This window comes from Chlorocebus sabaeus, chromosome 16 (genome assembly GCF_047675955.1).
Source record: "Chlorocebus sabaeus isolate Y175 chromosome 16, mChlSab1.0.hap1, whole genome shotgun sequence".
Taxonomy (NCBI): domain Eukaryota; kingdom Metazoa; phylum Chordata; class Mammalia; order Primates; family Cercopithecidae; genus Chlorocebus; species Chlorocebus sabaeus.
This window is the reverse complement of record NC_132919.1, coordinates 58,008,015-58,149,410: the sequence shown is the minus strand read 5'-3', so window position 1 is coordinate 58,149,410 and position 141,396 is coordinate 58,008,015. Positions and strand designations below refer to the sequence as shown.

General features: G+C 41.4%; 2 long non-coding RNA genes across 2 annotated transcripts; both read left to right on the top strand.

Moving 5' to 3' along the window:
• The first annotated feature begins 2,193 nt into the window (after positions 1-2,193).
• LOC140708672 (uncharacterized) lies at positions 2,194-40,414 on the top strand. The gene is made up of 4 exons (XR_012088855.1): positions 2,194-2,326; positions 3,433-3,625; positions 33,479-34,034; positions 39,295-40,414. It is a non-coding gene; the product is annotated as an uncharacterized lncRNA (long non-coding RNA).
• Positions 40,415-81,852: 41,438 nt separating this feature from the next.
• On the top strand, positions 81,853-140,715 carry LOC140708778 (uncharacterized). Its single transcript, XR_012088979.1, has 3 exons — positions 81,853-81,959; positions 86,005-86,116; positions 140,628-140,715. It is a non-coding gene; the product is annotated as an uncharacterized lncRNA (long non-coding RNA).
• The last annotated feature ends 681 nt before the right edge of the window (positions 140,716-141,396 follow it).

Below are 141,396 nucleotides of genomic sequence, written 5' to 3'. Positions count from 1 at the left end.
ATATATAAAGATAAAGAACATGGCCAGGCACAGTGACTCATGTCTATAATCCTAGCACTTTGGGAAGCCAAGGCAGGAGGATCACCTGAGGTCAGGAGTTTGAGACCAGCCTGGCCAACATGGCAAAACGCTCTCTCTACTAAAAATACAAAAATTAGCCAGGCATGGTGGTGGGCGTCTATAATCCCAGCTACTCGGGACACTGAGGCAGAAGAATTGCTTGAACCCTGGAGGCAGAGGTTGCAGTGAGTGAGATCACATTACTACGGTCCAGCCTGGGCCACAAAAGGAGACTTGGCCAAATATAAAAAAGAACATGCCTGAAGATCCAAGGAACTTATAAGCTAGCATGAAAGAGAAGAAATGGCATGAATAGCAATACAGACATGCAAACATTAGGGCAGGTGGTAGTCAGTGAAGAGGGAGGGAAATTGAAGAAACTGAAGTTGTAAGGGACCGGAACGTGAAGACCTTAGCAAGATTTACCAGGGAATTTGGTCTTTATTAGACAGGCAATAGGAAACCATGGGAGGTTTCTGAGCAGGGGAGTGAGAAACTGAGTATCAGAAAGCAGTGTGTAAGATGGATTAGAACGGAGGAAAGGCTTGAGGCAAGAGGAAATGAAGACCTGAATAAGACAGTATTCAAGAGAAATGTTGGAGATGGAAACCATGGAAGATTGGATATGGGGTATCAAAGGACATGGGGGAGTTAAAGGACATTCCAAGACAAAGGAGAAGACAATGAGTTTGTTTTAGGATATATGGAGTTTGGCAGGTTGGAAATATCTGTGCTTTTTTTTTTTTTTTTTGCAGACTGTTAGAAGCAAACAAAGAAACCCACCTAGACAAAAACAAATACATGAGCATTTACTATGGGGTGAGCCCTGTCCTAAGGTATAGAGATAGCAGCAAAGATGTCCAACCTGATCCTGGTCCTCATACAGCTTACAAGTGATCCAAACTCTTCTCATTTGTGAGTGACAGGGCCTCAACTCTCATCCATGCTGTGTCCTAGATACTTAGGAAAATCGCCAAGGGGATGGGCCCAGAAACAAATCTATCTCCTGCATTCCTCATACTGCATGTGTTCCACCCATACTCTCTGCCTCCAGCTTCCCTTTGTTCTATTCCCATTGCCCGAAAAATCAGTGCTCATGAGACCATCAATGTCGCATGCAAGGGTGTGACTCAGGTTAGGGCTTCGTCTATACTTTGTGTTATGCCTTGTCTCCTGCACTCATCAAGTTTCCCTTCTTGTGTCCAGAGTTTCACAGCAGCTGTCATGGCTTGTCTCTAGTGTCTTCACTCCATATTCTGGAGCTCCAAGGGACCTGGTGAGGTGGATGGTGCACAAACATTATTTCATTCCCATTCATGTGTCCTTCATCACTTCTTTTGGTCCATTCCCTAACTCTGTGTGTGTGTGTGTGTGTGTGTGTGTGTGTGTGTGAGAGAGAGAGAGAGAGAGAGGGAGAGAGGTGATTTATACTAGCAGCTCCAAATCCTCTGTTACTTAAGCAACTGCAACAAAGTACAATGATTGTTTAGTGGGGGAAGGAAAAGAGCATTACAAGGGCAGATTGTACTGGTGATAAGAGTCTAGAGCAGAGATTCCTAAACTTTTGGGGTTCACAGAGGCCTTAGTGTTTTAGCAATTCTTTTACAGTGCCCCATGGCAAAAGAAATACCTAAGAATTCTATTTATTAAGGAGTTAGGTCCTGATATTTTAATACATTTTCATGTCCTAACAACTTAGCAGCTGTTTAAAAAGATACACGGGGCATACTGTAGAATGAAAACATATATTTATTTTATTCTTAAAGACCGTGGTTACCTCTTAATAACATGGGCGTGCCTGTTGGACACTGCACAACTTCTAGAACCTTGGAAGCAGATTGGACATTGCCACCCCATTTCTTTTTCCACAATAATTTTCATGTGGCACTTGCTTTTTAAATCACATCTACCACCCCAAAGCCAACTTCGCCAAAATATGACACCATCAAAAGGAATGTAGTGACTTAATGTTGAAACTGTTAAGTACCTCTGACTAGGAATTCTCCCAGTGTTCAACAGATGCCAGCCATCGTTGGGTTTCCCTTGAAAATTTAAAAAATCCCAGAATGCACCATGTGAGTTTAAAACAATGCCCTGGGGCACCTCAATATGTTGGGATTGCTGGTCAAGGAAGGCCTTTGGAGTAAAAGAATATTTGAATCAAGATGTTACCAACGAGAAAGGATAGTTCAGGCAAAAGAGTGCCTGTAAGAGCCTTCCTAACAAGGCAATAGGATTTACGAAGTCTTCTTTATGAAGGAATGTGGTGAGTTTGAGCAGTGTATCTGCATTTCTAGAGCACTTATCACTATCTGATTTTATATTTCTATATATCTAGAAATCTATATCAATATGTACTATATATACATTTATGAATATTACAAACAACATGTACTATATATTCTATGTGTCTCTTAAAAATTAATCTATCCACCTATCATTCTGTTATCTATCTATCTATCTCCCTCCCTCTCTACCTATGAATACACACAGATGCAATCATTTCCTTGCTGCTGTAGGGGATAAGAAAGGGAGTTCACTGGGCATGAGTCACATGGTGTCTTGCCCAGGCCTTGAAGCCCGGATTTGTAGCAGAATGAATTAGCATGGTTTTGGAATTCCCTCCAGCAATGTTTGGCAATCCAGGAGCAGAAACAAAGAAAATGGATGGTTGGCTTGATTCAGGGTCAAGAATTGGCAAAATAGATGTGGCAGAAAATCAAGAGGTTTGAAGCTGTGAAGATTTGGAATGTTCATTGCCTTCACCTCCAAGCATGATTTACACGATGGCTTGGGGGAGCTGTTACTGGCAGGGAGGCCTTTGTGGCTCTAACTATGGTTCTTTGCAGCCAGTTGCCTGTCTTCCCCATGGCTGACCAAGGTCACTCACAGATCCGAGGATGCAACTGCTCCTTCTGACTTTATGTCAGTGTGAGAAGTGTGGCCTCATTCTGGACAGTGACTTTCAGGTCCCTGGGATTTATCTCAATCCTTCAAAGGATCACACTAGTAGATTTGTCTGAAAGCAACAGCATGAAAAGTAAGCTTTTCCTTGACTTGCCAGTTTTGGTTTAAAGCACTACCAACTTGACAAAGCTTACTTCCAAATGCTTTCTTTATTTTTTTTGTCCATATACATATATTTTTACATATTATGGTGAGCAGCTTCTAAAAGGGCTCTCAGTGACCTCTGCCTCCTGGTTTTCATGCCCTTGTGTAATAAAAGTGTGAGCTGAACCTAGTGACTTACATCTAATGAAGAGAATAATGGCAAAAGTAATGGGATGTCGCCTCAGAGATTAAGTTACAAAAAACGGTGATTTTTCTCTTGTTTGCCCTCTCTTGCTCCCTCACTTACTCATTTCCATAAAGCCACCTGCTGTGTGTGACCTGCCCTACGCAGAAGGCTATGGAGCAAAGACATGATGGTCACTTCTGGCCAACAGCCAGTGTGGAACTGAAGCTGTCAATCCAACCAGCCAGAAAGAACTGAATCCTGCCAACAACCAGTGAGCTGGGAAATAGACTCTTCCCCAGTGAAGTCTTGGGATGACCCCAGCCCCAGGTAACACCTCCATAGCAGCGTGTAAGTGATTCTAGGGCAGAGTCTAAGTTGTGCCTGAATTCTTGACCCACAAACACTGTAAAATAATTAATGATGTTTTAATCCGTTAAGTCGTGGGACAATTTGTTACGTAGCAACAGATAATGAATACACGTCACAAACTGTAAGATGCCATTAATGGTAAGATACCTTTTATTTTAAGTTCCCTAAATAAGAAACCCTCCTGCCAATATGATCTGTCATAAGATGGATAGCACGCTGTTGATTGTAAGACATAGCCTAATTTCAGAGATGTGTGAAAAAAAATGTACATCTTAGAATCCGTGTCACTATGGTAGTGGTAATCATCGCATGCATACATTGTATATAATGTATTTTTTCCCAATTTTTTTTTGAGACACCAGGTTGGTGTTCAGTGGCTTAATCATGGTTCCCTGCAACCTCTGCCTCCCAGGCTCAAGCCATTCTCCTATCGCAGCCTTCTGAGTAGCTGAGACTACAAGTGCTCACCACCATGCCTGGCTAATTTTTCTTATTTTTTGCAGAGACAGGGTTTTGCCATGTTGCCCAGGCTAGTTTTGAACTCCTGAGTTGAAGCAATCCACCCATCTCGGCCTTGCAAAGTGCTAGGATAACAGGCACGAGCCACCACACCAGGCTCCTGGATGTTTTATTATGGACATAGTCCAAGGTTGTATGTCATCTTTATCCCATCCATTTTTTTAATAGGCAATACAAACATATGACAAAAAATTTCAAATAGTACCTGTCCATGTCTTATTTCTACCAGTTTTTGTAGACTTCTGGGAATAGTCTGTGCGCACTCAAGCATCCCTCTTCCCTCGTTTTCTCTTCTCTCTGTTTTTCCTCTTTTAACACAGTTGGTAGCACATTAAGTGCATTGTTCTGCACCTTGTGCTTTTCAGTTAACAATGTATCTTGGTAATAGTTTCATAATACTTTGTAAAGATTCTCTTCAATACTGAGGCTGAGAAGTCTGACTTCAGCATTTCCCCCACCATTTTTTCCCTCTAAACTTTTTTTTTTTTGAGACAGAGTCTTGCTCTGTTGCCCAGGCTGGAGTGCCGTGGCGTAATCTCGGCTCACTGCAACCTCCGCCTCCCAGGTTCAAGCAATTCTCCTGCCTCAACCTCCTGAGTAGCTGGGATTACAGGCATGTGCCACCACACCCGGCTAATTTTTGTATTTTTAGTAGAGACGGGGTTTCACCATGTTGGTCAGGCTGGTCTCAAACTCCTGACCTCGTGATCCACCCACCTTAGCCTCCCAAAGTGCTGGGATTACAGCCATGAGCCACTGCACTTGGCCTCTAAAATCTTTTTAAGATCTTTTATTTATTCATGATTTGTAAAGTTCTGTGATGATTTAGCACTATTTTTGCTTCTGCTGCTGACTTCCTAGTATATTCTTTCAATCTACAGGCTGCTAGCTTTTACTCCTGTATGTATATGTATAAATGTGTGTGTGTGTGTGTGTGTGTGTGTGTGTTGTGTGTGTGTTGTATTTTTCTTTGCCTGCTGTTTTCTGTTTGTCTGGAACAGAAACTTCTATTCCTATTATTTGACTGTTAGGTTTTCTGGGTTAATCCTTTCTCTCATGTCTTGCTTTGGTCCATAATTTTTATTTCCTGATCTCTATTTGCTCTCTTTGTGGGAAGGAAACTGGGATGAACTTTATATTCATGGAAAGATAAAGTTCCAGGGATATTTTTACTTTGCGTGCTCTAGCTTTATTTTTAAGAGCTCTTCTTTCCTGACTGATTAATAAATTATTGTTTTATGGATACATTATCTTCTCATATCTTTCCAAGGATGTTAAGGTTGTTTTATGGATACATTATCTTCTCATATCTCTCCAAGGATGACATTTAACACAAATCCCTTTCTTCCTTCCTTCCTGTCCCTTCCCCTCCCTTCCCTCCCTTCCCCTCCCCTCCCTCCCTCCCTTCCCCTCCCCTCCCTCCCTCCCTTCCCCTCCCCTCCCCCCCTTCCCCTCCCCTCCCCCTCTCCTCCCCTTCCCCTCCCCCTCCCCTCCCCCTCCCCTCCCCCTCCCCTCCCCCTCCCCTCCACGCGCCTCGCCTCGCCTCGCCCCGCCCCGCCCCGCCCCGCCCCGCCTCGCCTCGCCTCGCCTCCCCTCCCCTCGCCTCCCCTCGCCTCCCCTCCCCTCCCCTCCCCTCCCCTCCCCTCGCCTCGCCTCCCCTCCCCTCCCCTCGCCTCCCCTCGCCTCCCCTCCCCTCCCTTCCCCTCCCCTCCCTTCCTTCTCTTCCCTTCCTTTCCTTTCTCCCTTTCTGTCTCTGTCTTTCTCTTTCTTCCAACTTTTCTCTCTTCTTTTAAAAAAATTAACCCAAACTTTTGGCATATTGAGAAATAATGTGGTAAAACAGGTAAGGCAGATGAGAGATCAAGAAACCACTGTTATTAAAACAATTGAAGACTCAGGTAGGGGATGCAATTTAGTCTAAGAGTCCAGTGGGCCTGCAAACTCAACGCCAGAACTGGGAGACTTAGGCAGCCAATCACCGGCAATGCTGAACCGGGAGAGGACTCCTCCCACAGTAAGACTGTTCTCACTGAGGGGTAGAAGAAAACATGCTCTCTCTTGGAAAGACTCACTCCCAAGAGGAAAGGGTGGGGCTGAACTAAGTCTGACTGGTTCTTTCTCCCAGACTCACCTTTGCTGCCCTGTGGGAGAGGCTAGTGGGAGGGTGGGCAAGGCCACAGCATGTCCTGCCTCCATGTGGAGGGAGACACGGGAAGCTGGTAAGGCTCCTGGCCAACCTCTCCTTGGGGTGGAGGGTCAGTGCCTGGTTTCTGGCACTCTGTGGGTGACAGTAGGTGAAGGTGCTGACTGTTATAAATACTGAATTCTATCTTAGCCTCCAGGGTTACTCTTGTGTCCCCCTCCCACACTCTGTGATATCAGATGTCTCCAGTTTATGAGTTTCTCTGATGCCCTGTGGTGGGGAGAGTCAGGTCTATTCTTAGGCTCTGCTTTTATTCACAGCTTTCTCTTTCCTGCTAAATAAGTTACTCCCTCTGCCCTGCTTCTCATTTCTCAAAACTGCTGATCTTTCCCATTCAGAACATCCCTTGTCCTGATGTCTCTGTTTGTGAGAATTTATATATATTTTTCTCCTTTACTGTGGAAAGAGATGCATTAAAGCACAAGCTTTAGATTCTTACACTTACTTTGCCACGTACTAACTATGGGACTTTGGACAAGTTATTTAACCTCTCTTTGCCTTAGATTCTTCAATTGTAAAATGGATTGTTATAAGGTTGAAAATTGACAACACATGTAAAGTGCCCAGATTAATGTCTGGTACCCAGAGGACATTCAGTAAATATTAGTCATCATCATTACCATCTCATCGTCGTCTTAGTGGAATTTTGGGAAGCGTAGGATGTAAATATGAGTGTTCTATTAATATCGCCATCTTTCTACATCAACTTGTCCAACCTGCAGCCCACAGGCCACATGTGGCCCAGGACGGCTTTGAATATGCAGCCCAACACAACATTCATAAACATTCTTAAAACATTATGAGATTTGTGCATGGAATTTTTTTTTTTGTAGCTCATCAAGTAATGGTAGTGTTAGTGTAATTTATGTGTGTTCCAAGACAATTCTTCTTCTTCCAGTGTGGCACAGGGAAGCCAAAGATTGAACACCCCTGTATCTACATGGTCTTCGTACCTTTCATTTTTATTGGTACTTTCTCCACACTGTAATTTGCATGAAGGAAGGGCCTATCTTACTCTTATTCTTTATTATATCCATAGCACTTGGCAAACACCTAACCTATGGTATGTACTCAGACAATATTTGTGGGGTGAATCAGTGAAAACAAATTCGCTCATAACATTTCTTGTAGGAGACACTGTTGTGTGGTAATCAAAAACATGTGCTTTTAAATGAGACTGTTTGGGTTTGAACTATGGCTGGGACAGGCACTGATAGTGTAACCTTGAACACTTTCTTAATTTCTCTACCCTTCAATGTCCTCAACTATGTGACTATGTGACAGAGGAACCTGTAAACTGAGTATAAAAATTGTACCTACCTCATAAGGGTAACATGAGGACTAAGAGTAATAAACTGTGTGAAGCATTTAGCATCATGCCTGGCACATAGTAATTGCTCAATGAACATGAGCTTCGATCATTGGTGTTGTTTTTGTAATTGTTTATTGCCTATGTGCCAGTCACTGGGCTAGGCACAAGTATATGCATCACTTAGTGAGCCCCTGTGATTTGTTGTGTACTGTATTTAATACTGTACACAGTAGTAATTCCTTTTCTTTTCTTGTTTTTTGAGACAGGGTCTCGCTCTATCACCCAGGCTAGAGTGCAGTGGTGTGATCTCTGCTCACTGCAATCCCCGCCTCCTGGGCTTAAGCTATCCTCCTGTGTCAGCCCTCTGGGTAGCTGAGACCACAGGCACACGCCACTATGCCTGGCTAGTTTTTGTATTTTTTGTAGAGACGGAGTTTCGTCATGTTGCCCAGGTTGATTTCGAACTCCTGAGCTCATATGATCTGCCTGCCTCGGCCTCCCAAAGTGTTGGGATTACAGGCATGAGCCACCGTGCCTGGCTTGGAATAGTTTCTATAGTCAGATACTGTGTGTGGTTATATTCTATAGTCAATGGATTTGAATTCAACCCTGCTATTCAGACCTCAGCTGAATAACTTAGAACAAGTTAGTTAATCTTACTAAGCCTCACTATTAATATTTGTAGAACAGGGTAATAATAAAACCACCTGTAGGGTAGTTATGAGGCACCATGTAAGGCTCTTAGCAAAGAGCTTAGCTATGATGATGATGATAATGACAACAACAATAATTATGGTGGCAGTGACAATGATAAAACCATGATAATTACAGTGGTGACAGGAATGATAGTGGTGACAACAGCGATGAATGTGTCCACGACAATGTTGATAAGGGTGTCGGTGATGCTGACAATGAGGATGACCATACTGACTTGAGAGGCAGGAGCTTGAAGGGGTTATATGCTTTGGTTGTAGAGTGGGAGGAACCTGCAGCTGAGAATCTGTTCTCTTACTAGATGTGTGACTTTAAGGAAGTAATTTTATCTAATTAAATGTTGGCATCCTCTTCTGTAAAAACAATCATTGTTTCACAGGGCTGTTGGGAAGTTTAAAAATGCTATATATCATTCCTTAAAGATGCCTATTTTTCATATTTTAACATCTCTGAAATTAGAAATGCATCTTGCAGTTACTGTCAGCCAGGCAGAACTAAATTTGCTTTAATTTCTTTTTAATTTTTGTGGGTACATGGTAGGCATATATATCTGTGCGATGCATGAGATATTTTGATATAGGCATGCAACGTGACCATTCAGACTGAATTTTTCTTTCTCTTACATTTTCTTTCTCGTTAAGACACGAGTAATTCTATGACAGTCACTAAATGTAAGTATAAAATAGTCTTCTCAATAAGTAGAAAATAAAACCTCAAACTGATAAACTGTGTTATAATTTAATTGACAGTGTTTTATTTACTTTTTAAGGGTACAAAAAATAACAGTTTGTCCTTCAGGTGATAGAATGTTAGTTTTGATGAAAAATAGTAACACGTTTTCAACACCACACCGTGCGGTAGTTACGTCCTTCATCCGGTTTTGTCCCATTTTGCTGTAATAAGATTTACACGAACTAAGAAAAATGTATACCTATAGTAGCCAGTCTTCAGAGGGTCCCTTGTGATCTCTGCCTCCTGGTTCTCACACCCTTGGGTAATCCCCTTTAAGAAAAATGTATACCTATAGTAGCCAGTCTTCAGAGGGTCCCTTGTGATCTCTGCCTCCTGGTTCTCACACCCTTGGGTAATCCCCTTCCACTCTGAACAGGGATGATTTGTGTCTCATATTGCAGAGAAGACAGAGCATGACTTCTGAGGCCTGGCATCCAAACATTCCTGCATCCCTTTTACTCTTTTTTTTTTTTTTTTTGAGATGGAGTTTCACTCTTGTTGCCCAGGCTGGAGTGCAATGGCACGATCTCAGCTCATGGCAACCTCTGCCTCCCAGGTTCAAGCGGTTCTCTTGCCTCAGCCTCCCGAGTAGCTGGGATTACAGGCATGCATGCGCCACCATGCCCGCTAATTTTGTATTTTTATTAGAGACGGGTTTCTCTGTGTTGGTCAGGCTGGTCTTGAACTCCCAAACTCAGTTGATCCACCTGCCTCAGCCTCCCAAACTGCTGAGATTACAGGCGTGAGCCACCGCGCCCGGCCCCTCTTACTCTTTAAATCCCTCACTCTGGGAAAACCAGCCACTGTGTCATGAAGACACTCAACCAGCCCAAGCAGGAGGTACACATGGTGGGGAACTGAGTCCTCTTGCCCACAGCCAGTGAGAACATGAGGGGTCCTGCCGACAGCCATGGGAGTGAGCCACCTCAGAAGTGGGCATTCCAGCTCCTGCCTCCCCACCCTCCCACTGACATCCTGGTTGTAATTTTATGAGAGACACTGAGTCCAAGCCATTCTAGTTGAGTCACCAAACCCTGACTCACTCATCACATATTCTATGCATGTAACAAAATATCACATGTACCCCATAAATCCATAAAATATTGTATATCAATAAAAAAGCAATTTTAACATGAAACTGTGGTCACTTCTCCGAGATGAATGCATGCTTCACCAAATGAGATTCTTTTTTTTTTTTTTTTTTTTTTTTAAAGCAAAAAGACGTTAAGAAAAACAAGATAGGCTGGGCGCTATGGCTCACTCCTGTAATCCTAGCACTTTGGGAGGCCGAGGTGGGTGGATCACAAGATCAGGAGTTCAAGACCAGCCTGGTCGACATGGTGAAACCCTGTCTCTATTAAAATACAAAAAAAAATTAACCAGGTGCAATGGCGTGCGCCTGAAGTCCCAGCTACTCAAGAGGCTGAGGCAGCCTGAAGTCCCAGCTACTCAGGAGGCTGAGGCAGGAGAATCGCTTGAACCCGGAAGGTGGAGATTGCAGTGAGCTGAGATTCACTGCACTCCAGCCTGGGTGACAGAGTGAGACTCCGTCTCAAAAAAAAAAAAAAAAAAAGAAAGAAAAACAAGATAAAGAGGTCTGATGAATACCCAAAAGTCTGCTGTGGAGGTCCCTCTGCATACGAAGGGTGGGATCCCAATGGTTCTCTTTCATTGTGTGTGTGCGTTTTTTTCAAACTTGGCAATTATGGAGTCTTTCCACTGATTCAAACTAATAAATCACCATCTCTCAGTAGTACAAACTTCATTTGGAATTAAAAGTCATGTCAATCATGTATATCATATTAAAATCTAATAAAAAGGGGTGAACACTGAAATTTTAAAAAACAACGCCACGATGGAAAATTTGGCTGAAGACATTATAGGTAATCTGTAAAAGGATAATTAGGAATATTCAAGAAATATAGGGATGTGAATGTTCAAAATTATTAGTATCTGGAAGCAATAAATTGTAACATTTTTTCACCCACCAGATTAGTTAAAAACAAAAGAAAGGTGATATGTCAAAGTGAGGAGAGATACTGTGGATGGGAATGTAAATACATGGTTCAATTTTTCTTTTACAAAAGACTTGTAATCAAAGTTATACATGTGTGGAGCTTTTTAAAAAGTCCAATGGTACCATGAGGAATAATGTAAAAGATAGGAATCTCCTGCCTCACCCCTTCTCACACTACACCCTGTTCCCTGGAGCCAACTGTTGTCCACTCTTTTAGCAATTACTTCTGCTATTTGCTTTCTTTCTTTTTTTTTTTTTTGAGAGGGTGTTTTGCTCTTGTTGCCTAGGCTGGAGTGCAGTGGAATGATCTCGGCTCACTGTAACTTCTACTTCCTGGGTTCTAGCGATTCTCCTGCTTCAGCCTCCCAAGTAGCTGGGATTGCAGGCACGTGTCACCACACCCAGCTAATTTTGAATTTTTAATAGAGACAGGGTTTCACCATGTTGGCCAGGCTGGTCTTGAACTCCTGACCTCAGGTGATCCACCTGCTCCGCCTCCCAAAGTGTGGGATTACAGGCATGAGCCACCACGCCCGGCCTGCTTTCGTATCTTAAAATAATATACTTAAGGAACTCTTTCTCGATTTTCGGTTTTATGTATTACTATTGACATCTTACTAGAAAACAAGAGGCTCTACCTCTGTCTTAGTTTTGTTCCCCACACTAGTCGAGTTGCCAGATAAAATGTAGGATACTCATTTAAATTTGAATTTCAGTTAAACAACAAATCATTTTTTGTACAAGTATGTCCCAAGTATAGCATGGGCAAACTTGCACTAAAACATGATTTATCATTTATCTGAAATTCAAATTTAGTGGGACGTTTTGTATTTTTATTTGCAAAATCTGGCAACCTTGCCTAAAGCAGACACAGAGATAAAGACAGTACATGATATGGTTTGGCTGTGACCCTACCCAAATCTCATCTTGAATTATAGCTCCCATAATTCCCATGTGTTGTGGGAGGGACCCGGTGACAGACAATTGAATCATGGGGTGGTTTCCGCTATACTGTTCTCGTGATAGTAAGTCTCATGAGATCTGATGGTTTTATAAGCAGAAACTCCTTTTGCTTGGGCCTCATTCTCTTTTGCCATGTGAGAAGTGCCTTTTGCCTTCCACCACGATAGTGAGGCCTCCATAGCCATGTGGAACTGTAAAAAAGAACTCTTTTTCTTTTTTTCCTTTTTTTTTTTTTTTGGAGACAGAGTTTCACTCTTGTCACCCAAGCTGGAGTGCAATGGTGTGATCTCAGCTCACTGCAACCTCTGCCTCCTGGGTTCAAGCGAGTCTCTTGCTCCAGTTTCCCGAGTAGCTGGGATTACAGGCACACACCACCATATCCAGCTAATTTTTATATTTTTAGTAGAGACGGGGTTTCACCATGTTGGCCAGGCTGGTCCAAACGCCTGACCTCAGGTGATCTGCCCGTTTTGGCCTCCCAAAGTGCTGGGACTACAGGCATGAGCCACCGTGCCTGTCTACCTCTTTTTCTTTATAGATTACCCAGTCTGGGATATCAGCAGTGTGAAGATGGACTAATGCAGTACACAATTTAATCAAGAGGCACTCCCACGAAGCATAAGCAAGAATGAAGGGAGAATGAGAGAATGAACAGAGAACAGTCAACGAAGGGCATATTTAGTGAGTGGATTGTCACTGTGGACGATCTGAGCTCAGTCATGCTGTGGACCCTTTGAGACACTATAGAGTACACCTCAGAGTTGTCCCGCTAGAAGGCAGGAGGGTGGAGATACTGATGCACTGGCTACAGTCCCTCCTTGGTTAAGGGTAGCCTTCACATGCCTGGGTTGCCTTCGTGCTGTATCCACGCATTTTTATTTCTCCCACCTCCCATTGTTGGGTAAATTAACATCGTATATTTATACTACAATGGTTATATAGCTATGATTCACCACTGAGCTGCAACTGCATGTCTCACACAACTTTTTGTATTCTTGGGTTTAATAATTGCTTCCTCCGTTTTTTGCTTTAGGTTTCCATTGCATCAATTACTAATTCAATCCTTAACTTTCTAAGTGAATGGATAATCTGAGAATACATTTGACAGCTCAGGTACTCCCTCAATTTCATCATCTTTTCTTGACACCATCTCTCTCTGATCCTTGTTCTGCTTTTCTTATCTGGTCTGGTTGCTTTCTAGACCTACAGGTCTTAAGATGTCTCCGTACTGCCATTCCTGAAAAATCCTGTAACTCGTGTTCTGGGTTGGATCTCTGTTTCTCAAATCACAAGCCCTCACTTTCTGGGTGTACTTTCTTATTTTGATGGAGAATATTCTCCAAGAAACTCCTAATATGGTTAGGTTTTGTGTCCCCACCTAAGTCTCATCTTGAGTTGTAATCTCCATAATCCCCACGTGTTAAGGGAGAGACCAAGTAGAAGTAACGGAATCATGGAGAGGGAGGGGATGATGGGGAGGCAGGGGGCTGTCGGTTTCCCTCATGCTGTTCTTGTGATAGTGAGGGAGGTCTTACGAGATCTAATGGATTTATAAGGGGCTCTTCCCTCTTTGCTTGGCATTTCTCCTTTCTGTCACCTTGTGAAGAAGGTGCCTTGCTTCCTCTTTGCCGTCTGCCATGATTGTAAGTTTCCTGAGGCCTCCCCAGTCATGCTGAACTGTGAGTCAATTAAACCTCTTTCCTTTGTAAATTACCCAGTTTCAGGCAGTTCTTTACAGCAGTATGAAAACAGACAAATACACCTCCCAAGAAAGAATTCATGAGAAGTAAATTTTTGTATTCTTGCATGTCTGCAAATGTCTTTATTAAAGAACATCATGGCTGAATATCAAATTTTACATTGGGCATTATTTTCCCCAGAATTTTGAAGATTCTGCTCACTGTCCAGTTCCAATAGCATTCTGAAGCCTTGTTCATTCCGTTTGATCTGCTCTTTTCTCTTTATTTTGAACTTGGTGGTGGTTGTTGAATTTCATTGTTATGTGCCTTGTGGGTCTTTCCCCCCGCCCATTTATTGTGCTGAACACTTGATGAAAACTTCCAGTCTGGAAAATCATGGCCTTCACTCCTTGTATTATTTCTTTGCAAATTTCTTCCCTTCTGTTTTCCATGTACTCTTTTTCTTGCAACATTTCTTCTTTTCTTCCTTCCTTTCTTTTTTCCCCTTTTTTTGGATGTAGAATTTCTTGGATGGACCCTTTAGTTTTTCTATCTTTTTTCTCTTATTTTCCTTATTTTATCTCTGAATTTTACTTGTTGGTAGATTTTTTTCAACTCTATTTCCTTCCAAACATTCTATCAAATGAAAAATTTCTATAATTATGCTTTTAATTTCTAAGAGCTGTTTCTTATTCTCTTATTATCTCTTTTTATAGACCATCATTGTATAATAATGTCACTATTTCTCTGAGGATATTTGTTATAGTTAAAAAAGTCATTTTGCCAACTGCATTGTCTTTATTTCCACGGAATTTTTTTCTCTTAGTTTGTTTCCCACCCTGCCCCCTGACCCTCAACTTTTTAAAAAAATTTAATTTAATTTTTATTTTTGACATTCAAAGCTTGGAAGAGAGCTGGGACCCAACTTTGCAACATACCAATTCAAAGCAATGCAAAACTACGTAAAAGCTGACGTCAATGTCTAACTCTCCTAGGCTGTTCGTTTATACTGACCAGAGAGACACTAAAATGCAAACTCTACACTGGTGGGTAATTGACAAAACCCTGTCAATTTAGAACTTCACTGTCAAGTGATCAAGTAGTAACCTGGCATTTCACTGGGAGACTTTCAGATATCAGTGTCTTGGGATTTTTCTCCTAGACTAATCAGTTTCCTTAAAGAGGAATCCTGTAAGACCCTTACTGTGGTCTAAGTCTAGCTGCTAGTGTTCTTGAAGCCAAGTGGAGATGGGGCTGGTATCCCCAAAACTGGATTTAAACCTCAAGTAAAAGAATGTTTTGCCTCCCAGGCTGGAGTGCAGTGGTGCAATCTTGGCTCACTGCAGCCTGGACTTCCCAGGCTTAAGTGATCCTCCTGCCTCAGCCTCCCAAGTAGCTGGGACCACCACCACCATTTGTAGAGATGGGGGTTTTGCTATATTGCTCAGGCTGGTCATAAACTCCTGTGCTCATGTGATCTTTCTGCCCCAGCTCCACAAAGTGCTGGGATTATAGGCATGAGCCACCATGCCTGGCCTAACCCACTCTTTAATACACTAATATCTTGTAGATTTCAAATGTAGATCATCATTGGGAATGAATACAAAGTGTTCTTCTATATAGATCTGCCTTATTTTGCTTATTAATCTCATATTAATGGACTTGCAAGTGATTTCTAGTTTTTCTCTATTGTACAGCATGCAGTAATGAACATCCTTGTATAATTCCTAGAATTGTGACTGCTTGTTGAAAGGTATGCTTATTTACATGTTGATACCTGTTGCCAACCATCCTCTAGAGGTCTTGCCCACCAGTGTTTCATTTTTAGATAGTAAAATCCATTTCTCTTGACTATTTGATTTGATTACTTCAAGCCTTAGGATTTTTTTTTTTTTTTTAAACCTAGTATACCTTTATGTCATTTTTCTATAATTTGATTAAAAAGACAGAATCCAAAATCCAAGTGAAGCACACAGGCTTTTGATTTCCTGATTTTATTAGAAATCAAGTGACAAATCTTTTCTTTAGGGCTGAAGAAATCTTTTCTTCCTTTCTTTAGATGAGGAAGGGTTGATTTTTATAAATATTTGTTTGTTATTCTTATTTCTATGAGTTATTCAGGATCTATTCTTGTGTAAAATGTGAAAGAAAGCACACAAAAAAAGATAAATAAAATAGTGCATCTGCCAATTCAACCACCTTTCTGTAGTCAAATTTATCCTTATCCCCAAGGGTAGTCTGAGTTTATCACTTTTGTGGGTAACCTTCCATTGACTTTCTTTTGCATTTACGTAGAGAGCATGCACAAACAGAAATACATAGATCTGTTGTGTGCATGTTTTAATCTAAATGTGATCATGCACATATATTCTGCAGAGTCCTTTTTCTAACCCATAATATTAAGAGGTGACAACATGCTAGCACCCCTCGCTCTGGGCGCCTCCTTGGCCTCGGCGTCCACCCTGGCAGTGTTTGAGGAGCCCTTCACCTGGCCACTGCACTGTGGGAGCCCCTCTCTGGGCTCCCCTCTGCTTGCCCGGAAGTGTGAAGGGAGAGGTGCAGGCGGAACCGGGGCTGAGTGCGGAGCTCACAGGCCAGCATGAGTTCTGGCTGGCGTGGGCTTGGCAGGCCCTGCATTCGGAGCGGCTGGCTGCCACCCCAGGCCCAGGGCAGTGAGGGGCTTAGCACCTGGGCCAGCAGCTGCGGAGAGTTTGCAGGGTCCCCCAGCACTGCCGGCCCACCCGCGTCAGGCTCAAATTCTCTAGGGTCCTCAGAGGCCTCCCTGCAGGGCAGGGCTGGGGACCTGCAGCCCGCCATGCCTAAGCCCCCTCACGGTGGGCTCCTGCGCTGCCCGAGCCTCCGACGGGCACCACCCCCTGCTCTGTGGCGCCTGGTCCCATCAACCCTCCAAGGGGTGAGGAGTGCAGGTCCATGGCGTGGGACTGGCAGGCAGCTCCTTCTGAGGTCCTGGTGTGGAATCCACTAGGCAAGCCAGCTGGGCTCCTGAGGCCCTGGTGCAGAATCCATTAGGCAAGCCAGCTGGGCTTCTGAGTCTGGTGGGGACTTGGAGAAGTTTTTGTCTAGCCAGAGGATTGTATATGCACCAATCAGCACTCTGTATCTAGCTAATCTGGTGGGGACTTGAAGAACCTTTATGTCTAGCTAAAGGATTGTAAATGCACCAATCAGCACTCTGTGTCTAGCTCAGGGATTGTAAACGCACCAGTCAGCACTTTGTCAAAACGGACCAATCAGCTCTCTGTAAAATGGACAAATCAGCAGGCTGTGGGTGGGGTCAGATAAGGGAATAAAAGCAGGCTTGCGCGAGCCAGTCAGCGGCAACCTGCTAGGGTCTCCTTCTGAGCTGTGGAATGTTTGTTCTTTTGCTCTATGCAATAAATCTTGCTGCTGCTCACTGTTTGGGTCGATGCAGTCTCTATGAGCTTTAACACTCACCGCGAAGGTCTGCAGCTTCACTCCTGAAGTCAGCAACACCACGAGCCCACCAGAAGGAAGAAACTGGACACATCTGAAGGAACAAACTCCAGATACACCATCTTTAAGAACTCTAACACTCACCATGAGGGTCCGCGGCTTCATTCTTGAAGTCAGCCAGACCAAGAACCCACCAGTTCTGGACACGGTATGACTTTGTATTAGTCCATTTTCACTCTGCTGATAAAGACATACCTGAGACTGGGTAATTTATAAGGAAAAAGAGGTTTAAATGCACTCACAGTTCCACATGGCTGAGGAGGCCTCACAATAATGGTGGAAGGTGAAAGGCACATCTTACATGGTGGCAGACAAGAAATAATGAGAGAGCCAAGTGAAAGGGGAAACCCCTTATAAAATCAACAGCTCTTGTGAGACTTATTTACTATCATGAGAACAGTATGGGGGAAACTGTCCCTATAATTCAATTATCTCCCACTGGGTCCCTCCCACAACATGTGGGAATTATGGGAGCTATAATTCGAGATGAGATTTGGGTGGGGACACAGCCCAACCGTATCAGGCTTGGAGGCCTCTCTCTCCATGTCAGTTTCCCTAGGCTTACCTCATTCTTTTTATTTATTTATTTTTGAGATGGAGTCTGGCTCTGTCACTCAGGTTGGAGTGTAGTGGTGCAATCTTGGCTCACTGCAACCTCTGCCTCTTGGGTTCAAGTGATTCTCCTGCCTCAGCCTCCTGAGTAGTTGGGATTACAGGTGTGTGCCACCACACCTGGCTAATTTTTGTATTTTCAGTAGAGACCAGGTTTCATTATGCTGGCCAGGCTGGTCTTGAACTCCTGACCTCAAGTGATCCCCCCGCCTCAGCCTTCCAAAGTGCTAGGATTACAGGCATGCATAATATAGATGCAGTATAGTTTATTGAACTAATTCCAAATGATGGACATTTAGATTGTTTCCCTATTAAAAATGATGTAGTCAGCAACTTTGTTGCTCGTTTGTTTCTTTCGACTTTTTCTCTAAGACACATAACGAAAGTGGAATTGTCAGAGGCCTGTGAACCATAGCAACTCTGTCTGAAATAGGAGCTGGGTAAAATGAGGCTGAAACCTACCGGGCTGCATTCCCAGACAGTTAAGGCATTCTAAGTCACAGCATGAGATAGGAGGTCAGCACAAAACACAGGTCATAAAAACCTTGCTGATAAAACAGTTTGCAGTAAAGAAGCTGGCCAAACCCCACCAAAACCAAAATGGTGACGAGCGTGACCTCTGGTCGTCCTCTGCTACATGTCCACCAGTGCCATGACAGTTTACAAATGCCATGACAACATCAGGAAGTTACCCTATACGGTCTAAAAATAGAAGGCATGAATAATCCACTCCTTGTTTAGCATGTCATCAAGAAATAACCGTAAAAATGGGCAACCAGCAGCCCTTGGGGCTGCTCTGTCTATGGAGTAGCCATTCTTTTATTCCTTTACTTTCTTAATAAACTTGCTTTCATTTTGCACTGCAGACTTGCCCTGAATTCTTTCTTGGGGGAGATCCAAGAACCCTCTCTTGGGGTCTGGATCGGGACCCCTTTCCTGTAACGGAATTGCTGGGTCAAAGGGAAGTATATTTGAATTATAGTTGCATTTAGAGCAGTGTTTCTCAACCGTTTTTTTCTGTTATTATCCTCCCTGCAGGAAAAATTAAATTGAAATTATTAAATTAAAGTAAAATGCCAAGCTAATTTAGTTGTAAATTAAGTTAAATAATTAAATTACATTAAATTTCTCCCTGATACGAGAAATTAAATACTAAAGAATAAGATTTTGTTGGGTATGGTTTTACTATTGCCCCCTTTGAGAATGATTCGGATAAGTACAAGTTGAAAACTTTTTGTTTGGCAAGTCTATGCAATAGACACATTCCTCTCTTGTAAGGGTTGTAAGATCCAACTCTTGCAACCTGTGCAGCGTCTAGTCATTGTGGCTTGTCTGGAGCCCTTCAGAAATATTTACTAAATGGAACTGAATGTTGATAACACAACGTCTTAGAACATTATCATACCCGCCATAAAGCAGAGCAGATAGATTGGGTTAATTTCTTCTCCTTCCTTTTACATTAATTAACATTGTCAAGAATCACTAGAGTGTCACTTGATAATTCACAGAGAAAAACCATGGGGAAGAAATAATTGGGCCAGAGGCTGTCACTAGGGAGAGCTTGCTTACGCATTCCTTTTGTAGAAGCTGTGCATCATTGAGGAGCAGGGAGTCTGGCCCATGAGGCTCCTTCTTTGACATATGCTCTGCGAAAAGCACGGTGGCAGGAAAACCCAAGCTGCTGCATTTGTTATGTGAGAAAAAACCTGATGGCCTCGAAAGAAATGGCCCCCCCGCCACACCCCCGATGTGGGAAGACTGCAAAAGGACAGGCAAGACATTTAGACATCGTTTCTTTAGCTCTGTTGTATGAATCCGGTGATCATATTAGATGCAAAAGGAAGGGGACTTTCCATCATTACAGGAACAAGACAAAAGTCACCAAGCAGAGAGAATAAGAATAGGGGCACAGACACAGCTGTTGTCTCAGTGCGGTTGGAAGAATAAGGATGCCTTTGCCATCTCTACTACAGAAACGTTGTGGTCTAATCTTTCTGCCCTGCACTGGCTGTGTTGCTTTGACAAGTTGCTTGGTGGCTCTGGTCCTCAGTTGGGCTGCATGAGCTGGAAGCAAAAGGTTTTGCTCAAATCACTTGAGTGGAGAGATTTGATGTCAAAACATTTGGAATTATAGCTGAGAGCTAATAAAATGCTAATGTAGGAGCGAAGAGACTTTCTGGATTTCTAAGTAACGTTTTTATGTGTGTGTGAACATTTTAATTTTCATATTTATGGTTTCACTTTAACGTGAATTAGAAAAAAGTCACATTAAACTACTGACTTCATAGATAATATTTATTGTTTTGGATGTGTCTCTTAAGAAACAAAATTCATTGTAAATTGACTTAAATAAAAACATATAAGGGTTGTATATGGATATGGTTAAAAAAAAGAATGAAGGAGTTTTGGAATGAATACAGTTTGGGAAACAGTGACTATGCCATTTTTTTCCCCCTAGAATTGGCTCCATGCCCCACCACTTAGCATAGATGGGTCAGAGCAGTTAAAATCATTCCTTGTGTTTTCTGTAACTGAGAAGGAAGAACATGGAAGGAATCTCCAAGATGGTTTCAGCACTTTTGTTAGGAATCCAAAACATAAGACATTTTTTTCTTAAAAATACCAATAGCTAACTTTTATTGAGGGCTCCTTGTGCCAGACACTATTCTAAATATTTTATGTATTTTCTTTCATCTAATCCTCATGACGACCCTGGGAACTGAATTCTAATATTACTTTTCTTTTTTTTTTTTTTTTTTGAGATGGGGTCTCATTCTGTCACCCAGGCTGGAGTGCAGTGCCGCAATTTTGGCTCAATGCAACCTCCACCTCCCAGGTTCAAGTGATTCTCCTGCCTCAGCCTCCCGAGTAGCCGGGATGACAGGTGCATGCCACCACTCCTGGCTAATTTTTGTATTTTTAGTAGAGATGGGGTTTCACTGTGTTGGCTGGTCTTGAACTCCTGACCTCAAGCGATCCTCCCACCTTGGCCTCCCAAAGAGCTGGAATCATAGGCGTGAGCCACCACGCCTGGCTGGTATTATCATTTTTGTCCCCATTTCACGGATTAGGAAATTGAGGTCCAGAAAGCGTGTTGCTTAAGGCTCCAGAACTAATAAAGTAGCCAGGCTTTGAACTCAGGCAGACTAATTCCAGGAACGGTCATCTTCTCCATGCCAGTCTTATGATTGCAAGACCTCCCAGAATGAGGAATCCTTCCTACTGGAGCAGCTAGGAGTCTCGTTTTTTTCCAGAAGCTTGAGGCTGGCTTCCTAGACAAGTGCTTCTCACACTTTAATAAGCTTTCCGAATCACCAAGGGATCTTGTGTGAAAACCAGGATTAAGGAGATATGGGTTGGAACCAGAGATCCAGCATTTCTAACAAGCTCCCAGGCAATGCTGCTCCTGATGACCCCTGGAGTGTGCTTTGAATAGAAAGGTCAAGGGCCTCTTATTTTTGTGGACTGCACCTCTCTTGCTTTTTATTCCCCTGACCTGTCTCCAAGGCATCAACTGAGTTCAGGGTGCACGTGAAGTTGGATACAAACCCACATTGGTGAAACCGGACATTTGGCGATTAGATTCAGCACAGATGTGTCCTTGGATTTCTCCCTTTCTTTGTTAGCTAAAAAGGGAGCATATCTAGCTCCTCTCAAAGAGAAAAGCAACCAATGGCCTCACGTCCACAGGGCACAAAGGCTTAGCTCTCCCTTCTCAGGGAAACAAGATTCCTAATACATTTGGAGAGAGTTCAGTGTTAGTCTTGGGCCTTGGGCTGCAAACCTGTTTTTTAACTTTATGTAACATCTTGGCTCTTTTTCCAAGAAGAAGTGTTTCAAAATTGTTTGACGTCCCCGCTCTGGGATGTCTACAAAGAAACAAATTGTCCTTTCATATGAGTTGACTTGGCAATGAAGCATGGCCTGTCCCTTTTGCTGTCCAGAAATCTCCCAAACTTGTGGCCGGTAACCTCTTCCTTTCTGTCCTTTCCCAAGATTCCCTTTGGATGGAAGTCAGCTATGAATGCTTTCCTGATTTGCATTCAATTGTATAAATTGTCATAGGTACGAATCTTCATTCAGAAGCTTGAGTGTATGAGAAAAACAACTTAGAATGTATTTTTGAAATTCAATCGTATTTATATTTCAAGCTCCTATTTCTCTAGGGTGGAAAAATGTAATCTCAGTTAATGTGAGGTTTCTTCCTGCCCTAGCACTGTATTTAAATTCGGGGGAACTGGATGTCTCGTGGGTTTATCTACTCTTTAATATAATCTAGTTGTATGGGCATTGGGTAAGACATCTGCCACCCAATTTGATCCTTCCTCATGGGCCCAAGCATGTCACCACAGAGACTTCCTTGTTCTTGTCTATATGGTTCATACATGGCCTTCCTCTTATTCAAGATGTTTTCCAAGAAATATTTTGTCTAAGGTAAGAATCCTTTCTAGACTCCTAACATCATAGGCTTTTAAAACAGTGGAGCCAGGAAAAATATTGTTTGTTTCTGTTTCCTTCTTTAAGCTCAACCTTATGCCCTAACCAATAAGCATAAAATAACTTTGCTGTTAAAAATGGAGAAAAGGCCAAAACAAGAGATAATATAGATACATATTTGAAAAATATCACCTTGCTACAAAATATGTCTCAGATGAATTGCCATGCAATTTGTGCAGATCTATGTATGTTTCTACTCTTTTTCCATGCTGCACCTGTTTTAATGATATGCTCATTCTCCTAAATGCTCTTCCTTGTACTTGTTCTCTGTTCTGGTTCACTCAGCCTGTGGCAAAGAAGTATGGAACTGAGAGAGGTGGAAGATTCAGAGCTAGAGGAGAAGGAAGGAGGATAATGAAGTACACCTGAGAACTTTGCTGTGTCATGGTTTTGAAAATGTGGCTTATACTGTTGCCCATCACATGCAACTGAGTTCAGGGGGCACATGAAGTTGGATACAAACCACGTTGGGGAACCAGACATTTGGTGATTCGATCCAGCACAGATGCGTTTATATACAAGTTTATAGTGAGATGAGATATAGTAATGGTGATTAACTCGATTGTTGATACAATACTGGTGGTAAGCTCATTTTAATGCATAGTTTATTGGAGTTGTTAAGGACATTATCTTTAGAGTAAGAAAGCCACATTTGATTCCTGGCTCTGGCACTTCAGTATAGTTGACTTGGGCAAGCTACTAACCCTTGCCAATTATTGCAATGGTAGTAACAGTAGTGTCTATATGGTAGGATTGCTGTAAGGTTTAAATAGGATAATATAATGCATACTAAGAGCTAAGTATGATGACTGCCTGGCCTGGGGCAAGCAGAATGAATGTTAACTTATAATAACAATCATATAAAAAGGGTCACTTTTCTGAAAATTTCCTCATTTTAGCTATCTTTAAGTAGATCTTTTCTTTGTCCTTATTTCTGAATATGGAAACAACTCCAGAGGCAAAGACCATTATTCAACTGATCTTAAGGACCAGCAGACAAAGCTTCTGATGTAGATTTACCATCATTCCCTTCACCTCAGAAGTTATGTCTCTAACATACCTTATGTTGAGCGTGCTGATTTAGCAAACCTGAAGCCCTGGTTTTAATACACAAGACATGCGGCATGGCCACCAGGAAAATGTTTCCGACTGCTCGTTGTGGAAAGAGTAGTTAGTCTGCACCTGTCAACATCGCAACTGGAATCATCTCAAAACGCAAGACACATGGTTCGGAGCTGGCAAAGGAAAGTATATTTTCACCCTAAACACGTAGCTCATTTCCATTAATTGAGTCTGAATATTCATAAGTTGCAAAGCTCCAGACAGGTTTTCACAAGCCCAAGAGCAGGCACTGACAATATTTACAGCTCTCTAAGCTGAATCGTATTACTAGGAAGTTCATAAATATGGAGAATGCCTGCTCTGCTGTCACTTGTGTGGTATCTGGGCTTCTGCTGTGATTTTCTGGGCTCCTTTAATCCAGGAACCTATGGTTGGGAATGACAAACATCTACCAGTTTCTGAGTTCCAACTCACGTTGGTTGCTATTATGCAACCCAGGTCACACTCTTGGGAGGTCTCCATGGAGCTCCTCTTTCCATCTCTAGATACTCTCTCAATCCTTGCATGTTTCTCTCATCCTTTCTCTAAGCTTTGCTTTTTTCCCATCTAGTTTGCTCTTCAACAAAACAAAATAAACATCACAGAAATAAACCGATGCCATCCAGTTTGGCAGAAGTTATGTCTTTATGGGGTATTATTATATTTACCTCTTTCTAAACTTCTTGATATTGAAGTTTCATCTGACTTCTGTAGTTTCCTCTCTTAGGACTCTATAAAATAGAGTTGGGAATTTTGGGAGGCTGAGACGGGTGGATCACGAGGTCAGGAGATCGAGACCATCCTGGCTAACACGGTGAAACCCCGTCTCTACTAAAAAGTACAAAAAACTAGCCTGGCGAGGTGGCGGGCACCTGTAGTCCCCGCTACTCAGGAGGCTGAGGCAGGAGAATGGCGTGAACCCGGGAGGCGGAGCTTGCAGTGAGCCGAGATCGCGCCACTGCACTCCAGCCTGGGCGACAGAGCGAGACTCCCTCTCAAAAAAAAAAAAAAAAAAAAAAAGAGTTGGGAATTTTAGTCGTTCTTCCACTTACGTCACCAGAGGATGAACATATCTGTTTTTATGTGTTGCACAAGGATAGCATAAGAGACAAATGAAATATTGTTTTACTTCATGAACAACAACAAAAAGAAAGATAAATAAAGTAAGAACTTTTGTTTTTAGGGGATGATGTGAATGAATTTAAATTAATATTGATTAAGCAATAATAATAACACATTGTAGGATTTAAAATAGATTTAAAATGTAGGCTAATTTAAACATAAATAAGAATGGAGTGAATGGAGTTAAAGTGTTCTAAGGTTTTTGTCTGGAGAGTAGATAAAGACACCAATTAATGTTCTGCTTTGATAAGCCAAGGATGTGTGTTATAATTTCCAGGTAGCACTAAAAGAATGGTTAATGCACGTACAATTTTCATGCTAATAGAGAAAAGATGTAATAATAAAAAAAAATCAATCTGAAACAAGATGAGAAAAGACAAAAAAGGAACAAAGAACAGATGGAACAAAAAGAAAACACATGATAGATGGTAGTTTTATCTGCTTGATGATAAACTTACTACTGAATTATGTCCCCTTCTCTCCTCCAAATTCATGTGTTGAGGTTCTAACCCCCAATACCTAAGAATGTGACTATTATTTGGAAATAGTGCCTTTATAGAAGTAATCAAGGTTAAATGTGATCATTAAGGTAAATGAGATCCAAAATGACTGGTCTCTCTGTAAGAAAAGAATATTGGGATACAGAGACACAGAGAAGAGATCATGTACAGACAGAGGGAAAAGACAGCCATTTACAAGTCAGGGAGAGATGCCTCAGAAGAAACCAGCCCAGCTGACACCTTGATTTAGACTTCTAGCCTCCAGAACTATGAGAAAACAAGTATGTGCTGTTTAAGCTGTCAGGTCTGTGGTATTTTGTTGTGGCAGCCCTAGCAAACTAATACAGCTTCCTAGACATATCAGTATTTATGTCAAATGCAAATAGACTGTATTCTCAAAAGACACAAATTGCTAAATTGGAATGAAAGAAGACCCATGTTGGTTACAAGACACATATCAAGAACATAAGAATGTGGAAAGATTAGAATAAAAAGGTGAAAAAAAAGATACACTATGAAAACTCGAACCAAAAGAAATTTGATGTAGCTATGTTAAGATTAAAAATGCTGTTTTTAATGCAAAAGGAGTGGTAGAGATAAAGAGAACATTTCATAATGCCAGAAGGATCAATTTACCAAGAAGGTATAAAAATTCTCCATTTGTATAGATCCAGTAATATGGAATCAAAAAGGCAGAAATGAATAGAATCACAGTCATATTGACAGATTTTTATCACACTTGTCAGTGGCTGATAAAATAAGTAGATATAAAACAGCAATAATACACAAAACTTGAATAATGCAATCAACAAATTTGATCTAAGGACATGTAGAGAATATTGCAACCAACAACTGGAGAATAGCTCTTAATTTCAAGCACAATAAAAATTAGCCATATGCTGAAACATAAAGGAAGTCTCACCAGATTTCATGTTGCAAATCATATAGTGTTTGATTTCTAAACAAATTTAATAAATTTGAATATCAGTAATAACAAATGGTCCTGGAGTAACTAGGCATCTATATGCGAAAAGTGAACTTCAACCTGTACATTATACATAAAAATGAACTCAAAATAGATTTTAGATCTAAATGAAAAAGTTAACATTATTTAAAAAATTAGGAAAAAACAGAGGAGAAAAGTCTCCATGGCCTTTGGAGAAGAAACTTCTATAAAGATCTGGCTGAAGGTGGCCTGGTCTCTTTATCTTTAATTAAACAAAATTAAAGTAGTAGCAAAGGAAGGCAGAGTACTTTACCTAGCCAACTTGTTTACTCATATGATCTTAAGACTAACCTTTATTGTACCACAGGTGCTTAAGTGCTTTTCTTATGCAGATCACAAAAAGTCATTAATCATAACAGTCAGTAATCATAGCCTTTGGACTTCATTGAATTTAAAACTTTGCTTTTCGAAAGACACTGTTAAGAATCAAAGAAGCAAGCCACAGACTCAGATAAAATATTTGCAATACATATATATGACAAATGATTTGCGTCCAGAATGTATAAATAACTCTTGCCACTGAATGGCAAGAGGATAACAAAAACCCAATAAAAAATGAGCAAAAGATTTGAATGGATACTTCACAAAAGTATCTTAATGGCCAAGAAACACATGGAATGATGCTGTACATTATTAGTCATAAGATAGATACAAATTACAATCACTAGGATAGTCAAAATGTAAAAGGTTAGCAGTAGCCTGTGTTGGTGAGGATGTAGAAAAACTATAACCAGGCTGAGAGTGGTGGCTCACACCTGTAATCCCAGCACTTTGGGAGGCTGAGGTGTACAGATCACCTGAGGTCAGGAGTTGTGGACCAGCCTGACCAACATGGTGAAACCCTGTCTCTACTAAATACAAAAAATTAGCCCAGCATGGTGGCACATGCCTGTAATCCCAGGTATTTGGGAGGATGTGGCAGTGCTCATCACACAGTTCCCCACACGGGGCATCAACTGTGGCAGTGCACCTCTCACGGGGCCGCCAGCTGCAGGGGGTCTGTCCCTTGCAGACCCCTGATCTGGCAACGGATGAATAACGTACACTGACACACAGATATTGTGCTTTGCCTGTGCAGCTGAGTGTGTCTCAGCTGCTGTACAGACTCCCTGCTGAGTCCTGTAAACAGTTGTGACTTGGCCCTGATCAGCTAGTGAGACTTGCATTTATTCGGTAAGATTAATTAATAAAGGCTTGAGTTAACACCATTAGAGGGTAATTGACATTGTGGACTTCCTAAGTAAAAAGCACTTAAGCACCTGTGGTACAATAAAGGTTAGTCTTAAGATCATATGAGTAAACAAGTTGGCTAGGTAAAGTACTCTGCCTTCCTTTGCTACTATTTTAATTTTGTTTAACTAAAGATAAAGAGACCAGGCCACCTTCAGCCAGATCTTTATAGAAGTTATATAAATTTCTCGGCCTTCCAAGAAGATTTGTGTCTATCTCTACAACTATCTCTAATATTTTCCCCCACCAGCCTGATTGAACCCCAACCAGAGACTGAGGCAGGAGAATCACTTGAACCCAAGAGGCAGAGGCTGCAGTGAGCTGAGATTGCACCATTGCACTCCAGCCTGGGCAACAAGAGCAAAACTCTATCTCAAAAAAAAAAAAAAAAAAAAAAAAAAAAAGAAAGAAAGAAAATGAGAACGTCATTTATTACTGCTGAGAATTGTAGAACTGCAAAGTGGTTCTAAAGTTGTAGAACCACTTTAGAAAAAAATTGGGCAATTTCTTATAAAGTTTACATATTTACTGTATGATTCAGAAATTTCATTACTATGTTGTACATAAGAGAAACGAAAACACATGTCTGCAAAATAATTATATATAAATGTTTATTGTAGTTTTATTTGTAATAACAAAAAACGAGACAATTCAGATATTCATCAAACAGTGAATGGATAAACAAATCGTGATACATTCATTCAATGGAACACTTCTTCAGCAATAAAAAGCAAAAAGCTACTGATACATGTGACATCATGGCTATGTCTCAAAATCATTATGATGATCAAAGAGGGTATAGTAAATAATGTATAATTCTATCTATGCAAAATTGTACAGCCAACAAAACTAGTTTGCAGTGACAGAAAGCAGTTTAGTGGTTGTGGTTAAAGGCAGAGTTGGAGAACTTTTTTTGGAGTGAAAATATGTTCAGTATATTAATCGTGGTCATGGTTACACAAATGTTTATGTTTTTCAAAACTCACGAAACTGCATAAATATGTATAAATGTATATAATGTATTGTATGTAATTTATACCTAAATTAAATTGATTTAAAAAGAAAAAAATCAATAAAAATATTAAGAAATACACATCTAAATAAACCGTGAGGCAAAGAGCCAATTATAATGGAAACTGAAAAAAAATTTGAATTGAGTGATATTAAAAATATTAGATGTCAAAACTTCCTGGTAAATAAGTACTTAAGGGGAAATGCCCTATGTACATATATTGAAAAAGAAAAAAAGTGTTGAAGATTAATTAGCCAAGTGATATGGTTTGGCTCTGTGTCCTCACCCAAATCTCATCTTGAATTGTAATCCCCATATGTTGATGGAGGGACCTGGTTGGAGGTGATTGGAATATGTCTGTGGTTTCCCCCATGCTGTTCTCATGATAGTAAGTGAGTTCTCATGAGATCTGGTTGTTTGGTAAGTGTCTAGCACTTCCTCCTTCTCTTTCTCTCTCTCTCGCCACCATGTAAGACATGCCTTGCTTCCCCTTCTGCCATGATTGTAAGTTTTCTGACGCCTCCTCAGTCACATGGAATGTGAATCAATTAAACCCCTTTTGTTTATAAATTACCTAGTCTTGGATAGTTCTTTATAGCAGTGTGAAAACGAATTAATACACCAAGCATCCACTCCAATAAGTTAGGAAGAAAATGGCAAAGTAAACTTCAAGGAGGCAGAAGAAAAGAAATAAATATTACAACAGACAATAATGAAGTAGAAAGCAAACATCAAAGCTAAAATTTGGCCTTTTGAAAATACTAAAATAATTGATAAACTTCTCATAAGATTAATTTTTTAAAAAATAAAGAATGCACAAAAGACTAATGTCTGAAATAAAAATAGAGACTCCACCACAGACCTTTCAGACATTAAAAAGATATCAAAATGATTTTAAAAGAAGACAAAGAAGGAAAGTAGGTGCAAATGATTACCTAAAATGAAAAAGAAGATAGCAACACTAATCCTACAGATATTAAAAAGATAAGAGGATTTTATAAATGGTGTTATAAAGTGAATTGTATTCCCTACCCCCAAATGTGTGCATTGAAGTCGTAACATCGAATGTGACTGTATTTGGAAATAGGACCTTTAAGAGGTAATTAAGGCTAAATGAGGTTGTAGGGATGGGGCCCTAATCCGATATGACTGGTGTCCTTATGAGAAGAGAAAGAGCAACTAAGAATGTGTGCAGAGACCAGGCCATGTGAAGACATAAAAAGACGGCAGCCCAGCTGGGTGCAGTGGTTGATGCCTATAATCCCAGCACTTTGGGAGGCCAAGGCAGGCAGATCATTTAAGGTCAGGAGTTCAAGACTATCCTGACCAACATGATGAAACCCCGTCTCTACTAAAAATACAAAAATTAGCCAGGCATAGTGGTGGGTGCTTGTAATCCCAGCTACTTGGGAGGCCAAAGCAGGAGAATCCCTTGAACCCAGAGGTGGAGATTGCAGTGAGCTGAGATCGCACCACTGCATTCCAGCCTGGACAGTGAGACTCAGTCTCAAGGAAAAAAAAAAAAAAAAAAAAAAAAAGGCAGCCCTCTGCAAGTCAAAGAGAGAGACCTCAGGAGAAATCAAACCTGCCAGTCCCTTGATCTTGGACTTCCAGGCTCCAGAACCTGAAGAGGCAAGCAACAGACTCAGAGAAAATTTCTGTTGTTTAAGCCACCTAGTCTGTGGTATTTTGTTACAGTAGCCCTAGAAAACTGATACAGGCTCAAATAAATTTCATTGTTTAGATAAAAAAACCCAAAATCTCTTGATAAAGCAACTTACTCAAACTAACACAAGAAAAAATAGACAACCTGAATGCTCTTAGTGAAGCCATTGATCCATAATTAAAAATCTTCATTCTAAGGAAGCTCTAGGCCAACATGGCTCCACTAGCAAATTAAACCAAAAAATTTAAGGAAAAAAGTGCTACTCTTCCACAAACTCCTCCAGAGAATGAGGAAAGGTAGATCATTCTCCCAGTGCATTCCCATCATAACTTTATACCAAAATAAGAATACATAAAAACCTTATTGAAATAAATGGAAAAAAAACCAGGTAGACTAGTTGAAAAATGAACATGATCTGAAGATGCACTTCAAAAGGAGGATGTACAGATGGCCAATAAGCTTATGAAAAGGCTCAACTTCATTACCCTGCAGGGAAATGAATGTTAAAAACACAGTGAGGTAACTGTACACACCCGCCAGAATGGCTAATATTACAATCAAGCAGTGAGGAGGACCTTGGGTAACTGGAACTCTTACACACTGCTAGCTACAGGATAAATTGGTTACAGTCACTTTGGAAAATGGTTTGGTAGTTTTTACTGAAGCTGAAGATTCATATGCACTGTGACCCAGGAATTTCTCTCCTAGATATATAGCTAACATAAATAAGTGCATGCAGTTATATACAATAATTTCAAAGCAGTATCATTCATGATAACCCTGAAGAGAAAACAACATAAATATCCATTAACCACAGAATGGATAAATGCATTGCAATATAGTATACAGTAAAAGTATCTATTGCAATAAAAATTAATAAATTATAGCTACATTAAAAAATGGGGATCAGCTGGGTGTGGCGGCTCTTGCCTATAAATTCCAGCACTTTGGGAGGCTAAGGCAGAATTGCTTGAGCCCAGAAATTTGAGACTGGCCTGGGCAACAGAGTGAGATCCCATCTCTACAAACAAATTTTAAAAATTAGCTGGATGCGGTGGTACACGTCTGTAGTCCCAGCTACTTAGGAGGCTCAGGCAGGAGGATCAGTTGAGCCCAGGAGATGGAGGTTGCAGTGAGCTGTGATCATGCCACTGTACTTCAGCCTGGGTGATAGAATGAGATCCTGTTTCAAAAAAATGTGGATGAAGCTCACAAATATGATGTTGAGTGAAATAAGCTAATCACAAGGATGACATACTCTGGGATTCCACTTATGTAAAGAACAGTATAGACTGAATAAAAGCATAGATTTTAAGGATGAACAAATAGTAAGTAAAAATGACATAAAAAGGCAAGTAAGTCATTACCATAAAAGGTGAATGTTCCCTTATCGGGGAAGGATGGGGTTGTGATTAGGAAGAGGTAAGCAAAGAGGTGCTGGAGTCTTGGAAAGTTCTATTTCTTGATCTTGGTTGTTGTTATATGGGTGTATGCTTTATGGTGGCTGTGAATTTCTTCTTCACTTTTCCCTCTGTGCTTTATGTTTCACAATAAAAAAGTTAAGATTAAATGAGAAAAGACAGCACCCAAAGTTCTTTAGAAATAAAAATGTAAGTTTCATGAAAGGCATTGCTATTAGTTCTAGCCTTTGTCATCTTACATCCGTTCACCTATTCACCTATCTGCCTACCACCCATCCATCCATCCATCCATCCATCCATCCATCCATCCATCCATCCATCCATTCATCCCTCCTTCCCTCCATCCACCCCTCCATCAATCTATTCTTCTATTCATCTTTCCTTTTACCATTTATTCATTCACCCACACCTGAGGCAGTTCAGTTCTCCCTAGAGAATTGTAGGGATTGACAGTTTGAGTAATAATGACTAGACCTTGAGATGAATGATTGAACTGTTACTAAGCTACCTAGTTTTCCTCTCCTGAAAGCCAACATGTTCCTTACTAAGAACTGGGTATGGATTTGGTTTTCTGTTGGTGTGAAGCCTTATACAGTTCTAAGATCTGTAGATCTGGGCTAGGGTACAGAGAAATTGCCTGTCCGTTTTCTTTTAGTTTGCATTCATTAATAGGATCCATTATGAGGCTGTTCTGATGTAGCTATAATCTCAGGGAGAGGCACACAGTCCCACGTTTCGTAACAATGTTTTTGTCAATGAAGGATCACATATATGATTCCCATCAGATTATAATACTGTATTTTTACCGTACTTTTCTATGTTTAGATACACAAATACTTAGCATTGTGTTACAATTGCCTACAGTATTCAGTACAGTACATACTGTACAGGTTTGTAGTCTAGGAGCAATTGGCCATACCATGTAGTCTAGGTGTGCAGTAGGTTATATCATTTAGGTTTGTATAAGTGTGCTCTTGGATGTTCACACAGTAACAAAATTGCCTAACGATGTGGTTTTTGAACATATCTCTGTCATTAAGTGATGCATGACAAATAAATGCCCATATGCCTGGAATCAGAAATTCCATTCCTAAGAATCTATTCTCAGAAAATACTAGTGCTGGTACTATAAAGATGCAAGTACAAAAAAATGTTTATTTCAGAGTTGTTTGTAATGGCAAAAACAATTTAGAAATATCTTAAATTTCCATAATCAATGGACTAATGAAAGAAATTATGGAAAAGTCATATGATGAAGCATAATATCACCTTTTATAAATGAGATTTATGATGACCTAGAAAGTTCTCCAAATTATATTATTAAATGTAAAAGGCAAGTTACAGAATAATACAGCTGATAATATGATATCACTTGAATAAAAATGGTAGCTCTCAATATATATGTGCATGTACTTGCATATGGAGTTCAAAAGGATATACGTATACTCCGATTTTAATGGGTAATTTATGGGGAAAGAAATGAGATTGGGGGAAAGGAAACTAAAAAGGGGCTTTAAGATTACAGTACTTTATAATTTTAAATGTTATAATTGTTACATTCATGCATTACTTGTGTGTTTTAAAAGTAATTTTTAAACCTTTAGTTAGAAAATTAAAAAATAATGCCTGATCATTTTTTAAAAATTAGAAAATATACAAAATAATGAAGAAAACATTTAAAAATCTGTATTTTCCTTATCCAGATCCCTTCAAGTCTCATTTTAATAATTATAATACTGTATTTTTACTGTACTTTTTCAAGCCTAGTCTGTGCTTGACAGTCATAGAATGATAGAATGAATGAATCTTTCCAAGCCTTGCTTCAAGCAACAAATTCTGCTGAAATAAAAGACCTTGTCTTGTACAATGAAGACGACATTGACCTAGGGATTAGATGATTTAATTTAAATTGCGTCCATAACCCAGGTCACCTTGAACAAGTTATTTAACCTCTCTAAACTCAGTGAACAGGTTTGCAAAGTGAGGATAATGATGTCTGTCTTTCTGCAGAACTACTGTGAGGATTAACGAAGCAACCTGTGAGATTGCGCTTTGCCTCTACGTGGACCTAGTGTATTATCAGGACTGAGATTTTTCTTGCAACAAAAGGATAAATGAAAGATACTTGTGACAGTTAATCGCCTCCTTCAGGAAACAGGTTCTTCAGATTATTGGAAGCATTTATCAATTTACCATCTCTCTGGCATAGACATCAGCAGAGCCAGGAGTAACCGGAATGGAAACCGCAATCTGAGCAACCAGGAAACAGTTATGCTTCAGGAAAGGAAATAGACACTTGTTTTGCTTTTGTCTTGAATACAATGCTTGGATTTTAACATACATGCAGTCTTCGCATCACCTCTTCAGATTGTGTAGTGGGTATTTTTTGAGGTGTAGCCCAGCATCCCATGATTCTGTCATTGTGCCCTTATCAAGGATAGTGGACTCCTGGAAGCCATTTTGTATGATGTGACCTCATCCCTGGCCACCAATGATTGGCTTAAAAAGGGGCAGAGTATTTCTTCCAGGAGCCTGGAAAATGCCAGCCTCTCCATTGACTGAAGCTGTATCCTTTAACCCTTTGATGGCATAATAACCTTCTTCTTTACAGTTATTAAAAGTGAGATTTTTGTATTCCATTGACTTTTGTCCTAACTCAGAGGACAGAATTTGTCAGTAGTGGTAAGACTAAAATTATACCTGTTGTGTTTTTCTGGCTCTTCTATCTCTCACGCTTTCTCTCTCCCTTTCTCCCCTTAACCCTCCTACCCTCACTCCCTGCCCCCAACCTTTTGCTAATCATACACATACACAAAGGGATAGACAAATTCACAAAGCAGTAGTACTTGTCATGAACACTTTTTTCCCACTGCTATGAAAGTTTAAAAAACCCAACAAAATAATAATAGGCTTTCCCATCCACAACCCCCATTGCTTACCAGCTGTTGAATTTTATAAGCCAACAAAACAAGCTTGTGGCTGGACAAAGCAGCTTCCAGAAGAGGCAGACAAATTCATCTCTAGGCCAGCGGTTTAACTGGATGCAACAAAGAACATGGTGTGGCTTTTTCTGAGCACTTGAAGTAGAGGCAGGCTTTTTGTTCCAGCAAACACAGGCTGCAGAAGCTGTGTGATTTGTAGTACTTCATTCAATGTGAGCAACCATTATGAAGAAGCTTTCTGTCATCAATAGGAGTCCCCAAACAAGTATTTTAAAATAATGACCTTCACAGCCAAATTTATGCCAGCATCCTCTCTACCACCTGCTGCCCCCCATAAGTAGCTGAGAAGCCAGTCCGGGGGCTGTGGGAGGGTAGGATCCTCCCAAGAGGAATGAAAACACTAGAGAGAGAGAAGAAGAAAAGAATAAGGAGAAAGCATTCTTCCTGGTCTCCTGATGGCTTTCCTGTCCCTGGTTCCTGTTGTTCTTCAGTTACATGAGACACTCCAGCTGCTTTATAACAAATCACCCTTTATTTATTTATTTATGCTAAAGTTGGCTTGAGTGAAGTTCTGATACTTATAACAAAAGAAGTCTAAATAATACTAAGAGATATAACTACCCTGCTTTTCCAGTGAGGAAACCGAGAGTCAATGGGGGAAAGCAAGTGGTGAATTTTAGTCTTGTCAGTCTTCCAAAGATCAACATACTCTAGCTTCCCTTCCACCTTGTCTCATACACAGGCATTTCTGAGATGAAAGAAGTGGGCCCTGCCATGGAACAGAATTTATGCATTTAAGTTTTCTTTATTTCTGTGAAAAAGAGAAGAAACTAAATATCACCCATAAACCTATAATCTTAGCACTATCCATGTTTGGAATTTGGTACATTTTTTTCCCCCATCCTTTTTCTTATGCATCTGTTTCATTCAGAGGTGTTGTCAAATGTCTGTTTAATTCTGTAACATGCTTTTACAAAACTTAATATGACAGTATAAGCATTTTCCACACTGCTGCATGTTTTTTTACAGCCCTACATTTCAGGACAGGCAAAATTTAAGATTGTAATGTAATTATGGTGGACATTCACAGGCTGTATATAGCCTTCCTTTCTCCAAAGGCCAGTATGCTTACTATTAGGAGATGAGCCAAATATTTCTTCTCCCCGCTCCACAGAAGCCAGGACATAGGGGAACAGGATGTAAGTTCAGCAACACAATGCTATAAGCCTAGTGAGAGGAGTGCGAAGGCACTGGAAGATGAAAAACGATTCCGTGCATAGAGGTGGCACTGAGGGTCTGTCAATGGCAGCTGGGTGTGAAATGGTGGCTCCAGAGGCAGCATCTAACATCATTTCTGGGGCATAACCCTGTCTGTCTTCCCACTTTTCAGTCTTTCTTGGTTCCTGCCATTCCCAATCCAGGTTCTTCCTCCTCATAGACTTAGAGCTCTCTGTTAACTTTTTAATAATTTCCTTTCTGCCTGCATTGGCCAGGGACTTATCATAGCCAGAAACTCTATCCCTGGAACTAGGTCTTCACAGCTTGGACAGCTGAGTTCATTCATTCTGTTCAGTTAAAAACTATTTATTAAACCTCTACCATGTATCTTGTGCTGCTCTAGGAAGTAGAAACACAGTGGTGAGAATCAGTTTTTAAAAAATCATCACTTGGCTGTGCGTGATGGCTCATGCCTGTAATCTCAGGGCTCTGGCAGGTTGAGGCAAGTGGATCACTTGAGTCCAGGAGTTTGAGACCAGCTTGGACGACATGCTGAAACCCTGTCTCTACAAAAAATACCAAAATTAGCCAGGCATGGTGGTGAGTGCCTGTAGTCCCAGCTACATGGGAGGCTGAGATAGGAGGATGCTGAGCCCAGGAGGTCAAATCTGCTGTGAGCTATGATCATGACACTGCAGTCCAACCTGGGTGACAGAGTGAGACTCTGTCAAAAAAAAAAAAAAAAAAAAAAAAAAATCACCACTCACATGGAACTTACTTTCTGGTGGAATTCTAGTATGTTTTAACGGAAGGTAAGGTTGTATCTGAATTACAATGGGTAAGGGTGAGCAAAATTTAGAATGATGTAAACAGTTGAGGAGAGGTGCTTATAAGGTTCCAAATGGTTGAACCGTATATAAGACCTAGTTCAGAATGGAAAGCCTGCATAATATCTACTTGCTTCAAGTTATGTAGTGAGTCGCTTAACAAAGGAGGCATGTTCTGAAAAATGTGTTGTTAGGAGTTTTTGTCATTGTATGAATATTACAGAGCGCACTTACACCAACCTAGATGGTATAACCTCCTACACACCTAGGCTATATGATATAGCAAATTGCTCCTAGGCTACAAGCCTATACAGCCTTCTACTGTACTGCATGCTGTAGGCAATTGTAACACAATGGCAAGTATCTGTATTTCTAAACATATCGAAATATTGAAAAGGTACAATGAAAAGAAGGTATTGTAATCTTATGGGGTCACCTTCATATATGCAGTCTGTCATCGAACAAAACATTACGTAGCACACGACTACGTTGATGCATTTCCAAACATACCAGCAGAGTATGAAAGTGCTCCTTATCCTGCCTTATTGCTGACATGGGAAATTATCAGTACTTGTTAAATATTTGCTAGACATCAGGAAGAATAGCTAATGGATGCTGTCCTTGATAGCTGGGTGATGGGTTGATCTTGAGGCAAATCACCATGGCACACGTTTACCTATGTAACAAACCTGCACATCCTGCACATGTATCCCAGAACTTAAAGTAAAAGTTGAAGGAAAAGAAAAACCTTTGCTACAATAATTTTTGTCTTTTTAGAGTTTACAAAAGGGTGAGCATATTTTCATGTTTGCTTATGGTTTGTTTCTTTTTGGGTAATTTGTCTTCTTTACCTCATTTTGTTTTCTGTTGAGATGTTTACCCATTTCTTAATGATTGGCAGTAACTTTATAGTCTAGATATTATTTCCTTATCTCTCACATTTGCTGCAACTATTTTCTCCCAGCCTATTATTGGTTTCTTTTAACTTTGTTTGTGGTATCTTTTGTAGTGCAGATTTTTTTATTTGTGTGTAGCCAAATCTGTCACGTCTTCTCATTTTTACCATCTCAGTTTTATGTCTTGCCCAGAAAGGCTTAGCTTTAGAATTATAAAAATATTTTCTAATGCTTTTATAGTTTTGTGCTTTATCTTTAGGTATTTAATACATCTAGAATTCATTTTTGTATGTAGTAGTAACCTCCTTTTTTAAATGGAAAGACCCAGCACAATTTAGTAAATACTGATTCTTGTTTTTCCTCTCCTTCAAAAATGCTACACATACGCTATATGCCCTTACATTCATGCTTCTGTTTCTGGGATGAAAAGAGTTAATTCTAATGTATAACTAACTCCAAATCAATATCTCTTATGGAGATGTGCAATTTCCCAATATCAAAACCAAACTAATTTTCTTGCAAGAACCGGTTCCCACCCAACTCAGATTATTCTTTTGATTTCATACCTTCAGCATTATGGCTGAATTTCTTTCTCACAATGCATGTCACCCTGGGTTGCTCCTGAAACAGTTTACCCCATAAACAGACTTCATTTCCCCAGAAAATGAGGGCAGATCTGGTAATTTTTTCTCTTTCACATATTCCCCAACCCCATAGGATTTTACATGGAGCTATGAACTAGCCAATTTCAACAGACTTTGCCTGTGGAATATTCTTTATGCCTTGTTCTTATTTGCTCCCAGGAGAAATCATAATATTAAGGATTCTTAGGAGTGAGAAGGAGACATAGGTTATTCTGATAATATTAGAATCACACACATAGCAATCACATAGGTTCCTAGGTCCCATCCCTAAAGTTTCTGATTTATTGGTGTGAGATTTAGCCCTAGAATTTGCACTGTAAAAAAATCGAACCTTTGCTCTTCCTGCTGCCTACTCTATTATTTGTAAATAAGAGAGCAACTGGGCAATCAGGGCTGTGAGGAAAAAAAAAAAAATCTGGTATAGCAAGTGATTCTTTAGGGCCACTGTTGCTATTTTAATAACAAAGGATGTTACAAATAAACCCTTCAGTCCTGTCATTCCCAAGGCCATTTTAACATGTATTTCAATGCAACAAGCTGGAGGTGTCTTCCTAACTAAATGAATCAGCAAGGCCTCCCCTCAAAAAAGAAAAAGGAAAATCCAAAAGCACCGGATTATGAACATCACCATTGAGTGTCTTTCAGAATGAATGGGGATTATGCCATTACACCCACAAACTTCTCTCTCTTCTAAAGGCACCATCCACTGAAAGATTCTGATGCTAACATCAGTCAGTTGTTGTGGAAGCTGACCTAGAATGAACCATTGCTTCTTTTTCTACCATCTCTTCTGGAAATTATTAAGAGATAGTTTCCAGAGCCAAAAGTTGAGAAAATGCTGGAAGGTTGTTTATTCTGATCTGGATTTTTAGAGATGCAAATGCAGCAAAGGAGTTAAGAACATATGAAGGGAATCATAGTATTTTAACCAGCCATCTGTTCATCAAGGCCTCCTTGTGTCTTCCTGAAAAAAGGTAAATGGGTGCTCTATTTGTCAAGAGAGGAGAAGTGACTTCTGGAATCTTTGCTTCTGATAACGCAAGTCCAAACCCAGCAAATTAGTTCATTTACAAAGCATCTCATTTCTCAGTGCCAATGCATATGCACATAACCACTCTTGTCATAGCATATATATACATGCAAATGCATGCACATAAGTTGTGCTGCTTTTGTTTTCACAGTTGCAAAATGATTGCTTTACCCAAAATTGCATTCCTATTTAAGGCAGGAAGAAGAGGGGAGGACAAAACGATAAAAACTCAAGCCAGTTGAGTCCATCCTTAACAAGAGCTCTTCCAGAAGCCTGTCTAGAAATTTCCATTTACATCTACACTGTTGGTCCAGCAGCATGGATAGCTGGGGATAATGAAGATTGCAGTAGGGAATATTCTACCTTGAATATTGGATGTGAAGATGGGGATGCGGTGGGTAGGTAAAAAGGGGAGAATGAATACCAATAGTTAAGTAGCAATGTCTGCCTTGGTTTACCCCAAGTATTTCTCAAACCTATCCAATTTTCTCCTTCCCTACTGCCAACATCCCAGTGAAACCACAATCCACTCTCACCTGGACATTCTTGTAACTGGTCTTCCTGCACAGCAAAAGTATGTTTATCTTTTAGAACTTACATCTATTATGTTGCTCTACTGGTTAAAACTTTTAATGTCTTCCTATATTAGAATAAAATCTGCACATGTTTTTGTGACTTAAAATGCCCACGTGACTTGATATCTCCCACTTAGTTTTTCCTTTTTTCCTCCTAGTTTGTAATAGTCCAGGCACAGTGGCCTCCCTGCAGGGCTTTTAGCATATCATTTAGCTCTTTCCAATCTTAGGGCCTATGTACTTGTTTGTCCCTCTACCTGCCTTCTCTCATTCTTCAATTTTTTGTTCAATGTCACTTTTTTTTTGACCATCCCATCTGGAACACTGTGATGGTTTTTTGATGTGTCAGCTTGGCTAAGCTACAATCTCCAGTTCTCAGGCAAACAAGCATGAGTCTAGGCTTTGCTGTGAAGATCTTTTGCAGATGTGATTAAAGTCCATAATCAGTTGACTTGAAAAAAGGATGATTATCGTAGATCATCTCAGTGGGCCTGTTTCAATCAGTTGAAGGGACTTAAAAGCAGAACCAAGGCTTCCCGGAAGAAAAAGAAATTCCACCTGTGAACAGCAGCTTCAATCCATTCCTAAAGTGCCAGCCTGCCCTGTGGATTTTGAAGTTACCTAGTCCCACAACTGAGTAAGTCAATTCCATGCAATAAATCTTTTAATGTATACCTCCTACTGGTTCTGTTTTCCTGGTTAAAACCTGATTGATACAATCCTCCTCCTCCCACCTACTAGTTGATCTTTATCAAACTGCCCCATTTGTTTATTCAAAAGCACTACTCTTCTGGAAAATTCTCTTGCTTATTTATACATTTACTGTTCTCTTTTTTTGTCTTCTCTACTCAGATGTCTGCTTCATGAAGGCAGAATCAGTGTCTACCACGTTCAACACTGTAGAACAATACATAGCCCATAGTCCATGGTCACTAAATATTTGTTGAAAGAAAGAATGAATGGGAATCTAGTAATAAAATTTGGCCCAGCCAGATGTGGTGGCTCACGCCTGTAATCTCAGAACTTTGGGAGGCTGAGGCGGGTGGATCACGAGGTCAGGAGATCGAGACCATCCTGGCTAACACGGTGAAACCCTGTCTCTACTAAAAATACAAAAAATTAGCCAGGTGTGGTAGTGGGTGCCTGTAGTCCCAGCTACTCAGTGGGAGGCTGAGGCAGGAGAATGGCGTGAACCCGGGAGGTGGAGCTTGCAGTGAGCCGAGATTGTGCCACTATACTCCAGCCTGGGCGAGAGGGAGACTCCGTCTCAAAAAAAAAATTTTTTTTGACCCGGCAATTCACTCCCAGGTTACATTAAATTACACTTCTCGGCTCAGTACAGTGGCTCATGCCTGTAATCCCAGCACTTTGGGAGGCCAGGGTGGGCGGATCACCTGAGGTCAGGAGTTCGAGACCAGCGTGGCCAACATGGTGAAACCCCATCTCTACTAAAAAATACAAAAATGCAAAAATTAGCTGGGCAGGGTAGCATGCCCCTGTAATCCCAGTTACTCGGGAGGCTGAGGGATAAGAATCGCTTGCACCCGGGAGGCAGAGGTTTCAATGAGCTGAGATTGCACCACTGCACTCCAGCCTGGGTGACAGAGCAAGACTCTGTCTCAGAAAAAAAAAAAAAGGAAAGCATGCTAGGGGTACTTGTGGAAGGTCTCCAATTCTCAGGTAAGGCACTGACACTTAGCTTAGTTTACCAGGCAATAGGGGAACCTCTGAAAGGGTTAGAGCAGGCCAGTGATGCTGTGCCTGAGAGGGCAGATGTTCAGTGAAGTTGAGTGTTGAGTGAATGACTGGTGAGAACCACCCTGGAGAAAATTGTTAGTACCTTTACAGGGAAGATAATAGGTGAGATGTACCTAGGGTCCTGAGATCCAACAGCAGTGAGCTCATGAAATTTGTCTTCGGCCAAAATAAAGTGCCCCCCAGGCTTCCACTGCTTTCAAAGAAACAGCAGTGACTGGCTCTTGCTCTTGATTCCTGGAATCTCAGAATTCTGGGAAATCAGGAAAATCAGGAAATGTGAATTACATTTGGTTCATATAAATGGCAAGTCTTTTTTTTTTTTTTTTTTTTCCTTCTAATAAGTGTTTGTTGCTGGCAGAATCACACAGCTGTTTCCTAAATCAAAGATCAATTTGTTATATTATTTTTACTAGTGGCTTAGGGGTAATTGCTTCTGGAAAACATCTGTTCTATAATTAGAAAACAAAGATTTCTTTTCCCCGACTGGGTGTAATTCCTTCTGGGGACCAGGGGGAAAGTTTTAGCATTGCCATGTCAATTCAAAGAGGATTGTTTGCAGTGAAATATGTCTTTTTAATTTTTCCTAAAGTAGCTCGGAGGCTGGAAGAAAATCCGTGTTTATTGGCATTGTACAGGCTGTAATAGAATAAAGCAAAATTCCCAGATGTGTATGGGCTTTTTAATACAAATAACTCCAGTGATTTCAACTCAGTCAATTACAGAGAATTCCATTTTTGAAAAGAAATGAATGGATATCAGAGTGTTAAGGGCCTTTCCTGGCAAGTCCATAGATACGTCTAATTCTAATTCTCTAATTAGAATTAGATTGATTGCCCGTTTGGCAAGCAAAGACTCTTACGGATGCCAGGGACTTGATCTGATTTGCTTTTTGTGGTGACGTAGGGTGAATTTGAGCTCACATGATTCCATGCACCCTAAGAGAGTACTGCTGTGAGGCTTGATATTTAGCCTTGTCTTTTGCTTGCGAATGTGTCACCCTCCACCCTGTCCCTGCCACTCCTCAGCACTATACCCTAAGCTGTCACTCATTTCTGCCGTTCTCCTGACGTTACATCCAGACCCTGATCACATGCTGTTCATTGAGTCAGTTGACCTTCTCAGTCTCAATTCTACCCTGATATCACCAGTTTCCTATTGATATATGTGACAACATAAATGAATCTCAAAATAAACTATGTGGAGTGAAAGAAGCAAGGTGAAAAAGAGTACATACTACTTTGTGGCATTAACTAGAAAATATAAACTCATCTACAGTGACAGAAAGATCTGTGCTTGCTTGGGACTGGGACTGGAGAAGGCCAGGAGGGAGAAATTCCAAAAGGAAACTTTTAAGGAGGATGGATGTGTTCACAATCTTCGTTGTGGTGATGGTTTCATGAGTTGTGTACACGTGTCAAAACGTATCAACTCGTACACTTCATCGTAAAGTCTGTTTGGTCTGTTGTTAGTACGTCATGCCAGCTTTCTTATGGTTGAAATTGTATACTTTAAGTATGTTCAATTGATTGTATGGTGATTATGCCTTAATAAGGCATTTTTCTTTTTCTTTTAGAATAACCCAGTGGAATTCTCTCACACAAGAAGTGATAGAACTACGTATCTGAGCCCAGGACGATCTGATTCTAAAGTCCATGCCCTTGACTACTCAGTAATTATTGCTTCCTCTGTAATGCAAATAGCCGCTTTGTGTATTTGGTATGGCTGAACTTCTTTAATATTGGAAGGTTTGGGAACAGGGAATAAGGTTCTTTCCTATACCTCTGATGTGGGGCAATATTAGAGTTTCTGCAGAGTAATTTGGTGATGTCTTGAAAGCTTTATGAATGCACATATGCTTTCATTTATCAATTCCATATCTAGGAACCCATCTTAAGGAAGTAAGAATAAATTTTTGCAAAAACTTATTTAGATGCACAATAAGCACAATTTGTTTCATAAAAATTAAAACTTGGAAAATTAATCTATACCATGCAGCCATTGACATTATTTTAGAGGAAGAATATTTCCTGACATAGAAAAACATTCAGAGTATATGATTATTCAAATAGATCTATTTTAATAAAATCTATAAGTTATCTGTGTGAAGAAAAAAGACTGAAAGTAGGTTTTAAATGGTAGTATGGTAGTTACTTCTGGTAGAGGAGTACAGATAATTGTGTTTTTAAAATGTTTTCCACAGTTTTCACAAATGACTATGCAGTGATTGCATTTATCAGATAAAACTATAAGTGGGTACCATTTAAAGAGTAGGTATACCCATGGGTAACTTTGCTTTCTCAGGTGCTCTTAAACTTCTGAATATTTCCTTGAATGTGAATGTAGTCATCCATTAGGATAGATGGGGGAACATCCCAGGTGTGGGTGCATATTTACAATGACACTGAGTATACAAGAGCAGTTTTTAGGATTAGAAAATCCAATGGTTCAAAGAAGCAGTGTTCCTACCTGGGTCAGGTAGAAACCAGGTAATTAGGCCAACAAGGTAATTGTGACAGATAGCTTATGACTGGGAAAGAGATCACATCTTATCGTGATGGAGCTCTCATGCCCAGATCAAGGACAGGGCCTGTATAAATAGGACTTTGGGATAAACTGCTGTGCCTGTACGCTAGACCGCCATTGAGTGTGCAACCTCACCCCTTCATTGCCGTGAAGTTGCTTTACCTCCTAGCTCTGTTTGAGATCTTGAGACGCGGTCATCACACCATGCCTCACTTTCCCATCAGCCTTGGGACTGCCATGTGACTGCAGATGCTCTGCTCTACCTTCCTACACATACTGTTCCTCTCACTTGGCTCTTCCTTTTTTTCTCTCCCACCCAGCCTTACTCTGTGTCCTCTGGAATCTCTGTGCATGACCTTCAAATTCTCCTACATTCTCCATCTTTTTACACACTGCTTCTCTTTGGCATTAAAACATATGTTTACCCAATCATTAAAAAAAGTCTCCTTCTGCATATCCAACTATCCATCAGGCTCTAACAATTTCCATATTCCATAGAAAATACATATAGTTCCTTCTTACAGCCTGGAAGGAATGTTGTGAGAGACTAGATACATTCTTCATCAGCTACCATTATCTACAAATAGAACTTGTGAGTTGGGCATAACCTTTAGGTCAGCTCTCTATTCATGTAAAAATAATAGACCACTTTATTCATCAAAGTATGAATGAAATATATAAAACAGAACACTTCGTCTTTCCTCTTAAATACGTCCTTTCTTCACCTTATTTTACTTTTTGAAATGTGAAGTAAAATTTACATACATAATTTTCATCCAGTTGGTTAATACTTTAACCTAACCAGTCCCCGTAAATAGCCATAGCCCTCTAATATCAAGGATGTCACTGGAATAAGATTTTTTAAAAATGTGCAGAGCACAATGCCAGTGTTCTAATTTGACATCTTGCGACTAGCTGCTTTTTTATCCCTCCATGTTTTCTCCCTCCTCAAATAATCTGTTTACATGTCTTTGCCTCCACAACATTATAAATTCATCATGTATTTTCTTCGTCTGCACACACTTGATATAGGAAGCATCCAGCATTGCACATGAAATAATATGTAAGGCAGAATACTCAAGGAGTTAGGCTTGACTTGATTCGGGCTGTGACTTAGAAGCTGAGTTATAAGGAGTCATTGCAATGTTCTCCTTTAAAGTATTTTAGCATAGACTATGCAAAATTATGCATGGGTAGTTAGTTTAGCCTTTAACTTTATATCCATGCAGTCACCCAAAGTGACAATTCACACTGGACAGGGTGGTAGATGGGGATGGGAGTGTGGATATCTAATTAGCTACATCAGAGGTACCATACCCAACGCGGTTACTAGCAGTGCTCTTATCCAGATTTTGGTCAACATCTGAGGCTTTGCTAGATAACATAGTGATGATGCAGGATTTTTTCTCCTTCGCTCAGCTGGGTCTGGGTTCTTCTCTCACAACCAGGAAAAATTAGTCATGCAAACACTCGAAGAGTGAGTGAAGTAGAACTTACTATGCAAAAGGAAAGCTCTCAGCAAAGAGAGGAGTCCTGAAAGCATGTTCCCGGTTGTCCCCTTCACAGTTGAATGCAAGAACTTTTACATACATGCTGATGGGGCTGGGTTTCCTATTTGTATAAGGTGAGAATTCCTTGTGGCTCCACCCCATTCCCCCAGTGCACATTCAGGCCCTTAGTCCACTGTGGGCATGTTGTGCAGGGCAAGCCCCCCTGTGCAAGTTCCCTTATCTGCACAAAACACGGGTCGGAGGTTCTCCGGGGATCCTCACTTACTGTCTACCTAAAGCGAGCTGGCTAATTCCCCTCAGTGATATTAGAAATACTCTTATTGGTGAAGATGATAGCTTGTTAATTAGCACAATGATTATTAGAAATGCATTCTCATTGGAGAAATCAAAGCATTCAGGTTTTGTGTGTTGACTAAAATATTTTAGAGACACCCATTACCTTCCATGACCAGGGCATGAACATCTCACAGGGTTGTAGCATGTACCCTTAGACCAGGCATCTGACGTTGGCTCACTGACCTTGGCTTCAGTCTCTGACTTGGGAGCATTTCTAGTCTTGCGGGGATAACTGAGAGTAACTGAATCCTGCTTCTGGTATGTTTTTGTGTCTGTCTTGACAAAATTTGTCCTATAAATGTGATGTTTATAGTTCCCAAAAGAGAGCTGGGAGTTCATTTGAGTCTATGGAAATGATTACGTGAACTGTGTCATGCCTGCTTGCCAATAATTATTTATTGAATAAATGTCCATGTGATAGAACAAATTTGGTTTGAGACTTGCTTTTTTTACAGCGTGGAAAGAACATTGTGAGAGAATAGATACATTCTTCACCAGCTACCATTATCTACAAATAGAACTTGAGAGTTGGCCGTGACCTTTAGGCCAGTTCTCTATACGTGTAAAAATAATAGACCACTTTATTCATCAAAGTGTGGATGAAAAGATTAGATTTCATATGGCGCAATTACAAAGCCCTGTGCCTGGACAATAGAGTTGTTGCTTTAAAGGAAAATTTCTTTTAAGCCTCAGGAACTATCCAGGGAAGGGTGGAAGAGGAGGATTTCGAAGATTAGCTGATGGCCACATTAAAGGCCAGGGGGCAGTGACTGGAATGCCCGTTCTGGGGAGACAGCCGTGGTAGAGAATGTGGAGATGGAGTCCCTTTGAATCCAGTGGCAATGAAGAAAAGACTTTGGTTAGGAAAACCAAGTCCCATTGCAATTATCTTTGCCCATAAGGATTTGTGACTTATTTCCTTCCCTTAAATCAATACCAGACCAGACCCGAGTGCCAGCAAGCACATAACAGCAGTGACCTAGCAAGCAGTAGGACAGTGCATTTAAGGACAGATCCGTCTGGCCTGAGGAAGCAGCAGTTAAGGTTCAAGTCCTGTCTTATCATTGTTTCCCCGTTCCTCATTTCCTTTGGTTTGAGACTGGAGGTCAGTATCTAGGGGACCAAGGCAAATGACACACAAGAGATTTTGTTCCTGGGTGAACATCTCCTTGACTAACCAAATATTTAACTGTCTATTTTCATCTCTGGACAGGATAGTGGTAAGAATGGGAGGTGGTTAAATAAGGAAGGATCTGTCCTCTGCTCATTCTTCCCTGTTAGAAAAATGATCCCACATTGACTTCCCTTCGCTCCAAATTAAACTGCTCTGTTTCTCATTCAGGCATCATAACACATTGATTGTTTTAGTCTTCCCAGGGTACTGTAACAAAGTACCATAGACTGAATGTCTTATAAACAACAGAAATTTGTTTCTCATAGTTCTGGAGGTTGGAAGTCTGAGATCAGCGTGCCAGTGTGGTTGGGTTCTGGTAAGGGCCTCTCCCGGGTTACAGATGGTCAACTTCTCATTGTATTTTCACGTGGCAGGAAAAGGGCTAGAGAGCTCTCCGGAGTCTCTTTTCATAAGGGCGCTAATCCTGTCTGTGAGCACTCTTTATGACCTGATGGCCTCCCAAAGTCCTCACTTCCAAAAACCATCATACTGGGGATTAGAGTTTCAACATGTGAATTTGGGGAGGACACAAACATTCAGTTCATTGCACTAATCTGTCACTTCGCTTCTCAATATATGTTGTTCACAGTTTCAGGAGGGAAGGTGAGAAAGACTGGCCAGCCCCGAAGGGAGGAAATAGGGGTGGTATGATTTTAACAAACTGAAAAGAATAGCGAACTTCCCTGCAGGGTCTGGCTGTTCACTTTCCAGATGCAAAACTCTCCACCTTAAAGTGGAGCCCAGAGCAGTAAGACAGGAGACTGGATCCGGATTGGAGGCAAATCAGGTGGGTGATGTGGGAATATATGACGATGCATGTTTGACACTTTTTTCCAGCTTCTGTGGCAGGTGAGCCTGCAACTGTGAACTTGGGAAATCCTGTACCTTCCCGTGCAGTCGCTCCCCAGCCATGCAGGTATTTCCAGAACCTGGAGATTCCAGGCTACCTTTCAAAAGAATGAATTCCAGATCCGGAGAAGCCCCTAGAGGAGATTCATGGCAAGCAGCCCTAGGACAAAACAGAGGCCCCAGAGAGGGGAAGCGATTTCCTGCCTAAGTAGTCCATCTGTCAGTGGCAAAGCTAGGGCTGGAACTCAGGATTCTCTATCCCTCTTCCCAAACCTGGCACCATCTTCCTGGCTTTCTGGGTCTGGAGTCCCATGCTAGAGGCCCTCTGTTTTCAGAGCAGGGTTCATTGAATATGTGCACTCTTTCTACTCAAGTGCTTCAAGGATCCTTCCTGGAAAGGTAAGAAAGGGCAGTGGATCCTCCATAGATAGGGATTGTCGATTATCTCTGAAGACTAGATAAGGAGTGGGAGTGGGGAAGTGTTCTAAAAGAAATGGGATCTGGGTTGAGAGAGTCAAAGCACACAAACTGGCACTGCTAATTTGCTGGTACCTCTGAGGCACAAAGTTGCTCATGTTTTCTACCTATCAGGGTCCCCTGTCTCTTCCCATTGTGTGTTACTAGGCCTCAGTTCCGGATTGATGCTGTCATGGCCTCACCATGTCATAGAATTCCCATCATTTCACTTGTGACTCCCTAAGCTAAGCAGAAAGAGACAGTAGGGAACTTGTACCATGAAAAATGCAAGACAGCCAAGCAGAGTGCATCCTTAGGGGGCAGGGAGGTCAGTGCAAGTGGGGACAAAGTCCAGCTGAGTCGGTGAGCACTTCATGGCAGACTGGCCAAATTATATCTCTTGGACTAAGATCTTCATTAAAGGCCTGCACCTCAGAGACATTTCAGCCTACCAAGGTGCATCATTATGGAAGACTGGGCATGATAATAGTAATTTAAATGAAGTTTAAAGAGCAGTCTAAATTGGAACAGGTATTCACATTCCAACTTCTCTTGAGAAGAGCCTCTGTTGGATAAAGAAAACTCGCTGAGCAAAGTAAATCGATCGAAGGTAAACTTTCCCAGCCCTGGAGTGCAAGGTTTAGAAACATGCACACATCCCATGGCGTTAGGGGTCCTGTTGCCTTCTTCCATGTCATTTCATGACAGAACAATTTTCTACAGCAACCTGATCTCCCTTGTGATCCAGTAAGGCATGTGAGGGTTTTAAATCAAATGTTACCTTGTCCCTATTAGCCTTACCACTGCTAAATATCTGCATGGTTATCTGTTAAGGAGAGTTTCAAAATGACTCTCTTGAGAAATCCTGGATAAATGGGAAATGGAGCATTCTTCCTGCCTCTAAGCTTTGCTCCACTGCAATCTTTCACATGCTCTGTACCCAGAGGGTGACTGCCAGATAGCTTCTTGGAGAAAGGGAGGAGGAAAGGGTCATTTTCTTGCTGTACTTTCTAACACCCAACAGAGGAAATGCACAGCATAGGTGTGTGGGAGTTTGACTGACTTATGGTAAAAAATAAACGTGGTTTCCTGTTTGTCTCTTGTTTCCATTCCTTCCTTCATTCATTTCATTCTAATTTTCATTCGAGCGGTGAGGAGTGACTGGTACTTCCTGCCAGGAATAACATTTTATGCAAAGAAGATGTCATTTGGGGACCAAAAAATATCAGTCCTTCTTGCAGTCTTCCAAAAATTCTCACCTTTCACTCATCAATCAGTATCATTCCTTAAACTAATGTTGAGTATTTTAGCTTGTGCCAATTCATCCTGTCATTTGGAATGCTGAAAGACTGGCATCTTGATGCATTATAATTTTCTCATATATCTGATTAGCTTGGAGAAATTCCAAGTGCAGAGCATATTCTATTACCCATTTATCCGTCCATCTACCCACCTGCCCACCCACCTTTCCATTCTTCTACCCACCCACCATCCATGCATCCATGCATCCATCCGTACATCCATCCATCCATCCATCCATCCATCCATCCATCCATCCAAAGAAGGAAATGAGTTGAGTGTTCTGTGTTGAAGAGACAGAAGGTGCAAAGGCACTTAAGGATAACAAGCTTGGTGTGTTTTGTTTGTTTGTTCCTTTTAGATACAGATTCTTCCCATGTCACCCAGGCTGGGGTATGGTAGCATGATCATAGCTCACTCTAGACTAGAACTTCCAGGCTCAAGAGATCCTCCTGCCTCACCCTCTCAAGTAGGTAGGACTCCAGGCACATGCTACCACATCCAGCTAATTTTTAAATAATTTTTTGTAGAGATGAGGTCTCACTATGATGCTCAGGCTGGTCTTGAACTCCTGGCCTCAAGTGGCCTCCCAAAGTGCTAGGATTACAGGCATGAGCCACTGTGCCTGGCCAAGCTTGGTGCAGATTACTGAGCTGAAGAATAGTGAAGTGTGGAGAGAAGAGGCAGAGAAAAGGTGGGAGGGGGAAGGGGATATAGAAGGAAGGAAAGGGGAGAAATTGGAGGCCACACCATGGAGAGGCCTATAGACCATCATTGAAGACTGCTGGTCACTTTATTCCCAGTGCAAGGGGAGCCCACTGCTAGGGTAGGAGCTTTAATCAAAGGGTTGACATAACGTAATTTGCATTTCGGAAGCATCGCTCTGGCTGCTATGTGGAGAATAGACTTTAGGATGGCAAGAATAGAAGTTAAAGGTCCAAGAGAAAGGTCGCGGTGCTGATGGAGACAAAGGGACAGATTGAGGATGTGGAGCTCATGGGGTTTGCTGGTGGACTGGACATAGAGTGAGAGGGAAAGAAATTAACCAATGATGGCTTCCAGGTGCAGGGTTTGAGCAATTGGTTGAACATTGACATCCTGGCTGGGACAACAAACACTGAGGGGTAGTCAGACGGGAGTAGGGAACAACTAACAGCTTTGTTTTATGTACTGAAGTTTGCAGCATCTATGAACCCTGTGACGGAAGGTGCCTGACGGAAGTAGGCAGGAGCATACACAAGACGAGCCCAGGAGAGAGAAGTCAGGCAGGAGACAGACATTTGTAAGTCATCAGCACATGGAAGATATTTAACACTGTGAGACTAGAAAAGATAACCTAGAGAAGAGTGTTGATAGAGAAGGAACGCTGGAGAACTCCAGCATTTAGAGACTGGTAAGAAGAGGAGGAGCCAGCAAAGAGGAGGTTGAAGTCATGATCAGCTCAGTTTGTAGCTTGTAGGCATAGGGATCATGCTCCACAATAAAGACTTTTCACGGAGGCTTGGAAAAGTCTGATCTTCTGTATCAGAAATCAACATTTTGCAGGTACATTGGCTATTAGGGCTCTTCAGTGGAATCAATGACTCTGCATAATATATATACTGCATGGAGTAACTTAAAAGTTTTGGGAAGCAGGAAAAATATATGATTTCTATGGTCCTTAGAAACATTGCCTAGTGATCTAGGGACCTGGAGAAATTCCACATTATTGAAGTCAAGATGTTCCAAATCTATTCTCTGTTTATCTAGTTAGGTCAGTGCCGTGGTAAAAGAACAAGTCGAGAGCCTGGATTCCAGCCTTGTCCTCATTATCTACTAGCTGGGTGACTTCGAGCAAGGTGATTAACTTCTTTGAGCTTTTCTTCCATTAATATACCATACTGAGTTGTTAGCAGTACTCATAGGATTGTGTGTGTGTGTGTGTATACGTATGTGAAGAATGCTGGAGATAGCTCATGAAAAGTACTTAGCACGTGGTTAGAGCTCTGTAAATGGTCATTTTATAGTGATAGTTATTGTATCCGTCTTCTTCCCTTCAGACTCTGTTCCGCTCTGTATTGTGCTCATTTCTTACTTTTGTCAAGATTTCCCTCATTTTGCAATGTTTTTTCTCCTCCTTTCTGCCTTCCCACTTCCTACCAGTCTCCTCTTCCATGCCTTTTATTCAAACATTTTTAAGCTTGGCTTGTGTGTTAAGTTCTGTGCCTGGAACTGAACACCATAAACTCTTCCCTAACTATCTCAGCTTACCATCTGTCTTCCACCCATCCAGCCACCCACCCACCCAAACACTCACCCATCCATCCATCCATCCATTCAATCACCCACCCATTTATCCATCCATCCATCCATCCATCCATCCATCCATCCATCCATCCACCCACCCACCCACCCATCCGTCTGTCTGTCTGTCCATCCGTCCGTTCATCTGTCCATCAGTCCATCCATCCATCCATCCATCCATCCATCCATCCATCCATCCCCTAGGTATTTCTTTACTTCCAAATGATTTTGCACAATCTAACATTGATCTTACCTAGCCTTGTGACTTCTGATAATTCCAGGTGTATATATTAGCTTTCTCAGTGAGACTAATTTCCTGAGTGGGAGGAGAACATCTAACACTTAAAAAAAAAAACAAAAAAACAAAAAAAAAACCTCACTAGAGCATACAGCAAAAGGCCAGATACGGAATGGGCATGCAATATATTCATGTTAAAATAAAATGAGACCTGGAAAATGATTTGCCCAGCCTGGCTGGGAAAGTCCTCCACACAAAGTCCTCCTCGGTTTCCCTGCCAGACTGCTGCCATGTGGCCGTTTTCAGACTGTGATTTATGAGATGGGCAGAACTGCCTCAATTATGCAAATCACACAGAGCTGCCTAAGGAAAATGCCTGCCAATTTCAGGGGAGTCTGCCCATATTCATTTATACTTGTTGAAGCTTTTTAAACATCCCATTGGTCCTCTGTCACAGGAACATTCACCTCTGAGTCACTTTGTGCTCTCTCTAATGTCTTCTCTGCTGCCTGATAATAGCTTCTGTTTTAGTGCAAAACCACACCCCATTTCTAAAGCCTGGGTGCCATGTTTTTTTTCATTCATCCACTTCTTTGCCAGACACTTAATGAGACACTGTTGAAGACTAGGCGTGGACTGGGCATGGGGGAATACAGAGGTGAATAATACATAATCACCACTCTTTGGGAAATCAGAGTCCTCAAGGCAGACAACAGACAACCACCACTCATTGTGATAAACATTGTAAAACTGGAGCAAAATAGAGAGGAACTAATTCTGCCTGTGAGTTGGAAGGAAGCTTCCCAGAGAAGATGAAAGATAAGTAGGCATTCCCTAGGAGATAAGAAAAGAAGGAAGAGTCAAGACAGAGGGAATGTTATATGCAAAGGCACAGAGGAGTGTAAGAGAGCAGGATATTCAATGGCCAAGAGACGGTTTGTGTGAAGGGAAGAGCATCAATGTGAGAGGGGGGATTTGAAGGAGGTGGGTAAGGAGAAGCAGGAGATGAAGCTGAAACCGATGAAGAACAAACCTGTGTAAAATGATCAGGATTGTGGCTCTCATTGTGTAGAGGCAATGGGGAGCCATTTAAGAAGTGAGGACACAGTTCCATTTGTGTTCAGAAAAATCTCTCTGATAGGGAGAGGAGATATTGGGCTATGGTAAATGCAGAGTAGAGATGATGAGGGCTAAAACTAATGTAGTAGAAGATGGGTGGGGTGAAGAACATAATTAATTTGAAGGATGCTTAGGAGGTAGGAGCTATAGATGGCAACACCAAAAGTGAGAGGCATGAAGATTGATCCCAAGATTTCTAGTACCAATAGCTTGGTAGATGGCAGCTTTATTGAATGAGTTGGGGAAGATGGGAAGGAATCAAACTTTGGAGGGAATGTGATGGTTTGTGTTCGGGACATGTTGAAGTTGGAGATACCCAGTCAAATCTAGAACTCAGGGGAATAGTATGAAACTACCACTGCTGTTGTTGCTGGGCCTTAGAACATCTCTGTCCTTTACTTTGCTTATGGATTGACAACTTTAGAGTAAAATGGGAATCTTCATCATCTTGTGTTTCAGCATTAGACAAGTTTAAGTTCAAATTCTGTCACTCAAATTTACCAACAACCTTTTTTTTTTTTTTTTCTCCCGACGGAGTCTTGCTCTGTCACCCAAGCTTGAATGCAGTGGCACGATCTCAGTTCACTGTGACCTCCATCTCCTGATTCAAGCGATTCTCCTGCCTCAGCCTCCCAAGCAGCTGGTATTATAAGCATGTACCACCATGTCCGGCTAATTTTTTGTATTTTTGTAGAGACAGAGTTTCACCAGGTTGGCCAGGTTGGGCCTTGAACTCCTGACCTCAGGTGATCTGCCCGCCTCGGCCTCCCAAAGTGCTGGGATTAGAGGCTTGAGCCACCACACCTGGCCCCAGCATCCTGACTTTATACAGGTTAACCCACAGCTACTAGCCAGCTTTCACAACAGAAAGATGGGGGCTGTTAATATCGATCTACAGGCTTTGTGATAATGCACTGAGACGTGGAGACACTATAAGCAATAATCAGGCAGTGAAGAGTTCTAAAAAGATCATTCTAAGCACTCAAAAAGGCTCCGCACAGATTTAGCTATTCCCAAGTTCCTCCACTTAAAAAAATCCAAAAGATTATTTTGGGACATGGACTTAGGCCTGGAAACGCATTTGGCTTCCCAAGGCCCTGTTTCTTCACCTTAATTATTTTTGGAGGAAGGCTGCAGATTCCAAAGGACACTGGGCCATGAGATTCAACTCACGTGTTCTCTTTCCTGGCATCTGAGAAAAAAATTTTTGGAAAAATCCCCAAAACCTACTGTCCACACTGCAGCCCTCAGTGATTACTGCCATTGCTCAATTGTATGGTTATTCACGAGGCGCAGATTATAGGGTTACTTCGCTGAAACCTCTGTGACTCCACCAGATAAAACTAAATTAAAAAAAAAAAAAAAAAAAACCAAAACATGCAAACGCTGGATATTTTCTGAGCATATGGCAGCATTTAGTTTTAGTCAGCAAGAAACAGGAACACAACAAAACAAAGCCAAACTGTGAGCAATATTTTTTGTTCTCTTTTTCTGTTTTGTTTTGCTTTTGAAGGATGTGGATATCTGACACCCAGGCTTGGTTATACAGAACAAGCCTCTTTCGAAAATACCTGATATTAATCAAATGATAAAAGTACAGTCTATTCGCAATTTTTCTGTAGGCCTTGCTTCAAAAGTTTGTTGCTGGATCTGTATTTTGAAACTTGGAATTCAGGTTTGCATAGAGACGGTAATTTACAGGTCTCCAGGCCAGCCTGGGCAAATAATCCTGTTCTAGCAAATACCACCATCCTCCATCCTGTTGTTCAAGCTAGAAACCAAGAAACTATTTTGAAAAGCATCTGCTCCCACCTGTTACGTCCACTCAAACCACACATTTTGTCCACCCCAAACTGTGTGTCTCATCATCTCTTCTGCCTCCACCTTGGTCCAAGCCTTCATATCTCTTGCCTGAACCACAACATTATTGTCCCAACTAGAGTCTCTTATCTCTGATACTCTGACACTCTCTCCACGTGATGGGGAGGTAAGTATTTTTTTTTTTTTTGAGGTGGAGTTTCACTCTTGTAGCCCAGGCTGATCTTGTAGCCCAGTGGCGCGATCTCAGCTCACTGCAACCTCTGCCTCCCAGGTTCAAGCGATTCTCCTGCCTCAGCCTCCCGAGTAGCTGGGATTACAGGCATGCGCCATTATGCCTGGTTAATTTTGTATTTTTTGTAGAGACAGGGTTTCTCCATGTTGATCAGCCTCAAACTCCCGACCTCAGGTGATCTGCCTGCCTTGGCCTCCCAACGTGCTGGGATTATAGGCGTGAACCACTGCGCCCAGTCAGATACGTCCTTTTAATAGGCTCTCCCATGTTAAAAACCATTCAGTGGGTTCCCATTGCCTATGGGGTAAGGCTTGAAGTCTTTGGCATGGCTTCTGAGGTCCTTCCGCATCAGGGCCTGGTACCTCTTCTCCATTCATTGTCTCCTATTCCAGCCACATAGGCCTCCTTTCAGTTTCTTGAAAGCATTGTGCTGACTCACCACTGGGACTTCACTAATACTGTTTTCCAAGTCTGGAAGATGCCTCCTCTATGATTGACTCATTCCTGTCTCAGTATAAATGTCACTTCCTCAGGGAAGCCCTCCCTGATTCCCCAGGTAAAGCTGCTTCCCCGTGGAGAGCATTCATGAATCTGTCCTTCTCATTAACTTCTAGGCTCGGGGGATGGTGTCGGTGGGTGGAGTCCATATCTGTCCTGCTCCCTGTGATATCCCTCATACCTGTACCATGCCTGGAACATGACAGACACTCACTCAAATATCTGCCAAATGAATGAATGAATGAATGTGCCTGAGGTGCAGGCACTTGTGACTGTACATGACACTATGTCCATGCAAGAGGTGCTCAGAGTTCCACTGCCCCCCATGGCCACAGGGCTGGCCCCTCCCCACAGCCACCCCACTGGGTGAATAGTCAGGATAGAGACGGCATCAGGCCAAGCCATGGTGGTGGCTGCCACAGTCTGTAACCGGCATCCCAGTGGGGCAGGGGCTGGGAGGGAGCCATGACCTGAGGACCACAGAGCAGGGCAACAGGGGCTTAGGTAATGGGCTGAGAACAGGTAGCAGGGAGGACTGACAGAGGACTCCTTCCAAACAAGGACACTGAAATGCCTGGTGTTTTAAGCCCAGAGCCTGGTCCAGGCCCAGAGAGCGGGAGATGCACGGAAAATGACTGCTGACTACAGAGGGAGATGAATGCAGAGTCTGAGGTTGGGGGGGGGGCCCTTCTTGCTTTTCCTTCTTCCCCAATCCCTCCCTGCCTCATTCCCTTACCTGTTACCCCTAGGACCCAGAGTACCCTGCAGATGTAGGACAGGGGCAGGAAACCATAGATGGAGGCTCATGTCAGAGCATCTCTCCTCCTGGCTGAGTTTAACCAGGATCACTGGTCAAACTCAGTTTAACCAGTTTAACCAGGATCACTGATATCCACCTTGAAGCATTTTGGGAGGGTTTTTGAGGGCTGTTACAAGGCGTGAACCACATCCATCTTTATCCAGTGACCCTATTGGACGTCACAGTGCAAAACAGTTGGGGAAGTTTAATTAACATACAATAGGAAAGTTATAATTTCTAGAATTTCAAATAAAAGGTAACCCTGATCCCCACAAAAATGGAGCTGAGCCCATTTCTATGGGCTTTAGTCTTGCTTCCTCCTTGCAAACAGCAAACTGCAGGCTCTTGATTTTACCCTTAGCAGTGGTCCTTGTGTAACAACTGGGTCTCTCTGTCTATCCTCAGGCCTGGCTCTGGGCACCTAGCAGTGCTTTTCTGGTCCGGGCTGTAGGGAAGGGTGAGGGCTCTGCTCTTCATAGCAGGCATAGTGTCAGGGCACATCTTCACTGGAAGGGAGAAGAGTAAGTCATCAGAGAGACAGGCACAGTTCCCAGGTTGGTGTGAGGGAATGATTCTAGAATAAGGGGCTGCTTTGTTGGATTTCACAGCCCCAGTCATGTCTCTCACCTCTCTACCTGAATTCATTACATATACATGTACACACACACACACACTTATGCATGCACACCAGGGTCATAAGTGGCAGAGTTTCGGCCTGAACCCATCTTCCAGTTTCTGACCATACAGGACTAACTTTAGCTTGCTGCCCTCCTTTCCTCTGATTTTTCCCCTCCTATGGAACTTGCCCAACTTCCAAAGCTCTAGCATCTTCGTTATAGGGTTCTTGCCATGGAACCTGCCTGCCCCACTCAGCTGCCATGAGGTTAATGTGCTCACTTTTATGTCTTAGCTTTAGAAGGCAGCAGTCAAAATTAGAAGAACAAAGAAAGAAATAGAAATAAAATGAATTTGTGTACATGTATCAGCATGTATTAATTATTCAACAAATGCATTGGATTTTATCATAAAAGAAGCAGCAGCAGTGGCAGATGAATCCATTAGCGTTTGTTATAGACGCACAAGCTATTTTACCAAGAGAACTGAGAAGAGAACAGAGAACAAATAAACTCCAGGGCAGGAGGGGGTAAGAATGCATGTGGTGGTTGGGCACAAATGTGCAGCATAAGTTTTTGCTGATCGGGTAGAGAGAGGGAGGGAGGTATATGGCAGCCCTGTTAAAATATCTTGAAACTTCAGTTTTTTCTATGGTTAATAATACTGGATTATGATAGTGGAACAATAGTGTGGATTAAAAAAGGTGAATCCCCAAAAGCTTTTAACATAGTGCATGGAGCAAAGTAATTACTCAGGGTATGTTGACTGATACAAATATTACTGATTTTCACTTCTGAGTTCTTACTTTCCTGAGTCCTCTGAGTAGAAGATACGCCTTTTTTTTTTTTTTTTTTTTTAATGTAGATCTTGCTTTGTGTAATTAACGGGCTCCTGCAAAGCTGTATATACCTTGGATCTACTGTCACTTGTGAAACTAAATTGACAGTTCTTCCTTTTAATGCTTAGGCATGTGATCTAAGTGTTGGAAATCTCCTCTGTGGTTCTCAAGCACTTGTTGGTCTCCATTTAACTTTGCTTGGGTTCTGGAAGGCTATTCCTTGTCTAAAAGGAAACATGTAGTTAGGGAAACACCGATGCTAAGCCCTCATTGGCATCTGTATAGGGCCAACTGTATGGAACCTTCCCTCCCTCCACAGATGGAATAGAGCAGCTCATGGCTAGAACAATAGGAGAGACAGAAGTTATACACAAACTGCCAGGTCGTGCACAAGGTATGCAGGCTGGTTTCTGAAAACAGATGATAAATTAGCCTGTGGACAGGTAGAGCAGTGATGGGGACAGCACTGGGCAGATGCCAACTATAGGTCCTTCTAGGAAGGTGTCTTATTTCACTTTCTGTTGCTTATAACAGAATACTTGAAACCAGGTAATTTATAAAGAAAAGAAATTTATTTTTCACAGTTATGGAGGCTGAGAAGTTCAAGATCAAGGAGCCACATCTGGTGAGGGCCTTCTTGCTGGTGGGGACTCGGTAGAGTCCCAAAGTGACTGGCATAGGGCATCACGTGGGAGCTGAGCATGCTTGACAGGGCCTCTGTTCTTCTTATTAAGCTACCAGTCCCAACACATCGATAACCCATCATTCATTGACCCATTAATCCAATTAATCCATTCAGGAGGGCAGACCCCATCGGTTCTTAAAGGTCCCACTTCTTAATACCGCCACACTTGGAATTAAATTTCAGCATGAGTTTTGGAGGGGATAAACATTTAAACCAAAGTAGAAGGGAACTGGATAAGTCCTTGACTTTCTTTGCTGGCAAATTAATCTTTGAGAAGGTAAGGAAAATCACACAGAGGTCTTCTATCTGGAACTTAAACCAGTAAGGAAAAACTGATGGGGAGCACAAAGGTGAGGGAAGCTTTGGGAGAAAATAACCTCACTGGGCAGGCAGATAGCACAGTGGTAAGGGTATAGGCACTGATGTCATGCCCCATGGTCCAAACGCTGGTTCTGTTACTTATCAGTGACATTCCTTTACCTTATTGTGCCTCTATTTTCTCCTCTGTAAAATGGGGATGATAGTAGTACCTATGTCATGTCATGGTTGCAAAAATCAAATAAATCAGTCCATTTAGTACACAGCAAATATTCCATAAACATTAGCTGTTAGTATTATTGCTGCTTGAATTCATACTTATGAGGGAAAGTTTAGATGGAGAGTCATGGGCCCTACACTTTAGGGAAATCTAAAAAATAACTTTTAAATTAAAATTTAACTAAAATTTTAATTTTTTAGTTAAAAAAGTCAAAGATAAATGAAGTAGAAAATATAGAGGGGATTTTGGCCTAAGACAGTTCAGCAAGCTTTTTCTGTAAAGAGCCAGGTAGTAAATACTTTTGGCATTGTGGGCCATACGGTTTCTATGGCAACTAGTCAGCTCTGCCATTGTAGCCATAGACAATGTGTAACAATTGAGCATGACTGTGTTCCACTAAAACTTTATTTATAAAAACTATATTTGTATAGTTTGTGGACCCTTGGCTTATGAGGAATGGGAAACACGAGATATAAAATTCTGCCTGTGTAATTGTAAATGATGTCAGCAAATTGAAAACTAACAAGGCAATTATTAAATGAGCCAACATAGCTTCAATGGGAACTGTTGACACCAGATTGAAAGAGGACACGTGCCAAAAAGTAGGGAAGTTGTGGGTGTCTTCCTCATATCATGTAGTTCAGAAATAAATATGATGATGTTAAAAAAGAAAAAGGTTAAGCTTTCCATGAATCTAGTAAAAAGGTTACTGATTTTCTTAATAAAGAAGGAATAGGTTTCATTTTTGTTTTGGGGAGTTGTTTAGTGTGTGCAGAAGTTTGTAGCAAGGGGAGGATGGGCACCCACCCGGGTACAATGTTGTAATGCAAATGGATGCCATAGCCTCTGTAACCACAGCCTCCTGGAAGGGAACCCAGAAGTGGACGACAAGACCTGGAAGTGGATCACAGGACCCGGAAGTGGACTAGGTGACCCTTTGAGACATGTGGGGCAATAGTTCCAAGAGTCTCCCTAATAAAAACTATGGAAAATAGTTCCCAGCCCAAAGACAACCTCAGCACTATAAATAGGGACAAGAGATTGAAAAAAGATCTGAAAGTTCTCAGATACAAACACAAGTTATCTCCAAATGGTAAGATTTTGGGTAATTATTTTCTCATTTATACCTTTCAGTAATTTTTATTATTGGCATGTAGTACTTTTAAACATCAAAGGAAAATAAAAACTATTTAGGGTGGAGCCATCTTCTCAGAGGAGCAGTGTTAGGACTGATGCTTAGAAATTATAAAAAAGCAGATTTTCACTCAGCATAAATGAAAATTTCTCATGTAATGGTCTGACATGCAGACTACTGAATCTCCCACTGGGAGCAGATATTAATTGTTTTTCCAACAGCCATTTTCTTACTTTCTTTTCCTGATGGTAGAACTAGCCTCCAAGTATATGCCCAGTACTTGTTTTTCCAGCTTCCTTTGTAGTTAGGGAATAGGTGAGCCACCCTATCCTGGCCAAGAATTGCTGGGAAATCTTCTGAGTGGCTCTTGGGAGAGGTTCTCCTTCTCTCTCTCTCTCTCTCTCTGTGTGTGTGTGTGTGTGTGTGCATGTGTAACACGAGGAAAAACAGCACCCTTCCAGTGTTTGATGTACTCTTTGAACATGTGGTTTTTGGTGCAGTGGCAGCCATCTTATGACCATGAGGAGCGAAACCTGAGATTACCATCCAATACTCTGAGGATGGTAGAGCAGAAAGATGGAAAGAGTGGGGTCCTTGATTCATCTAAATATAACCATCTCCTCAGCCCAGATTCAGGCTTCTGAGGAAAGTGTTCTTATTGAGGATTCAGTTCCAATTGTATTGCAGGTCCTAATTATTTCACTCTCTCCAAAATGTTCACACAGAGGCATGATGCTGGTGTTCCTCAAGTTGTATAAACGTTGTCAAGTTTGAAAGTGTCTCACCATTCTTGGGGCCATGGGCTCTAATTATTTTAATGAAAAACCTTGCAGCAAGAGGTCAGAATGTGATTTTGCAATGTTTATTTCATGTCATTAGATTTTGTTGCTTTAACTGTTGCAGGAAATAAAGGCGTTTTAATGTGGCTCACTGGTTTCTCTTTCTTGTAGTTGCTGTCATCCTTTCACAAACCCAGCTCTGTGGAAGACAAGGGTAAATCCTGGAGATTCGCATCAGTGAGGCATGAAGCATCCATTCTCTGCATGTGGTGACTAGTGGGCAGGTCTTGGGGAAGCACCAATCTTTGCATGTCCTATGAGGCAGAGAATAATAGCAATAAAATAGAGCATGGGGATTGGAAGCACCTGTTCTACAATTCCTGGTTCTGCCAGTGACTAACAAGAATTTAGGGCAAGTTACTTAACATGTCTCTGACTTTGTTTTCTCATTATAAAATGTGTATGATGGTAATATGGTGGAGGTCATGAGGATGAAGTACGTGTGAAGTCTTTAGCATTATACCTGATACGTAGTAAGAACTCTATACATGGGTACTACTACTCATAATACATGGGAGAACTGCTCTTTCCAAGTGCCACTGTGACTGAGAGAAAATGTCTCTATCGGGATAATTTGTTCTTTAGCAAGACCTTCTGGAGTTGGATTTAGCAGAAGGCAGCTCAAATTTGGATAACCCTCTTCTTCTGGGTCTGTCAACTCATGGAACTGTTTCTCTCATTCACATTTAATTGTATTTGTGTTTGTAGCATATATTTTGGCTTGTGGCTCAGTTTCTCTCGCAGATGAGAAGCTCCTTGAGGGAAGAGTTGGGATTTCCATTCTTGGGTTCTCAAGAAAGCTGAGTTCTGGGCTACACACATGCACACGCACAAGGAACGTTGGCCAGGGAATGGGTAGATAGGCAGCAACTACCTGTGATATGAAGAATTGGGGTTAGTTTCTAGAAAGTTCAGAGAGCAGTAATTCTCACACTTGGCTATACGTTGGAGTCACCTGTGGATAGGGTGACCAACCATCTGGTTTGCCCAGTTTCCAAGGACCTGGGACTTTCAGTTTTAAAACCAGGACTTTTAGTGCTAAAAGTTGGAAAGTCCTGGGAAAGGTGTGAAAGTAAGTCCTGGGAAACTGGCATGAGTGGTCACCCTACCAGTAGAACTTTAAAACATGCTGATGTGACGGCTGGGACTCAGCCCCAGAGCTTAAGATATAAGCTGTGGTCTGGGGTGAGGCCTGGACATTAGTGTGGCTAATAACCCAGGTGATTTTGATGCTCAGAAAAGGATGAGAAGTGCTGATGAGCAGGAGGTCCTGACAGGGTTACAGTGTACATCGTTGAGCTGTGGATGGGTTACCGGTGGCCTAACAAACTGGCTCCCTTCAGACTCAAGGGCACTGGTTGTCTAGCCCCATTAGCAACCTTCTAATTTCACTCCAGTGTGCCTTCCAAAATGTGCCATTTTCTGTGTGTGCTATGACATGCACAAGGTTGGGAAGCACTGACTGAATAATAATGCATGAAGGTGGTGAATACAGACTTGTGAAAAAAGGGAATTTAAAGGCCCCACCCGAGAACATCCAAAGTGGAATCATTGCAAGCCTGGGAATCTGCATTTGAATCAGGCTTTCCAAGTGATTCACGTGCATGCTCAAATTTTAGAATCACAAGAGCGAATAAATAGAAAGTATTGCAAAAACATTGTAGTAATAGTCTTAAAGAAATGAACGTCAGAATAGCCCTGCCTGAATGGACTTGGGTACAGAAAATCTCAGGTGAGGCAGAGGAATGGGAACCAGAACCATTTTCCTTTATATCACAAAAACCTCCCTTTTCCCCAGACCTCTTCCTCTCCTTGAAACGATTGTGTCTCTGAACACCACAGCTGCAGCTGTCTGCTCTCAGATTTTCCCCTAAACCTCAGGTCACTGACCTTCACGTAGGCTAGATTTAGTCTCTTGTGGCAGATGAAATTATTGTTCTCAGTTCTTGACTTTCTTCTGCTCTGTGAGCTTGCAGTGAACAGGAGTGGAAGAGAATGCTTCTCACCTTCTTATGAATGAGAAGCATTGATATTTGCTATTGCAAGCAGCTCAGTTTTAGGGTCGTATGTTTCTCAGCATGATTGCGGCCAGAACTAATTTACTTCTCAAAAGAGAAGGAATTTGGGTTGCCCCTGGTCCCACCAAAAGACTTTAAAACATATGACAAAAGAAGGGCTTACCGTGGTGGTGAGGACTTGGAAAGGGGTGAAGACCTGCCCAGACTGATCATACTTGTGCATGCCAACGTCTCCATAGAGACTGCGGCGCTCCTTCTAGCCGGCTAGTCTCTTCTCCACCTTCTTGTTCATGAAGTGCTGGAAAGGGCCCCGCTGGGGCAGATCTGCAGTGCCTGCAGAGGAGCCAGATAGCATGTGGTTACCAAGTACCACGTGCCCACTCCAAGGCAGTGTGTACTTTCTAAAGCAGGCAGTTCTTGTTCACGCCTCTCGTTTATTAGTGGACTTCCATTTACCTTTCTTAGTTTTCTGTAGGCTTGGGGAGGCAGACACAAAGTTTTCTGTAGTCCTGAGGAGGCAGACACAAGAGTCATCCCCTTATTTGCTGCTGGGAGCCTGGGACTGAGTTCTAGCTCTGACTGTGCCACTCACAACAAGACCTTGACTCACCATTTATCTCTATAGTGCATTATTGAGTAAGATCTTTTTTATAGCCATGAGATTGCATGATTTATATTTTAAAAAGGCATGTTGAGAATGTCATGGGTTGAGAGTCATTCTTCCCAGAGGCAGGAGGTAGGATCTGGTGTGTGATGAGGGGTCCTGTCTTGCAATTCTCATCTTGTCTCTATTAGAAACTGAGAAGCAAAGGAACCCCATTTGCCTTCCACTAGGAAAGACACCAACATAGGGTGCCCAGTGAATTCTCCCGACCAGGAAGTCTTCCTTAACAATAGCCTCCTGCCCAGGACAGGTCTACAGGTTGGTTTTTCAACAGTAGCTCCCATTGGGGGCCACAGCTCCAGCAGCACCAGACTTTGGCTTCCAATTGCTTTGACCCCAGATCTCCATTGGTCTTCCTAGTTCCTAACTATCTCACTCTCACCTATTTTCTCTCTTCTGGTCTAGCTCATTTGGATTTTGACACCAGAGTGCCCAATTTGGTTTGTACATCAGTTTCTCCATCGGAGCTCATACCTGCTCTTGTTCTGTCCATGTGTGGTCACTGGGAGAATGATGCCCAGCCTAGATTCCTGAGCAGAAAACCCTCTCCAGCCATGCTTGCCCATCCCCCTTGTGTTCAGAGGAGGCTCAGCAAATGCTACCTCTACCCACATCTTGATTTATTTTATACTCCACAGAGCCAGGGGTATCAACTGATGGTAGTGGTGAATGGATTCCAGCTGCTGATGGCCAAGCGTGCCCTCCTTTCTGACTGAGACACCTGGGAGGGTGGGGGCGTGCTAAGGAGTGGGCAGTTGGACACACCGCAAGAACCTCATGGCAATTAGGGAGTTAGGCCATTTCCTGCCTCCCACACAGCAGGAAACAAAGATGTGTGTTGTTTTATTTCTTCCAGCATTGACCATAAAGATGCCAGACAGGCACTGAGACAGAAGCTCTGGAGGCAGGCAAGAAACAGAGGAGTTGACAAAAATCAGAGGCCATTATGGACTTTAGAGATCAAATATCCTCCTTCTCAGATGAGGAAACTTAGACCCAGCAAAGTGAAAGCAAGCATTTTCACAAGGGCTGTCACTTTCTCTTGCACCAAGTTTAAATTAATTTAGGCAGCGTCAGGTTGGAGACTGGGTTCCAAAAAAGGTAGTTTCCAGTGTCCACCTTGAAGAGCAGCAGCTTGGTGCCAGTGGACCTCGGAGGTGCCAGCCCACCCAGTCATTCTGATTGGGTCAGAGCTGACCTAGTGCAGAGCTGTGCCCGCAGTGAAACATGAGAGAGGCCTCCATTCCTGGACTTCTCTGGCTCTTCTTTTTCCCCTGAGTTGTCATGTTGCCTTTCTTCAGGAGAGTCATCATCATCACCACCACTATCATCACCAACACCACTACCATCACCATCATAATTATCATCACCATCATCACCACCATCACCATCATCACCACCATCACCATCATCACCACCATTGTTACATTTTTACTACAGGAACTGAAGTTTGCATGCATCTATTCTTCTGGCTATATCACCCACTGTCCCTCCCCCTGTCATTGTTCTCCTGCCTCCTCCTGCCTCACTCCTATTCATCTTTCAGGATCCTAATTTGGGCTTCCAATGAAGTGTCACCTCTACTGCAGGCCTTTCTGACCCCCAAATCGGAATTAGCTCCTCTTCCTCGGGCTTCCACGCTGTTTACTTCAAGGGTCTGTGTTCCCGAGTTGATTTACTGCTTGTGTAAGTGACCAAGTAGAGATACTTAATAATGTCCCACTCAGACTTCAAGGTAACTGAGAATGATGCCTGTGTTTTATCCTTCTACATGAATTACATGTCATGTAGGAAGTGCTCACCAGGAGTTGGTCACATTAAATGACTAAGTTTTGAAGGAGGACATTCTGGATTTTAAGATAATAGGAAGAAAGTTAGGATAATACCAAACTTTTCCAAAATGCCTCTTTCACACAAAGCAAAATGAACCTAGTAACTACAGGGTAAGGTGTCAGGTGATGAGACTCATAACATTTTGTGTAGTCAACAGGTAGCAGAAATTTAGGGTATGGAAGAGGAACAGGGGTCCCCAGGGGGTTGAAAACAAATCATTAGGAATATCAGAAAATCATTCAATTTTAAGAATTTCTAATTTTTTTCTTTTTGAGGGTCGCTGGTGAGGTTTACTGTGCATTATGACTGACTTTAAGGGCTTTGTTTCTCTCCCCGAGCTGCCCTTATACGGAGGCAGAGAGGTGACGGGAGCGGGTGGGGGTGGTGAGAGTGGGGATGGCAGTGAACAGAAACCCCTTACTCCTGCTCTTTTGGTCTTGGTCAATCACAACACCTTGTTTACTCAGCGCACCCCGTATGGGGTACATTCTCACTTCTCGGTCTGCAAAGGATAAGAGATAAAAAGGGATCCTTGAAAGACTTACGTCATGCGTTAGGAAGCTCTTTGCTATTGGAGGAGACAATTCCCAGCTTTATCCCCCAGGTTTGGTGGTGGTCAGACTGGAAGAGATTAATGGTGGATAAACAGGTCCCAGGAAAAGTGGCAGCACCCACTCTGTGGTCAGGAAGCAGGGAGAGAAATGCTATACTGTAGATTCCATATAGGGCACTCACTTCTTCCATGGCTAGATTCGGGTTGCCTGACCTCACAGCATAACAAGAAAGAGGCTTGTGCAACTGAGAAGGAAGCAGACCCTCAACCCATAGCCAAGAATGAAAACTCTGGTTAGTAGATCAACCGCATCTACCTGATATTCTGTTATGTTTTTCTAGAAGTTCTGAGAATGTGATGAACACGGGGGAAAAGTCTCTTTTCCAGGTGCATTATTGATAAGTTGCTCTGCTAATGCCACATGAGTTGACTCTCATTGTGGGGGTTTTACTGAGTGGAGAAGATAATTAGGGGCTACAATAGGATTGTTTAATTAGATAATTAAAGAATAAATTATGTGACTCTTTTTTTTGTATGTGTACAGGCTTATTATTTTTTTACTTTAGTGCAAGGGTCAATCAACTTCCTCTTAAAGGACCAGATATCAAATATTGTAGGCTTTGTGGGCCATGTGGTCTCTGTTGCAATTATACAACACAGTTGTTGGAACACAAGAGTAACAATATGTGAATGAGTAGGCATGGCTGTGTTTCAATAAAACTTTACATATGAACACTAACATTTGACTTTCATATAATTTCCATGTGTCAAAAAACACTGTTCATTTGATGTATTTGTCAACCATTTAAAAATGGAAAACCGTTCCTCACTCACAAGCCACCCAAATAGAAGTGGTAGGACAAATTTGGCCTGAGGGCTATAGTTTGCTGAGTCCTGCCTTAGGGAATGCCTCAATGCACCTCCTGTTGCAAGGAGATTGGAGCTAGTTTCCAAGATAGAAATGAGCATTTTGAAGTTCTCCCAGCAATTTCTAAATCCGTTTTCAGGCTAGATAACTGGTCCATGATAAGTCTGAAAAGAACCCTTCCTGTTTACAGTCCCACCAACAGTGTAAAAGTGTTCCTGTTTCTCCACATCCTCTCCAGCACCTGTTGTTTCCTAACTTTTTAATGATCGTCATAGAACTTAAAGTATAATAACAAATAAATGAATAAGTAAATTTTTAAAAAAAAGTCTGAAAAGAACCAAGCCTGGACTTGCCTGCTTAACTCTGATATGAAATCTGTGCCTTCCAGCGATCTCGAAGTCTTCCAGTTCATATTGTAGACTTTATGACCACATTTAAACCAACTTAGGGATACACGGCTCCTCTCTGTTCGAGGAAAACAGACCTTAACTCCTAGAGTAAACAATTTCATCATGATATCCCTTAAGCACTCATTTTCACACTGGCCAGCTTTCAGGGGTGTAACGCAATCTCACTTCCTAATGTTGTGGATGAGTAATGTAATGTAACGTAATGTAATGGAGAGAGCGGTTTATTCCCTCACAGATATGCACCAAAGGGGTAAATAATGGCGACTCTCCATCTCTGGGTTTTGTTTGACATTTTCCTCTACTGCGCCAGCTATGACTTTAGGTGTGGATCATTTCCTTTTCCCTAGATGGAAGGAGCTGATGTGATGGAGAGTGGGGGTGGTGTTTGCTGATGTGGTCCCTGAATGTCTCCAGCAGCCCAGAGTGAAGCACCACTACAACAGTATTTAAAAATAGAGAATCAAGTAAGCTTAATGTAGCAGTTTCCTCAGGATACCAGAGTAGGCATTTAAAAAATAACTCAGGATGATTCTTTCTGGAGTCTGCCAAGGCACTGAATTCTGAGACCGTGGTGGGATTCTGATATTTAAAAAATTTTCATTGGTGGGAGTGGGGAGGTGATGAACTGGCATAGTTTAGTGCAGTATCTTGTGTCTAGTAGGCTCTCCATAAAGGTTTACTATACAAATGAAGGGGGTGAGGGTTTAGAAGAGCATTTTGTCTGAACAGGAATTCTGGTTTCCTTCCAGCTGAACTGCCTCTTGGGGTGCCTCGCAGGTCTTTGCAGAAACATATGACATTCTGAGGAGTGGAGAGAAATTCCCCTTTGGATCCCAGGCAATTGGCACATTAAATCCAGTCTTACTTTTATGACACCAGAGTCCACACAGTTCCCTGTTTCTAATAGCTGCTACTGGCTCAGCATTATCTCAAAAGAGGAATCCAGCTTCCTTGGTTTTTGCCAAAGCCCAAATCAGTAAGCGTCTGCTTTCTGCTGCATTTGCAATTAGTCCTGCTGCCAGCATGGAATGTTGAGCATGTAGAAGCCATGAGCCCCCACCTAGCTCAGGATTTGTTCTGGATGGTAGACTGCTCCTTTGTAGGGGAGAAGGAACTCGGGGTTTGGAGGGGTGGGAGAAGTGGAGGCCGGAGCTCTGTGTTGCCCTGTTTCCTTGTGAGATAACTAGGAAGTTTTGGCAATTTTTAAGCTCCCATCCTTAGTAACAATTTTGTTTTCTTGATGGGGGGAGGGGGTGGAGAAGGAGGGGAAGTTGGAAAGAGGTTGCTCTCTGGAAGTGATGAGACCCTGGAAAGAGAGAGACATATTCAAAGAAAATTGAGACAAAATTTTTTTTTTTTTTTTTTTTTTGAGGTGGAGTCTTGCTCTGTCCCCCAGGCTGGAGTGCAGTGGAACGATCTTGGCTCACTGCAAGCTCCGCCTCCCGGATTTACAGCATTCTCCTGCCTCAGCTGCCTGAGTAGCTGGGACTACAGGCACCCACCACCACGCCCAGCTAATTTTTTGTATTTTTAGTAGAGACGGGGTTTCACCCTGTTAGCCAGGATGGTCTCGATCTCCTGACCTCGTGATCTGCCTGCCTCGGCTTCCCAAAGTGCTGGGATTACAGGCGTGAGCCACCGCGCCCAGTCAAATTGAAATAAATTTTTTTTTTTTTTTTTTTGAGATGGAGTTTCACTCTTGTTCCCCAGGCTAGAGTGCAATGGCACAATCTCAGCTCACTGCAACCTCCACCTCCTGGGTTCAAGTGATTCTCCTGCCTCAGCATCCCAAGTAGCTGGGATTACAGGCATGTGCTATCACGCCCAGTTAATTTTTTGTATTTAGTAGAGATGGGGTTTCACCCTGTTGGTCAGGCTGGTGTGGAACTCCAGACCTCAGGTGATCTGCCCGCCTTGGCCTCCCAAAGTGCTGGGGTTACAGGCATGAGCCACCGTGCCTGGCGAAACAAATGTTAAAGATTGTTCATAACCTCAAAATTAGTTCCATGCCCTTGATGCCAGGATACTTCTCCTCTGGTACAGAAAAGGCAAGTTTGCATGCTGACATTAGACTGTAGTCTCTTTAAGGTAAAATTCAGGCTCTACTGATCTTTGAAGCCTTGGCATCCAGCATATATACTGGGTGCTTAATACTTGTAGGTGACAGAGTGAACATCAGATGAGCAAGCAGAATACACGCTCAGCACTATCAGCTTTTCTGGATATGTAGGAAATTTAATCTTTTCTCCATATGATCCCAGCTTTTCTCTACCCAGAGACAAGCTGTTATCTGCAAAAAGTAGCAGAATTACATTCAACATTCAGACCTGCTGTAGTGGCCTGAAAAGGTGTGCAATGTGTTGAATGTCAATCCCTTTGCTGAAAATAAGTGGAAAAATGTGTATTGTTGCTGATGTCTCTTGGGCTTATCATGTCTTTAACAGTTTTGTTAAAAAGGGAATTTAGCTTTCAGACCACTGGAAAACTATCAAGCTTTGGCTAGAGCAGCAATTTTCAACCCTGGTGGTATGCTGGAGCCTCCTGAGAGGTTTTAAAAAAATTCCAACACACAGATGCCCCCGACATCAATTGCATCTGAGTTTTGGCAGGTGGGATTCTGGACAAGCTCTCCAGGTAATTCAGATGTGGGCAGCCTAGGCTAAGATACCCCTTAGTTGGCATTTACCCATGCTGGAGGACTAGGACCAAATAGCTGCTCCTCTGATTGCAAATTAGCAGTCAAACCAGGGGGCTTATTTCCACTCTCCAGTGGAAATAATAATCCTGTGGATTACAGTATTTGATTAGAGTCAGCACTTTTTATTTTTGACAGTGGTTCCAACAAGCCAAGCAAACCCTGAATCTTCATATAAAAAAGTCATTTAGTTGAATTAAAGCTTTATCGCTTTTTGCCAACTTTTGAACTGGGTGGAAACGATCAGTGCTAGAGAAATGTCACGATTTCTTTTAGAGCAAGGTTCGTGTTGCAATTTTCTGAATCCCCAGCTCCTAGTACAAGGCCTGCCACGTGGTAGATAGTAAAAAATGCTAAAATAATGACAGTAGCTGCTGCTTGCTGGGTACCGACTGTTACACTGAACACCTCATGTAATCTTCAAAACAACCATATGAGATAGGTCCTATTAGTATCTTCCTTTAGAAAGGTGCAGAAGGCAGAATTCTAAGATGACACCAATATTCTGCCCCCTATTGTGCCTGCCCTATATAATCCCCTCTCCTTGAATGTGGGTTAGATCCATGAATATGATGGGATATCACTCCTGTGATTATATTATGGCAAAGGTGAAGAAATTTTGCAGATGTGACTAAGTTTCCTCATCAGTTGACTCTAAAGTAATCAAAAGGGAGCATTTCTTGGGTGGGCCTGGCCTTATCAGGTGAGCCCTTTAAAAGAAGGGTTAGAGATTGGAGGCCTGCTGATAGGCAAGTCACCATGAGTACTAATGCTCTAAGGAAATAGATTCTGCTAACATCCCAGAGCCCCAGATAAGACTCTGAATAAGAGGACTTAGCTAAGTCACCCAGATTCCCAACCCACAGAAACCATGATATAATAAACAGGTGTTGTTTTAAGTCACTAAATATGTGGTAATCTGTTATGCAGCAATAGAACACTAATATACCAGTGGAAAAGTCATGATACAGAGAGGTTAAAGGGCTTGGCCAATGATCCACATTAGGAGCTGGGGGAGCTGGGAGTCAAACCCTGACATTTCTGACCCCAAGCTGTTTAACCATGTTACCACCATTTGTTTATAAAATGAGGCTCATTTGCACTAGCCCACTGGCTTTCTGCAAGCCATAAACTGGGACAAAACCAAGGTGGATTCAAAATCTTGCTTGCTTTGTGCAATGATGTGGAATTAGAGGCAGGAGCTTTCAGCACACCCCACACATGTGGAGGGTCAGGGCCAGAAGCGTGGGAATAGTGTCTTTTCCAGATCCACGCTCCAAGTTGTGCCCCCAAGTTGGTACATATGTCAGTCATGCAAAAGAGAAGGACGGAGGAAGGCTCTTTTAATCACAACTGGGAGCTCAAAGGCCAATTTACTGAACATCAAATAAACCTTAAGAAAGAGACAGATGGGGCTGGGGTCACATGGTGACAACTACATCTGCTTTGCTCCAGCTGAGAGGCGAGGGTATTGGCCTACATTTCTGATCTGATCCAGAATTTAAACATCATAATTATTATAGTGGTCCTTTCTTAAAGAAAAACTAAGCTTTACTTTCATTAGTAATGTACATTTTAATCCAGCTTTTCCTTTTTTTCTTTTTTTTGAGACAGAGTCTTGCTCTGTCACCCAGGTTGGAGTGCAGTGGCACGATCTCGGCTCACTGCAAGCTCCACTTCCCGGGTTCATGCCATTCTCCTGCCTCAGCCTCACAAGTAGCTGGGACTACAGGTGCCCGCCACCATGCCCAGCTAATTTTTTTTGTATTTTTAGTAGAGACGGGGTTTCACAGTGTTAGTCAGGATGGTCTCGATCTCCTGACCTAGTGATCTGCCTGCCTCGGTCTTCCAAAGTGCTAGGATTACAGGCATGAGCCACTGCGCCTGGCCCAGCTTTTCCATTTTCTTAAGGAGATTGACAGAGAGAACTTTTAAGATTTGGTTATTCTCAGACTGGGGCCACATGGGCTCTCGTTGCAGGACATTGGCCGTGCTGGGTGGCCAAAGCCAGCTTTTGTGAACAGAGGTGTGTGTTCTTGTGTTGGCTTCTAAATGGGTTCTCAGAGAGGTGGTCACACCACTCTATCATCTGATGCAAAAGCCATGGGTGTCCCACACCCGAGCAGTCCATAGGTGTTTATAAGTTGAATGGTGCTGTGTGAGCTCTGATGAGCAGTGTGACTCTGTAACTGCCCACAACGTGGACTTTGACTCGAAGGCAGGTGAACGCTACTCTACCCTCTGGCAGCTGTGTGACCTTGAGCAAGTCACTTGACTTGTCTTAGCCTTCATTTCCTCTTCTATAAAACAGGGATAATAATGTTTGGGCGGACCTCCTACTCATTATCCATTCTCCTCTCTTCTTCAGCAGGAGGAGCCTAACTGTGGGATGAAGTTAGTGTGCTCTAGCTAAAACCATTTCATTGTCTTGCTGCTGGGATGGCTGTAAGACCTATCTCTGGTTAGTGAGAAGTGAAAGTCTGAAAGAAGGGGTGTCTTGGAAAGTTATCATTTTCTTGTACTCAGCTAGAATGTTCCTTTTCATTTTCCCTTTACTGGCCTGTCCTCTTCCTACCTGGAATGTAGATGTGATGTCCAGAGGTGAGCAGCCATCCTGTGAGCATAAGGATAAGGAGGAGCAGAAAGCTATGAATGGCTTGGGTCTCTGATGGCATCATGGAGCCACCCACCATCCCTTCCCTGCCTTCCTTTGAACATCTTAACACGTGGGGGAAATATACTTCTCTTTCTACTGGTGATCTTTTTTTCCCCTTTTTATCCCTTCAGGCCAAATGCAATTCCAGTTGATGTAAAAACCTGCCTTATAAGGTACACTTCCCAAATATTTGAAAATACTCAGTGAGCCATCAGGTGTTAACATATGCAAGAAGTCATTCAACAACTTTATTATTAGGGATCCTTTTCTAGAGATATAATCAGTGTGAAAGGAGACAGGACAGGGATGTCTCTCTTCTTCAGTACTGACTTGTGGGAAGTAAGTATCCTGGTATGGTATGGGAATGTGTGGCCAAAATATAATTTAACCGGAGTAACAAATTGCCCATCAGGCCTAATGTGTCTAATTTTGTCTAAGGCAGAGAAGACCCAAGAAAGAGTTGCTGTTTGTCTTTGAATACCCCTTGCCTGAGAGAGAGTTCACTTAAGATCTAGAAAATATGTAGGGATTTGGGGTAAGACAAGTGGGCAGTAACCAATGTATACCCCAGCAAGGCCATTTTAATGAACTCACAGTTCCACATGGCTGGGGAGGCCTCACAATCATGGCAGAAGATGAAGGAAGAGCAAAGGCACGTCTTACACGATGGCAGGCAAGACAGCTTGTGCAGGGTAACTCCCCTTTATAAGACCATCAGATCTTGTGAGACTTATTCACTACCATGAGAACAGCACAGGAAAGACCTGCCCCCATGATTCAATTACCTCCCACTGGGTCCCTCCTATGACACGTGGGAATTATGGGAGCTGCAATTCAAGAAGAGATTTGGGTGGGGACTCAGCCAAACCTTATCAGCCATCATCTGCATCGAGAGACACCAGATATTATGGAACAAGAAGGGGATGAGCACATTTTTCTTTCCTCAGTCCAGTCACAGCCAAACACCTGAATTTAGCTCAGGGACTCAACTCCAGTAGGCACCTGGACCAACCAACTGGGGCTCAGTCAGAGGAAAGTCATGAGGATGGGGCAGAAAACCAAAACCCTGTTTGTTATTTAGGGCCATGACTATAGGAGGTGGGAATAATGGCCTGAGGAAAAGTGGACCCAGTGGAGGACATGACAGTTATTTTCAAATCTGAAGGGCTTCCACGTAGAGCAAGGATCAAACTCCTCTGGCTCAGTTCCAGTGGGTGGAATTGGAACCAACGGTGAAAACTTCCAGATTGCAAGATTTGGATTTGGGTTGGGATTTGGATCTGCATATGTCAAAGACAGAGTGACCCATCTCAATGGCTGGTCCCACTGCTGGTGGTATTTAAGCACATATGGAACTACCACTTGCTGGGATGTTGTACAGGGATCCCAGCATGCATTCACCTGTTGACTTCTTAACTCAATGAAATAATTGATGAATTAACAATTATTGTGTGCTTGCCATGTGTCAGGCTCTTACAGCCTGGTCTGACTGACTACAGCCTTTGAAATCTCTCCTAACTTTGTGATTCTTTGATACTCTGAGTATAATGAACTCCATTTTGCACGGGGAAAACTGATGCGCCAGGATCCGGAGTGAGTTATACAAAGCCACGGAACACATGTGTAGCAGATTCTTCATTCTCTCTGAGCCTTTGCTCTCTCTAGTCTCCGTCCTTTTTCAAATGGCTGTTTCTTTCAGATAAAAAAAAACCACGCAAAAACAAAACAAAACAAAACAAAACCCAAGTCATGTTTTACTAAACCATGTGGGCTTGGTGAGCACGTTTGGGCAGAATGTGCAGTTACCCAGTATTGGTCGGAGAGATGTGTTTTCCTGACTCTGGACAAATTGAAGCAAGCTCTCCCTTTGATCTACAATCTTCCAAAATTCCCCAGATACCCCCAAGCAGAGGCAGATTATATGCAAGGGCTGTGGTTCAGATTTCATGGAACACATGGCCTTCTCACTGGGGTGTGGCTGTGGATTCTTCAGATTCAGTCACCCCCTCTATTCTCTGCACTTACATTCCAAAAATTGCTGTAGAAACCACACACCTCCAAGAAAGCCAATTTCTTTTTAAACATTTGTGAATCTCTCTCTCTCTCTCTCTCTCTCTCACACACACACACACACACACACACACACACACACACACACACACACACACTACCACTCCATTGCCAATCTTTACATCTTATATCTGTGGCTTTTCTCTTTTAGGACCTCTTGCCTGGCAGAACCTCCATGTGTTGGGAGCACCTCATCAGGCAATGACAGCCAACCTTACTTTTGCAGCCGGGCATCTCATAAGGAAGGAGCAGAGCCATTCAGCTCACGCCTCTATTCCTCCGTGGTGCATCAGGCTTGCAAGATGTAGCAAGAGCAAATTAGCAGCTGTGTAAGACTGTCTGACGCTAGTAAAAGCATCTGTTGGAAAACTTGCTTTGTAATTTCCTGAGCATTTAGGGTCAGAAGTGGATAGAAACCCCCAAATGGAAGAAAAGCCTAATTGCTTTCAAGTGGAAGGAAAATAAGAAACAGACAAGCTCGCATGGGTGCAGTCTGTGGATTCTCAACTGCAGGCCCCTGGGGTAAATGTTTCCAAAGCACTACTTTCTTAGGGAGCAAGAACTGACTTTCTCATGAAATGATTTATTTGTCCCAGACTGGACCATACGTGGGTGGGAGTGGTGATCAAATTCACCCTCCCAACATTGCTCTGTGAGGCTGGAGATGAGTTGGAGAATGATGGATTGGGGCTCGTTAATGAGTTCTCTGTGTTAGTGTCTTGGATCATCTTTCTTGGTTTTAGTCACCAATGAGTTTTCAGCACCCGGAACAGTACCTGACACATAGTGGGTGCTCAAAAAACATTTGTTGAATGACAGAATGAATGCACTTTTGTGTCCTAAGCTCTCTCTAAAGTTTCTGTGTCTTAGTTGGCTCTGTATATGGTTGATACCTGAAGTGGAGGTTAAAAACAAATGAACAAACAAACAAACAAACAAACGGAACTTTGATCTCTAGACAGAACTTGAGAGAAATATAAATTGGGGAGGCTGAAAGAGAATAAGGGAGCCAACACGGTTGTGTAGGGTTGTTTGGGGAGGCCACGGCTCATACGCAGACTGTTGGAAGGTGTCTCAGCCTGGTATAGGCCAGTCGCTTCTCTCACATGCCTTTGAAGTTTGCATCTCACTCTGAACTCCGCAGTGAAGATTTTGTCCTTGCTTTGCTTCAAGGCCAAGGCCTTTATCCTGAGATCAAGGGTCTTCCCTTTCTCTCCTGCCACTTTTGCTACATCTCTTTTCTTCTCTTTCCCTACACTGCAATTCTCCTTAATAGCTAGTTTCAGTTCCGGATGGTAAGATTGGGCTTCGCAAAAGACCCATTTCGAAACTCTCTCTTAACAAATTCACATCTTGACAGCTTTCATTGGCCTGAATGTGACTAAAGCTGAGATTTCGGGGAATCGAAACTGTGATTTCCAAAAAGAACACAGCATCTGCATAACTAAAAACCCTGTCTGACTGTATGTGACTGGGGCTTTAGAGGAAATCTGGAGAATTTATGTAGCCCCCTTTGCCAGCTGCAGTTTGTCACTCTCTTTAGTACTTGGAGTAATAGCTCTTTGTTAACAATCACAAACGGTTGCATCTTTTACTTAGTAAATGAGGCTTAAAGATAAAACACCTTCTTTCTTTCCCTCCTCCATCAATAAGGCACACTTAGAAGAAACATCATGTAGAGCTATTTGCAAAAGGCTTGATTTCTTTATCTGGAGAAAGAAATGGAAACGCAAAGACGACTTGCCTCTGTGCCTTCCCAACTCTCTTGGCATAGAGAGTACAGGCTCCTCTGTGCGTTGAACCCAAGGTTAGTAAGTCAGAGCTCTGAGAGCCATGGCAAGCATAGATGATTCCTTAGGTAATAGGTTAGGCAGGGGAGAAGGGACAAAGAGAGGCAGAAAAAAGAGAACAAAAATTTACAAGAGGAGAAAAAGAGAGATAGTAACATGCTTCCAGACAGTTCAGCTGCCTTTTTGTGCATCAGCTCATGACTGCGGCCTGCTGCTCTAAAGACACCAAATCCGCAGCTGATTCATTCCTCCCACTTGAAGAGATGCCTCATTGGCTAGTCCCTGCTCCCCGCCTTAATGGGATGTGCCTGCGGCTCAGTTAGTGGTTTGCTAAGCTTGGAGACTGAACCCAACTTGGAGGAGCCCAACTCCACAGACACAAAGGCAATAAATGGGACAAAGAGTGGGGGACCCTTGGCCAGAATCAAGCTAACCCCTGGAGGTGGCGCCCTCTACATTTCCTTTAAATGATCAGATTCTGTCACTGAGGAGATGGGGCTGAGTCTCCGGGACTCAGGATGCCATATGCAGCTACTGAGCTGGTGGCTTGCACTCCCTTTGGTTTTATTGGAAGTCGTCCTCTTTGGCCCAACACCAGATAATACCTAAATATGAAAATTAGAGTTTTTGGGCCGGATTCCAGTCGTGGGTAGTAGTAGCTCTGCAGACTTGCTGTTTACAACATTTTTATTTATTTATTTATTTTTGAGACGGAGTTTTGCTCTTGTTGCCCAGGCTGGAGTGTAATGGCATGATCTTGGCTCACCGCAACCTCCACCTCCTGGGTTCAAGCGATTCTCCTGCCTCAGCCTCCCGAGTAGTTGGGATTACAGGCACCCGCCACCATACATGGCTAATTTTGTATTTTTAGTAGAGACAGGGTTTCTCCATGTTGGTTAGGCTGGTCTCGAACTCCTGACCTCAGGTGATCTGCCTGCCTTGGCTTCCCAAAGTGCTGGGATTACAGGCGTGAGCCACCACGCCTGGCCTTTTTTTTTGTCTTCACCTATGACATTGGTTCTGACCTTGTCCCAAAAGGCCCTAGCTCCAGGACCCCATTTCATAAACCGAAATGCACCGGGTCTGGGTCTGTAGCCCTGGGCCGGCCTTACCCTTTGCATCTTTACGCAGTTCTGCTTTGCTGAGAGGAGGGCCTTGTTCGGCAGCCTTATCTTCTCCTGCCTCCTTTGTCTTGTCCTCAGTGCTCTGGGCACCCTCTCCCTTCTGCAATGCCTGACCGGGAGGCGAGTACACGTCTTCAGGCCAGCCCTCTTGCCTCTTGTTCCCCTCCTTCCTCTCACGGAGAACTCTGGACAAAGAAACATCCACCCTCAGGTGTGATGTCCTGAGTGACTCAACAAACCCCAGTGAGTGACCCACCATGTGGTCACAAGAGGAAGATGTTGAACTGGAACCCCCAACTTCAAGAAAAATGACTTAATCTAGAAAGAAAAGAAATGAGCCGGGCGCGGCAGCTCACACCTGTAATCTCGGCACTTAGGGAGGTTGAGGCAAGAGTTTGAGACCAGCCTGGGCAATATAACGAGACCTGGTCTCTACAAAAAAACCTGAAACATTAGCTGGGTGTGGTAGCACATGCCTGTGGTCCCAGCTACTCTGGAAGCTGCGGGAGGAGGACCACTTGAGCCCAGGAGGTTGAGGCTGCAGTGAGCTATGGTGGCGTCACTGTACTATAGCCTGGGTGACACCGTACTCCAGATTGAGTGACCCTGTCTCAAAAAAAAAAAAAAAAAAGATACAGTCAGCTTATTCTGGCATAAAATATTAATTCCCACTTAAATATTTTCATTAAGTGGGCATACTCTTCTAAATAGTAAGACGATTGGAGAACAGGTTTTCCACACTAATGCTTCCAGTGGTGACAGCAAAGTATTTCATTTTAGAGTAAGTAGGGTCAACATACTGCACGTTAGACTGTGTTTTCTGTTTTTCAGTTCACATTATGTTAATTATTTGTTTATATATTTTTAGTAATGACCAATTGTGCTATATGTAATGGTCAGTTTTCATGCCTATCTCCACTGTTAGATTATATATTCCATGAGGTCAGAATTCTGCAAACCTTGTTCACCAATGTACCCCTGCCGTGTAGTACTATATCTGGCAAAAGGTAGATGCTCAATCCGTATTTGTTGGATATATGGATGGAGGGATAGATGGATTACAAAGCACTGGATGAAGGTAGAGAGGAACCATAGATAGTAGACTGTAGACTCTAAATATTAACTATGAAGAAGGGAGAGTTACTAGTGGTGCTTTTTTTTCTTTTTCTTTTTTTTTGAAACAGACTCTTGGGCTGTCGCCCAGGCTGGAGTGCACTGACCCGATCTCAGCCCACTGTAACTTGCGCCTCCCAGGTTCAAGCCATTTACGTGCCTCAGCCTCCCGAGTAGCTGGGATTACAGGTGTGAGCCACCACGCCTGGCTAATTTTTGTATTTTTAGTAGAGACAGGGTTTCACCATGTTGGCCAGGCTGGTCTCGAACTCCTGACTTCAAGTCATCCGCCTGCCTCAGCCTCCCAAAGTGTCGGGATTACAGGCTTGAGCCACAGCGCCCGGCCAATAGTGGTGCATTTTTAATCAACCACGAGTCCACAGTGATGACCAGAGTCAGGAGCGGAAAGTCAAGGGAGTGCTTCTTCACCCAAGAAGGTTGTGTTTGGAATTGGTCAAGAGTGTCCTGCTATATAGTAAGGGCTCAGACAACAGGCCATGATGTTGCTTTGGCATTTTGTGGGTAGCCCACCCACAGAAGCACTAAATGGCAACATATTTGGTAGGTTTAATATTTTTTTTTCCCCTGAGAGTCAAAAAAATTTAATCTGAAAATAAAGATCCTGGGGGTGATAATTAGAAGAGAATGGTTAAGGATTTAGAAATAATAGAGTCCCAACTGGAGCTTTGTATTCACGTCAGACATGGGAACTATCCTCATCAATACTGGGTAGAAACCTGAAATTTTCTCATGCCATCCAGATTTTTAAAAGATGCATCATTTTTCATTTCAGTTTCAACTTGGTGCCTAAATTTGTGGTGTTTGAAGCTTCTATTCATTTCTGATGATTCTTTTACTCCTCTCAAAAGACTCAGCTTAAGCGGTTTATGTGTTGCACAGTTGTGACTAGCTGGGCAGTTTTTTTAAGGAAAACAAAATTGTTAAGCTTGGAAAAACATCTGCTCTGTGTCTGTTCACTGGATTCCGCCAACTTTTTTAGCAAGTTGTGACATTTGAACTGACAACCCTAAGGCATATTTCAGAACATGGAGGAAATCTATGCTCAATAAATAGATTATTATACATTTCTCCAGTGTCCCATTAAAGAATCGGAAAGTGCTTCTTTCGCTTTGGGATTCTTGTTTATAAACTTGTAGCTCAGCATTCTCATCTGTCATATCAAGAAGATATGCAAATGATGTGAGCCCACAGGACTCAATTAAGCCATGCCTTGTCAAGATGAATAGAGTCATCCAGTGACTGCTGGTGAGCTGAGATGCCCTCCATGGGAACAAATTCTGGCACTTAAAAATCATACTCATAAAATGTTGAAGAGAAGAGAATGCTTTTTTAAAGGCCCCCATGTCAAGTAAACCAGTGGGGGAACTGACCAGATTTCCATCTGTTTCAAATTAAACGTGTTTATTATCTTTGCGTCATGCTCCCCAGCTCAGCATAACCAGTTAGAAAAAGATCTTCTGTGATCTTAGCAGAAAGCATGTTTTTTAAGTTTATCTGGCTGCTTGCTTCCTTACACAAGTCAGTGATATTTCTTCCTTCATTTTGACTCTGTCTTGTGCTTTGTTGGAGCTAAAGCATGTTGTTGGTGGGCTCTGTTCATTTGGCACTTATTTTTTGTTTCCTGTTGTGCCCCTGAGTGTATGCTATGTTTTGGGGATAGAGTGGGAACAAGATACTCAGTAAGTAAATATATAAGTAAAGTAATTATAGTTTGCAAAAGTTGCCCTAAAGGAAATAAACATGGGAGACAGAGAAAATCAAGCACAAGATTGTCAAGGACAATCTTTAGATTGGGTGGTTAGAAAAGAATTGAGCTGAGGCATGAAGGCTAAGAACAAGCTACTCAAACAGAAACGGAAGGATGAGGATTCCAGGCAGAAGAAACAGCAGTTGCAAAGGCTTTGAGATAGTCAAAGCCTATCAAAGCCTCTGGTCATCACTGTGGACTTGAGGTTGATTAAAAATGCACCCCATAGCTTCCTGACATGATAGATGGGAATGCTGAGTGACAAGGGCTAGCAGCATCGGAGGGACAGAAAACCAGCCAGTGTAGTCAGAGAGGACAGAGAGGCAGAAAATGGCATGGGGGGATGCCAGGCGATGAGGCTGGAGAGAAACCTGAGCCTGCCCAGACAGGTTTGATGGGAAATGTTCATGATTTTAGATTTTATTCCAAAACAATGGAAAGCCAAGGGAAAATGCCATGTTTGATTTTACATTTTATGAGAATTAGGCTGGCTTATCTATGAAGAACAGATTGGAGATGGGGAAGGGGAAGCAGGGAAGCCAGGTGGGAGGCGGTTGGCTCAGTCCAGGTGCGAGAGGACCACAGCAGCTTGCACTGGGATAGCATCATTGGACACTGGGAGGGGAGGATGAGCTTGAGAGAGGTTTTGGAGGTAGAATTGACAAGACTTGTGGATGCATTGGATAGAGGAGATAGACAATAAGAAGACTCAAGGGAGCTGCTAGCGTGTTGACCTGCAACGAGATGGCTACTGACTGTGAGAAGAATCCTAGGGAAGGAACGACTGTCTTGTGGGAAGGTGGGGAATGGAAATTCATCTTGAGCCTATTAATTGGGAAGACTTGTTAGTAAGCTCTATGTAGAAATGAAGACGTCTTTTGGCAATACATCTCTTGAAAGGGCAAACCCTGTAACTCATTGTTATAACTCTCAACGTAATAACGGAAACATTTGGAAAAACATGCGATGGAACTTGAGACAACTGAAGTCTGGAAAATCAGAGATGATTCAGGGTTAGCAATAAATCTAGCAAATGACATAGCATATGGGAAAGTGTAAACATGGGTTTTCTCCTTTGTAGCTTCCTGTCTGATTAGACTTTATTTCTGTATTGGAAACAAATGTGCTGACTGAGACGTGGGTGCAGGGAGTGTGAGGGCTGCTGGTGCTGAGAGGGGATGGCCAAAACATCCAGCAAGGAAGATGAGCTTCATGATTCAGGGAGAGGAGGAAGTACTCCAGGGTTGGAAGGTACGCTTAGGAGATGATACAATCTACTTATTTGATATTGTCCTTTGAGTTTTATGGAGTGCAGCCCATTTTTTTTTTTTTAAAGCTACTCTTTAAAATGATATTTTCTCTGTAAATCAGGCATGAAAAAAAATGACCCGAGGCCCTTCTTAACATTTCTTCAGTGGAATCTCTGCCTTCCTATTAATTTTCAGCAGATTGGGCTTGTTTTTCCACCTGCCTTCCCATTTCCAAGTGCAAACTGTCCCACTCTTTGCTTATCTCTTTCTGTTCAGTGTTCAAAAGGGGTCCATGGTGATTTTAGGAAGCATAATATTTGATTGGTTAGTGAACAGTCTGCAAAACAAAATACGTTACTTTGATGTTAGCATTGGTACCAGACCTGGAAGAGGAGCTTGTCCCTGTGGATTTCTGCTTTGTGTGTGTAAAATCTCAGAATGGTGCAGGGGAGACTCCTCTATTGTTGGTATAGAAAAGGTTTAAGTTTTGGGGTCAGAGAGCCCTGAGTTCAGTCCCTAGTTCTGCTGTTTTCTATTTTGCAACTTTAGACTTGTTACTTAATGTCTTTGAACCCAGTGTTTTAATCGGTAAAGTATGGATAATTATACACATGTAAATGACTGGATTGTTGTGAAGATTAAATGATGTGACGTATGTAAAGTTCTTAGCATGATACTTATTTCATGCTAGTTACCACAAATAGTCTGCCATGCTATTATCATTGAATATGCAAACATAATGGTGTCAGTTTGATGGTAAATATACCTCCCTAGTTTGTAGCCCTGTAAGGGCTGTCGTCAAGCACTAAAACCATGGTAAGAAGGTGCTGGAGTGATGGGGTAGGGCTTCTCTGTTACAGTCTAGCAAATGTTGCAAAAGGGAAACTCCTGGTGTGTTTAACTCACTTATTTTTCAAATTGTGTTAAAAATTCAAACTGACTAATTAAGTTTAAAAAATGGAGACCTTTCCTATGGAATGTGGATGACAAGCTTCTTTTGAAAAACCAGATCTGGCAACACAAGGCCCCCTGCATTCCAGATGGTGACCATCAGCTGTAACTCAGGAGGGCAGGCTCTTTCCGGTTCTCTCCACTGTTCCTTCCCAGTGCCCTATCTTAGAGATAGCCTACTGTTAGCTCTTATATTGACTACTGACCAGCTCGTGTGATTGGACAAACACTTGCACTCTTTTAGTCTCAGTGATCCCATCTGTAAAATGAAGATGAAAATCATAACATTTATCCCAAAAGTTTCTTTCGAGGACTAAAAAAAACCTCAATTAAAAAGTTTTTTCACAGTGCTTGGTGGAGAGAAAGAACTCAGGGTTAGCTATTATTATTATCATTATTAGGTAGCTTTGCAAATTAATGGGCGTCTAATCGAAATACATACCTAAGTGGACACCGACAGAAATTAAACTGAGGATAGCACACACGTTTGTATTTGAAACATACGGTGAGTTTTTCTTTTCTCGTACTTCCTTGTAGTTGGTCTTCTCTATATTCTTCTGTCAGGGAAAAGCATTTGACAGAGAATCTTCTGCTGTCACATCCACCCTTCACCCTTTTCCACCCGGGAGCTGACTCGTTTGGATTATATCAGTGGGATTAATGGTGTCACCATTTATTCCCCCATCTAGTTTCTTCCCTAAGGCGTTGCATTGAGCCTGCTGAGACCCTCACTGAAGGTTACTACTTGCCTTCAAATATTCTCTCCTTCTGAGTTTGGCAACCCTTCTGTCAGATCATGAGGTCTTGGACCTATGGTGGTAATCGTGACACTCTCACTAGCCCTGGGGCTCTGTCACATTTCTCGCAGTGCTCTCATATGTCTTTGAACCTTTTGTAGACAATCTTTTTTATCAAAACAATTTCTATTTATCCTACTTGGAGTAAGTCATCAGCTGATGTAGCTTCCACTGCCTTGAAAAAAAAATTAGAATTGTGGCTGGGCATGGTGGCTCATGCCTGTAATCCCAGCACTTTGAGAGGCCAAGGCAGGTGGGAGTCCAAGACCAGCCTGGCCAACGTGGTGAAGCACTGTCTCTATTAAAAATACAAAATTAGCAGTGCACGGTGGGTGCCTATAATCCCAGCTACTGGGGAAGCTGAGGCAGGAGAATTGCTTGAACCTGGGAGGTGGAGGTTGTAGTGAGCCAAGATTGCACCACTGCACTCTAGCCTGGGTGACAGAGCGAAACTGTGTCTCAAAGAAAAAGAAAAAAAAAAGAAAGAAAGAAAAAAGAAAAGAAGAATTGTTAAAGCAAAAATCAAAGAAAAGGAGTTAATTTTAAGGTTCTAATCTCAAGATGATATTTTGAATCCACAGCAAGATAATGGTCCTAGAAATCAGGCTTCATGGAGAGAGAAAAAAGTTTTTAAAATTCTTGGAAGTTTCCATTAACATATAGAGAGCCAGGCTAGGTCACAGAGGATCAAAGCCACAAGTGGAGAGCAGGCAGGAGAAATGACCTGTGGGAAATTTCCACCAGACAGGAAGAGGAAATAGAAGCCATTGCCCTGGAGAAGGAAGGGAGATTTCGAGAGGGCACAACTAGGATGTGTACCACAGCTTGGTCACTGAGAAATGACTGCTTCTTCCGCAACCCCACCTTACTTAAGCAAAATTGGGGCAGGGTGTGATGAGGTATCGGAAACCCTCACAGAAAGCCCAGATGGCTTGAGGGAGAGTCAACACATCTTGACTTGTCCCCCGTGTCCCCCCTGTTACTACTGTGGTAGGGAAGTGGTGAAAGTTCCACCATCCCTCTTCCAGGGTAGAGTGTTCCTTATGGCCCAGATTTCCTGTCTGCCCCAGGGAGAGGACACCAAAACTGCGGAAGGAGGTATGAGCAAAGTGACCCCTTGAGAGAGGAGGGAAGCAGTCTTTGAATTTCCTGGGTAATTTACCCAAAGGAAGCTGAGTTAATCCCAAAGTGAAATGTTTTAAACAGGAACAAAGTCATTTACCCTTAATTAAAAATTAGTTTAATAAACTTAATTAAATAATAATTAAATAAATAAAATTAATTTAACTAATTTTAATTTTTCTCTGCCAGCAGGAGGAAAGGTAGCTTCAGAATAAGAGAGTAATGATAAACAATAATGAACTTCATTTTTTGTATATTTCTGAGTGTTCTGTATAAATTTTGTTTGCAAATTCTGCATGAACTCTCTCGCAAGATTGACCCTTTTCTCTGGACTTTTGTCTTTGAGCCACTGATTCATGTTAAGGGTGGTGAATGAATTTTATCTAACATAACCATTACTTTTACTTACTAAGTCATTTTAAGCATAACAATATGGAAGGAAGTTAAGACAGAAAGAAAAATATCCATATCCCCTCCACCCTAAAGCAAGGACATCCATTTTGAAAAAGTATTTTCTTTGCCCATGTTGTTAATATACTGGTGACACGTTGACTAAACCATTTGCCTATAAAAGTCTGTCCTGTCAACATCCTGAGTTTGTCCTTGGTGACGTAAAGGAAAAGAGAGAGACAGAGAGATTGAAATGAGCTGATTACCTGATGTTGTCATATGGCATCAAGCTTCTCCTTACTTGGATGTCCTTCCAATTAGTGAAATGGGATATTTTTAGGATGGTGTCCAGACTCAACAGTGTCAATAGGATTTCACTCTTTCTATCTTACTTCTTAGTGTTGGCCATTATACAAAACGCCAGGATTCATGGGGATTCCTCTCTATCCTTCATCTGGCATTCGAGACCCTGATTCTGGGGCTCTCGACTCTTTGGGAATATTGACATTATGATGTTACGGGTAGAATATTGCAAGTAGAATCCTTGCGTTTTTATTAACTGCAGTCCTAAAGAACAGATTTACAGATTTAAACTTTGCTTACCTCTGCCTGTTTTTCTCCTTTGTGTTCTAATGCATGTGACATTTTAAGGAAGTGTTTTACTTGGATGCTTGGGAAATGAGCAGTGAAGCGAAATAGCTTTCCCTGCTCTTATTTGTATTACTCTGATTTGGAGGCATATACTCTTCTAAACTATTGCTTCTTCATGTGCTTCTGTCAACTTAGAAACTTAAAGAGGCACGATCAGATTTGCCCACATTCCTGAATAAGGGAGATGCCTATTTCAACAATAGTACCTACCAGGGTTAATACAGACCAAGAAGCCTACTTGTTGCAGGTAAGTTAAAGTAGCTGGTATTTTGAAATGACATTTGGTTCCCACAAGTGTTCTCTCAGTAGTTCACTGTAGGTTCTTGTAGAAGTATCTCCAACATGATGATCATGGGGTCACATGAGAAGTACTAAACACCGTTGATGATGTTCCTGTGTATTTTTCAGCTTTGAAGGGGGTGACACTTAGATAAACCCTGGAGAAAAAAATAAAGAAAAGACTGAATGAAACCTAGAGGCAAAAGCTATGGATAAATGGGTGAAATAAACAAGCGATTTTCTTTTTGTTGTTCCCGAAGCCCACTACATTAGCTTTGGCAGCATTACCAGATTTTAAGTCATGCTGCCCAAATCAAATAGGAAAATCAGATCGTGATAAGCCGGACTGGCATTATTTCTAATTTCTTTTATAATTTCCTTTGTGAGTCATGAACAATTTAGAACCATATTTCTTTTAGCTTCTGAACACACAAAAGTATTTTTGTTTTTTTCTTTTTCTTTGAAATTGAGTTCTCATTGCATTTTGTTGGAGAATATAGTCTGCATGTTTTATCAATCAATTCCTTAATATTTATTGAAATGTCCTTTATGGTCTGGTATGTGCTCAATTTTTGAAAATATTCCCTAGAAAATTGAAAAGAATTCAGATTATTTAAGAGTTGACATAAAGTTCTAAATATATGAATTTGACCAAATGTCTTAATCATGCTGTTTGATCAGCAACATCATTACTTTTTTGATCACTTGATCACTTTTGATCACTTGATCGTCTGTAATAATTATTAAAAATTACACTATAAGAAATTCAATTTACCATAATTTTGCTGACCTTTACTTTATATGAGTTGTTGCTTTTGAAGGTCAAAAAGTGGTCAACTATTGGCAATTTCTTATGGTTTGATCTAATATTTTGGAGCTATGTTGCTGAGGTTTGTTGGTTCAGGTTTGTAATATTTTTCTGACATATTGTGTGATAACGTTTTTTACTTTAAAGTCTGTTTCATCTGCCAATTTATATGATTAGAGCATCTTTATTTTGATCAGTATTTAAAAAATGTAATCCACATATCTTTCTTCTGATTAAATTCTATTTGGACTAATGTCTGGCATATTATTATTATTTTTTCTATTTACTGTGAGTTTGACTCACAATAAATATTCAGTAAATGGTAGCTTAAAAATAACAAATACTATTAACAATTGATTTTTTAATTAATATTCTCTTTATAAGATTTTAACTTTGATGTGGATTTTTGTAGCTTCATTATGTAGTTTCATTATGATTTTTCAAAAATTATAAAATATTTCCTGTATTTATTAGCCATTTCACAAGCTTACCTGATTTTTTTATTTGAAGTTTTATTTTACAGTAGCAGGGTGGGTGAAAAGAGGATACATAGAATTTTTATGTATCAGTGTTAGCTGTGAGGTTAGCTTTGGCTTACTGAAGTTACCAGTAATGATCAATCCTCATTATTCAAAGAATACAGAATCATAAAACATTGGAGATGGAAAAAAACATCTATTGAGGCCGGGCGCGTTGGCTCACGCCTGTAATCCCAGCACTTTGGGAGGCCGAGGCTGACGGTTACGAGGTCAGGAGATCAAGACTATCCTCGCTAACACGGTGAAACCCAGTCTCTACTAAAAATACAAAAAAAATTAGCTGGGCATGGTGGCAGGCGCCTGTAGTCCCAGCTACTCAGGAGGCTGAAGCAGGATAATGGTGTGAACCCGGGAGGCGGAGCTTGTAGTGAGCTGAGATCGAGCCACTGCACTCCAGCCTGGGCAACAGAGCGAGACTCTGTCTCAAAAAATAAAAAATAAAAAAATCTACTGAAACTTCACATCAAGAATCTCAGTCTTTCACAGAAGACCAAAATAAAGACATGCTACTCTGATGCAGGGCACAGAGGTTCCAAACAGTGAAATAATAACTAAACCAGGTCTGGTTCACATCATTTTACTTTCATTTTTGTCTGCAAGAGACTGTGAAGACAGGAGATTTCAACCCAAGAAATCTAAGCCTGTTGCACTGGGAAGTGGTGATTCCCTCTGAGTCAGATTGGATGATATTTCAGGTTATTTAAAACACTGAGTTTTGATGTTTTTTTCTTAAATACAGAAGAGGAGGATCTCACAGTTAATGATAGAACCAGACCTGGACTTTTGATTTCTTGATTCCAAATTCACCATTTCAAGTATAAAAGCCACCCAAGTCTCCTCCCACCCCCCAGTGCACCCCTGTGCCTTGAGGCCGTAGTTACTGTGAACTATGTATTATCATACTTCTTTCTCTACCCAGAGACACTCCATCAGTGGAGGGACCCTGAATGGGAGCTTATCAGGACTGTGGCCTTCTTTAGGGAGGAAAGTGTAGGATGATGCTGGAGAAACAATAATTTTTCCACTGGACACTGTAAGCTAAAAGGAAGAAAAGAAGGCATTTTGAGAAAAGTCTTAAGGAGCTTCAGTTTCTCAACTAGTGGGACAGCTAAGGGCTGGTCTATTCCTATGTGAGTTCATACATTCACTTTGCAAGGTGATGCACCCTGCCCAGGGACTGGTACGTATGTTTTTCATATCTCAGTATGAAAATGGATTCCAATTTAAACATAAAGTATTAAAGTTAGATACAATACAACCTCACTTAATTCAGTAATTCAGAAGTTGTAATTATTTAGACGGAGAAAGCCTGATACTTACCTTCATGTTTTTTATTTTAGAAAAGAGACAGCAACAGTGTGTGTCTGTGTGAGAGATTTATTGTATAATATGGTCAATATATTCACTAAATATTATCACTATTCATTAAAATAGGTTTTCAAAATATTAATACTTGAAGAAACTATTAGCTCTAATTGAAATTACTTCACATATATATGGAAAAGAATCAAAAAACAGATTTCTGGAAAGTGTCATAATTCATATGCTTCAGTAAGTTACTTAGATGATCTCATTCATTCATTTAGTCATTCAACACAAATATATTCAGTGCCAATTCTGTACCAGGCATGATGCCATCTAGTTCTAAGTAGGGAAGTTTCATTTTGTAATGGAACAAGTGAAAAGAATCACTTTTCTTGAATTTCTTCTTTAAAAGTCACTTATGGTTTCTACTGATTTAGGAGAGTTTAAATGCAAACATATGAGTACAGAAACAGGCTAGCTGACACATCTAGTCACCAAAGACAAATTGTGCCTTCCTGTTAAAGTCTAATATTTTTCAGCTAAAAAGTATTCATCCATGGTGTTCTTAATAAACTATTCATAAATATAGAAGGAAGACACGAAGCCACAGATATCTTTATCTGACATAGAGAAGGCTTAGTTCAGGGGTGGGAAGACCACTTTTGTAATGCATTTTTAAATTGATCTTACACAAATGATTCTTCTTATAAAAATGTAACATACAGCCTCCAACTTGACCCCCAAGTTCAAATAAAATAATGGAGGTTTTGCTTAGTTTTTCCAAAGATATGAATGTAATGTAGTCAATAAAACTAGAACATTTTTGGTTTGATGGGGCAACTGAGCACCGAAGAAGTAAGCAATTTTTTGGGGAAAAAAAAGCATCCAGGAGTCTTTGGTGAATATCCTAATGCTGAAAAGGTTTGGGGAGATTTGAAAGTAGAGCACCTGACTACTGAGCACTCAGTAGGGTGTTTCTTCTGATTGATCTTATCTAGAAGCAGGAAAAGGTAACTTATATTCAATGGGCATCTGCTTTGGGATAGTCATGATATTAGATTATATACACACATACACACATGCTTACGTGTGTATGTATAGATTTTATGTATACATACATATTAGATTGCACATGTTATATATGCATGTTTTATATGTATTTATAACATAATATAATATTTTATATAATGTATTATAACAATTTAAAATATAATCTTTCCAAATACCTGTGATATTAGCCCATTTGGCTAAGTAGTATTAGCCCATTTGAATGATGAGGTATCTATGGCTTAGATACCTCATTTGTGTAAGGTAATACTTTTAAAAGGAAGAATGAGGATTTGTGCTGAAGTTTACTGAGTTCCAGAACTCACTAATTTTTCTACGATATGTTGTTGTCCAGAGAATAAATGAATTGAAAATTTTAAAAATCAGATTGATATTTTAATAGACTCCATCAGTTGTTAGGTGTGTGAACTTGGGAAAATTCCTTAAGCTCTCTGAGCTGGATTTGACTATTTGTAAAATGGAGTTATAGAAAGTTCACTGCCTGACTTAGAAGATTGCTGGAAAATCCCCTCAATGAGACAATAAAATAAAAGTATTTAGTGAACATTCTAAAGTAATGTAGAAAATAATGCTATGAAAGTACTGTACAAGGCTGGGCACAGTGGCTCACGCCTGGATTCCCAGCACTTTGGGAGGCCGAGGTGGGCAGATCATGAGGTCAGGAGTTCGAGACCAGCCTGGCCAATATGATGAAACCCCATCTCTAAAGATACCAAAAAAAAAAAAAAAAAAAAAAAAAGCCAGGCATGGTGGCGTGCACCTTTAATTCCAGCTACTTGGGAGGCTGAGGAAGGAGAACTGCTTGAACCCAGGAGATGGAGGTTGCCATTGCACTCCAACCTGGGCACAGGACAAGAATCTGTCTCAAAAAAAAAAAAAAAAAAAAAAAAAGAAGAAGAAGTACTGCACAAATATAAGAATTCACCATCATTACTTTTACGACTGTGTGAGGAAACGAAAGGTAAATTATGGTAAATACCATAATTTAGCCAATGATATGAGCAAGCTCGAAAAGAATAACAAAGATATTTTTTATCGCAATGAGAGGAAAATGCAGTGTGCAAGGAATTCTCATTGCTTTTGTGTGTTTGAAAATGTCCATGATAACATGGTTTAAAAAATACTTCCTTATCTTAAAAACCACTTCCCTGAAAAAATTTAAAAAAATACTCCCTTGTTTGGCTATTAAAGATTAGCTAGGATGATGGTTAAGAATAAGGATTCAGTAGCCAGAATACCTGGGTTTGAATTTCGCCTCTACCACACTCTGTGTGACCTTGTGACCTATTTTATCTTGTGTCTTGTTGGCTTCATCTATAACATGTGGATAAAAATGGTACCTACACCATAGGCTTGTTGGGAGAATTAAATGGGTTGATGTTTGATAAGCACTTAATAAATTACATACAAGTATTTGATAAAAAACAAATTTTGTACAGAAGCAACAGATTGGCTAAATATATTGTGGGTTTCAAATAGCTACCATTTACAAGGAACATAAGGATCAGAGAGGTTAAATGACTTACTCAATGTCACACTTAGTAAATAGCCGTGGCTGCATTTGATTTTGGGTCTGTCAGATTCCAAAATCTTGGTTCTAGATGCTGTGCTGTCTCCTGTGGGGAAACTATGGTAAGTCAGCCAGGTCTTATTTTGACAAATGATACTGTATTTACCCTGACATTTAATGACGTCTTGGAGGGTTTCTTGGATGGGTCTGTTTGTGGGAAGGCTGAGATGCAAGTCCTTTGTAGAATACAACAAGACTTGTTTATCTTTCAGCAGGAGACACTACCTAGGGACTCCCAGATGGTTCTGTCATGACTTTAAAGGATGCCAGGGTTTGACAGGAGGTGAAGATGGGACCTGAGAAGTACTTTCTGTTATTGGGCTTCTGCTTTACCCAATGGGATCAAGGAGTTGAAAATTAGAATAAGAGACACAAGACAGGCCTAGTTGTGCCGCATTGTCCTACCTCATAAATCAAGATCTGTTGGCTGGGAGTGGTGTCTCGTGCCTGTAATTCCAGCACTTTAAGAGGCTGAGGGTAGGAGGATCACTTGAGCCCAGGAGTTCAAGGCCAGCCTGGGCAACACAGGGAGACTCCATGCCTATAAAAAAAAAAATTAGCAGGGCAAGTTGGTCACACTTGTGATCCCAGTGTCTTGGGAGGCTGAGGTGGGAGGATTGCTTGAGCCTAGGAAGTCAAGGCTGCAGTGAGCTGTGTTTGCGCCACTGTGCTCCAGAATGGGTGACACGGCAAGACCCTGTGTAAGAAAAAAAAAGAAACAAAACAAACAAACAAACAAAACAAAAAAGCACTGCCATCACTCAGTATTAAAAGCTAACACGTTCATGAAGCATCCTAAGTGCCATGCACACATATATTAATGCATTCAGGTATTAACTTGATTCTTTTAGATGATCCATAGAAGCTCTAGAAGCTTGAGTTGTCTTGCAGATTTATTGCCATTATTTGCACTATCTCTTGCTAATAGAATTACCACTGAATGTATTTTATTAGCTCTAGAGTGAAATAAAAAACAGAACTAGATAGATTATGTAGGCTGCCTTCATCATATTGAAGGATAAGACCATTTCAGCTTTACTCTCATTTCTTTGGGATAATGTTCTTACTCTTTTTGAATCAGGCTGATCTGAGCCCATCCTACACAAATGAAATAGTGCCAGCCTCACATGATGTCAGAAGGAAAAATGAATGGGTTAAAACTTACCTTTATTCCTTAAAGAAGACTTCAGAAAAGATTAGTTGCTTTGGCGCAGAGAGAATACTCATAAATAAAAACATGGGTAGCCCATAGATTATCCAAGAATCTTTCAGCCCATTTCAGTTTCAATGAATTATACTTCTGAGAATCCAAGATAAATAGTCAAATGCCACACTATTATGTTTCGATGAAAAGAGTAGGATCTTGCTTATTCTTAAATGTGAATTTTAAGGACACTCTTGAATCTGGTGGCCAATGCCCTGTGATCACAGTGAGGGTAAAAGTGGTAACAGCAGTACTGTCATTAACATTGGTATATCTTATTCTTTGCCAAAGAGATTCATGTGCATTTTCTCATTTGATCTCCTCAATCCTGCATGGGACACTTTAGTTATCTCCATTCTTGAAGTGGGAGAAACTGAAGTCCAGAGATCATAAGACTTACCTACTATCATTACTAATAACGTAAGTCATTAGTAAGTCCAGGACATTTAGAATATTTTCTTCTATCCCATTGTTTTTGACCAAAAAGTAATGAATCTGTGGTAGTAAAGATTTATCTTCATAAAAACAGACATTGCATGATACTGGAAATACGAGGTCATAAATAAATAAAAATTAGCTTGTGAGATTATTTTAAAAACAGCAATCCTAGATCCTCTAGGATCTAGTACAAGCAGAAAAGTACATGCAGTACTCTTCTACTAACCTAATTTCTTTCCCAGAGCAGACAGGCAACTGAATATTTGCAAAGCTGCTCAGTGGAATGGTTTAATTCTTTAATAACTGATTTTCCAGTTTTTTTGGAGGTCACACAAATATTGCTGAGTTGTATCCTGAGGATTCTTGGGATAGTCAAACATAGAATAGCAAGCCTGCTTATTTCCCCAGCTCATTAAAATGATATTGCAGAAAGACATTAATAAGAACTTTTCATATAAAAGGATATTTCCTGAGATTTATATACAAATAGTGAATATACAGTTGACTCTTGAATAATGTGAGGGTTAAGGTGCTAACTCCTGCACAGTAGAAAATTCTGTGTATAATTTTTGACTCTCCAAAAACTTAACCAGTAGTCTACTGTTGACCAGAAGCCTTCCTGTTAACATAATCAACACAAATTTTGTATGTTATATGTATTATGTACTGTGTTCTTACATTAAAGTAAGCTAGAGGAAAAAATGTTACTAAGAAATCCTAAGGAAGAGAAAATATATTTACTGTTCATTAAATGGAAGTGGATCAGCATAAAGGTCTTCATCCTTGTCATCTTCATGTTGCATAGACAGAGGAGGAGGAGGAGGATGAAGAGAAGGGATTGGTGTTGCTGTCTCAAGAGTGGTAGAGGCAGAAGGAAATTTGCATATAAGTGGCCCCGCACCATTCACACTTGTGTTGTTAAAGGGTCAACTGGATCACCAGGAAGCCAGTCTATCAGCAGAAAGATTCCGTTTTCTCCTAATCATCAACTAATGTAACTTGAAAGGAAGTCAGCTTAGATCTCCAACCTTCTTTTGTCATTTAGCATCTCTCTCTGAGAGGAATACGTAGTGTATTTTGGAAGCAGCAGAGGCCAATGGGGTCTCCACATTCCATACAATGATGTCTTCATCAAAACTAGTGGCAGCAAAGAGATCAAGAGCTGGACAATCATCTACGGCTAAGACACATTCTGTGTGGAGCTGTCCTCCCATTCTCATGTGTGAGTGACCACATGAATGTTCTAGAAAAGAACCATATAGGAAAAGACTCATCTGGATTTCCAGTGAGGATGGGTCACCCTTCCCTAGCAGACTGAATGGACTCTGACTGCTCCACACTCCAAACAAAGCCTTATGAAGTTCAGAGCAGGACTTTGCTAATCCCAGCCCTTTGCACCAGTGGAGAATGGGCAGTGTGAGGCCCCTGGAAGACTGCTTTCTGGGATTTCTCTGCTTTCAGGATACTAATGACTAGTTGAACCAGAGACACAACAACCAGGCTCTTTTCTCTCCAGTGATCTTGTGGTTCATTTCTCCCACCTTACCCATTCATTCTTCCCCCTCAACATACTCTTGGAATGACTGTATTTTTCTCGTTGTGTTTATGCTGATTACATATTTGTTGGTCTTGTCTCCCATACACCCTCTTTATAGGGTGGGGACAGGCTTGTTCCCCACCATCCATTATCTAGAGTGCCTACTTACAGGGCTTCATTTCCTGAGGGAGTGCAGTAAAGGCTTGTTTACCAAATGCTGGATTCCTCAGGATGCTCTCTCTTCTACTCTGGGAGCTTGTCTGATTAAACCTTCATTCAGGTCTGGTAAAGGCAGTTTGTGTCAATACCATTCACAATTCATAAGTTCCTCCTATGACTGCAGCACAGGGTTAAGACCTTTAAACAAAGCAGATACAGTCTGTGCCTTCCAAAGCCTTTGAAGAAAGAGGAGGCATTATCAGTTCAGTAGCTTTCAGCCTTGCTGTTAACACATTCTGGTGGGCTCTATCAGTTGTGAGATGTGTCATCAGCAGTTTGTTACAAATAATAGTGAAAATACTGAATAAAATACATTAAGAAAAATAAATCCAGCCAGGTATGGTGGCTCATGCCTGTAATCCCAGCACTTAGGGAGGCTGAGGTGGGAGGATCACTTGAGTTCAGGAGTTGGAAAACAGCCTGGGCAACATGGTGAAATCCCGTCTCTACAAGAAATTCAAAAATTAGCTAGGCACGGTAGTGTGCATTTGTAGTCTGAGCTACTTGGGGGGCTGAGTTGGGAGGATCACTTGAGCCCAGGAGGTCGAGGCTGCATGAAATGAGATTGCACTACTGCGCTCCAGCCTAGGCAACTAAGAAAGACCCTGTCTCAAAAAAATAAAAACAAAACAAAACAAAAAATAAATTGAAAAATAAATCCAAGTGGATTCAAGGTTATTTTGACTATAACCTTTCATAATTTTTCTAGCATTATTTATGTGTGTGAAACTCACATAAATATGTAGTTTCCAACTTCAATTTTTTTTCCCGATACACATGGCCCCCATACCCCTGTGAATCTATATAAGGAGTGCTTGCTTCATTTCAGCTGAGATATAAGACATGTGGTGATGTATGTGTGCCAATCAGCTTACCAGCTCTGGCTTCATGCCTCTTATCTGTGTAAGGAAGCTTATCTGAATGCAAGTCATCAGTGGTGAAATTATTACAAATGTCATCTTTTAAGGGGAGAAGAGGATAAATTCTGATGAGGAAAGAAATAGAAGGCTAAGTTTCCTGGGTGGGGCGAATCTAAGCTGGGCCTTGAAAAGTGGGTGGAATGTTGACAGAGCTCTGGAGTATAGGGGTCAGCAGTAGTAAGAAAGTTTGGGCCATGCAGAAAAGGATTTTGGTAAAATTCAACATCCATTCATGTTAAAACAACAACAACAACAAAACCCTCAATAAACTAGGCACTGAAGAGACATACTTCAAAGTAGTAAGAGCCATCTCTGACAAACCCACTGCCAACATCATACCGAATGGGCAAAAGCTGAAAGCATTCCCCTTGAAAACCAGCACAAGACAAGGAAGCTCTGTCTCATCACTCCTATTCAACATAGTATTGGAAGTCCTGTCCAGAGTGATTAGGCAAGAGAAGGAAACAAGCGACATCCAAAAAGGAAGAGAGGAAGTAAAGTTATTCCTGTTTGCAGATGACATGATTCTATATCTAGAAAACCCTGGCTGGGTGTGGTGGCTCATGCCTATAATCCCAGCACTTTGGGAGGCCGAGGTGGGCAGATCACCTGAGGTCAGGAGTTTGAGACCAGCCTGACCAACATGGAGAAACCCCATCTTTACTAAAAATACAAAATCAGCCAGGTGTGGGGCACATGCCTGTAATCCCAGCTACTCAGGAGGCTGAGGCAGGAGAATCGCTTGAACCTGGGAGGCGGAAGTTGCAGTGAGCTGACACTGTGCCATTGCACTTCAAGAAAACCCCTTAACCCCACAGTCTCTGTCCAAAAGCTCCTTGATCTGATAAACTACTTCAGCAAAAGTTCAGTATACAAAATTGACATAAAAAATCAGTTGCATTCTTATACACCAGTAACATCCAAGCTGAGAGCCAAATCAGGAACACAAATCACGTTCACAATTGCTGTGAAAAGAGTAAAATATCTCGGAATACAGCTAACTATGGAGGTGAAAGAACTCTACAATGAAAATTACAAAATACTGCTCAAAAAAAATCAGAGATGGCACAAGCAAATGGAAAACATTTCATGCTCATGGACAGGAAGAATCAGTATTGTTAAAAAGGTCTTACTTCTCAAAGCAGTTTACAGATTTAATGCTATTTCTATCAAACTGCCAATGACATTCTTTATAGAACTAGAAAAAAACTATTTTAAAATTCACATGAAACTGCAAAAGAGCCCAAATAGAAAAGGCAATTCTAAGCAAAAAGAACAAAGCTGGAGGCATCATGTTACTCAACTTCAAACTGTACTACAGGGCTATCATAACCAAAACAACATGGTACTGGTACAGAAACAGACACATAGACCCATAGAACAGAATACAGAGCCCAGGAATAAGGTCACACACCTACTATCATCTGATCTTTGACAAAGCTGACAAAAACAAGCAATGGGAAAAGGGCTCCCCATTCAATACATGGTGCTGGGATAACTGGCTAGCCATATACAGAAGATTGAAACTGGACCCCTGCCTTACACCACATACAAAAATCAACTCAAGGTGTATTAAAGACTTAAATGTAAAACCTGAAACTATAAAAACCCTGGATGATAACCTAGGAAATACCATTCTGGACATAAGACTTGGCAAAGACTTCATGATGAAGACACCAAAAACGATTGCTACAAAAAAAATAGACAAACGGGATCTAATTAAACTAAAGAGCTTCTGCACAGCAAAGGAAACTATCAACAGGGTAAACAGACAACCTAAAGAATGAGAGAAAATGTTTGCAAACTATGCATGCAACAAAGATCTAATATCCAGTATCTATAAAGAACTTAAACAAATTTACAAGCAAAGAACAAACAACCCCTCTAAAAAGTGGGCAAAGGACATGAACCAAACACTTTTCAAAAGAAGACCAAAAGAAGACACACATGTGGCCAACAAGCATAAGAAAAAATGCTCAACATCACTAATCCTTAGAGAAATGCAAAGGAAACCCTGAATGAGATGCCATCTAACACTAGTCAGAATGGTTATTATTAAAAAGTCAAAAAAAGACAGATGCTGGCAAGGTTGCAGAGAAAAGGAATGCTTATATACTCCTGGTGGGAATGTAAATTCAGCTATTGTGAAAAGCAGCGTGGTGATTCCTCAAAGAACTTAAAACAGAATTACTATTTGACCCATCAATCTCATTATTGGATATATACTCAAAGGAATATAAATCGTTCTGCCATAAACAAACATGTGTGTCTACGTTCATTGTAGCACTATTCACAATAGCAAAGATAGAATAATAAACGCCATCACTAGTAGACTGGATAAAGAAAATGTGATACATATATACCATGGAATTCTAAGCAGCCATGAAAAATGCTAAAGAGCTAAACTAAACTAAATTAAACTAAATTAACTAAATTAAACTAAAGGGCTAAGTTTAGCTAGGGGAGACCAGGTGACTTGAGAGCTCCTAGCTAAATTGGGGTTCCAGCACTAAAGTGGCTAGCAGCCCTGTGCTAGTGGTAAATAAAAGGGAGCTGGGAGTGGGTGTCTACAGTTGCCTTTCATGGGATCCTTCTTTTACCTCATGAACAGCCTAATGCCTAGTTGCCCAACGTATGACCAGGTGACCCTCACACAGGAAATTTATTTGTACTGGCAGACATCTTGATAGCTCTTGTATGAGCCACGTCCAGCTTATGCCCACATCACCATTGCTCTGGTACTGGGAGCCTTGCCTTGTGTTCTTCCCAGCCTCCTAGGGAAAACTCAGCCTGGGTTCCTCAGATGGAAGGCACAAATTCAATCCACCACTGCAGTACGAAATAAGTTCAAAGATTTATTACTTACAGATCCTGGGTAGGGAGGGCACACTTTTCAAAAGAAGACGTACTTGTGGCCAACAAGCATAAGAAACAATGCTCAACATCACTAATCATTAGAGAAATAAGTCAGAAGGGCAGTCCTCCATCTCCAGGTCAGGCAAGGCAGAAATAGAGAGTAAGGCTGAGGCCAGGCATGGTGGCTCATGCCTATAATCCCAGCACTTTGGCAGGCCAAGGCAGGCAGATCACGAGATCAGGAAATGGAGACCAGTCTGGCTAACACAGTGAAACCCCTCTCTACTAAAAACACAAAAATTAGCTGGGCATGGTGGCATGCGCCTGTAGTCCCAGCTACCCAGTAGGCTGAGGCAGGAGAATCACTTGAACCCATGAGGTGGAGGTTGTAGTGAGCTGAGATCACACCACTGCACTCCAGCCTGGGTGACGGAGTGAGACACTATCTCAAAAAAAAAAAAAAAAAAAGAAAGAAAAAACAACAAAAAACGAGGCTGAGAGAGAATATATATTCAACTAGCAGTGAATATAAAAGAATAGGGTGTGGATCACTTTTACGTTCCTGGGTAAATGACTGATCAGTTTAAAGAAAGCAGCTGAAAAGTGGGAGCCCAGTGTGGTAGGCAGGAAGAGTGCCGCTAAGTTCTTATCTCTGGCCACAGGTTTGGGCCATTTGGTTGTGATGTTTTTTACTTCTGATATCTGGGCAGTAACCTCTGCTGTGTCATTCCTGTTACAGGCAAACAACTGGATCAACCTCACTGAGATACTGGAAGGAGGTATAGAATAAGAAACTGTGTTAAGGGTGACTGAGCCCTGCTTTGGTATGAGAAAGTTAAATTTATATTCAAAATGAATACCAAGGCAATATAAAATTATAAGAATTCACTATACTAGGTGGGGGTTCTTGGGTCATTTCCTGATAGTGTGGGTAAAATAGGACACATTTTAACAAACAACTCATATGTGTTTAGTGACCATTGCAGTCACTGTGTTATGTTCTTTGAGTGACACTGAGAAGCAAGTCATGTGCACAGTCCTCAAGTATGTTCCAGTCTAATGAGAAAAGCAAGACATACAAGGGTGAAAAAGTCAATCAACAGCGAAGCAAAGCTGTTGCAGTTTATTAGACATCACAATCTGGTGCTGAACAAAACTTATGACAACACACTTCTCTAAGAGTTTGGAGAAGAAAGTGGTAACCTGTGGGTTAGAGTGCTTTAGGAAATCTTTAAAAATGAGGAGAGTTTTGATCTGGGAATTTAAGTTGGGTAGAAATTAGCTGTCTAGAGAAGAGGACAAAGTGCTTCTGATGCTCTTCTGGGTATTTATTGAATCTAGGAGTGCTTGTTACTCTTTGCACTCTTTCAGTTATGCATTCGTTGCCATTTAAGGTATTTTCTAAATTTTCTCCATCTTCATTGTCTACTGCTTCTTGTGCCTTTTTTTGTTTTTGAGACAGGGTCTCACATTGTCACCCAGGTTGGAGTGCAGCAGCATGATCTCAGTTCATTGCAACCTTTGCCTCCAGGTTCAAGCGATTCTCATGCCCTAGCCTCCCAAGTAGCTGGGACTACAGGCCTGCACCACCATACCTGGCTAATTTTTGTATTTTTTGTAGAGATGGAGTTTCATCATGTTGGCCAGGCTGGTCTTGAACACCTGGCTGCAAGTGATCTGCCTGCCTTTGCCTCCCAAAGTGCTGAAATTATAGGCATGAGCCACTGTGACTGGCCTCTTGTGCCTTCTTTATCTTTACAGTGCCTTCCTAGTCAAGCTCTATAAAATTGTATATTCAAGAAATGATCTTTCTTTTCTATTTCTGTATTTTATATATATGACCATTACATTTATCTCTTAGAGACAGATTACAGATTAATATGCATTTACAAATCTTTGCATATTTTTTAGTTTTGAGAAAGTTTTACCCAAATTAATTTTTCTGTTAATTGGTCAGTGGGTGTATTAGTCTGTTCTCACGCTACTATGAAGAAATACCTGAGACTGGGTCACTTATAAAGGAAAGAGGTTTAATTGACTCACAGTTGAGCAAGGGTAAGGAGGCTTCAGGAAACTTACAATCATGGTGGAAGGGGAAGCAGACATCCCCTTATTCACACGATGGCAGGAAAGAGAAGTGCTGAGCAAAAGGGGGAAAAGACCCTTATACAACCATCAAATCTCATGAGAACTCACTCACTATCACGAGAACAGCAGTATGGAGTAACCACTCCCATGATTCAGTTACCTCCCACTGGGTCCCTCCCATGACATGTGGGAATTATGGGAACTACAATTCAAGATGAGACTTTGATGGGGACACAGCCAAACCATATCAGTGGGTCACTGATGGCCTAGAGAAAATCTTCATTCACTCTGAATCTGTTAAAAGAAAATCCCTGAAGAGATTTGCAAAATGAGCTCCACTGCCTTGACCAAAAGAGGAGGAGCAGCAAGGGTAGGGCCGGGTGCAGTGGCTCATGCCTGTAATCCCAGCGCTTTGGGAGGCCAAGGTGGGCAGATCACTTGAGATTGGGAGTTCGAGACCAGCCTGACCAACATGGAGAAACCCCATCTCTACTAAAAATACAAAATTAGCCAGGCATGATGGTGCATGCCTGTAATCCCAGCTACTTGGGAGGCCGAGGCAGGAGAATTGCTTGCATCCACAAGGTGGAAGTTGCAGTGAGCTGAGATCACGCCATTGCACTCCAGCCTGGGCAACAAAAGCAAAACTCCACCTCAAAAAACAAAACAAAACAAAACAAAACAAAACAAAAAACAAAACAGGAGGAGCAGCAAGGGAAAAGGAACCAAGTGGGGAGGCCATTTGTTCAGTTTTCTTAAAAACTGAACAAAACTTTTTCTTAAAAAAACAAAGACCAGGAAGCCAAATATAAGAGAAATAGAACTCAGAAATAGTCGAAACAGGTGATTATCAAGAAGAATTTAAATTCAATCTTTGCTATTTCCTCTTCATGGTTATTTTTATGCATAATCATTATTAATTTTCTTGAGAGGAGATAAAAATGTGGAGGGGAGACTGCATGTCATGTCAGACAGGTGGTCTTGAGGATGAGTAAACATTTGCTAAGTGCCTGGGCCAGTAGAGCAAGAAGGCAAGGGCACAGTGAATCACAGAGGGTTATCAGGAGCAAAACAGACAGTGGTTTAAAAGCATATACAGAAGATTCTGGGAGCAAGCATTCTGGGAGACAATTCTCACTCAGCAATCATGAAACCACCTTTGCAAAAATTATAGCAGTGAAATGGGAGTGGGGGAGATCTGATCTAGCCAACCTCCTTCTTGCCTTTAGCCTTCAAACTGCCTTAATTATTCCTAGACTTAGGCTGGGTAACTTTGGGACACATTTAGTTTAAATGATAATAGCCCTTTCCCAAAACTCAACTGGCTTTGTAAAGCAATGAGAGACCACTAGGCTAGGAGGAGGAGAGGAGCCTGAATTCTGCTAAGGTGTAAACATAAACAATGGCTAGCATTATTCTAGAAGTCACAAGATATGCAACTTCCCCAATTATTCTTGCATATAACATCACTACCAGTAGAACCTAAGATTGGCCTTTGAGATATATCTTCAGGTTTTTTTTGTATGTCTGACACCCTTGGCTCTACCTAGATCTGCCAGCTGCTCCTGTGGCCCCACCCAGAAGTGACTCAGTGCAAGAGGACAGCTTTGATTCCCCTATGATTTAATCTCCAACTCAACCATCAGCATCCATTGCCTAGTCCCTCTACTCCTTCCCCCAAACGATCTTTGAAAAATCCCTAACCTATAAACCTTCAATGAGATTGATTTGAGTAATAACTCCGTCTGTTTTGTGATATGGCTGGCTTCATGTCAATTAAATGCTTTCCTCACTGCAATGCCATGGTATGCATTTGTGCAGCAGTAAGGAAGAACCCATTGGGTGGTTACAGTGACAGAGACTGTCAGTGACCAAAGGGCCCAAGACAGAGAAAAAATTAAAGGAGCTGGGAGAAAGAGGAGTTAATAGCTCAGGAACTAGGGAAATGAGAAAGAAGGAATTATATTTACTGGATCTCCAGAGTTTGCTGGCAGTGGTAATGTCAAGTTGGCTAGGCCAAGGCACTGAGATATTTGGCCAACATTATTCTGGATGTTTCTGTGAGGGTGTTTTTGAATGAGATTTACACTTAAGTCAGCAGAGTTTGAGTAAAGCATATTGCCCTCCAAAATATGACTTGTCCTTATCCAGTCAGTTCAAGGACTGAATAGAACAAGGACTAACCTCCCCTGAGCAAGAGGAAGTTCTGCCAGCAGACTGCTTTCCAACTTCATTTGCAACATTGGCTCTTCCCAGTTCACCAGCAAACTGTCTTCAGACTTGAATTTCAACTTCTTCCTGAGTCAGTCTTCAGTCTGTTGACATCCCCAATCAGATTTTAGATTCACCACGTTTATACAATTGTGTGAGCCAATGACTTAGGATAAATCTCTGTCTCTCTTTCCACATCTGCTTTATTCTGTTTCTCTGGAGTGTTTGGACCAATACAGTGATGTCATAGGCACTCTGTACATATCTCTCTGCATTCTTAAGGGTGTTGATTGTTGAAGGTCAAATAGCTACAAATAGTGGTAGAGACAATATTCAAATCCACATCAAGTCTCATGTTCTGCTCATGAAATCACCCTCCTTAGGGCCCAGAAAAGGGCTTTTGAAAAACTAGTGAGAGAGAAGGTAGAAAGAAACTAGCAAGACAGATAGTTAGGGCAGAGTCCTCGGCAGAACTTCCCTTCTAATGAAAAGCAGCCCAAGAAATCACTTCTAACAAAGAGCTGCCTGGAAGATTGGGCTGCAAACAGATAAGGAAGTGCACTCTGGCACAGAGAGGGAGCTTCCTGGGTAATCAGCTAGCTTCACATACATACGGTGAGTCCCAGCAAGCACAGTGGGGCTTAGTAAGCACATTCCTTTCCTTTTTTAGGCATACTCAGATAAGGAAGTTGGAAACTTGCACAGGGAATGCCTGCAGCTGCACTGATAGAAAGGATTACCTTGGACCAGGCACGCTTATTGTGGGAGCTCCATCCCCTCTCCTTTAGCACATGCACAGTAGGAAAGAGATAAACAACACAGAATAGCTCTGGCTAAGGACCTGCCTGCATAATAAAAGGTTGGAATGGGGACTGCCAGAGATTCATGCTCTATGCAGATGACACACCTAGTTTTAACTGGTTTTTGCACCCTATGTAGATAAGGTACCCACTCCCCACTAGCTCGTTTATAAAAACCCCTGCATTTCACTGCAGAATGGCAGCCCTTTATGGGATCCCTCTCTGCAGCAGAGAGTTGTTCTCTTTCTTTTGCCCAGTAAACTTCTGCTCTAACCTCACCCTTGGTGTGTCTGCATCCTTGATTTCCTTGGCTGTGAGACCAAGAACTTCGGGTGCCACCCCAGGCAATAAGGCCTTTTCACTAGAACTTGGATCATGGATACTCTTGTTTGTGTGAGGAACTAATGGAGAATCAAGTAACTGGGGTTGCTGCTTCACTGTGCTGTGCTGTAGAAAACACAGCTGGTGTTCAAGGCTAAGAAAACACAATCTCAGGTCCTTGCCAGCTCAGGTTGGCTGGGATTAGTATGACCTGATTCTTCTGAACCCTTCAGTTTCAGTGGAAGGAGAGGTGATTTTTTTCCATCCCAGGTGCCTGGGAGTTCACCTGGAGAGTCCATTATCTCATAAGCCATGTGCCAAAGAGATGCTCTGCTTTTCTGTTCCTTCTCAATATTTCCTGGCAGCAGCCCTCTGCCCTCAACCCCCTTGATTCCTGCCTCTCTCAGTCTAAACATGGGATACAAAAAGCATAGGGAACAAGGGAGGAAGGAAGTAAATCCAGGGTCCATGATATAGGAGAAGGGCCACTGGACCAAGGGATGACATAGCTCTCCCATACCAATCTTCCCTATTTAGGACCAAAAAGAAGGCATGAGATGAAAAAGTAATTTTCTCATGATTCCTTTCTCAAGCTTTTGGCAGCTTGAGTTTTAGGAATGCAAAAACAGAACAGGTTTTTCCAATTGCTTTGGGCAGCAGAGTGAGTCCCAAATGTCACATGCCTGAGCTATTCCACTTCTTGAAATTAGGGCCAGCTGCTTGACAGCCAGCAGCTAAGGGATGTGGAGGTGCCAGTTGGTGTATGGGAAACATTAAAAACCCACCACCCTAACTGGTTTGTGGCTCCTTTGGGCATTGGAAGCAGAAAGAAAGGAGGGAAGTATAATTGCTTTATTCTCCAATGATTTTCTTTGAAAGGAATCTGTGATTTAACTATAAATAAATGAGAATGGCCTTCTAAATATTTGCTATGTTAAAAGCTGTACATCCCCGGGAGCATTAAACATCATTAAATCCTATCAATGTAGTCATCTTGATGACATGCTTATTCCAAATCTTTGCTGGAGTAGGCCTTTTCTATAATCATTACTTCTTTGTCTTCAGAAGCCATGCATAAAAACCCATGCATTCATCAGAGAAGAAACAAATTAAGACTAATTGTATCTAGCATGTCAATTACTGTAAATGAGCTAAAACCCATAATTTAAAAATATGACTTAAAAATATGAAACATAGAAGAGGAAACACTTCCCAACTCAGAATCCAACTATAAGCTGAGAAAAAAACATGTTTAAAACAAAGTGACTCATAGAAATTGAATATAAAAGGATGGGAAAATGTATGACAGGCAAATATAAGTTAAAAGAAAGTATGGGTCAGGCTTGGTGGCTCACATCTATAATCCCAGCACTTTGAGTGGCCACGGCAGGAGGATTGCTTGATCCCAGGAGTTCAAGACCATCCTACACAACATAGTGAGATCCTGTCTCCACAAAAAAATTTTTAAAAATTAGCTGGGCTTGGTGGTTGGTGCATGCCTGTGGGCCCAGCTACTCCAGAGGCTGAGGTTGGAGGATCGCTTATGCCTGAGAGGTTGAGGCTGCAGTGAGCGCGATTGCACCACTGCACTCCAGCCTGGGCAACAAAGTGAGACCCTGTTTTGAAAAAAAAAAAAAGTATGAATCTCTGTTTTTGTATCAAAGTTAAAGGCACAAAAAAAAAAGCATTAAATGAAACAAAGAATGACACTTTACAATTTTAAAGAGTACCACATTAATATCTAACAAATATGTCTTATGGCCTTTGAGGGTATGAAGATTATTATTTTTGTTTTCATTTTTTGTTCAGTTTTTTTGGTGAAAAAAATAGAATTTATTGGGAGACTTAAAAACTCAGGTGATTTCAAGTTTTAAAGAACTCTGGATTTCCAGTTTCTCTTAAAAAATCAGAAAGTCAGACAATACTGGGCCTGGATTTTCATGTAGCATCAATCATCCAGGCAGAGTATAGCAAGCCAGGGACTGTGGGCCAAATCTAGCCCCCTACCTGAAGAAATCCACACCAAGGAAACTGATGCCAACACACCTCATAAACGAAATCCAGAAACTTAGAACAAAGAAAAAGTCTGCAAAGGATTGAGAGAAAAATAATGCTTTCACTATAATTTCTTCTTGGAACCCATGAAAGCCAGAAGGACATGGCATAATGTGCTCAGGAGAAGAGCTGTCAACTCACAATTCTACATCCAGTGAAAATATCCTGCAGAAATAAAAGGAAGAGCAAGACATTTCAGATGAAAGAAAAGTAAGAGAGTGGCAGAGTGATTTAAAAAAAAAAAATCTAAAATAGGTAAAAATAAATGAAACAAAAATCTGATTCTTCAGAAAGATCAATGAAATTAAGAATCCTCAATTTCAAAATTTACAAAGAAAAACAACAAAAAAAGAAACACCTATTACCAACACCAGAAACAAAACAGAAGATATCACTACAGATTCTGCAGGCATCAAAAAGCTAATAAGAGAATACTACAAACAGCACTACACACATAAAACTGACAATTTAAATGAAATAGGCCAATTCTCCAAAAGGCACAATCTACTACAAAAGATGAAACAGATAATTTGAATAGCCTTGTAACTACGAAAGAAATTGAATTTTTTTTTTTTTTTTTTTTTTAGAAATTGAATTTTTTAATTTAAAAACTTCATAAAAAGAAATCTCCAAGCTCAGATGGTTTTCTGGAGATTTCTACCAAATGTCTAAGGAAGAATTAACACTAATTCTATAAAATCTCTTCCAGAAACACAGAAGAGCAAACACTTCCCAACTCATTTTTTAAGGCCAGTATTACCCTGATTTCCAAAACAGAAAATGACAATACAAAGAAAGAAAACAACAGGCCAATGTCTCTCATGAATATAGCCACCACCTGTTTTTGTAGATAAAATTTTTTTGGAACACAGCTGGACCCACTGTTTACTTATTGTCTAATGGCTGCTTTCACACTTCAATGACCGAGCTGAGTGGTTTTGATAGGCCGTATGGCCCACAAAGCCTAACACATTTAATATCTGGCCGTTACAGAAAAGCTTGGCTGATTAGATCTAGTGCTGAAAAGCTATTGACCCCTTTACAAGGGATACACGGTCTCCAGTAGTTAGCAGAAGTCTTCCATTTCTTAGTGTCTTACATCTGGTCAGTATGAATCATCTGTATTTCCATTTAACTCTTGCATATACTTGCAAAATTGTTTTATAGCCATCCTTCTCCTTAAGCTACAAAATACAACCCTAGATGTGTGTGTGTGTATATATATATATGTGTGTGTGTGTGTGTGTGTGTGTGTGTGTGTGTATATATATATATATATATATAACATTTTTGCTGAAATTGTTTGTGGCTAATTTGCTCATTTTCAAGAATTTGAAATTTAAAACAAAGATTCTGCTTCCAACAACTATGGAATGACTTATAGCAGATTAACAAATACTGCTGAAAATAACTAGGAAAGATGGATAGAATGCATAAACATTTCTGTGAAGGTATTGGAAGGCAGCCAAAGCAGTTGAACAAGACGGCCCCAGGTTCAAGTGAGAAGGATAATACCTTGAAGTGAGCTTTACGTGTTATCCTCCCCTCGGGGAATTTGCAAATGTACGTCATGGGTCATAGAGAACAAAATGAGGCTGCTTGGAGCTTATAGCAGTTATACTGGACTAAGGGTAAAACTTGAGTTCAGGATTACCAAGGCAGCCAGGACGTGAGGTACCAACGTCCCAGAGAATAGTAAACTGGAGAGAAATAAACCTCACATTCTAAGTGCTATTTCTCCTTGAAGCAGTTACTGATTACTAAACTCCACATGCCTAGAGCACTGATCTAAAAAAACCAAGCAGAAAATAGTAGCTTAGAGGATAAAAAGCTAAGCAGAGATTTCAGCAGTCTCATTGCTGGAGAGATAAATGTTGAAATTCAGAGCTTTCCAAGAAGGGGGAGCCTGGCAAATATCCTAGGTTTTTAGTTGAGCCTCATCAAGTGCTATGCAGTAGGATTAAGGTGACCGGAAATTGACCAGCTCTCACAAAGCCTGAAACAGAGTTTTCATCCGTTGTTGGATGAAAACACATGATTTTCATCCCTTGTTGGATCAAGGTGATGTGACTAACCATATTTGCTTGCCAGAAGAAAATTAATCATCTCTGGATAAAGGTAACATCACCTAGAACAACTGTAGTTTTTACATACAATGCCTGACAGTCAATTAAAAATGACCAATATACTGGGAAACAGGGCCCATTGACCCAATCCTGAGAGGAAAAACAGACAGTAGTGAGACACAGACTTGAAAATAAATACTATAAATACGTTAAAACCAGATGAAAATATAGAGAATTTCACTAGAGAATTGGAAATGATTTTATCGTAGATAAAAAAAGTGGAAATTTATAGATTAAAAAATAACATAAGAAATTAAGAATTTAATAAATGGATTTAATGGCAGATTAGACACAGAAGAAGAAATGGTTAGTATATTGTCTTTTAAAATATCCAGATTGGAATACAGATACTAAAATAAAGAATGGAAAATATAGAAAAAGTGTAAGCAGCATATGAAAATTTCTGAAATTGGCTAGCATGTGTAATTGGAGTACCAGAAAAAGAGGAGAAATGGTGTTAGGGGGAAACAGTATTTGAAAAGATGCTGGTTGATAATTTCCAAGTTGACAAAAGGTGTCAATTCACAAACTGAAGAATCTCTTACACTAAGCGAAGTAGATGTAAAGAAAACCTCACCAAAGCCCATCCTATTAAAATTGCAGAAAGGCCAAGAAAGTAAAAAAAATATTAGAAGCAGCTGGAGAAAAAAGACACATTATATTCAAAGGAGAAATTATATGGCCAAAAGCTGTCTTCCAACAGAAACTCTAGAAGCCAGAATATAATAAAATTATACATTTAAAGTGCTGAAGGAAAAAAGGTGCTAATGTAGAAAACTACACCCAGAAAAACTATCCCTTAATAAATGAAGAGGAAATATAGACATTTTGAGAAAGAATTTTGTAGATTAAAAAAGTTGGAGGTTATTCATTTTCATTTTATAAAAGAATGATACCAAAAACTTGGCTAGAAAGGAAAACTATAGGCCAACCTCTCTTACAAAAATACATAAAAATGTAAACAAAATACTAGCAAATCAAACCCAGTGATATATAAGGGTAACACATCATGCAAATTTTCCTCCTGGAATGCAAATTTGGTTTAGCTTTTGATAATCAAATAATGTAAGTCACCATGTTAACAGAATAAAGACTAAAAGACACACAAAGGCAACTTTTTAAATTTGATAAAGTTTATTTAAAAAGGACTTATAGCAAATATCCTAATTAATGGTGAAATATTGAAAGCTTTCCTGCTGAGATCAGGGGCAAGATAAGGATGCTTACTAATACCACCTATTTTCAGTATGGTATAGGAGGTCAGTGCAATAAAGCAATAAAAAAAAAAATCCCTTAAAATGGCAAATGAATAAATGAAACAATTGCTATTTGAGGAAGCCACACATATAAACACTGTTTTGTGCATGTACAAAATTCAAAAGAATCTGCTAGCAAACAGAATTAATAAGTAAATTTAGCAAGGTTGGTGGGTAAAAGGTCAGCATAGAAAAATCAACTGTATTTTCATCAGTGCCAATAATTAGAAATTAAAAATTTTTAGATGACACCTCTTACAGTCACACCAATAACTTAAATAATTTAGAAATATGTCTAAATGAGATTTTATCTTTGCATAGAACACTATGAAAATTATTGTATTAGTTTCATAGGTCTGCTGTAACAAATTACCACAAATTGGGTGCCTTAAAATAATAGAAATTTATTCTCTAACAGTTATGGAGGTCAGAAGTCTGAACCAACATGTCGGCAGGGACATCCACCTTCCGGAGTCTCCAGGGGCAACTCTTTCCCTGCCTCTTCCAGCTTCTGGTGGCTCCAGGCATTCCTTGGTTGCATGACTTTAATCTCTTCCTCCATCTTCACATAGCCTTTTCCCGTGTGTGTGTGTGTGTGTGTGTGTGTGTGTGTGTGTGAAATCTCCTTCTGCCTTTCTCTTATCAGGACACCTGACATTAGATTTAAGACGTATGCTAGATCCAGAATGATCTCAAAAATTTTTAAATGTCAAGATCCTTAACATTAATTATATCTACAAAGACCCTTTTTCCCGATAAGAATGATATGAACAGGAGACAGGGAAACACTGGGTAGAAGAGTGCAGTTCCCTGGCAAAGGCCCCACCCTCAAGCCTGGAGACCCATGGCCCTAAGTGAGAACAGGCATTTCTGTTTTCACACCCAAAAAGTTGCCTTTTGGCCCACCACATGCCCTATCCTGTACCCATATAAACTCCGAATCCCGGACTCCACAAGCAGACAAGCAGACAGATGAGCAGACAAGGAGAAAAGGAGATGAGGAGACAAGCAGATGAATGGTGGAATGGCATGACAGAGAAGTAGAGAAGAGAAGGAACGTCTGAACACCAAGAGGAGTCTGGATGGGGGCGGTCGAAGAAGAGTTTGGCCACTGGATGGCCAAACTTCAGGGGAAGATCATCTTCCCACTCCATCCCCCTTTCAGCTCCCTATCCATCTCACTGAAAGCCACCTCCAGCACTCAGTAAAACCCCACATTCATCCCTCAAACCTGTGTGTGACCTGATTCTTCTGGGATGCTGGGCAAGAGCTGAGGATAAAGAAAGCTGTCACAATGGCCCTCTGCCCTTGTGAAAAGGCAGAGGGGTCCATTGAGCTGGTTAACATTTAAGCCATCTGTGGATGGTAAGGCTGTAAGAGCACTGTAACACTGGGGCATAAGGCACCCACCCCTAGACGCCACTGTGGGGCTGGAGCCCAAAACGCTCACCCCGGCTCTTGCACCTACCTGTTTGTGTGCTCCCGCTCCTGTCAGTGGTGTGAGCAGTGGCAGAAACCAGAGAGGGGAGCCACACCCCTGTTGTATGTCTTGCGAGGGGGATCAGGGGATTCTCCTGTTTCAAGTCACTTTCACAGGTTTTTGGGTGGAAATATCTTTTGGGCTGGGGGACCCCCAATTCTAACACACTACAATTATCAAGAGAAATTAGTAATACCCTAAATAAATGGAAAAACATATTATAGTCATAGATTAAATATTGTAAAGATGGTAATTCTCACCAAACCAACTTATACATCCAATATCCTATCAAATCTTTGAAGATTTTTTTTAAAATTGACAAACTATTTTGAAAATTTATATAGACAAGCAAGTGACCAACAATGTCAAAGATGATCTTGAAGAATAGAGTTGGAGGCTCTACACTACAGATACCATTATTATGAGGTTACAGTAAATATAGAAGAATGTTATTGACTTAAGGGTATACCAATGGTAGAGGAGAAGAGTGTGCAAAACCAATTCCATACATACACAGTCACCTAATTTACAACAACAATGTTACAGCATCACAGACAGATGGCATTTTTAATAAATGTTGCTGTATCAATTGGATATTCACACAGGAATAATAATCTCGATTACTTACTCACATCAAATAGGAAAATCGATTCTAGAAAATGTAAAAGGTAAAACAATAAACTTCTATAAAAAAGAGAAAATACTTAAACTTAGAGTGGATAATAATTTTTAAACAGGATTCACAGTAAGTGAAAGGAAAGAATATTTGATAAATTGGACTTCATGAAAATAAAATATTTCTGTTTTTCAAAAGAAGCTATAATAAAAGAGTAAGAAACAAAACTCATTTACTAGGAAAAGAAATTTGAAATATGTATCAACAAAGGACTTATATCTAGTACCTATAAAGAATTTCTACAAATCATTAAGAAAAAACTCAAAAAAAGGGTAAACAAAGTTACTTCCCAAAGAGACTATTTAATTGGACATTCAGCAAAGAACAAATGTTCAATGTTATTAGTCATCAGGAAAATGCAAATTAAAACTACATGAGATACTACCAGACTCCCAAATGGCCCAAATTTAAAAAAACTGAGAATGTAACCTAGTACAACATGCAACATTATTATTTAACCATCATTAGTGCAACCTAGGACAAAACGCAACATTATTTTTTCTAAGAAAAAGAGAATGAGTTACTATTTTTAAAAATTATTTTCCCTTCATTTTTGTTTACTCGATTTCCCCCTGTTTCTCACTTCCTACTTAGCCCTTTAGAAATGCAATTATAGCATCTTACCCTCCCTCACGAGATACTTGCTGCAGATCAAGTTCATCTAATTATGTGCTTAGAAGCTCCAGAGAGGAACTCTCACCCACCAGGAGACTACCTTGAGAGATAATAGTCAATTCGTAACCCAAAGTATGTTTGCTACAAAACATTCTCCCACCTGGAGAGTTTTCGGCCACCTTTACAACCTATTTCTGCCCATGAAAATGCCAACTTGACTGACCGGTAGGTAAGGCACCAATGTGATGCAGGCCCCGACCTGTTCATTTCCACCTCTGCGTAGACTCCCTCTTTAAAAGCACCCACTTTCTGCTGCAAAAGTGAAGCAGTACACTTACGGGTACTTAAGGCAGGAAGCCTGTACTTCCCCTAAACTCCTTTAGGAATAAAAAGTCACTTTCTTTATACCAGACCTCACTCTTTTAGTTAGACTCTGCTGGCGGTGAGTGACTGAACACCTGTGTTTCGGTTACATAAATACTAAGCAGTGTTGAGAACTTGGAGTAAATGGAATGTTCATACAGTACTAGTCAGTATAAATTTATATAACTACTTTGAAAAGATGTTTGTCTATATCTATTAAAGCTATGAATATATGTATGCCCTACTACCCAACAATTGCATTATTTGATATATAAACAATAGAAATAAAACATTTTGTCTGCTAAACGAACGTATGAGAAATATTTATGGAAGCATTATCACCATAGCCAGAAAGTGAGAAAAACCCAAATATGCTTCAAATTATGATGGATAAGTTATGATGTATTCAAGCAGTGGCATATCATATGGTAATGAAAAATAAAAACACAAATGAGGGCTATGTGTGACAATAAGAAACTAGACTAAAATTTTTATATATTGTTAAATTTCATTAATATAAAGTGCCAAAACAGGAAAACTAATTTATAGTAATAGAAGTCAGAATTGTGGTTTTCTTTGAGAGGAAGGCTGTGACTGGAAAAAAAAGTGGGAGGCCAGGTGCAGTGGCTCATGTCTATAATCCCAGCACTTTGGGAGGCCAAGGTGGGAGGATCACTTGAGTCCAGGTGTTCAAGACCAGCCTGGGCAACATAGTGAGACCCTGTCTGTAAAAAATAAAATAAAATAAAATAAAAAGTGTAGGAGGTTCTTGGAGGCCATTGAGTGACTGTCTTGCCATTGTAAAAGTTTCTTGAGCTGGATACTTAAGGCTTGCGCATTTCACTGTATGTATGTTTAATTCAATACAATTCATAGAAAAGATGAAAATTTGCCAGTGCTGAAGAGTCAAAGGAATGCTGCTTTGTGCCATGAAGTTCATTCCCAAAAAGTAGTTCCGAAGCTGTTTTGAGATATGAGAATCAGAGGAAGATATTTACTTTATAAAAGACAATATTCACTTAGATGTTCAACTCTGCTTGCTAATAAACAAAATCTAGTCTCCTACCTACAGACTTATTCAACCTGTGTTCCTTAAGAGAATTAAGTCCTACAGAAAATGCTTTGAATGACTATTTTCTCAATTATCCCATAGATAGTACAGAGTTAGGAGCATTTCCAATGCAAATAAGAGAAGATAATACAATGAATGCCCTAGTTAATACAATGAGGGCTTAATTCCCTGTAGGATCCCTGGTTGAGAAGGGGTATAACTTTAGAATTTCTCCTGGAAAAGTGGTGAGGGGTGGAGGTGGGGAAAATGGGATAAATTTCCCACCCAGTTCTCCAGCCTGTCCTTTGACTTAGCATGAAGGTAATTTATTTCCTGATACTAGAGAGAGTGTTTTCAACATTGAAGGAGCAATTATGCAGTTGAGAAGCAATGGTGTATTTGAAAACTTCTTTTTCCTTTATTTTTAAAACACTCTTTGAGACATTGGCTGTATTTGGATCTCCTTTTCGCAGCTCCATAGCTTTGTTTCTGCCAGAGGATAATGTTTTCTATTTAGGAATCACAACTGAAGAAGTGTTTGAACCACATATGGTTCCAGGGGCTATTGTTTGAGGTCTGCAGATGAAGTGGAAGCAAGATAACCACCAGTTATCACAAATGGCTAAGTGTTTTGAAGAGCAGATATCTACTCCAGATCACCTGCATTTGGGCATTTTTGAACTCATACGAGGGTTGTATTTCCTTTTCTTTCACCTTATACATCCCTACTTTCACCATTTAGATCAGAAATGGCCAGCATAACTGAGGAGCATACTAGAGGCCAAACCTACCTTTGTCTTATCCTCTGCATGGTTCATTAGCATGGCTCTAGACCCTAAGAGTTTTTAATCATAATGATATGGGAAGGGGGCAGGGAAGTGCTGGGTAGAGAAGGGTGGGGTCCCTGGCAAGGGCTCTACCCTTGGGCCTAAGCCCATGGACCTAAGTAAGAACAGGCACTCCTGTTTTTGAACCCAAATGTTGCATTTTCCAAGACTACTCTGGCCCACCATGCCCCTCATCCTGTGCTCATAAAAATTCAAGACCATAGCAGGCATGGACACAAGTGGCTGGATATTGGGAGGTGCACAATATCCAGAACACACTGACAGACACCAGCAGACACCAGCAAGCCATTGATGGTGGAACAACATGGATGCCAAGGGGAATTTGGCCAGGGATGGTCAGAGGAGAGTCTGGCCAACTCCAGGGTTAGACCACCTTCCCACTCCATTCCCCTTTCTAGACCCCCATCCACCTTACTGAGAGCTACTTCTACCACTCAATAAAACCTTGCACTCATTCTCCAAGCCCACGAGTGGTCCAATTTTCCCTGTACACTAGGGCAAGAACCCAGGACACAGAAAGCCCTCTGTCCTTGTAATAAGGCAGAAGGTCTAATTGAGCTGATTAACACAAGCCGCTGGCAGATGGCAAAGCTGAAGGAGTGCAATGTAACACATGCTTACTGGGGCTTCGGGAGTTGTAAACACTCAACCTAGATGCTGCTGTGGGGTTGGAGCCCAAAAACACTCCCCATGACCTACCCATCTTCATGCTCCCCCTAAGGGTTTGAGCAGCGGGGCACTGAAGAAGTGAGCCACACTCCTGTTTCACGCTCTGCAAGGGGGATAAGGAAACTTCTCCCATTTCAATAGTGTCTAACTTGGTGGTAACTATGGTTGCACAAGACTCATACAGTGGGGCCTTGGTGCAGGTGTATTCTTGCATCAATTTGAGCAGATTGACTGAGTCAGCACAGGAGATCAGAAAGGGGGAACAGGCTGCTGGACAAGCAGAAGGGAGAAGTTGCCTTGCTCCTCTGGAGGGTCATTCAGATGTGGGCGATGTGATCCTTCAGTATCATGGTCTGCAGACACTTGTAGGAGAGGATGCCCTAAACCTTCATCATAAAAGAAAGAATAAAAGTCAACGTTTCCATGAGTTTCTGGATTGTGTTAATGTTAAAGAATCCTATGTCAGTCATTCTTATGCAGATCAGGAAATCCATCTAAATTTCCTGTGCTTGTGGCTCTTGCATTTAAGTTCTTTTATTTGAAGATCCTAACTCACTTCTAAGAGGCTTATGTACCCACAACATCCTGAACGTTAAATATATAGTAGTGTGTTGGTTGTGATTCATTCAATGACAACCCGTTTAATTTGATGGCCAAGATATATGTATAGAAAAGGAAAAGAGCCTTATGCTGATGTTATCTGTTTAAGAAGGATGGCAATTGCTTGTCTCCAGCAGCCAAAGCAAGACATAAATCAATAATACATTTTAATCTTACTTTTGTCTATATCATTTAATAAACATTTATTGGTACTGACTATGAACTAGGTTCTAGGAGAAACAAACATAAAATATAATCCTCGCCCTCAAGAAATACTCAATGTAGCTAGAAAAACAGACCTGTAAACAAATAATTAAAATATCATGTAAAAAGGGTTTATTTTAAAAATGCAAACAAAGGCAGGGCATGGTGGCTTACCCCTGTAATCCCAGCACTTCGGTAGGCTGAGGTGGGTGGATCAAGAGGTAAGGAGATTGAGTGCATCCTGGCTAACATGGTGAAACTCCATCTCTTCTAAAAATACAAAAAGATTAGCTGGGAGTGGTGGCAGGTGCCTGTAGTCCCAGCTACTCGGGAGGCTGAGGCAGAAGGATGGCGTGAACCTGGGAGGCAGAGCTTGCAGTGAACCGATATCACGCCACTGCACTCCAGCCTGGGTGACAGAGCAAGACTCTGCCTCAAAAAAAAAAAAAAAAAAAAAAAAGCAAACAAAAAATGTCTTCTTATACATTAGGGAAAATATTAGTTTTTTTTCTGAACATAAAGATGCTTAAACTGAGTCCAGTAAGATGAGTAGAGGAAACAAGATGTGCAAAGGAATGACTAGAAAGACCAAGATGAGTTTAGGGAGCTTCAAGAAATTAAGGAAGGCAAGGCAACAAAAATGCTTGACAGTGGATGTGGTGTCTCATGCCTGTAATCCTAGCAACTCAGGAGGCTGAGGTGGGAGGATCACTTGAGGCCAGGAGTTTGAGCCCAGCCTGGGCAGCATAGAGAGACTCCCATCTCCAAAGCAGAAACAAAACCAAAACCCCCCCAAAACACAAACAGAATGTTACAGGCAGAGAGAATGTGTGAGAGATTAAAGAGAGTGACTATGTATGTGTAGCTCACAGTGGTAAAAGTCACAGAGTGAAGCAGATATTGAAGCCAGAAAGATCAGCAGGAGACCCTTAAAAACCATATTACAGAATTTGGACTTTATCCTTTCAAAGGGTTTTAAGTATGGAGGTTATATAATCAGATTTACTACTTAGAAAGATCCTTTGAGAAGTAATGTGGAGGTTGACTTAGAGATGAGAGCTCATGAACTAAGATTGTGGTTGCAAGGAGAAGGTGAGATCAAACTGACCTGATCTGCAAATCGATTGAATACAAGGAACATTCATGAAGCTGAGGAAGGAATCATAGGCTGACATCAAGGTTGTAGGCATGGGAGGGTGGGTGTGTGAAAGATGAGAACATTGATTAAACTAGGACATAGATAAGGAGGAGCAGGGCTAGACTTGGCAGAAGAGAAGACATAAGGCATCCATAGTTTGGAACATGGTGGACATGAATAAATTTCTTCTCCAACAGAGACTGTGATTTTTCTCATCTAGGTTCAGGGCTCCTTTGCTCATTTCTGTATTCTACTAGTTTGGGTCCTAAGTTATTCTATTTAGACATATGTCTTTTGATTTAGGGTTTACTTGTCTCTATCACAGATACTTCTTAATTCTCATTGTTTCTGATCACGAATCCCACAAGGGAAGTGATGATAATTTCCTCTGCAGGTGGTCAGTCAATAATCCGTTTGAGATCACTGTTGAGAAACACAGCATCAATGATCAATTAGCTGCTCTAGTGTTGGAGAGCAAAGCGTCAATCTTCCAGAATAGTAAATAAATGAACACACACACACACAAGTAGGCTTTGGAATGGAATCCATTCATCTCTCCATCTGTTTCAATAAACGTTTATTGAATACCTACAACATGTCATTATTGTGATGGACACTTGGGAATTGTGAGGGCTACAAGAAAAAGTAAACAAATGAAGAAATAACATAATTTAAGAATAAACCAGGGTAGTAGGCCATAGAAATGGGAGGTCAGTTTTAGACAGATGTAACTAATGAGAAGTAGCCACCCATGCAAACATTTAGAACCTAAATTTAGAACAATATAAGCCCCGAAATTTGTGTGTCCAAGATCAGCAGGATTGGAGCACAGAGAGCAAGAGACAGAGAACAGGAAGAGAAGGGGTCAGAGGTGGGATCAGATCCTGTGGCCCTTGTAGGTCAAGAGAAAGAGTTTAGATTTTACACCAAGAATGAAGGGGAGCCACTGGTAGATTCTGGTAGGAGAGCAACGTGACCTGATTTAGGACTTGAAAGTCTGATTTTGGTTATTGGTCAGAGAAAGGGCCCAGGGCAACAAGGCAGAATTAGGGAGACCAGGTGGGAGACAACTGGAAAGATGAGATAGTTCTTGGCTGAGTGTTTCCAGTTAGAGAAATGCAAAGTGAGGTCATCAATTGGGAGAGAGCTACCAGCACACTTGATATGGTGAAAAGTCATGATATTTCAAACTATGATTAATATTATAATAATGAAAGCAAAATGCAACATTTATCAAATGTGTTTCATGTGACTTTGCTCCTCTCTATAAGAAGGTTAGGACATGGATTAGCTTCTCTTTTTTCAAATTTATTTTTATTTTTATTTTAAGTTCCAAGGCACATGTGCAGGACGCACAGGTTTGTCACAAAGGTAAATCTGTGTCCTGGTGGTTTGCTGCACCTATCAACTCATCACCTAGGTATTAAGCCCAGCATACATGAGCTATTTTTCCTAATGCTCTCCCTCCCCCCATCCCTCCTCCTGACAGGCCCCAGTGTGTGGTGTTCTCCTCATGTCCATGTTCAGCTTCCAGAACATGCGGTGCTTGGTTTTCGTTCCTGTCTTAGTTTGCTGAGGATATTGGCTTCCATTTCCATCCATGTCCCTGCAAAGGACATGATCTTGTTTCTTTTCATGGCTGCATAGTATTCCATGGTGTATATGTACCGCATTTTCTTTATCTAGTCTATCATTGATGGGCATTTGGGTTGATTCCATGTCTTTGTTATTGTGAATAGTGCTGCAGTGAACATACACATGCATGTATCTTTGTAATAGAATGATTTCTATTCCTTTGGATATATGCCCAGTAATGGGATTTCTGGGCCAAATGGTATTTCTGGTTCTAGGTTTTTGAGGAATCGCCACACTGTCTTTCCACACTAGTTGAAGTAATTTACATTCCTAACAACAGTGTAAATGTGCTCCTATTTCTCTGCAACCTCACCAGCATCTGTTGTTTCTTGAGTGGATTAGCTTTTCTAAAGCTACCCTCTTAGTTGGTGGCACAGCTAGAACCAGAATGCTGGCCTCCTTGCTGTCAAAGCTGAGCCTCTACAAGCTGCTTCTTGTCAGCCAGTGAGTTCACATGCTGCGTTTCCAAGTCAAATTTAGGACATTTTTTAAAATTGTAAAGTTTGTTAACTGTGGAATCTCTTTCAGCAGTGTATTTCCACTTTCTGAGATTAAAGAAGGCAGATTCTTTCCTGTAACACTTGTTTGTTCTTCATCACCATTTTAATTTGCATTAGAATGTACATAAACTCAAGGATAATCTTAAACTCAGTAAGTGATCTTCAGCGGATGAACAGAAATGGAGGGCTTGAGGGGGCATCTGTGAATATAACATAATAAAAATACGACTCTCTCATTTGGAATCAGCAGTACTCTGAGGGCTCTAATTGCCAGAATTAACTGTGTCTATGCCTCAAACAGGAAAACAAGCCCATGAGGGCTTAAGAAGGGAAGGTTACTGAGTTTTTCTGTTCTGTTTAGAACTCCTGGCCCTCCTCCATTCTAGCAGAAGATTGCCCCAGCCTGAAGTGAGGCTAAGAACAACTGTAAAACCACTTAGACCATGTATTTACTTTCAGAATTGGGTGATGACGTCAGTTCACGCTTCGGGAATAGTTGTTTGCGAGGGAAGATGGCTCAACCAGCAAACACCTAAAGGCATTGACGATCTTACTCATTCAACCACTCCCTATCCCGACCCATGACAAATGCAACCCAAGAAATGTTGAAATTATGTTTTCTCTCTTCTTCTCCAGGACTTTTGAAACTCTCTAAATACAAGTTTTTAGAAATGAGGAGGCATTGAAAACTTACCACATGACCTTGTGCAAGTTGCTTAACACCACTAAGCCGCGGTGTCTTCTCAGTTTTAATCGGGGATAATATTGCATCCTCTTAAAGAGTTTTTTGAGAGGATTTGATGAGAAAGTCTATGTAAGTCACTTAGTATGCTGCCTGGAATATAGCAGTAACTTGATCAGTGATGAACTATTATGGAAGTTTGTTTATTGTTTTTAAATCTTTATCATTAGTTGTGATTCTTTGATCCTGTACCCTTCAACTTCTTTATTTATTTATTTATCTTTTTGAGACAGAGTCTCACACTGTCGCCCAGGCTGGAGTGCAGTGGCGCGATCTTGGCTCACTGCAACCTCCGCCTCCTGGGTTCACGGGATTCTCCCGCCTCAGCCTCCCAAGTAGCTGGGATTATAGGCACACACCACGACGCCCGGCTCATTTTTGGTATTTTTAGTAGAGATGGGGTTTCACTGTGTTGGCCAGACTGGCCTCAAACTCCTGACCTTGTGATCCTCCCATCTCCGCCTCCCAAAGTACTGGGACCACAGGCGTGAGCCACTGCACCCAGTCTACTAGTGCCCCGCTCCTTAAAGGAGGGAGGTGCAGGATTTTCTCTACTAACGGAAAGCAGCCAGGAGAAACCATCTTACTCTCCCTGGAGCATTGGGAGAGCACCAGGCGTGTGCCATGGACAGTGAGAGTCCATGAAAGCATAGTCTACTCACTGCACCCTGGGAATCGCTGAGCTTATGCCCTTGAGCTTCATAGATGATGACTCCTAGAATCTCTCTGCAACATCCTTGGAGAATGGCTGTTGGGTGATTGATGATGCAGGAACTTCACGGTTGTACAGAGCTGTGTACTCCTCCCAGGGAGGTTCAGAGACTTGCAATAGTCAAAGTACGTGACTTCTTGGAGAGTAAACGACAGTAACATAAGAATGTGTAAGGGATATACCACAAAAGTGTGGCACTCTCCTCCTGCCCCTTTCACGGTATCTGGGATAGATCTTGATGTCACCCTTTTAATACTTCACTTGTAGGCTTTTCTCTTTTGGTTGGTGTCTATGATTACCATGGATATTTGGGGACTGGCGGAGAATGAAATGACCTGCATTTTTGGAATGTACAGGTTGGGAAATGGCTTTATAGTAGAGACTAGAGATGTAATTAAAGCTGAGAAAGTGGCTGTGCTTTTTTACAATCCTGAGCAGGGGTTGGCAGGGAGAAGAAGAAGAAGAATAAATGCTATTTTTTTTTTTTTTTTTTTTTTGAGACGGAGTCTCGCTCTGTCGCCCAGGCTGGAGTGCAGTGGCCGGATCTCGGCTCACTGCAAGCTCCGCCTCCCGGGTTCACGCCATTCTCCTGCCTCAGCCTCCCGAGTAGCTGGGACTATAGGCGCCCGCCACCTCGCCCGGCTAGATTTTTGTATTTTTTTAGTAGAGACGGGGTTTCACCGTGTTAGTCAGGATGGTCTTGATCTCCTGACCTCGTGATCCGCCCGTCTGGGCCTCCCAAAGTGCTGGGATTACAGGCTTGAGCCACTGCGCCCGGCCAATAAATGCTATTTTTAATAGAGGGTTTAGTATCTGTTAGATATGTTACAACGTATTTTGTTTGCATTATCTTATCTAATCCTCATGATCAGCTTAGAGACAGGGACTATGCTTATTCCATTTCATGGATGAGGAAACTAAAACTTAAAGAGGTTAAATAATTTGACTGTGGTCATGCAGTTACTACATGGTGGAACTGGAGCGTGAACTGGGACTCTAATATAGAGGCTGTACTCTTCTTAATGACTGGGCTAAAAAACTTGTAGCTGTTTACTTAGGGAAATATTGGCCCAAGTGTGTGATAAAGGAACAAAATTCAGACAAATTAAATTTAACAGAGTTTACTGAGCAAATAACAATTTACGACTCAGGCAGCCGCCCAAACTAGAATAGGTTCAGAGATCCTCCAGCACTGCTGTGTGACTGGAGACGATTTGTGGACAGAAAAAGGAAAATGACATTCAGCAAACGAAAGTGAGGCACAGGATAGCTGGATTGGCAACAGCTCAGCGTTTGTCCTATTTGAACACGGTTTGAGTAGTTGGCTGTCTGTTATTGGCCCAAACTTGGTGATTGATGTAAGACTAGGTTACGGTCTATTTATACATCCAGTGAGGTTACAGTTCACTATGTACAGAGAAACCTTTAGGCTGAGCTTAAAATATGCAGGGAGGCAAGTGTAGGCTAAACTTAATTTACACTTTTTTTTTTTTTTTTTTTTTTTAAGAGCAACACCTACATCTTTGAATGTCCTTGACTCTGATTAAACTACCAAAGGACAGGGACTATGTCTTACTAGAATGTACATGCCCCAAGGGGTTGGCCGACAGTTGGTAACTAATCAGTGTTGGTCAGTTGAATCGAATGGACAGGTTCTATGTAACAGTTCTTTGTTGTGTTTTGTTTTGGTAATTCCATTTTCATTATAGGTTCAGGGGGTACATGTGCAGATTTGTTACAAAGATATATTGCATGATGCTGAGGTTTGGAATATTAATGAGTCCATCTCCCAGGTGGTGAGCATAGTACTCAATAGGCAGCTTTTCAGCCTCTGTCCATCTCCCTCCCTCCCGCTCTTATATTCTCCAGTGTCTACTGTTCCCATCTTTATATTCATGTGTCCTTGATATCCTCCCACTTATTTTTTTTCAAGTCCATATAAATCTTTTACTTAAAAGTCATATAAAAGAATAAAAAATGCAGATTTCTGAATCAAGTGTAGATAAGGAAGCAAATGATGTTGAAAGGTGCCCATTAATTTAAAATTTCATCATAGGAAGTTGGGTGACCTTTTGCACTCAATGTTTTTTTTTCTTACACTTTAAGTTCTAGGGTACATGTGCACAACGTGCAGGTTTGTTACATATGTATACATGTGCCACGTTGGTGTGCTGCACCCATTAACTCATCATTTACATTAGGTATATCTCCTATTGCTATCCTTCCCCCTCCCTCCCACTTATTTATTTATTTATTTTCGAGACAGAGGTTTGCTCTTGTTGCCCAGGCTGGAGTGCAATAGTGTGATTTTGGCTCACTGTAACCTCTGCCTCCTGGGTTCAAGCAATTCTCCTGCCTCAGCCTCCTGAGTAGCTGGGATTACAGGCATGTGCCACCATGCCCAGCTAATTTTGTATTTTTAGTAGAGACAGGGTTTCATTATGTTGGTCAGGCTGGTCTCAAACTCTCAACCTCAGGTGATCCGCCTGCCTCAGCCTCCCACAGTGCTGGGATTACAGGTATGAGCCACTGTGCCCAGCCAGCTCCCACTTATAAGTGAGAATGTGTGGTATTTGGTTTTCTGTTTCTGTGTTAGCTCATTTAGGAGAATGGCCTCTAGCTGATTCTCATTGTTGCAAAGAACATGATCTCGTTCCTTTTTTGACTGCATAATATTCCATGGTGCATACCCATCATATTTTGTTTATTTGATCCAGTGTGGATGGGCCCCTGGATTTATTACATGCTATGTGACAGGTTTTGAAAGTTAGACTTAAAAAATTAAGAGACATTGTTATCTTACATTGTTGCAAACAAACTAAAATCACTAACCTCCCTCAAGATTGGAATCCAATGCAATTAAAAATATTTATTTATTTAGTTTGTTAGTTACTAACTATGCTCTACTGGCAAGGGATCAAAGTTAGAAACATTGTCATTCTTTCCAGGTATTTGCCATAAACTGTAAACTTTCTTTGATCAAGGTGCCTGGTGTGAGTTTCGATGATAAGATAAAACTACAACTTAAAAATACTTGTTGAAAAATGAATGTACTCCTTGTAATGCTTGACTTACATATGTAAAAAGACAGCATTGGTTGCCACCAGTGCAATATGAGGGAATTAATCTGTTTAATGTGGGTTGTTACGGTCAGGCAATTATCCTGTTATTATCAAGACCTAGAGTTGATTGGTACCAAACTCAGACCTTTATCTATGACTGTGTGAGCTTCAGTGGATCCTGATCAAGATGAAAATGGGAGGCCGGGCTCACGGCTGTAATCCTAGCACTGTGGGAGGCTGAGACGGGTGGGTCACCTGAGCTCAGGAGTTCAACACCAGCCTGTTCAACATGGTGAAACCCTGTCTCTACTAAAAATACAAAAATTAGTGGGGCATGGTGGCGGGCACCTGTAACTCCAGCTACTCAGGAGGCTGAGGCAGGAGAATCGCTTGAATTTGGGAGGTGGAGATTGCAGTGAGCCAAGATCGTGTCACTGTACTCCCTCTCAAAAAAAAAAAGATGAAAGTGGGTTTCCTTCACTGGTGTCCTGGCAAATGTTTAAACAAATCATTCTCCTAAAAACAAAAAAAGTCCTGGTTTGTAGCATTGGCTGGTTTGCATGATGAAATTCCTCCATGGATGATTTCAACTCTACTGAAGATGAGTAGAAAAGAGATGCATACAATCGTCTCTCTTGAAGTGGTCTGAGTGGTCTCTGATAAAGTGGTCTCCACTCATTCCTCTACACCCTGTACTGAAGTCTGTCTGAGATTCTCTTGCCTCCATCTATGCATACAAATGACCTGTTTGATTCTCTCCTTTTTCATGGATGATGCTAAACATCTGCCTTCTGTCTGAAAGTGCCACCGACATGCCCATTTTCGTGGCTTTTGCCTACTGAACATTTGAACTTCATCAGCTGAATGCTCAGCAGTAGACCCCAGATTCAGAGGCAATGCAATTTTCTGTGAGGTTGTACCTTGGAGAGGGTAGAAGCTAGCCTGCAAGATGATCCCCAATGGACTCTGCCTAGTATTTACATCCTGTGCTGTCTTCTCTGCACCACACAGAACATGGCAGAAGCAATGGCATATCACTTCCAAGATTAAGTTATAAAAGTCATTGTGGCTTCTGTCATGGTCATACTTTCTATCTTGAATTATTCTCTCTGTGGGAAGTCATCTGCTAAGTCACAAGCCAACCTATAGAAAGTCCCATGTAGCAAGGATAAAAGCCTCCTAAAAACAGCCATGGGTATGAATTTGGAAGCAGATCCTTCAGGCCTTCAGTGAAGCCTCCAGATGACTGCAGCCTTGGCTGACAGCTTGACACAGCTTCATGAGAAACCCTGGGCCAAAACCATCCAACTAAGTGGTTCCTGAATTACTGACACCCAGAAACTGTGAGATAGTATATATTGGTTGTTTTAAGTGGCGAAGTGTTGGGATCGTTTGATACACAGAAATAGATAATTAATGCAGGAAGTTACTTATTTTTAAGATAAATATTTTGTCTTTTATAGTAAGATTTAACCTGCATCACTTCTACCAGCATCACTCAAATTAAAAGTTCTGTCCTTAATTTCTTTCAAAGGAATTAATTTAAAAAAATTATCCAGTTTATTCTTCCTTTCCTCTCTGTATTAGTCCGTTTTCACACTGCTGATAAAGACATACTTGAGACTGGGAAATTTACAAAAGAAAGAGGGTTAATGCACTCACACAATTCCATGTGGTTGGGGAGGCTTCACAATCATGGTGGAAGGTGAAAGGCACATCTCAAATGGCAGCAGACAAGAGAAGAGAGCTTGTGCAGGGAAACTCCAGTTTTAAAAACCATCAGATCTTGTGAGGCTTATTTATTCACTATCACGAGAAAAGCAGGGGAAAGACCTGCCCCCATGATTCAATTACCTCCCACCGGGTCCCTCCCACACATGTGGGAATTCAAGATGAGATTTGTTTGGGGACACAGACAAACCATATCACTCTCCCTTCTTTTTCTTTCCCTCTTTGTCCTCTGCCTTCTCCACCTCTTCCTTTTGTATTTCAATTTCACATTTTAATATATCTTCTATGATAGCAGTGGAGTTTGGTAACAGAAGACAGACAAACTTTTGCATGAGTGATTTTCAGTTCTGGCTGCTGTGTGATGTTGAATAGGATCTAAACCTCTCAAAGTCTCAGTTTTCTCATCTGTAAACTTGGAATAGGAAAACCTACATTAAGAGGTTAGAGTTAAGTAAAATTAAATAAACAGATGAACTTTTGCATGAGTGATTTCTAGTTCTGGCTGCTCTGTGATGTTGAATAGGATCTAAACCTCTCAAAGTCTCAGTTTTCTCATCTGTAGACTTGGAATAGGAGAACCTACATTAAGAGGTTGGAGTTAAGCAAAATTAAATATGTAAAGGTCTAAGCACAGGGTCTGGCAAATAACATGCATTCCATAGATAGTATAGTAAAATAATCATGAAAACTATAATAAAGGCAGTTAATCCTCTATCTTGAAGATGGCTGAGGGTCCATGTGACCCAACCAAAGGCTTTTCAAATAGACTGTTGTGAGAATGATGGAAGTAAAGCATAATCAGTCCTTATGGTCATCTTCCCAGAGTAAGAGTGACCACCTCTTGATAAACTAACCAGTGGGATGAAGCCATGTTAACCATCAGATGCAGGGTGAATGGGGAGGGCTACAAGCTGAACTCTACAGGCAGCATTTGCCATCACTCATGCTTGAACTCCCAGAATCCTCAGCCTGGGAGGCCCAATTTAGTTTAGTAAACCTTCATGTGCTTGGCCTACAAAGGTGAATGGGCATCAGGCCTTGTACCAAGGAGAAGATCGTCATAACCTTTTGTGCTATATTCGCAGGGTGCATGGAGCTGTGTCCCTGGTGCTAAGGGCTCAGAGAAAAGTGCCCCTTGCTAAAGCTAGGCTGCATGGGGTGGTGGTCAGGGAGGGCTTCCTGGAGGAAGTAGGCATGAACCAAGTCTTAAGAGATGAATTTATTTCTTTCTCTCTTAGCTGGACAGAACCCAAATCATTCAAGTTCGTTGGATTCTGTCTTCTTAAAATCTTCACTAAGGAGTCTCTTTCATTTACTTTGAATCCTGAGCTTTAGGAAGGAAGAAACATTTGAGTAGGGTTGTTTCTAGATGTAGATGTTACTGGTCCTGTAAGTGGCATGGCTTTGTTTGTTTTGTTTTCTGGGATTTGGGGAGAGTTGGTTGATTCTAAACAAAATACATTCGAACATTAGGAATCACATTTCTAACAGAAAAGAGGCTGATTCTATCAGTTCTCCTTGCGCTTTTGGGCTTAGCTCTTATAATTATTTAAAGAAAACTAAGATTATTATCTTGATAAAAAAGTTTGCAAGGGTCACAAACTGAAGACCGGTCTTATCGATGGTCCCAAAGCTCACAAAGAAGTCAGAGGAAATTCCTCAGCGTGGGATGACCACCAAATGCCCAGTAGTTTTATTCCTTCTAAGTCAATGTTTTTCTGAGATGATCCAGAGTTTGAAAACTAACATTCAGTTATATTCAACAACAAATTCCTGGTCATGTAGGGTCACTGTTATAAGGTTTCTGACCCCTAAAACACTTCAAACAAAGCCCACACCTCTTTCTAGCTCCTATGGGTATGAAAGACCACCAGGGGTAGTGTGAGAAACTTCAGTGGATGCAAAGCTACCCACTCTCTTGGACAGATAAAAAGGATTAAGGGTGTGTTCCTCTGTGAGAATGAGGGCTTTGATCATTGTAGAGAAAAGTCATTGCCTGGAGTTGGCTTTCATTTGGGGATAGATTAAAAAAAAAAAGCTCAATATCACTGATCATTAAAACAATGCAAATCAAAACCACAATGAGATACCACCTCACACCAGTCAGAATGGCAATTATTAAAAAGTCAAGAAATAACAGATGCTGGTGAGGTTGCAGAGAAATAGGAGCGCTTTTACACTGTTGGTGGGAATGTAAATTAGTTCAACCATTGTGGAACACAGTGTGGTGATTCCTCAAAGATCTAGAACCAGAAACACCATTTGACCCAGCAATCCCATTACTGGGTATATATATCCAAAGAAATATAAATTGTTCTATTACAAAGATGCATGCATGCTTATGTTTATTGCAGCACTATTCAAAATAGCAAAGACATGGAATCAACCCAAGTGCTCATCAATGATAGACTGGATAAAGAAAATGTGGTACATATACTCCATGGAATACTATGCAACCATGAAAAGGAACAAGATCATGTCCTTTGCAGGGACATGGATGGAGCTGGAAGTCATTATCCTCAGCAAACTATTGTAGGAACAGAAAACCAAACACTGCATGTTCTCACTCATAAGTGGGAGCTGAACAATGAGAACAGATGGACACAGGGAGCAGAACAACATACACTGGGGCCTGTCAGGGAGTGGGATGGGGGGAGGGAGAGCATTAGGAAAAATAGCTCATGCAAGCTGGGCTTAATACCCAGATGATGGGCTGACAGGTGCAGCAAACCACCATGGCACTTGTTTACGTGCACATGTACCCTAGAATTGAAAATAAAAATTTTAAAAAAGCAAAAATTGTAGTGGATTTTTAGGAATATCCCTGTAATCAAGTCACCTTTCAAGAATTAAGGGACTGAAAATGACTGAAGGACATTTCCAAAGGATTAGGAGTAGGAGGCACCTGTTGGTGCCGAGACTGGAACAGCTGGAGGGGGCTCGAGGGGACCTTGGGAGATGCCTGTGTGCTTAGGAAGGGAAGGGCCCATCCAAAGTAGAAGAGAGTACTATTTAACCCATGTAAACTGAGCTCTACTCCTTAATTTCAGGATTAGAAAACTACTAATCCTGAAACTGGCTTTTGTCAACTATTGGAATGCTTTGGGAAGCCACAGAAATCCAACTTTGCTCCATCCCTCGGAACTGCTGATGGGCCAAGTAGGGTTCGGCAGTGCTTACACATAACTCAAGGTGTCTCTAAGACTAATTCTGTGAACTCCGAAATTCCTCTGCATAGTAAGGTGGACTGTTGGAGGGGAGGGGTAGTCACGGTCTACACACCCAACTTTATGCTATTAAAAAATTCTAATTTTATTCAGCATTTCCAAAAGGGTGCTACAGGGAATATTACTGATGTTAAAGTAAAGAGTACAGTGCAAAAAAGTGATCTCCGTTCAAGTAAATTAGGAAATTATGTGATTAAATAGAATTACATTTTTTATTTTGGATAGGATTTCTCAGGGCTTTCTACCTGCTATTTTGAATTATGTATCTTTAAGAGGGAGACTGTGTGTATATTCTACAAGTCAGATTCTAATGTAAAAGATTCTAATTTTGGGTCATGGCAGTAGCACTGCACCATTGGCACAAGGTTTAAAACTGCAGGAACACAGACATTGATCTGTGTACTTACGTAAATGTGTACACTCTAAAAAATAAACAAACAGTATATGTATAAAGTGAAAGTCGGCAGTGGCAGGGAAAGGGAAGACTTTCATGGGAGACATTTAGGGAGGTTAGCGCCTTTAACTGAAGGTAGGAGTCCTTCATTCTAATTCTGAATCACTGCATTATGTTCAGTGTGTTTGGTCCTGTTTCCCCATATGCAAAGCAGAAATTCAAAAAGTAAAGACATCTCAAACTTATCTTGCAAAATAATGCAGGGATTAAACAAGCCTGTACCATTAAAATGTTTTACACTCTGTGGTCAAGGACACGGCCTAATGGCAGGTTATGGTCCTGGCCACCAGCAGGATTAACCAAGGGGTTTGCAGAGCAGGCACAGGCAGAGTCTGTCTCTCTAGGACCGCGGGTAGGGCAGCTGACATCCTGGGGTCAGGGTGAGTCATGCCCTGTGTGCATAAACATGCAGACATGCATGCAGCACCCTCGGGCTCCAGGAGCTTAAATTTCCAAAAGACACCCCCGAAAACTTGAAAAGTAAGAAAATCTAGAACAATGAATAGGTGGCCTAGCTTTTGTGGCAGGCAGAAACAAGACAAAATGGCGAGTCAACCATGTTCCTATTATGTGGGGGATTTCGTAGGACTGTCCAAGTGATTATTTGCTTAGAGTAAGTTAAATCCTACCAAAGAAATGGGGCTCCCAAGAAAGCATTCATCCCCAAAGTGAATTTTCCTGTTGATAGTGATGGCAAACTTGTGTACATTGGATACGTTTGCAGTATGCACGGTCCAAATTTTATGCTTTCTCTTTCCCGTTGCTGAGTCATTGGGCTGTCTTGAAATCTCAGGGAAAGTCTGTGAGGCGTGGCCGGCAACTAGGAAGCCCGGCTCTTTCGAGTAAAGCATGAACGCCACCTTGAGTTATGTGTGAGCACTGCCGAGTCCTACTTGGCCAATGGATTTCCGAGGGATGGAGCAAATGGGACTGGTTTCCTTTTGCAACAAAAAGCAGCACGATCAGGCCTGGGTTGTGTCTTGACACCCTGAATTATTTTTTAGCAAAATGTAATAAATGAATCAGAGTTCCCAAGAGAAACAGAACCAAGAGTATATGCGTGCATAAGATGGAGAGATTTATTTTAAGGAATTGGCTAGTGCAAATGTAGGGGCTGGAAAGTTGGAAATTTGTAGGCCAAGTCACAGGCTGCAGACTCAGGCAGGAGTTGATGTTGCCATCTTGAGGCAAAATTTCTTCCCTGGGAAGTCTTAGTTTTTTTCTCTTTAGGTCTCCAATTGACCTAATGAGGTTGATAAATTTTATCTAGGATAGTCTCCTTTACTTTAAGTCAACTGATTTTAGATGTTAATCATATCTGCAAAATACCTTCACCACAACATCTAGATCAGTGTTTGGTTAAATAACTGGTACTAGCCCAAGTCAACACATAAACCATCACTCTTGGCCAGGCGCGGTGGTTCACACCTGTAATCCCAGCACTTTGGGAGGCCAAGGTGGGCGGATCACGAGGTCAGGAGATCGAGACCATCTGGCTAACACGGTGAAACCCCATCTCTACTAAAAATACGAAAAATTAGCCAGGCGTGGTGGCGGGCACCTGTAGTCCCAGCTACTTGGGAGGCTGAGGCAGGAGAATGGCGTGAACCCAGGAGGCGTAGCTTGCAGTGAGCCAAGATCGCCCCACCGCACTCCAGCCTGGACAACAGAGCAAGACTCCATCTCAAAAAACAAACAAACAACAACAAAAAACTAACCATCACTAATAGCAACATTAGCATAAGTGAAAAAAATATTTTTGAACATTACCAGATATAAATAGTTTTTCATTTGATTCATTAATATGGATTCAACACTTTAGGTTGTACCAAGTGCATTACCATTTCTAGTTATATTCCTTGTAACATTAGGTTAGATTCTGATGTGTTGTTACCAACCTACCACATGCATTGTATGACTTCCCCCAGTACCATCATAACAAAGACATGTAGATCATGTTTCATAGTAAATAAGGTGGTTTCCCAGGGTTGCTATTGTTGCTATTTCAGGATATTTGCCTACAAGTGTTTGAAATTCTCTCATCAGAACTCTTTGCCATGCAAGGTAAGGCAAAGTTTAAAAGACTGGTCAGAGCTCCTCCCCAGGAGTGACCCCCTTTGTCCTCTGACATTGGTATTTTTCTGTCCACTACTTCTGACAGAAGTTAAAAGCAGGAAAGGGTAGTCTGGATAACTGTCCTATTTGAATCTGTTTTAAAAAAAAGACTCCATAAGACTCCACACTGTTTTGATATTTTGATGAATCTTCTAAGGTTTCACCTCATGTAACTTTTTTTTTTTTTGACACGATCTTGCTCTGTTGCTCAGGCTGGAGTGCAATGGCATGATTACAGCTCCCTATAACCTCAAACTCCTGGGTAACTCCTGAGTTCGAGGGATCCTCCCACCATGGGCTCCTAAAGCACTGGGATTACAGGCATGAGCCACGAGGCCCACAGGCCTAGTCCCTGATGTGACTTTTGAAGGAGGTATCTGTGGTTTTCAAACACTGAGAAACTCTCCTTTATAGACACTCAGAAAGCACGGAAAAGGAGGGTAAGAAATGGCCAAGTCTTTTGGTGTTTGCTCTTGCTGGAAAGAAAAAAGAGAAACTGGATTTCTCTGGGATTCTCTGTTCGGATGGCAAAGGAGGGAAAGTCCCAGGGAGTCTGCTAAGGAAGGAAGTAGAAGCTACACCATCTCTATAGACAGCAGAGGGGACGTATGTATTGGCGTGTATCTCTAGTTTCTGTAACTCATCCAGCCAGATATTTCAATATTACCCAAACTCCAACTGTTCGCTGTCCATTTCCATTGCTATTGAACGTGCCAGGTATATTTTCCTAATATAAACACAAAATTTTACAAATTATCCTATGTACCGTGTGGCATAGTCTTGCATATTACAGGGGTTCACATCATCACTCATCTGTTTGAAAAACTCTAGTCAGATGCATATGGTTAATTCAAAATGTTATGTGTGTAGAATTGCTATACAATTCATGAGAATTAGAGTGATGTGACTCTAAAATTCTCTTTTAGTTTTTTAAGATTATTAAGATTAATGTCATTCAATAGGTCTGAGTTTGCATGTGTAGTAAAGACTCGCTCTCCTTAAGGCAGCAGTGGCTTGCAAACTTTTTGAAATGCCTGTAGTAACAAATTTATTTTATTTATTCATAAATGCATACATATTCATAGATGTAATAGGAATGAAAGTCTCATTAAAACTAGAATGTAATTTTTTTCTTTTTTGAGACAAGGTCTCACTCTGTTGCCCAGGCTGGAGTACAGTGGCACAGTCACAACCCACTGCAGCCTCAACCTCCCAAGCTTAAGCAATCCTGCCTGTCTCCTGAGTAGCTGGGAATACAGGCACACACCACCATGCCTGGCTAATTTTTTCATTTGTTATTTTTTGTAGAGACAGAGTCTTGCTATATTGCCCAGGCTGGTCTCAAACTCCTGGACACAAGCAATCCTCTTACCTTAGCCTCCCAAAGTGCTGGATTTACAGGTATGAGCCACCACGCTTGCCCCAGAATGTAAAATGTTTCATCAATAATAATTGGTTTTCATATCAATTGCATCTTGGAATAAAATTTTGGACATCTGGGAGAAATAAAATGTTATTAAATCAATTTTACCTGTTTATTTTTTACTTTTAAGAGACAGGGCCTTGCTCTGTTACCCAAGCTGGAATATAGTGGCACAATCAGCTTACTGCAATCTTGATCCAGGCTCAAGCAATCCTCCCCCACCTCAGCCTCCTGAGTAGCCGGGACTGCAGGGGCACTCCACCATGCCTGGGTAATTTTTAAATTTTTTGTAGAGATCGGGTCTTGCTATGTTGCCCAGGCTGGTCTTGAACTCCTTGCCTCAAACGATCTTCCTGCTTTGGTCTCCCGAAGTGCTGGGATTACAAGGCATGAGCCACTGTGCCCAGCCCTTTAAAATTTTTTTTTTAAATGAGACTACTAGAAAATTAACAATTACAAATGTGCTCACATTATATTCTTATTGTAAAATATGTAAAAATGAAGCCTAGAAATGTAAAAATGAAGCCTAGAAATTCTGCAGGCATTTCACTTATCACAAGGGGTGTTTGTTACCCTGAACGTGGAACGGATACAGACAGAAGGACAAAGCTGATGGAACTGTGGAGGAATTAAAGCAGAGCCATGTTCCAACTGTACCTGAAACATTTCATACCTCAAGTCCTAAGAACCAATAAATATGCTTTATTGTTGCAACTGGATCTCCTGTTACAAGCAACAGGAAAGTTCTAACTGATGCTGAGTCACAGAATACATCCTGGCTCATCATTTCAGACTTCTACTCAAGAACTTTTATGATGATGCTCTGTCGACTCCCATAAGACCTCCCAAACCCAGGCTCCAGGCTGACATCTCACAGTTCCTCAAGGCGGACCATATCCTTCTGTCTGACCAACCCTATTTATCATCCTCCTTGCATGCTGTGCTCATTCCTTCAATGACTCATTCTACACTTTTAGCTATTCATGGACCATTGAACACAAATGTACAGCCACTTCTAGGGTTTTCTAGGAGACATTGTATCATTCACTTTCATTTTCTGCTGGGTCAGCTGCAGGTATTTGTTCATCACAGATTTAGGCCAACCTGGGGTGGCGGCACGTTCTCAAGATGGTTTTACCTTGGTCCATGCCAATTTCATTTTTTCTTTTACTTTTTTTTTTTTTGTTGTTGTTGAGACAGGGTCTCACTCTGTCACCCAGGCTGGAGTGCAGTAGTGCAATCACATCTCACTGCATCCTTGACCTCCCAGGCTCAAGCGATCCTCCCATCTCAGCCTCCTGAGTAACTGGAACTACAGGCACATGCCACTACATCCTACTAATTTTTTGATTTTTTGGTAGAGATGGGGTTTTGCCATGTTGCCCGGCTCAAGTGATCCACCCACGTCAGCCTCTCAAAGTGCTGGGACTACAGACATGAACCACCCCGTCCAGCCTATAATTTCATTTTTTTCCATGGCAAATTAATACGTTGACAATGGATTATGCTTTGGCCCCCTGAGTATCTCACTTACAGGAGAAAACTCACTGGGTAGTGAAATGGGTACCTAGTGCCCCTGGAAGTTGCAGTACTCATTGGAAATTTTAAATTCTAAATTACCATTTTGATTGTCATCATCACTTTGGAGCTCCCAGTTAATGTTGTCCACTCTCGAGGCTCATATTTTCTCCAAATACATAAACAGATGGGGTTCCTGAGCTTGTACTCCACAGCTGAGGGCCAGCCTCTGGGTCAACCCAGATTCACATTCGTGGCGTTCTCTCCTGGGACTTCTTGCCAGGTGACGACTTCTGTTCCTGGTGACTGGTCCCTGTCTTGCCTCTTGCCTTTTCTCCACATTATCCCCAAACTCAGCCTCTAGCTTTGCCCACACTACTGTGAAGCCACACAAATGTCTGCTTGTGTACATTCTATACCAAAGACTGTCCTGATACGGACTAGATAACACTGGGCAATACATTATTAGTTTGTGATGTGTCCAAGCAATGACAGCCAGTGGATGTGCAACGGTATTACCCAGGAATGTCAGCTACAGGGTATTGTGTTTAATCTGGGCTTGCATCAGAGGGTCTCTGATCTAGTTAAAAAGACCTTCTCTTCTTCTGGAGGGCACCACAGCAATCACGTTGTCAAGAGCTGAGACAGCCAGGGATTGAATCTCAGCTTTACTAATTGATTCATTCAGTAAGTGTTTACTGAGCACCTGCCACATTTTAGATATTGTTCTTTGTGCTGGGGATTTATCAGTGAATAAAAAAGACAAAAATCTAAATCCTCATGGAACTTCCTTCTAGCAGAAGGCTAACCACAGGTGTTAACAATGAGGAAATTATTATATTTGGAAGCAATGGATCTATGTGGGAAAAAAAGCCCAGGTAAGGGGGAGAAAATGAGGTTGCAGTTTTCAGTAGAGTGGACAGGGTAGGCCCCTAAGAAGATAACATTTGGACAAAGACTTGAGGAGGTGACAATGCAAGCTGTGAGATACGCAGTGGAAAAGCCTTCCAGGTGCACAGAACAATTCCGTCAGAGGCAGGAATTACAACCAGGTAAGAGATGATGGTGTCTCAGACCAAGGTGATGACTGCAGAAGTGGTGGGAAGTGCTCATACTCTAGAAAAATCTTGGAAGTAGAGCCACCTATATCTCTGAAACACTGAATATGGAAGATGAGAGAAAAAGCAGAGTTGAGGCGGGGCACGGTGGCTCATGCCTGTAATCCCAGCACTTTGGAAGGCTGAGGCAGGCAGATCATTTGAGGTCAGGGGTCGGGGCACGGTGGCTCATGCCTGTAATCCCAGCACTTTGGAAGGCTGAGGCGGGCAGATCTTTTGAGGTCAGGGGTTTGAGACCCATCTGACTAACATGGTGAAACCCCATCTCTACTAAAATGCAAAACTTAGCCAGGCATCATGGTGGGCACCTGTAATCCCAGCTACTTGGGAGGCTGAGTCAGCAGAATCACTTGAACCCAGGAGGCAGAGTTTGCAGTGAGCCGAGATCTCTCCACTGCACTCCAGCCTGGGCGACAGAGCGAGATTCCCTTTCAAAAAAATAAAACAATAAATAAATAAATAATAATAAAAATAAAAAAGGTAAAAAGCAGAGTTGAGTATGATTCCAAGGATTGGGGACCAAATTCCTGAAAAATGACACTTCCTTTAACTGAAATGGAGATGGCTATGGTTAGAGAAATCTGAGGGAGCCAAATCAGAAATTTAGATTTTTACCTATTACATTTGAGATATAATATAAGCAGAGATCTTGATAAGGTGGCTCGCTATATTATTCTGGAGTTTAGGGGAAGTCTGACTTAGAAATAAAACTTGAGGAGAAATCAGCATGTAGACGGTATTTAAAACCGTGAGGAGAGGCAACACAAGAAAAGGAAGATTCTGGAACAGAGGTTCTTGGCCACTTTGGCCAAGGGTTCTCACTAGTGCCTTAATGAAGAGGATCTGAATTTTCACAGGAGAACGTAAGTATGGCATGTGTCTTAGTCCATTAAGTGTTGCTAGAAAGACATACCAGAGACTGGATAACTTATAAAGAAAAAAGACTTACTTGGCTTAGAAATTCTGATGTCTGGAAAAGTTCAAGATTGGGCATCTGCATTTGGTGAGAGCCACAGGCTGCTTCCACTCCTGGCAGAAAGTGAAGGGGAGCTGGTGTGTGCAGAGGTCACATGGCGAGAGAGGAAGCAACAGAGAAAAGGAGAGGTGCCACACTTTTTCACAACCAGCTGTCGTGGGAACTATTAGGCTGGCGCAAAAGTAGTTGCGATTTTTGCCATTAAAAGTAATGGCATAAACCACAATTACTTTTGCGCCAACCTAATAATCAAGAGAGTGAACTCACCCCCAAGGTAGGGAATTACTGTAATTAATTAGCAATAATTACTAATTATTAATAAAGGATCCACCCTTGTTGACTCAAGAACCTTTCAGTAGGCCTCACCTCCCAACACAACCACATTGCAGATTACATTTCAACAATAAACCCAGGGAAGAGGGGTACCCATCCAAGCTATAGTAGCCTGTTAGAGTCAGTTGTATTATTTGTGCTTATGACTATAAGTGGAATGTATACAGATGCCTTAATCACCTGAGTTTGGGATATTTCCTTGGCCATGTACAGCTTACTTCCTTAAATCTCAGTTTTCCTATCTGTACAACGGGGTTAATTATAACTCATAAAGTTATTGCAAGGATTAAATGAGAATGTGTAAAAAGAGTGTTTAGCACAGTTCCTGGAAAAAAATACATGTTCAACAAATGTTAGCTCAATAAAATAGATTTTAGTAAATTTGAGTCAAGATTCTGCTGTTCAGTGTGGGAGACACCAAGAACAGAGTTGTCTTCGTAGATTCTGTCTTAGCGAGGTTTATTCTGTTTCAATTTCTATAGGCTGTAACAAAAATAGATGGAACAGATATAGGACAAAACCACAAACTATTTAAAGAAAACCCTGCCCAAAGTAATGGATGTATTCATGCCAAATATATTCAGGTACTAAAAGGTCTATGGAAATTTTGAACAAGAAATGATGAGGATGATGATGATGATGGAAATGATGAAGATTTCGATAACAATTAAATTTACAGAGCATTTACAATGTGTCAGACACTTTTTGAAGTATCATGTATTCACTAATTTAAGCCTCACAACAACTCTATGAGGTAGGTATCCTCATGTTACAGTAGAAGACAATGAGACACAGAGAGTTTATGTGACTTGTCCAAGGTCCCCCAACTAGTAAGTGGCAGAGGTGGGGTGGAAGGAAGGCAATGTGACTCCAGTGTCTGGGGAAGACAAGGATGAATCTTGACATTTGAAATCATTCTATTTTTTTTTTTTTGGACAGAGTCTCACTCTGTTGCCCAGGCTGGAGTGCAGTGACGCAATCTCAGCTCACCGCAAGCTCTGCCTCCCGGGTTCACACCATTCTCCTGCCTCAGTCTCCCGGGGAGCTGGGACTACAGGCACCTGCCACCATGCCCGGATAATTTTTGTTTGTAGTTTTAGTAGAGACGGGGTTTCACCGTGTTAGCCAGGATGGTCTCGATCTCCTGACCTCATGATCCGTTGGCCTCGGCCTCCCAAAGTGCTGGGATTACAGGTGTGAGCCACCTTGCCCGGCCTTGAAATCATTCCTGAAGGAAGCAGAGGGGAAGAGGATGCTTCTGTTAGTACTGAGCATTTGTTCAAAACTGGAAGGACATAAAAATATGCCTAGGGAATGTGAAGATTCTCATTTGCCTTGGAGAGGCGTTTGTATAGGGATAATTATGGGTTATGCCAGATTGTAGAGGGCTTTTGGTTCAAGATCAACACATTTGGCCTTAATTTTATGGCTAATGGGCGGCACAGACTTGTGTTGCTGTAAGATTAATTTGAAAGGGATTATCTGGGGCAGGCATGGTGGCTCACACCTGCCTGCAATCTCAGCACTTTGGGAGGCCGAGGCGGGTGGATCACCTGAGGTCAGGAGTTTGAGACCAGCCTTGCCAACGTGGTGAAACTCCATCTCTACAAAAATACAAAAATTAGCTGGGCATGTTGGTGAGTGCCTGCAATCTCACTCCGGAGGCTGAGGCAGGAGAATCACGTAAACCCAAGAGGCAAAGGTTGCAGTGAGCCGAGTCCGCACCATTGCACTCCAGCCTGGGCAGCAAGTGTGAAACTCCGTCTGAAAAGAAAAAAAAAGAAAAAAAAAGAAAGAGAGAGAGAGAGAGAGAAGAAAGAAAGAAACAGAAAGAAGGAAAGAAAAGGGATTATCTGAATAGCTTGAAAGAGAGTACAAGAAGAGGTAGACAGATTAACTATGGGGCTATTTCTGTCAACTGGAAATCCTAGCCTAACTTTGAGGCTGGGCTGCAGTAACGGATTGAGTAGATAGTGCAAAAACACAGGGGTCCCATTTGCATTGTGATCCATGCACGGCTCTACATAGGCACTTGCCTGGGGGGCAGAATGAGATGGTGGGAAAAGCATGGGACTGGGGTAACACAGTCCGGGGTGCAAGATTGTTCCTCCACATCTGATGGGCCAGGAAGCCCTGGGAAAGTTCCTTAAACTTTCCGAGCCTCAGTTTCCTTACAGGATTATTGTGAGGAATTTTTTTTTTGTGGTGATTGAATGACGTTATGAAAAATTCATTAAATTTTAATACATAATTTAATTAAACTCACTAAATACCTATCCCCTTTCCCTTTTGATCCTTTCTCTGCTCCACACTTCAAGAGTGTTGGCTCTAAGAAGGAAGGGACATATCCCTAGAAAAACATGACATCAAGCAGGATGAGCCATTGGATTGGGTGGATTGCTGGGTGTGGGTGACAACACTGAGTCTTGGAAACAATAGTACTGTTTACAGATAAAGGAAAGGTGGGAGGAGGAGCTGGCCTTCTAAGGCAGACTTTTTAGTTTTTATTTATTTTGAGACAGAGTCTAGCTCTGTTGCCCAGGCTAAAGTGCCGTGGCATGATCTCAGCTCACTGCAACCTCCGCCTCACGGGTTTAAGCGGTTCTCCTGCCTCAGCTTCCTGAGTAGCTGGGATTTCAGGCGCCCACCACTGACTGCACCCATCTAATTTTTTGTAGTTTTAGTAGAGACAGGGCTTTACCATGTTGCCTAGGCTGGTCTCGAATTCTTTATCTCAAGTGATCCGCCCACCTCAGCCTCCCAAAGTGTTGGGATTACAGGCGTGAGTCACGGCTCCTGGCCTAAAGCAGACTTTTTTTTAAGGGGTTCAGATGTAAAATACTTAGAGAATCCTCTAAAAATCTCTTTTATATTCACAGAATATGCATGAGAAGCCTTTTCTCAGAAGCCCTGACCTAGGTGAAGATTTACATCCACATTTAGATATTTGTAATTTAAGATACAGAATTAAACTCCATGCATTTGATAATTATGTCTCAAGGACTCCTGAAGCTTTTGCCTTCTAGTTTTTGACTTCAGCCCAGCCTTCCCTGCTGGCTAACAGAGGCTGCTCTACATAGAGTTTAGCACTAATTACTTTGCCTCAATATTTTCTAATCGATCCGCTGTTTTTCAGGCTATCTTTAGCTTTTGATAATTCCCTTCATTTTTTTTTTTAAGAAAAAAGCCATGTATTATTTCTTATGTTTTCTCCAAGATTTCTGTTGATTAGGACTCTATGACCATGGAGGTAAGTATTTATTTTCACCTTCATAGTGATTTTACTTAACTGAAGTCATAGAGACTAACATCATGAAATCCTCTTAATTTAACCTTGCATTTTTTTTTTTTTTCTCTTTTGATTCATAGTCTTGCTCTGTCATTCAGGTGCTGGAGTGCAGTGGTGTGATCTCGGCTCACTGCAACCTCTGCCTCCTGAGTTCAAGTGATTTTCCTGCCTCAGCCTCCCGAGTAGCTGGGATTACAGGGGTGCACCACCACGCCTGGCTAATTTTTGTATTTTTAGTAGAGACGGGGTTTCACCATGTTGGCCAGGCTGGTCTCAAACTCCTGACTTCAAGTGATCTGCCCACCTCGGCTTCTCAAAGTGCTGGGATTACAGGGGTGAGCCACCGATCCAGGCCTAATCTTGCATTTTTAAAGAGTTTTATTGTAGCTGATGTGTGAGGCTACACATTAGGGGAGACATAGCTTCTTATTTTCTGTACAGGATCTGGAAGGAAAACCTGAAATACCCGTGACACTCCCTTTCCTGCTAGCTGTGTGGTGTTATGATAAGCTAAGCAGGACTTAGCTTTCCCAGCAACACTGAAGGATCCTCAGCAACTTCAAGTTCAAACTGTCCTCATGTTCACCTGATTTTGAGAAGTATTGCATCAACACATTTTTGCAAAATGAATGGAACTTTAAATGTTTTTCTTGGCATTCTCTTTCTCTTTATACTTGAGCAATAAATGTGTGCAGAAGTCATTCCAGCCAACAAGATTGTCACCAGCTGTATGAACCTAAAAGTAGAGGAAGAATGAAGAATCCCTGAAAATCACATGTGCTGTGCTGGTGAGCGATCGCCTTTAAAACGTTGAGATTCGTATGCCCTGCAGAGGGCAATATTTCCCCTTGCCTAAAATGTTTTCACTATTCAAAAATGCATCAGTAAGTCCAAGGAGCGACATCCCAAGAGGGCAGAAATTAAGAAAGCCTTCTGGGTTCAGTATTGACTGTAAATGCCCACTGGAAAGGAGTAATCATTGATGATACCCTTGATTATTGCTACAATCTGTTCCTTTAGATTCCTGGGGCTAGAGTTGAGGATTTCACTTTAAGAAAGATTGAGAGACTGAAAGCAAGAGAGAAGCTTGTAAGAGGAAGTGGGAGGATGTTAACGGTGAGAGTTGGGAATCTGCTCATGAGGCTGAGTGGCTACCACAATCTCCAGTATAGGCTGAATGTGTGTCGTTCCGTTACCCTTCTACTCTCTGTAAGAGGCCTGCCCTGTTCACAAGGCCAATAAGGGGTTAGATTTTAAGGCTTGTTGAAAATAAACTTTGGTAATCCCAGTGCTTAGAGCCCCGTGACATAGAAAGTAGAGCCTTCTTCAGCTTTTGGAGAGCAGACTTCTAGGGGGATGAGGTGGGAAATTTACCTGGGGGAATCCTGCCCAGGGCGTCACCTCAGCTTTCTGATCCTTAGTTTTTTTTGGTTTTTTGTTTTTTTTTC